Source organism: Diuraphis noxia, unplaced genomic scaffold (genome assembly GCF_037042655.1).
Source record: "Diuraphis noxia isolate RWA-SAM2 unplaced genomic scaffold, SU_Dnox_SAM2 contig0004, whole genome shotgun sequence".
Classification (NCBI taxonomy): domain Eukaryota; kingdom Metazoa; phylum Arthropoda; class Insecta; order Hemiptera; family Aphididae; genus Diuraphis; species Diuraphis noxia.
The window spans coordinates 22,134,344-22,263,100 of record NW_028301714.1 but is presented as its reverse complement, the minus strand read 5'-3'; the positions used below and the strand labels follow the sequence as shown (position 1 = coordinate 22,263,100).

At 26.9% G+C, this 128,757-nt stretch overlaps 14 protein-coding genes, 1 long non-coding RNA gene and 1 pseudogene across 24 annotated transcripts in view; 7 read left to right on the top strand and 9 right to left on the bottom strand.

The window, feature by feature from the left end:
• The first annotated feature begins 7,070 nt into the window (after positions 1-7,070).
• Positions 7,071-12,104, top strand: l(2)SH0834 (lethal (2) SH0834). The gene is made up of 3 exons (XM_015507901.2): positions 7,071-7,591; positions 7,833-8,080; positions 9,482-12,104. Exons 1-3 carry the CDS (start codon positions 7,453-7,455, stop codon positions 9,728-9,730), a joined length of 636 nt encoding a protein of 211 aa, XP_015363387.2. The 5' UTR covers positions 7,071-7,452; the 3' UTR covers positions 9,731-12,104.
• A 1,219-nt stretch (positions 12,105-13,323) lies between these two features.
• On the bottom strand, positions 13,324-16,201 carry RagC-D (Ras-related GTP binding C/D). Of its 2 annotated transcripts, none has more exons than XM_089225107.1 (8): positions 15,788-16,201; positions 15,026-15,177; positions 14,739-14,967; positions 14,498-14,675; positions 14,248-14,387; positions 14,033-14,175; positions 13,814-13,971; positions 13,324-13,740 (listed from the first exon to the last, which is right to left on the bottom strand). In XM_089225107.1, the coding sequence occupies exons 1-8, from the start codon at positions 15,788-15,790 to the stop codon at positions 13,628-13,630; spliced, it is 1,116 nt and encodes a 371-aa protein (XP_089081233.1). In that variant the 5' UTR covers positions 15,791-16,201; the 3' UTR covers positions 13,324-13,627. The 2 variants fall into 2 exon arrangements, with proteins under 2 accessions (XP_089081233.1, XP_089081234.1); XM_089225108.1 differs by having other exon boundaries at positions 13,325-13,740; positions 15,931-16,199.
• Positions 16,202-16,249: 48 nt separating this feature from the next.
• PolZ2 (DNA polymerase zeta subunit 2) lies at positions 16,250-19,354 on the top strand. The gene is made up of 5 exons (XM_089225109.1): positions 16,250-16,788; positions 17,779-17,897; positions 17,950-18,134; positions 18,198-18,366; positions 19,040-19,354. The coding sequence occupies exons 1-5, from the start codon at positions 16,767-16,769 to the stop codon at positions 19,202-19,204; spliced, it is 660 nt and encodes a 219-aa protein (XP_089081235.1). The 5' UTR covers positions 16,250-16,766; the 3' UTR covers positions 19,205-19,354.
• A 5,791-nt stretch (positions 19,355-25,145) lies between these two features.
• On the bottom strand, positions 25,146-32,453 carry Fbl6 (F-box and leucine-rich repeat protein 6). Its single transcript, XM_015509045.2, has 8 exons — positions 32,091-32,453; positions 28,826-30,157; positions 28,586-28,752; positions 28,352-28,521; positions 27,176-27,316; positions 26,307-26,694; positions 26,074-26,233; positions 25,146-26,006 (listed from the first exon to the last, which is right to left on the bottom strand). Exons 2-8 carry the CDS (start codon positions 30,046-30,048, stop codon positions 25,796-25,798), a joined length of 2,460 nt encoding a protein of 819 aa, XP_015364531.1. The 5' UTR covers positions 30,049-30,157; positions 32,091-32,453; the 3' UTR covers positions 25,146-25,795.
• Positions 32,454-36,485: 4,032 nt separating this feature from the next.
• On the bottom strand, positions 36,486-39,339 carry cm (AP-3 complex subunit carmine). The gene is made up of 10 exons (XM_015524686.2): positions 38,987-39,339; positions 38,726-38,910; positions 38,538-38,650; positions 38,357-38,478; positions 38,113-38,272; positions 37,559-37,672; positions 37,286-37,471; positions 37,059-37,217; positions 36,951-37,001; positions 36,486-36,887 (listed from the first exon to the last, which is right to left on the bottom strand). The coding sequence occupies exons 1-10, from the start codon at positions 39,019-39,021 to the stop codon at positions 36,753-36,755; spliced, it is 1,260 nt and encodes a 419-aa protein (XP_015380172.1). The 5' UTR covers positions 39,022-39,339; the 3' UTR covers positions 36,486-36,752.
• A 608-nt stretch (positions 39,340-39,947) lies between these two features.
• On the top strand, positions 39,948-58,917 carry LOC107161818 (BBSome complex member BBS2-like). Of its 4 annotated transcripts, none has more exons than XM_015508397.2 (13): positions 39,948-40,152; positions 40,679-40,864; positions 51,484-51,672; positions 53,254-53,436; positions 53,665-53,887; positions 54,028-54,170; positions 54,540-54,587; positions 54,671-54,856; positions 57,411-57,569; positions 57,630-57,851; positions 57,920-58,086; positions 58,147-58,295; positions 58,778-58,917. In XM_015508397.2, exons 1-13 carry the CDS (start codon positions 40,036-40,038, stop codon positions 58,876-58,878), a joined length of 2,073 nt encoding a protein of 690 aa, XP_015363883.2. In that variant the 5' UTR covers positions 39,948-40,035; the 3' UTR covers positions 58,879-58,917. The 4 variants fall into 4 exon arrangements, with proteins under 4 accessions (XP_015363883.2, XP_089082507.1, XP_015363892.2 ...); XM_089226381.1 differs by lacking the exons at positions 39,948-40,152; positions 40,679-40,864 and adding exons at positions 46,148-46,471; positions 51,197-51,404; XM_089226380.1 differs by lacking the exons at positions 39,948-40,152; positions 40,679-40,864 and adding exons at positions 50,937-51,137; positions 51,197-51,404.
• r-l (rudimentary-like) lies at positions 41,279-46,009 on the bottom strand. Its single transcript, XM_015508417.2, has 7 exons — positions 45,711-46,009; positions 44,963-45,232; positions 44,468-44,590; positions 44,135-44,237; positions 42,389-42,674; positions 42,099-42,316; positions 41,279-41,891 (listed from the first exon to the last, which is right to left on the bottom strand). The coding sequence occupies exons 1-7, from the start codon at positions 45,849-45,851 to the stop codon at positions 41,596-41,598; spliced, it is 1,437 nt and encodes a 478-aa protein (XP_015363903.1). The 5' UTR covers positions 45,852-46,009; the 3' UTR covers positions 41,279-41,595.
• On the bottom strand, positions 58,282-63,176 carry LOC107161842 (uncharacterized). Its single transcript, XM_015508427.2, has 2 exons — positions 63,017-63,176; positions 58,282-59,369 (listed from the first exon to the last, which is right to left on the bottom strand). Exons 1-2 carry the CDS (start codon positions 63,048-63,050, stop codon positions 59,122-59,124), a joined length of 282 nt encoding a protein of 93 aa, XP_015363913.1. The 5' UTR covers positions 63,051-63,176; the 3' UTR covers positions 58,282-59,121.
• Positions 63,177-67,439: 4,263 nt separating this feature from the next.
• RhoGAP15B (RhoGAP_ARAP and RA_ARAPs domain-containing protein RhoGAP15B) lies at positions 67,440-79,174 on the top strand. 3 transcript variants are annotated; one of them, XM_015508636.2, is made up of 13 exons: positions 67,442-67,756; positions 68,421-68,602; positions 71,541-72,989; positions 73,063-73,246; positions 73,339-73,456; positions 73,543-73,764; positions 73,831-74,234; positions 74,298-74,540; positions 74,610-74,855; positions 74,921-75,040; positions 75,119-75,201; positions 77,910-77,951; positions 78,013-79,174. In XM_015508636.2, exons 3-13 carry the CDS (start codon positions 71,548-71,550, stop codon positions 78,149-78,151), a joined length of 3,243 nt encoding a protein of 1,080 aa, XP_015364122.1. In that variant the 5' UTR covers positions 67,442-67,756; positions 68,421-68,602; positions 71,541-71,547; the 3' UTR covers positions 78,152-79,174. The 3 variants fall into 3 exon arrangements, with proteins under 3 accessions (XP_089082503.1, XP_015364122.1, XP_015364113.1); XM_089226377.1 differs by lacking the exon at positions 68,421-68,602 and having other exon boundaries at positions 67,440-67,756; positions 73,090-73,246; XM_015508627.2 differs by lacking the exon at positions 68,421-68,602.
• Positions 79,175-80,099: 925 nt separating this feature from the next.
• Positions 80,100-87,708, bottom strand: LOC107161588 (uncharacterized). Of its 2 annotated transcripts, XM_089226379.1 has the most exons (3): positions 87,383-87,708; positions 82,149-82,227; positions 80,100-80,562 (listed from the first exon to the last, which is right to left on the bottom strand). In XM_089226379.1, the coding sequence occupies exon 3, from the start codon at positions 80,555-80,557 to the stop codon at positions 80,297-80,299; it is 261 nt and encodes an 86-aa protein (XP_089082505.1). In that variant the 5' UTR covers positions 80,558-80,562; positions 82,149-82,227; positions 87,383-87,708; the 3' UTR covers positions 80,100-80,296. The 2 variants fall into 2 exon arrangements, with proteins under 2 accessions (XP_089082505.1, XP_089082504.1); XM_089226378.1 differs by lacking the exon at positions 82,149-82,227 and having other exon boundaries at positions 87,383-87,699.
• A 10,917-nt stretch (positions 87,709-98,625) lies between these two features.
• LOC149055855 (uncharacterized) lies at positions 98,626-101,000 on the top strand (annotated as a pseudogene).
• Positions 101,001-107,236: 6,236 nt separating this feature from the next.
• Positions 107,237-109,930, bottom strand: GlnRS (Glutaminyl-tRNA synthetase). Its single transcript, XM_015509018.2, has 3 exons — positions 109,789-109,930; positions 108,850-109,724; positions 107,237-108,785 (listed from the first exon to the last, which is right to left on the bottom strand). The coding sequence occupies exons 2-3, from the start codon at positions 109,713-109,715 to the stop codon at positions 107,366-107,368; spliced, it is 2,286 nt and encodes a 761-aa protein (XP_015364504.2). The 5' UTR covers positions 109,716-109,724; positions 109,789-109,930; the 3' UTR covers positions 107,237-107,365.
• A 4,764-nt stretch (positions 109,931-114,694) lies between these two features.
• Positions 114,695-115,231, bottom strand: LOC149055854 (uncharacterized). Its single transcript, XR_016191456.1, has 2 exons — positions 115,083-115,231; positions 114,695-114,883 (listed from the first exon to the last, which is right to left on the bottom strand). It is a non-coding gene; the product is annotated as an uncharacterized LOC149055854 (long non-coding RNA).
• LOC107174107 (zinc finger protein 711-like) lies at positions 114,761-120,923 on the top strand. Of its 3 annotated transcripts, none has more exons than XM_089226092.1 (2): positions 114,761-114,888; positions 117,912-120,923. In XM_089226092.1, exon 2 carries the CDS (start codon positions 117,916-117,918, stop codon positions 118,753-118,755), a length of 840 nt encoding a protein of 279 aa, XP_089082218.1. In that variant the 5' UTR covers positions 114,761-114,888; positions 117,912-117,915; the 3' UTR covers positions 118,756-120,923. The 3 variants fall into 3 exon arrangements, with proteins under 3 accessions (XP_089082218.1, XP_015380418.1, XP_089082219.1); XM_015524932.2 differs by lacking the exon at positions 114,761-114,888 and adding an exon at positions 115,451-115,701; XM_089226093.1 differs by lacking the exon at positions 114,761-114,888 and adding an exon at positions 115,832-115,849.
• Positions 120,924-124,769: 3,846 nt separating this feature from the next.
• LOC107161660 (uncharacterized) lies at positions 124,770-128,145 on the top strand. The gene is made up of 5 exons (XM_015508161.2): positions 124,770-125,182; positions 125,380-125,466; positions 127,321-127,771; positions 127,836-127,879; positions 127,936-128,145. The coding sequence occupies exons 1-5, from the start codon at positions 125,172-125,174 to the stop codon at positions 128,015-128,017; spliced, it is 675 nt and encodes a 224-aa protein (XP_015363647.1). The 5' UTR covers positions 124,770-125,171; the 3' UTR covers positions 128,018-128,145.
• The window catches only part of LOC107161653 (uncharacterized), a 14,780-nt gene continuing 11,210 nt past the window's right edge, over positions 125,188-128,757 (bottom strand). Inside the window, exons 6-7 of the mRNA XM_015508150.2 lie at positions 128,416-128,757; positions 125,188-125,563 (exon numbers count right to left, since the gene is read on the bottom strand). The exon at positions 128,416-128,757 is cut by the window's right edge and continues 2 nt beyond it. Coding sequence (XP_015363636.1) covers positions 128,520-128,757 — 238 coding nt within the window. The 3' untranslated portion in view covers positions 125,188-125,563; positions 128,416-128,519. The remainder of the gene's footprint in view (positions 125,564-128,415) is intronic.

The following is a 128,757-nucleotide window of genomic DNA, read 5'->3' as shown; positions in this document are numbered from 1 at the left end:
TGTCAGTCTAGGATATTGTTATACTATATTAATTATATTGTTATATTAAAAAAAAAAATTTTTTTTTAATGTAGGTATCTACTATATATTGTAAAATAAATTCCAAATTAATCAAATCAGATTCATAATGTACCCGACTCATTCATATTTTATAGTAAATACAATTTGTTATTAAGTATATTAATATAAGTCATTAACGACATTAACTATTAATATTAAAATATAAAGTATACTCTATAGAAATTAGAGTATCCACGAATATTATTTTTAAATTACAACAATATGACTCTAAAATTGTTATTCTTGATTATTTAATAAGTAATTTCATTCAAATTTTAACTTAAAATAATTTTAAAAAAAACTATATTTGTTTAATTTTTAGATTTTTTGCAGCAGAATTAAATACTTACGTGAAACCTTGTTTTAAATTTTCAATCCTAAGCTAAAAAATATAAACGTTTTATAAATTTTTAACTATTGAAAATTTTGCTAATTTTCAATTTATCAAATTTTTTCAAAATTTAAACTTTAATTGATTAAAAAAAAACGTGCCTAATATGTATTTTTAATATTTTCCAATTGCTATTATACCAACTTACAGGGAGCCTCATATTCAATTTTCAAGTTTTTTGACCCAACAGATAAAATTGTATTGGCATTTATAGAATAAAAAACGAAAAATGTCAACTGTCTATAAATAACTTAAAAATTGTTGAAATATTTTGAACCGTCAATTTTGACTTTGAAAGTTCTGTCTTCTAGAAAATGTTTGATCAAGCGTAGCAAGTTGCCATTGGAATTCTTTATTGCTGTTCCAATTCATAAATGAAGTTGCTCGAAAGGTTTTCAAATTGTTCTACACCGTTTGATGACGATATCTGTCCTATTTCTACAGTATTTATGTTGATATTTTTAGATGGTATAGTTTCAGACATCGTCCAATTGACTTATCACCGAAAGGTCCTAGATCAGGGGTCAGCAAGAAATTTCTAATGGAGTCCAAAAGATTAAAATAATAAATAAATGAGGTCCAACGAAATAAATTGTTGTCAAATCTTTTTTACAATACTACAATAGTCAAATTATATATTTTTATTATAGTTAAATAAAGACAAAAAAAAAATTAAGACAATGTCAACATATCATGTTGACGATCCAGTGTTATCTGCCTTCCACGGTTCGGATTCGGACAGCGGTCCACCAGTAAAGTTGTCGACCGTTGTCCTAAATCCTTATTGTAGCACTAGCCAATATTATAGTCTGCGATATTGTACTCATGATCCCATTTAGATTTCAAAATTATTTTCTTACCCTAAAGTCCATTAAGTGTGGATTTGGATTTACTGGTATAGTAGTCAATATATGTAGTTATTAAATAGCTCTGTAAACGTGAAAGAAAACTGAAATTATTTTCTAAAATTAATATTAATAAAGTCTAATATTTATCTATGGCATAACTAATCAGTAATGATCACTAATGATAATTCACTCGACATTCGGAAATACTATGAAGATTATAGAAGTACCTATTTAGTATTTGGCACGAACTTTTATAAAAAAAAAATATCCAACTGATAAATTTTTAGACTAACTTATAAAAATAATTTTAACTTAATGTTCAGAGTGAAAACTGTAATGGCTATCTAATTATTTTGCGTCAGATATTTTCAACGGGAAATATTGACTCAAATTTAATATTATTTCAATTAAAATGTACACGATTGAAATTTATATACTAAAGCCATTGCTCAGGCGGCAACGGGTAAACCTAACTAACCTAACCTAACCTAACCAAACCGTAAAAGCTTACCTGCAGCTTATGACGTACCTACAAAACAACAGAGATTTTCAAACTTTTCAATACTAACGAGTGATAACGGCTGAAGGTACGTTTTTCTTGAATCGCTTAGCGTCACTACCAGTCCAAACATATAATATATATATAGAGGTCGGCTTCTAGACGTAGCCTCAGGACCCTATATGCTGTTCCACTGTTTAATTGACGCCAGTGGTGTATTTGAGGGGGGTGATAGGGGCGATTGCCCCCCACAAGCCTTCAATAATTATTAGGTTTTATTTAAGTATACTTAGTATACTAAAGTAATATGATTTTATTTTATATTTCATCGATTATTTTGAAAAGTACAAGTAAGATTAAATATGTTACCAGAAATCTCTTTAAAATTGAATACTTATCACTTCTGTTAGAAAAGTGTCATAAGACTTAAAAATATAAATAAAAACAGTTCATGATAAAATAAAAAGGGTGGAATTTAAGCTTGTGTATAATAATTTTAGTGTCACCTTCACATACAATTAAGTCAAATAGGTACGCCACTGTTTGACCGTTAGACGCTTCAGAGAAACCCTATACCAATCTGTGGTATAAACAGCAAATGTTCAGATAGATTATTCTCTGATATAAAAGAATAGATAATATTATGCTCTGTATGTCGTGCTTAAATTAAAGAACACTAGGAATACAGGTAGGGCCATAGTTACAGCGAGGGTTAAGGGGGTTACACCCTCCCCCTCTTTAACAAAGTAGAAAATGTAAAAATGTCTAGTATATTATAAAATTTAAAATGTTTATTTTTTAAATCATTTTTTTTTTTATTTTATTGAATAATACTTAATGTAATATTATAGTAAATTAATAGTGTAGTGCCCAAGGCGTATTGATAGTGCCTGTAATGCATTTTGATAATTGATAAAAGTTTAAATAATAAAAACAAAATAATTCCAATCGTTGAATGCATTTTGCTATGAAGTTACCAGCAAATTCTTTTAAGGGCAGTATGAATGAGATGCATCCTCCCCATAGAAAATATCTAGCTACGGATCTGAATACAGACCTGGCAGGTGTCGTGAAGACAGACGTCATTCTGTGAATAATGACTAATGAGTATGGCTATAGAGACTTCATTCCCTAAAAAACCTTAAAATATGTATGCATTTATGCCTTTAAAAATTACCAAATATGCTATTAAAATATGCACTAAAAAAAAAATAAATAACAGTATTTAAACCTTTTTATTTTAATATGTAGACATAATTAATAAAATTTTAATTTAGAGTAAAAAAACTTGTCATTATAAATAATTGGTTTTCTTCTAACAACCGAGTTTTAGGCTAAAATAAAAAAAAATACTTTTTAAAAAACATTTTTAAATTGAATATATTTGTGAATTGTTTTAATTAATATTGTATTTATTACATTGAATTATGAGGTATTTTTTCAAGTTGGAAAATTCGAATGACCTGTTATCAGGCAAAATATTTTTATACTTTGAAAAGGAACGTTCCACGTCAACCGAACTTATTGGTGCAAACTTAAAAAAAAAAAAAGCGGGTAAGTGGGTATCGCTCTGCTGTACATTGGGGGTGGGGTGGACCTCTGACTAAGGTAGGTTAAAGTTGAATGCAATAATAGGTATCATTGTATACGAAAAACGATTCAGAACGGAGACGGTTTATCTGTCTAGGATATATTATAGATTATTCAAAATTTTAAAATATTAGATTTAAAAAGGAAATTTTTTTATGCATTTCTAGCTTAAAATAATTTGCAAATTTTCGTGATTTTTACGTATGTTGTTAAAATTAAAATTTAAACGCTTGTAAAAAAAAAAATGTGACTATGCATTTCTTTTATTTTTCAACTGATATTATAAAAATATTTTAGGAACATTGTATTAAATTTTCAAATCTTAGATATAAAAGGAAAATTTTTTATGAATTTCTAGAATAAAATAATTTACGAATTTTCGTGATTTTTACGTATGTTGTACAAAATTAATATTTAAATGCTTGTAAAAAAAAAAAATGTGAATATGCATTTCTTTTATTTTTTAACTGCTAGTGTAAAAATATATTATAATCCTTGAATTAAATTCTCAAATCTTAGAATCAAAAAGAAAAACTTTTATGAATTTCTATCTAAGATAATTTGAACATTGCCGTAATTTTTATGTATTTAGTCAAAATTTGAACTGTAAATTCTATAAAAAGAATTTGAGACTATATATTTCTTTTATTTTTCAACTGCTACTGTAAAAATATGTTAGGAGCCTTATATTAAATTTTCAAATCTTAGATATAAAAGGAAAATACTTTATGAATTTCTAGTTTAAAATTATTTGCGAATTTTCGTGATTTTTACGTATGTTGTCAAAATTTAAATTTAAATGCTTTTAAAAAAAAATTATTCATATATATTTCTTTTATTTTTCAACTGCTATTGTAAAAATATGATAGGAGCCTTGTATTAAATTTTCAAATCTTAGAATTAAAAAGAAAAACTTTTATGAATTTCTATCTAACATAATTTGAACATTGCCGTAATTTTTACGTATTTAGTCAAAATTTGAACTGTAAATTCTTATAAAAAAAATTTGTGACTATATATTTATTTTATTTTTCAACTGCTATTGTAAAAATATGTTAGGAGCCTTGTATTAAATTTTCAAATTTTAGATCTAAAAAGAAAAATTTTTTATGAATTTCTATCTAAGATAATTTGAACATTGCCGTAATTTTTATGTATTAAGTCAATATTTGAACTTCAAATGCTAATAAAATAAAATTGTACCTATGTATTTTTGTAAATTTTTAATTACTATAAGAATAACTAATGTGGAACTTTGTATTCAATTTTTATGTATTTTGATAGGGCCAAAAAAATTTTATCAACCCTTAAAAAATTTTTTCAGAAAAATTGAAAATTTCAGTTGTCTATAAATATCTCAAAAAAAGTCAAAATATTTTTAAAATTAAATCATGTAAAGAAAATGCCAATCTAAATAACTGATAAAATTTTCACGTATCTACGACTTATACTTTTTGAATACTAACAAATATTTAAAATCGTTATCGGAACGCTATTTCGTAAAAATTTAAAATTCAAGCGCCCTTAAAATTTTTCCTATAATGACGCTTCGAGATTTCTCTATAGCTACTTGAAGGAAAACTTATGAAAAATTTAGTGTTGTATTCTTAATCCTTAGTTATAAACACAAAAAATTTTATGATTTTTCAGCTTCATAATTCCTTGCAAATTTTCGCATTTTCGACAGATTTCGTAAAATTTTGAACTGTAAACGCTTATTAAAAAAAATTGTGACTTACGATTTTTAATTTTTTTTAGCTACAATAAGAACAACTCATAAGGAACCGTGTATTAAATTTTCAAGTTTTTTTGGTCGTCCAACATTTTTTTTACCGACACTACAAAAAAAAAATCGAAAATTTCAGTGATCTATAAATAACTCAAAAAAAAATCGAACATTTTTGAAAATTAAACTGTATATAGATATCACTAACATTAACATTTGGTGAAAATTTCAAGTATTTACAGTGATTAGTTTTTGAATTACAACCATATAAAAATATCGATTTGGTCGAAAACTGGTTTTGCTTAAAAATTCCCGTTTTTCTGTATTTTTTTTTTTTTTGTTTTTCTCGATTTTTTTGAAAACTGTTGGAAAATTATGACCTCTGACCTCTATAATGCCAAGGATCTTCAATTTTACATCGGAAACCACCCACAAAGTTTGAAATCGAAGCATTATTTCGACTAGTTATGCTGTACACAGACAAAAAAAAAATAAAACACACATCATTGTAAAATCAATACATTCATCACTTCGTTCAGAATCTAAAACGGAATATCACCACTACCTACTAATATCTGTTGACAATCCGTCCATAGATTCATTTTGTCTATTTATAATTTATAAAGCGTTCGGCGAGAAAAACAACAATACTAATTTTATATATATATATATATATACAGTGCTCGAAATGGAAAATTTTACGAACCGGAACGTTTATAAAATTAATATGCGGATTATAATATTAATTTTTTTAATATATGTTAATATATTTATATATATATATATATATATATTTTATATATGTTATCCTGTTGATCTTTTTCATGTTGACTTACATAATACATGTGATGAACTAGTTGTTATCATCCGATTTCTTAAATTATTTGCTAAACCTCTGTATAGTTGGCTTGTATTAATTTGTTTTACCTTTCCATTATAAATAGGAACTTTTCGGTCATTAAATCGTTTACGTTTTTATTGCGAATAATTGCGATAATACAAAGAAACGATTATACACGTGATGTCAGGTGAAGCCTCATGGAGTTCTATAAAAATTGAACTTCTCTCTATATTAAGTATATTATATTAATATAAAATTTTGTCGAAAGGAAATTTTATAATTTTAATCTTCTAAATTGTGATAGGTACTGTGAATTTTTACGAAACGGAACTCTTAAATTTTAATTTTAACCAACCGGAACGGACGCAATGGTTATTTTACGAACCGGAACGCCGTTAACTAACCTCCGGTCCATTTCGAGTATAAATATTTATACAATATATAAAACCATAAAATTCATATTTCTGGTCTAGGAAATCGATCTAAATTTAAATTTTTTTGTAAAAACGCTTAAATATGCACTTATAATTAAAAAATGGTCAAATATGCAAAATATGCAACTATAAATTTTAAATATGAACTCGTATTACCATGAAACAAATTTCTATATTACTTAGCTCTGTTTTGAATGATTATTGAAAAACATGCAAACACTTACAAGTCCCTAGCTCTACTAATCATAGAATACAGATTAGACTTGTGTAACTTGTCTACAGGGACCCCACAAAGGGGAGGGGTCCGGAGTTCAAGCAAATAATTAAAAATTAATTCCATGTATATTTAAAAAATGTCGGGGGCAGGATTTAGTTCTTAACCAGGGCCAAAAATACGATGTGGAAGGCCTGCTTGTCTTAACGTCCAACAGTAAGTAGTTCAAGTTGTTGTAATTCTATACAAATACACCATGTCCGTGACAAACCTCCATTTTATATCCAAAATTCCAAAGAGATTGCTGAATACAACGCCACGAAATACAAATCATTATAAATTATTTTCAATGGACGTGATGCTCAATCAGCAGCTGATCGGAGTTCTTGTTTTCCTGTGATCAGGATAGATAATAAAAGTATATTGTCTTTGGTGATCAGAATTCAGAAGTACGAAGCGAAAAACTAATCACGAAAAAACCCCATGGGAAATTTATTATCTATGCCTATAATATTAGAGATAATATTAATTATCAATTATTAAAGATAATAATATTTATATTTTATTGTTTGGAAGCTTTTAATAATACCAAGTTGTAAGTTGTAATTAGATAATAATAATATTATATTGTTAAAAGTTAAAATGTTAACATTTTCGTTCACGGCCTGTGAACTGTAGTCTGTCCAAAGTCTAGGCGTCTAATTTATAAAAAAAAAATAAAATGTTTAACTTTTAACTTTCAATTTTCATTTAAACGTTTATGAATGTTACATTTCTAAATAAATATAATAAGTTATTTAAATTTGTTCATTATCTATCTACTGAATACAAAATTATAAAAATTGCATAATGAATGTTGAAGAAAGACGTGAAGCGAGACGCAAAAAAATATTAGAGAATTCAGAACTTAGACTTAAAAAAATTACTTCCATAATACCTAAACAAAGTCTATTAATTGAAAAATCAGAATTTATAAAAGACAAACCAGGTAATAAATATTTTAGTAATATATTGGATTGATTTTAATTTTATATTGTAATTAATAAATTAAATATTCATAAATTTTTTTTCAGCAAAAATCTAATTGTTTTGAATTATTATAACAGAATACCCGCATTTTATTCTTTTATAATAAAAATATATATAATATATCAGAAGTCTGAAAATTGCCTTGATATATGTATCTCAATAAATTTCTAAAATATTAAATAACGTTTTTTTTTTTTTAGAAAATTGTACACGGAATTCTGAATTGCGCTATTCTCCTGTTCCAAAATCGCTTAAAGAAAATGTGATACCAACAATTCTTGAAAACCAACCAATTTTTAACTGTGAACAAAATAATTTCAATCCAAGATTACATTCCAAAGATAAAAAATATGAAATTAAATTTTCATATATTACAATCTTACATATTGTATTATCTCAAATTGTTTTAGTATTATTTTACTATGACTTAGGACATTTATTTGGCAATGTAAGTAATATATTATAATTGAGTTTTAAAATGGATATTTCAGTTGTATCATAAAAATAGAATTTTTGTTTATACTCTGAGGATAAAGAAACTGTTCAGTGTTGGTTTTAAATTGTTACCTATATTTTTTAATTACCTTGATACTCGAAAAGTTTCATATTATTTTATTTATTTATTTGATGTTAAATATCAAGTACCTAATATATATATTTTTTTTCCAAAATATTTCTAAAACAACATTGTTATCGGATAATTGCTGATATCATAATATTATTTACTATGTATGTCAGCATTGCTTTATTTATGTTTTTACATTATTTTTTTTAAATACTTAACATTTTAACACTAAAAATAAACTCTATCACTTCAGATTTACCATTTTTGTAAGTTTAGTGCTTCTTAAAGTTGTTTGGGTAATGTATGCCAGTAAAATGTCAGCTTATCTCTATATTAGATGTGTCATTTCAAGTGTCTGCCATGTTACCAACGCTGTTAACTTATTTTAAAATATTGTAAAATATTTATTTTGAAAAAATTAATTACCACATTAAGCCAAATAAAAAAAAGGCATTAAAGGTCCTTTAGCAAATTATTTTATTCTTAGTTACATTTAATTATTAACTATGTTTCCATTAATTGTACTTAACTGTTTAAAAAAATATAGTACAGTGAACGATTATCTGGTGGCAGAGTGATAAATATAAATGGTGAACAAAAACAGAATATTAAAAAAAAATGTATTAAAAGAAAGACTTTATATTTTGTCATTATTAATTTAATTAATTGATTAAAAATTAATTTTATTTGATTATCTTAAAATTTGTAAAAAATATTTTGTTTTCATTTGTTTATTATTTCCCCATCACTACAACTTGTAAAATATATCACTCCGCCACTGGGTCACCATCCATAGTGCCATGGTATTTTTTATCAGAAAAGTAAATGTTTCACAATTTAACACATTAAATAAACCAATTTTATAATGTGACTTGTTAGTTGTTTTCAAATATTTTATTTGTTACCACAATATGTTTTAGTCATAAAATTACATTTAATTATGCCAACATTGCAGGAATTTTCTCTAAAAATTAATTTTGATCAATTTATTAAAATAAGCTAATAACATTTGTGAGATAGGTACACTATAGAGCAATAGTTTTTATGCTTTGAACGTAAAAATTATAAGTGCCCAGTATCTATATTAAAAAATGTTAAACCCAGATTTATTTTTACAATTATAGCCTTGATAGTATTAGATATTTTCTATTAGATTACATTATTATGAACAACGAACAAGGCTAGATTCAGTCTCTATATAATTTAACATTATTTTATATGCATTATGATTAGGTAACTATTATATTGATACTGTATAATATTTTTTCGTTTGATTTTTTCTAGTCAATAGTAGTGCCATTTCTACTCAGTGCAATACCTGAATTATGTACATCAAAAGAACAACATGATAATATACACTTAATTGTTTTATTAATGATGGGTTTTTCTCAGAATTTGGCAAGAAATATTTCTAGATATTTCAAATTGGCAAGTATAACAGGAAAAAGATTTTGTATATATATTTTTTGTTTTACATGTTCATATGCAATATTCACTAATCTATATTTTGATGTTAAAAATGCTATACAATAACAAATTTATGTATTGGTAAAATGTAGGTATGTTTTATTTTTGCATTATGGTATTCATAATTATAATGTACCACAGTTTGTTGCATTAAAATGTTGGGCCATTGGAATATATATTTGAAAGTTTTTAGCATAAAAGTTTATTATAAAAATAATTGTTGCAAATTGTTGTTATATAATATAATTTTTCAATATAAATATTGATACATTAATTAAATAAATAAATAAAATTGATTGCATTAAATTTAATTTACAAAATGTGTCTTAACTTATTGTTAATCAGGGCGGAGCGAACCTACCTAATAATCTCACCCGTCGATTAAAAAGGCGTTGGTACAAGGATTTATTAAACCCATGACACCATTGACATATAAGGGTTCTGTCACTGGACAGCCTCCCTCTTCATATTTTACCATAATGTAAAGGTTTTGTAAAAAAAAAGAAATCCTATTTGCTTATTATACTTAAGTTACAGATTGTAAATAATTTATTTTAATAAAAAAAAGAAAAACTTATTCTTAACATTTTATTTTCATATGCTCTCAAATATTAAATCAATATTTTATACTTCTAGTTGGCTTTACCAAACTGTAGTTGCAATGTTTAATTTATAATACAATAGTGCCTTTCAATATGTTTTGATAATTGTAGGTATATATGTAACATCAAAATAATGCGCGACACGTCATTTGATCCGATAAATAATATCCGGCGACAAATGATCCGGTAGATAATAACCCGGCAACAATATAACCCGACATCAAAAATATCCTGTGACAATGATAACCAGCGATAATCAGTTTTCTGGTTTTCGTGTTGTATATAACACATTAAAACCTGTAAGGTTTTATTAAACGTTTATTGACTAAAGTTTTACTTCTAATAAAATTAAATATACCACTCACATTTGTTAAGAGTCAAAAAGGCAAAAAAACTTTTATTATTACATGGTTATTTAGTATTTACATAATATACATCAAAAATACAATGAAAAATCAAAAAATTGTGTGGCATTGCACGGACTATAAAAAATTTTTTCTTGTAAAGTCCAATGTCATACTACAACAGACAGTGAATCAGGCATTAAATTATTTTTAATTAAATGCAATTATAATTTTAAAATATCTATAAAATCATTAATTCTGAATGTATGATAATTATTACAATGTTAACCGCAATGGTTATTATTGCTACATTAATTTAATTCTTAAATAAAGATTTCAAAACACCGCTTGAAAACTTTTAAATATGCTTGCATATATGCACTAAAACCTAACAAAATATGCTTTAATAAATGTAAAATGTGCTCTCATTTTTCAAAAAATATGCCAAAAAACCACTACAATTTAATTTTAATTTTTTGTTTTTTATTGTCTAACAATTGTCATCCGTATGAGTTGATATCAGTAAATTAATTTGACCCCGACTTCGATAGTACAATAGTCAATAATACACATTAAATACCCGACTAAAAAAAGAAAAGTTTTGATAAAACTATACAAGTCATAGTTTTAGATTACCTGACAAAAAAAATGCCTTTTTTGTTTTTTTATTATATTATTATTTTAATATTTTACTAATAATAATTGCTAAATAAAATACAATTAATAATAATTTGTATAACTAGAGCCAGGATTTGTATATTTTTATACAATTTTTATATATTATTTTGGATTTGGCATTCGTACCTGTACACAATATAGCATATGCATTTGAAGATCTTATAGAGTCAGAATACTACATAGAAAATGAATCTCTTTTCCAGCCCATCCTGAACTTCTTCGAGGACACTTGGTTTGGACGTCCTGTATGGAGGAAAAAAAGAAACCCAATTTTTCCATTAAATATATAGAATGTATAAAAAAATGTTTTAATGAAATGAACAAGAACAAATAATGCAGTAGAGGGGTGGCATAATGCATTTAATTCTTCCATAGGGGTTCATCATACAACAATATGGAAATTTATTAATTTTATTAAAACTGAACAAAACTTGGTAGAAGCTAAAATAGAAAAAATTAACTTAGGAGAAAGCCTTGCATCAAAAAGAAAAAAATATAAAGATTTGGACCAGCGAATAGAAAATGTATTAAATTACTAAAGAGATGATATATTAAATTACTTAAAAAGTATTGCTCATAATTTAAATTTTTAACCATAAATTATACATATTTATTATATTTACCTAACAATTATTATACTTACATTTATATTTTTATTATAATATTATTTTTGTTTGACTGTCAGTAATTTTGATTTTATATATATATATTTTTTTTTATTGATATTAAAGGCTTCAACAGCTAGGTCATTAGCCTGTGGTTGTGGTTACATTATCATTAATAAGTGAATATACAAATAAATAACTAAGTTCTAAATTAAGGTTACATTACAGTTGTGGTATATGCATAAGCGTGCGTAGGTATTCTTGGCAGGGGAGGCAATACTTTAGCTAAGGAGGTCCAGACTTCAATCCCCCCACCCGATTTTCTCCAATTGGTAGGTATAATATTATATTTTGGTGTAGAGGAAAATCTCGCAGGGGAGGCAACCGCCTCCCCTGCCACCCCCGTGCGCACGCTTATGGGTATATGTGGATTTTACAGTGATATTGTATATTTACATTATATTTTTAGCAGTGTAGTTCTATCTTAACATTAAATTTTTGTGTCAATACCGATGGATTTGAAGAAGGTATGGATCAAGTGCGTGTTGTGCTCTCCTAGAGCTTCCTCCATTGTTGAAGGTTGATTGAGGATGTTTCTTGCTTATAATTTATTTGTCATAGAAAAACAATTACATTTATATTTTTATTATAATTATTTTTTGACCCAATAGTTTTGATTTTATATTATTTATTTATCATTGAAAAACAATTTATTTTTACTTTTATTATATTATATTTTTTTTGACTGTCAATAATTTTGATTTTATATAATTCATTTATCATAGAAAAACAATTACATTTATATTTGAATAATTATAATTATTTAAAAATACTGTACATTTTTAATCCGGTTAATTTGTGTACAGGATATTTTTGCACTGGATCTATCGACGGGGTCCATTTGTCGCCAGACATTATTTACCGGATCAAATGTTGTGGAATCCAAATAATGATATTGAGGTTTTCATAAACTATGATTTTATTTTGATAGAGGGGTCAAAGGGTACCCAATATAAAAATACTCTATTTTTTTCTTTAATCCATAAATTAGTGTGCTACTTAAATTCTGAAAATGTTGATAGTCATTAGACTAAGTTTGGAATCTTTGTTAAATAAGTTTTTGACAAAAGTGTTCAGTGATGTGTTTTAACTTCTAAAATATATTAACAACGATAGTACTCGTTCTAATGAAGAAATTTGACTATAATATTTTTTCCAATGTTGATAAATCATTTTTATATGTAAAATAACGATCGATTGAGTATAGATAATAAGCAAATGGAAAAGGTCTGACCAAGTAATAATAGAATATGGAAAACAAAAACAGTAAACATGTGCAATAATTAAAATAGATTTTTTTATTGATTTGTATTTTTTTTTTTTAAATAAAAATATATACTTTATGAGTACTATTCACATAATATTATCCTATATAACATTTAATATAATTTAATTTTAAAATAAATATTTTTCTGAAAAATATCCTGACATATACCTTGCTTAAATAATAATGTAAGTACAAAAAAAAATGTTATTTTAAATTCAACTAAACAGTGGTGTCAATTTATTAACTTTATATTTGTTTTATTACACAATTTTAATTTGATAAATTTTACAATGGAATAACTTCAATTATTTTTAAAAATAATTAAATATAAACTTACATATCTTAAAATAAAGTAAAACTAGTAATAGGTATAATATTCTAACAAACAAGAATTAAATAATTGTTAACTACTTAAATGATGGTGGCTTTCTTGGTTCAATACTTTCTTTTTCTTTAACTTTTAGTTCAAAAAGTTTATGTATACCTTTTCGTAAAATCACAAAATTATAATCTATAATTCCTAAGAATAAAAACAAATTAATATATATTTTTCGCCCTTTGTAGAATAAAATGTATGACATTTTGTAACTCACTTTGTTTTTCAAAGTTATCTTCTCTTAGTATACATACAAGTGCCAAAAAACTGCATACCTCTCTCAAATATAAAATGGTACCATTATTTAATTTAATTAGACTTGAACTTTGATCATCAAAAGCTGGATCATTCATTAATCCTGGGTTATCGCCCAACCTAAAAACATTTAAACGTTAAACTGAACACCGTTCATTAATAAAACTATCAAATAACTAACCCATAAATATTTGATAAATCTATAACAACATCTATCATATCACAACAAAGTTCATAACTTTGAATATCAACCGGTGATGAATCAGTTGCTACATATATTTTAGTTTTTACATCATATAAAAAGGCTTTTTCAATTCCAGATGTCTGAAATTAAATTATTTAAAAAGAATTTAAAACAAAAATATCAATATTAATAAAAAAAAATATTATCATTACCGATATAATAATGTTTAGGAAATTTTCAAGAGTTGCATATTGAGGAATCATCTTTTGCACAACTCTACTAAATGCTTCAAATATGCTATGATCGTAAATTGATGTCAAATGGAAACTAATATATATTTTTTGTTCATCTCCTAAAGAACATAAATTAGTATTTAATTGAATGTACTTAATTAATAAAACATATCATTAATGTGGCCACTAACTCTCACAATTAAATCATAGCTAACATTCTAAAAACTACCTGAATCTACAAGATCATCATTAGCTCTTTGGTGAATTTCTCGTTGAGTTTCCATTTTAGTATCTTCTGTGAGTCCATCTACTTTATGAATAAAAACTTCAAACTTTATATTCTTATTTATTTTGTAGGCTTTTGTTACAACTGAATGTAAACGACTAAGTGCACTAGCTATAGCATCCTTAAAAAGAATGAATTTATAGAATAAATGAATTTTATAAAATATAAATAATTATATATTTACTTGAGCATCAATCACAAATACAAGTGATTGGCATCCTTGAAGTATAGATTGTACATCGTATTCAGGATCAGTGAAGTCAAAGTGACCAGGAAAGTCACAAATTTGGAAATTCACAAATGCTGAATTATTAACAACATCTTTTAGCATTGAATTATTACTTCCAATAAATAAAGTCTCATTAGGAGACATTTTTTGAAAAACTACTTTCTGTATGGAAGTTTTCCCACTCCTTTTAAGTTGAATAAACATTAATCAAAGTATATACAACAAATTAAACAACAATTTACCCTCTTAAGCCCATAAGCACAAGCCGAGGTAAATCATCTCTGTCTGATTCAGTATCTTCATCTGATATGAATTCATTAAATTCATAGTGTTTAGGCAATGATCCAATATCAAAAGTAGTGCTAAACGATTCATCATCAACTCTGTTAAACGACTAGACAAATAATTTTATAAGGTATAAATAAACAAAATTAATAATTTTAATAAGATTAATATTATTTTTATTCTATGTTTAGAATAATGTTGCACATTAGTTATTAATTTATTACATATTATATATAGCAAACACCATTTTAGGTAAGTACCTAAAACTATTGTATTTTAATAATATTAAAGGTAAATTTAGGTTATAAAATTATTATTTATTTGTTTGTAAATGTACAACAGAGGCCGATATAAGGAAAGTATTAAATACCTATTTATTTTGAAAATGACTTGCAGGCTACATACATTAACAAATAAAGAAATTGTATAATATTATTTGTTAGATTTCATACAATTTTAATGTTGATATTACAGATGAAAAATTACAATAAAATATGTAAGAATTTAAATTTTATCACACTTTAGAATGTATGGTTACATTTTAGAGCAGGCAGCACTTGTCTAATCTTAAAGGAGCAATTTTATACTTGAAAATTAAAAATTGAATAATTTTATAGTCATTTAGATTTGAGTGCAGTTTAAATAAAATTAAGCTGCTGATTTAAAAAAAAATACCTAACTATATACTATATTTAAAAATATTTCAATTGCATACATACCATGATAAATTAATTCTAGAAATATTAATTTTTCAAATATAATACTGAATATTACAACTTATAAATACTATTTAACTATTAAAAATATTGTATATCATTAAACTTAGTTTTGCACTGTTGACTTCAATGATGTAAGCACTTACTAATATAGATAATAGATTTAAGAATTATTTTTCTAAAACAGTACTCGTAAGTTACACTTGCACAATTGCTTATTACGACTATCGAAATTCAATACTTCGGACATAGAATATATATTTCATATATTCTGTGCTTCGAACTTAAGACAATAGGTATGTAGAGATTATCATTTATTTCTCATCGTTCATTCTTCATTTGCCTACAACTGTCCAGTGTCCAGGAAAATAATATGTCAATTGGTAATGTTCACAATCACAAGCGTAGATAATTTATTATCATTCTATGTTCACAAGTTCAAAACTGGTAGTATCACAAAATTGCAGGTAACTTTATCAGTACATATAATGTGACAATGGTCATAGGACATAGATAGTTATACACATGACGAAATAATTCACTATTTGTTTTTAAAAAAATATTCACTATTTATCTTTTTATATGTTTTGTTTTTGTCTGTGGGTACATAGACAATACTCTAGACTCTACTGGGTACAAACAAATACTAATATTATAAATATATCTCAGACAAGTTGACTAATAGAGTAAAAACATTTTTATATTAACAGTATGAAACTCTGTAATCAAGATTCACCTAACAAGTATCAATTGCAATAATGTACTTTTAAACTTTTCAGTTTTAACTATTGTTATGATAAAGATCAAAGAATCTTTAATTTAGAAACTTTTTATTTTTACATTTCTGAAAATTAATAAAGTACCTATATACCCATGAACTTATCCAATGTTGTAGAAAAATTGTGGAAAATCATCAGTGTTTATTGTTCTGTAGTCTGTAGTTCCTATTGATTTTTCAAGACGAACAATTATAGAGAATGCAATGAGTAAAGAAAAGATTTCAGGTATGATTTATGGTAATTAAAAATCAAAAAACAAAAATAATTTTAATATTATATAGCTACTGTATTTTGCAGTTTCTTTTAATGACTTAAAAAAAGTTTGTAGCTTATATGTTTTCATGCATTTATATACATACTACAATTGATATTCTTACAATTGATAATTCTGAAAACTTGTCTCAAGTTTTTTATATTTAAATGGTTTGAATCTACTTTCCAGATAATAATTTTTGCCAGAAAAATTCAATACTGAATACTAAAGAAAACATATAAATTAATTTACTAAATACAGTGAAACTTCCATATAACAAACTTCCATTTAACGAAATATTTTTAAGAACTATGACCTTCATTGTTAATTACACGTAAATTTATCTCCAAATAACGAATCTGATGTTTCTATATAACGAAATAATTGTTCGATAAAAACCAGTTTTTGTAAATGTTGTCACTATCAAATTGATAGTTTATGTCATAGTTCTAAAATTGTACATGAACAATGTACCCGACAAAGATATTAAACGCTTTATCGGTGGTAAGAAATGGTTTTAGACAAGAAGCAAATGTTCCCGATGAAATTTTTTTAAAACTTGACGATATAGAAACTTTTTACGAAAGAAGGACAATTTTCAAAAATAATAAGCAAACAAAACTTACTGATTATTTCTTTTAAATTATATTTAAGGTTAAAAATTAAATTAAACTGTAATATGATGTTTGATGTTGTTTTTACATACATACAATATACATAATAAAAAAATAATAAAAAAAAAAGTTGAAAAAAATACGTAATTCTATTTAACGAATTCCTCTATATAACAAATTTTTTTTGCTGCTTATTCGACTTCGTTATATGGAAGTTTCACTGTACATAATTAACAAAAATTGTACAAAAATATAACAATCTAATTTTAGTTTAACTCATTTTTAAACATAAATAGATGTATAAAAATTGTTTACAATTAAATAAAAACTATCTGATGTGTGTTGTAGATAGTGTAACTGTACTTATAGAACTCATAGAAGTATCTATTCATTGTATACTGTATGCAAGAAAAATATATCCTGAAGGAATTTTCGAATTGAAGAAGAAATACAACGTACCTGTGCATGTAAGACTTTTTTTAAATAATTATTTCAGAATTTTATCATATGATTTTCTAGATTTCTATTTATCCAAAGTTAAATTCATATATAATTGGTACACTAAACGCTGTCAAAAGTCTTTTAAGATTAAAAAAATTGTGCAAATTAGATGTTTGTTTTTATAATAAGATTGGGGTTGCAGTTGAACGTTTTGTATTTAATATTCGTAATGTTGAACTTGAATTGAATTTATCAGATTTTTCGTAAGTATTTATTATCATATGATTATGTTAAATTAATATTTATTTTTAATTTTTTTCATTAAGGAATTTAAGAGATCCATATTTAATAAAATTAGAACAAATGTTGAGAGCTTTCTGTTTAAAACTAACAGTTTGTGATTCTCTCTTGAAGCCCTTACCTTCAAGTTGTACATTTCAGATTCATCTCCATACAACTGAAACAACCTCCATTGAAATTCAAAAGGATACAGAAGTATGTATTTATTAATATAATTGATTTAATGGTCCTCAAGAAAAAGTAAAAGTAAAAGTATTCGTTTGAGGTTCTGTTAATGAACTGTTTCCTCTTCACGTTATTCATGTTTGTATACCTTATTTGTTATCCGTATTTTGTATTGTAAAACATATTGAATATTTAATAAAAGTAAAAAAAAAAAAATAAAGTTTTTTATAAAACACTATTTTAAGGCTGTGAATGTGCTTCTCACATTTAATAGACCTTTTCTTTAATTAAAAATATGTATAGATAAAATCTAGAAAATCAAAATGTATTGATGAAGTTTTGTCACTCACTTGAAATTAATAGTAATAGGTATAACTAAATTCGTACTAAACCCCCTCCCCCCCATAGTGTAACAAATTAAAATTCTGTCTTTTATGCTTTTTTTTTTTAAATTTTTGTATGATGGGTTTCCCTTAATTTAAAATTTTGTCAAAACCATATTAACATAGATTCTTCTATATGGAAATGTTGTCCATTTCATTTCCGAATCTAGAAAGTGCAAAAAGTTTACCAATTCAAAAATTTATTTAACTCTTAAGTTTACCAATATATTCACTAATTATAATGAAAATATTATTGATTTCAATTTATACTTGGTGAAAGTACTCTTAAAAAACCATCTAACATGTATTTTAATTTTTAGGAATTTCCATTAATACCTAGTGAAAAAAAAGATACAATTTTAACATCACCTGCGATTGTGCCATTACGTAGTATTGACTGTGAACATTTAAATTTAGAAATCTATGCTGAAGAAGGAAACAAAACTGAAGACCCAGATTTATTTACACCTAGTCCATTGATTTAAATACACAATGTTGAGAATATGTTTGTCTCGTATAAAACTATACTGGCAAAAATTATTATAACCATAGGATTATTATATAGACCAGTAAAACTATGTTAAATTTCAGAAATTGTATAGTAATATATTTGTTTTATGATTATGTAGTTATAATGGTTTGTTGTTAATAACTTATTGAATATCCTTCTCCCCAACTAGGTTAATCAAGATATTATAGTTGGTCTATTGGAGACAAACATTGAAAACAGTAAAGTAACCAATAAGTAAAAATATAGAACATAATATTATACTAGATTAATAAAATATTACAGAAATGTCTGATTTTGGTATCTAATAAAATTATTACACCTAATTTGTTTTTAATCTAATATTATACAATTTTATTTGAATATTTGTTGTAACTTGGTACCTATTTATGATTATAATCTTAACATTTTAAATTTTCACTAAACATTTTTGTTCTTTGCCTTTTAAATTATGTAGCATCCCGTGCCCTTTTTTACCAGTCCACACCTGCAGATAATAGGGAATACCTAAACACATATTTTCAGATAAGTTTCAAATTTTTAACACTTATGATATGCGCAATACAACTTATATTTTTCTTTCAGCGGAAACACTATTTTTTTTCTACATATTCCGATAGATAATTTTTTTAAAACATTTTTTGTATTAAAATGTTTTTTGATTTTCAAAGTTGACCTAATTAGAGTAAGTCAAAATTTGGATTTATGCATAATTTGTTTTTGATGAAATTTTTATTTATAACCATATCTTATATCCATCATAAATCTTCAAAACTTAAAACAAAATACAGATAGCATTAGCATATAACATTTTAAGTGAGGACTATATCAAGGTGACAACTTCGACTGAATTTTTGAGGCGACTTGAATCATGTTTAGAACATAATGGCAAAAATATTGAACAATTCATAACATAAATTTAATTTTTTATCATAATATTAAAATTACTATAATCGTTATAACTATTTTGTCATACATTTAATTGATATAGTTAATGAAATATCTTACACTAAAAATTATGTTTAATTATTTCACGCTTATTTTATTATTTTCAGTGGTTATAAATGAATATTTCACTAAACACAAATTATGCATGAATCCAAATTTTGATATGCACTAACTTGGTCGGTTTTGTAAATAGAAAATTATCAGTATTTTCATTTAAAAAATATAAATTGTATTGCGCATGCACACACCAAATGTTTAAAAAAATTTAATTAATCTGAAAGTATGTATATAGGTATTCCCTATCACCTACCAAAAACCCCATTTCAATACATGGTAATCTATTTGAGATACCTAGTGTTACCTTAAATTGTGATCACACTGTAGAATAACAGGTCTATTGTATGTTATTATTATAAATAAATAAAACAAATTTACCCTTCGAAGATCTTGTTAACCTCTGTTAAAAAATTAGAGTGAGTCAACCTATTATTAAATATGCTGGTAAGGATATTATCTGTGTTTTTATGTAGGTTTTTACAAAAGTTTCATTTTTAAGATAGTTATGAGCATTTTTAATTTACGCTATTATATTCTAAACTTGTTAAAAAATTGAACTATCATAAAAACCCAACATACAAACACAGATAATATTCTTAACTTTAAATTTTATTAGAGGTCAATTTACTCTAATTCTTAAACTAATGGAGCTAAACATGATCTGCTGAGTATAAATTTGCTGCTGTATTACACGCTTATAAGATGGAGACAGCGCATGTGGGTATGGTGTCCTCTTAGGAATATGATATCTAATTACAACCTAAAGTATTTTATACTAAAATAATTAGACTTATTATAAAAATTTAAAAGTAAAAATACTATTTATAGACTTTTTTTGATGACTATTTTGATTTTGAATCAAATTATCAACATATTAAAATTGTAATATATTATAAATAATATTCTTACTTCTTAAAATCTTACCTTTAAAGTTAAAATTTGATAACAGGTAAAATTACTTTTAATATTAAAAACATGAAACCGCATAATAAATATAAATATTTATCTTTAAAAAAAAAAAATTTTAATGTGTACCCTTTCTAGCAGTTTGTCTAATGGAAATAAATAAAACAATACACTTTTATATCAGAAATTAATATTTATATAATATACCTAACAGTCCTAACATCATACTAATTGTGTATTTATAAAAATAACAGAAAATTAAAATTTTTTTTTTAGGGTTAGGGCTTAGACAACTGTGGTCATTAGCCTGGGGAACTGTAGGGGAAGGTACTGTAGGTTTCAACACGTGGGTTTTTGGCAGAATTTTGAATGGGCACCAGTAGGTTTCTGCCATACCCGGTTGGGGGGGCCTCTCTCTCCAGATACTGCGAAATTCCCAAAGAGCGATGCCGCCCGTGACCGAGATTTGAACCGGCGACTGCGAGCGTCATAATCGACGCCTTAGTCCGCTCGGCCACTCCATCCCCCAAAATTAAAAATGTTTCAATTTGTTCTGATCCATTTGGATTATATTTATTTTTCAAACAAAGATGATTATTGTATAATTTGTGTACAAATAAATAAAATTAAATAAATGTAACTTATTGATGTTCAAAAATAAATATCTCTATTTTCCATGATATAAGAAATAGGTACAAATTTGAAAGATTTTTGAATTTGCTCCGAATAAAAATAAATCACCTATTTTTTTTTGGTTAGTAAATAACAAATATTTTTCATTCAAATTAAGTTTTTACTAATTTGACTCATAATATTATGTTGATCAATTAAAATGTTATAAATAACTGAACCTAAATGTATTGTTTTCATAAATAGTATCTAACAGTTATTTCATTACTACTGTAACTTGCTGTTGAACCATTTAACCGATGACAAAACCAAATTGTTGGCCTTGAATTAGAACATTTTTTGAATGTTCTTATGATATTCTATTTCAGTATAACATTAATTGATGAAAGTAAGTAAATTGATTTAAACTGGTAGTATTTACATATGTATTTAGGTTATGGAATTAAATAACTGACAAAATATTTTATTAATTATAATTTATAATTATATTATATCCAAATAACAATTTTTTTCAAATAGAGAGCGACTTTTTTCACAAAATCAATTTCATAATAATTCTAACAGCAGAACAATTATTATGATGCTAATTTATTTATTTATACATACAGAAAAACATAAATAATTTTTATAAGCCAAATTTAAATAATTGGATTTTTAAAATATAACAACATAAAAATCCTAATGATATTTTCAACCTAACAATAAATTATACAATTCATGATTTAAAAAAATTTATAAAACATAATGGTTTTTACTTTTATCCAACAAAAACATCAATTTAATCCAATGCCCATCTTATTAATGTAAATTTAGGATAAATTATTAGTTATTATAATATTTGTACCATAGGCAAAATAATTATTCTTATTTGATGTTTTTAAAAATGTTAAGTGTATTCATGGAAAACTAATATTAACATTCATTGCAAAAAGTAAGTATATAATATTTCATAAATTAAAATTAAATAATATTATTTAATTATATGATTTCAAATATGTACTTAATCATGTATATATAAATCAATTTTTAATAAGTATTTTTACCGCAGTCAATATAACTTTTCAACAATCACTGTATATTATATCTACAGAAACAAAAATAAAGAATGCAAACAGGCAATTGGAATTTTGTGAGAATATAAGTAAAACCAAAATGTTAAATGATTTTAAAAATCCAAGTATTTGTGTATATTTTAAATTTATATTCATATGTATAAACAATACATTTACATACGTCTTTACAGTCTCAACAATATATATTTTACATTTTTATGGACAAAATATAATAATCTATATTAGAACATTCTTTGTTATGTACAGTAATAATAAGATATATGTATATATTTATATTATAAAAAATTAAATTAAAAATAATAATAATAATAATAAAAAAACAACATAATTCAACTATCTTAACAAACAAATAAAACATTATAATTTATACAAATGTTGTGGCATTATGGATAGAAATAAAATGATAAAGAATACTTCTTATTTGACAGATAATAGTTTAAAGTAGAAGACGTGAAAATGATTTGGCCCCAGACGTAAATGTAGTTACAGTTATTACTTTAGTTAAAGAAAAAATAATACTCAAGATCTTCTAACAATCATTTTAACAATATTAAAATACATGCTAATTTTAATTTTTTTTTTACAAAAGACAGAATTTTGAAGAAGAATAATTACACAAGATTTCCATTCATAAAGGTAGAGTTTAGTTAATTAAGCAATAACAACAATGACTATAATAACTTTGAAATTTTTATCATTTCAATTATTTAAAATTTTAAAGAAAATATAGGGAATCGGTAGTAATAACACAATAATCTTATTCATTAAATGAATTCTGTTTTGAATTAATGTTTTTTTTTTTTTTTTTGTAGAACAATAATTTAAAAAAAAACACTGTATATCCGTACATATATTTAGTCCTTTTAACAAATGAAATATAAAATAATTAGACATGTATAAATTTATGATTGCAATACTGAGATATTCATTTTTACATTAAATAATATACAAAAGTTTTTTTTATTTTAATTGTAAAAAATAAAAATAAAACTTTCATAACTAGTGAATTTGATGTATCACAACTAATAATTTTTGTTTCAAATGGGACTTACTAAATCTTTAACATTACGTGTATTATGCTCCATAAATACATAATAATTAATATTAAATTGTATGTGTAATTATAAGATATTTGTAAATTAAAATGTGCACCTATGGCTAAAAAATATATAAATGTTAGTAGCGGTTAGTAAGCATAAAATATATATTTTATTGGTGAGAAAAAAAAGGAAATTGTTCTAAATCATATAGCTGCAAAGGTATGACATTTTTTTGTTTAATGATATTTACATGGTAATGAATTTACGATAATATAATTTTATATACTTACTACTATTTGATAAACATAAGTTTATTAAAAATAATCAATAGATAAATAAATATGGGAGGTTACTCTACAAAAACATCAATTTCCAAACAGAATATATTATTAAATATTTATGTTAAATAAATAAAAATAACATAACCTAATATATTTAAATCTTTAAATTGTGCTTTAGGGAGGAATTTTGAAACAATAATTTTTTTTTTCAAACAATACTAAAAATGAAGGTAAAGGTAACTAATCAGTTATAACAAACATTAGAAAATATTTACAAAAAGAATTAGTATAACTATAACATAACTTATTTGAATGGAAAATAATGGATAGTTATGGTGTCTGGGGTTTGTGTGCACATTTAAAGGTACTTGTGATTACTTAAAATGCTCTTGCTCATAAAAACAAATTTTTGTTTAGTTACAAAAATATAGAATTAATAAGTAAAAATAAAAAATATGTTTTAGAAAATTTGTTATTAATTATATTCCACTTTCTTTAAATAATAATAATAGTAAAAGAAAAAAATGTCTTAAAAATTGTAGGAATGGTAATGCCGTCTTAAGCCTTAAATATATCATACATTGATATCACTGAAAAAGTTTATAAAAAACTGATAAGCTTGTAGGTCCAAACACGAGTCAAATTGACCCATGTTTTCTACATAATTTATCTAACTGTGAATTATTCGTTATTACCACATTTTATTAAAGAAAATTAATAATTTAATTTTTATAAAATTGTTGGAATAGATCTTAAATACTTAAATTATAATTTTATTAAAAAAAACTATTTTTACAATCATTGGATTGTTTTCATAAATTATTCAAAAAAAAAAAAAAATTGAAAAATCTAATAATATATTAGTTTTCTATTTGAATCTTAAAAAGTTATGTATGTATAACAATTTCTTTAAGAAATTCATCTATTGGGTTAAATTTTTGATAGAAACAGTTTATCTAATCAATACAATTTAATTAAAATCATTATTAAATAAATAATATTTGAATGATATAATTTCATTATGTCTAAATACATTTATGATAAAACCATATATACTTAGACATAAGCTATTGATTTAACTAGGCTTGTACACTGTGGAGATAACTCGCACAATCACTCAAAGGGGACTTGATTTCTAACAGACACAGAAAAACATGTTTTATCTTAGACAAAATAGGTTAGATAGCATCCAAAGCCATATATTGTAATTGACTTATTACTTTATAAATATATATATGTAAAACATGTAATTATCTTTATAATTATAATACATCTAATGGTTTTAAAATAAAATCTATAACATTATATAAAATTACAGTGGTCAAATCAACAAAAAAGGATATCAATATACGATTATATTTTAAGTTTAGTTTAAATTATTTCTTGGAGAAAAATAATAAGAAAAATGTAAATTTTTTAATTTGTACTATTATTTAATATATCGGGCAGAATAATTAATAATATTTAAAAAAAAAAAAAAAAAATAATAATAATAATAATAATGTAAATTTATAACTATCACATTGAACAACAATCTCTCAATTGTTTAAACATAACATGTAAAAAAGAAATAAAAAAAATTAAATAAATAAAAACAGTAAAAAAAGAAATGGAAGGTACCTTAATGTTAATTTTAGCCGCCTCCATCTTCAGAATCTTGAGATGAATCAGGTTTATTAAGCTGTGCTCGTAATTCAGTCAATGAGTGACCTTTATACAGCCTTTTGATGCCTCTAGGTAGGCCTCGGCAGGATGCTAAATTCAAAGCGCTGAGACGGTGACAATTATTTAATACAGCTTTTACTGGTTCAAGACTAACAGAGGAACCAGTAAGATCCATTTTTCTAAAAATAAATAAATGTCCATACATAAATATATATTTACAAATTAAAAACAAGTGTTAGTAGGTACCTAAGCATAGATTTTTCTCCCTGTTCTGAAATTGCAAAAACAGCTGCATCCAGTATTGTAGTGTTGGTTGACCATGAGAGATCAATTTCTACGAGACTATGACTCCACTTTTTACATATCAGATCAAGACCAGAATCTGATACTCGAGTAACAAAAGATCCTTAATAAAAACAAATACAAATTTACATTATATAAAGAACCGTTGTTTTACAGTAAAATTAATAACAACTTACCTGATAAATATAGATGGGTCAAATCCCATGCAGGTATCCTAACAAGACTTGAATCCGTTACTTTAGTACATCCTCTAACATCAAGCACATACAATTTATGCGATGTTTTTAATATTCTTTCAAGAGCTTGATCATCAATAAATGGTTGTCCAGAGACATTTAGATCATTAGAAATTGTAGCAACACTTAATTCTTCTAAAAGCGGAAAACCAGGAGATAAAGCTTGCTCATTTAATGGAACATTACTTAGACATAGTTGGCTAGTAGACATTCGTAGTACACGTAATTTTGGACATCCTTCTTGTAAACGTTCAATATGAAGATTTCCTGTATTACCAACCATCCGGACTTTAGTCAAATCTAATGATTGAAGATTTGGGCAGTGTGTCTGAAATAAAAAACCATATGGCATTGTATAAATATTTTACAATATATTACTTTCAATATTTAGTCAAGAAAATTCAATAATAATTAGCAAACAAACAGATGTATTAATTTATGCCATTATAGAAAAATTGTAAAACAATAATGGTTGTAAGGGTTGCATAGAATAATTAAAACAATACATTTTATTAGTTCTTGACCAATGTTTCAAAAATATAATATTATATAATTTGAAAAAAAAATTGACAAAAGGATAAAATCACAAAAATGTATACAATTAGTATGGAATCAGTAATCTATACTGAAATTTTACCGTACAACTTTATGGTTCTATTTTTGTAACAAAATAAGTTTAACTACTACATTATTTAATAATGAATATGATAACTTTTAAACTTAATTCTTAAAAAGCTAAACAAACCAGTAAATTTAAGTATATCAATAATATTAAAATGTTATAAATTAAAAATATTTTTAATACTTACGGCTAAAGAATTGACTAATTGAGTAATCCCAGAAAGACGATTATCAGCCAAATTTAAATGCGTCAATCTTTGACCCATGTGTTTTGTCAGGAACATCAACGAGTTTAAACAAACTCCACTTTTACCACTACTATGTTGAGCCTAAATAAATTCATTCACTCATTAATAAAGATTGAATAATAGTTATACTAATTCTCAACGACACTACTTAAGAAATTATGAATAAAATAATTTATAGAATTGAATAAGTAAATATTGTTCCAAAAGAGAATATACAAGAGGCCACAGCAAACTTTTTTAGTTTGGCAGCGTGCACTTCCCACATAAAAGCATAGATAGTGTCCAATGAAAGGGGAAAAAAGTGAGCAGAACTGGTGCTTTCTTTTTTGGAACAAAGTATAGCTTTGATAACATTGATAAAATCTATAATATAAATTTAATACATTAACCTAACACCTTTATTTTTAAACCTAACCTATTTTATCAAGATGTTTATTTTATCTTTTAATCATGAAAACATTGAAAACTATCCATATAATATATTTTGTACCTAGTTGTATTCTGGATTTATATACTACCCTTTTTATGAGTCTATAAAAATAATTCATTAAATGCATGATTTTTTTACAAGACAGATAAGCTAATTTCAACACAATAAAATTAATTAATTATATTCTCTTACTGTACTTGCAGCAGTGTGTGAAATTATAACCTAATCCGCATATATTTGTTTAATTGAGATATATTAATTGCAAAACTTAGTATTCCTTAATAACAGAAAGACAATTAATATCAAAGATTTAAATTATTATATTTTTTGAACTGTATATAGATATACCTATGTTATTGAAGTTTTTATTCACCTAAGGTTTTGAATAATAACAATTTTATATCAAGCACACTATTAAATTGACAAATACCCAATACTGTAAGTCATATACTAAACGTATACCAAAAGTTATATAGTTTGTTAGAAAATTAAATTCAGAATTTATCAAAAATTCTACATTTCATTATTATCTATTTTAAAATTTTTATTAAGTGGAACATACATAAATCTACATGATGATAATTGTATCATTTATAATACCTATACCTAATTATTTTTCATGATGTAAACATAAAATTAAATCAATAGGATAAAAAGTACATTTTGTATATAATAAAATATCTTACATTTATTCCTGATAAATCTATTCGTTCCAGCTTGTGACAGTTGGTGATGATAAACCGAACATTATCCAAACTAAGACCTTCCCAACCTGTTAAACTTAATCCTCGTAGATCTAAGCATGAGGTGCTAATTTTATCAAGTATAACAGGAATACCAGTAAATTGCCAACCACCTAAAATATTTTTAAATGTTATTATAAAATATTTAGTTAAGTTGGATCAATTAAAAGTATTTACCTAAATTTAGTTCCTGTACTTTGGCAAGTCGGTTTTCACAAAGCCATCTAAAGTTAATATCATTTCTTATAGGATTTTTTGAAACCCATCGTCCAGCTAAGTCAATATTAGTCCAAAGTAACGGATCAGACGCCACCATACGCCAAAACCTACAAACCTGAGACACTCTGAAAAATTTACATAATCGTATGTTTAGATTAATTTAGCATTTTTAAGTTTTGATAAATTTATGTATTTTACCTGACAAGAAACGGAATGCATCCTTCATCTTTAGTTGCTAAACGAAAAATTTCAAATAGTATAGGTTCTGGTATTTTATAACCCCATACACTTTGTTCAGCTGGTTCATCACATTGCATTGTTTTACTTTCATCAGATTTCTTCCTACTTTTTCGTTTCTTTTTTTGTGGCATAGCAGTTAATGATATTTTTAATTTGATACCACCATTTTCAGCAATTTCACTATGATACATTGAACCTGCAGGTGGTTTTTTGGGCTTTACTGGCTTGTCTTTGGGAGCTGAACGTCGTTTGCGAGGTTTTCCAGATTTATTAAGAGTTACACCTTTGACAGTTGTAGATTTTGGTATAACTGTTGGTGGAGTAATCAAAGTCTTGGGAACCTCTCCATTAGTAATAATCGGAGTAGGATGAGGTTGTATGATTAAAGATTCTAAATCAACTCTAGGTGAACATAAATCACTTGATACACTTTCAATTGATCGTGGATTTGTTTCTACAGATCGCTCACTGCCAGTCCTTTGCGTAGTGGCAGGACTAATAACACTATCACTTAAGCTAGAGTTTTCTCCATTGCACATAGGCGATGCACTTAGAGCTCCAGCACCTGGACTGTCAGATACACTAACAGGTGTAGGGAAGCTGGCAATAGTTGGAGATATACCAGGAGAATACTGATCATTTCTTATTTGCCTATTACTAAAATCAGGTAAGGTTAGTGGTCCTGTATTAACTGAAGGTATAAAGGTATCTACATGATTTGACAAGGTAGAAGCGTCAAAGCCAGGTAGTGGTATGACCGAAGAACTTGTGTCCATTGAATTAAAGTTGGAACTTACTGGTTGAGGATTGTAATTAAAAGCCATAGGTGAAGGATTTGGCGTTAGTACAGTATAACCACCATAAGAATCATTCATAAAATTTGAATTATCCTTGTTAAAACTCTGACTCAGTAACTGATTTGAATCTAATCGGTTCTGATATACATCTTGTATCACGTTATTATTAGGATGCAACATGTTATTGTATGATAGTGGATCAAAATTTGGGACATGTAGTGGTGGATGATGAGTTGTTTTATCTTGATCCAATAAAAACTGTTTAAGACATTCATGATCTTGGTCTATTTCCAAATGGGAAAATAGAGATGGATCACTGATGAAACAATTGTTGCTATTATCCATTTCACTCGGCTTCAGCAATGGTATGTTAAAGTTATCCATTTACATACAAAACAATGGTAAATAAATCCACAAAACCTCGTTGATCCATTAAGCAAAGAATCATTCAGGTAAATAATGTAATAGGCCTGCTATATTAGAGGCTTGATTCCTGAAAAATACAATATAAAAAGCGAATTAATACCAAAACATTATAATAAAAAAATGAATATATATAGGAAGATAAATGAATTTATATAACTAAAACAATTATAGGTATAATTTAAAGTTAGATATTAATAATTATTATATATTAAAAATAAGTTAAATACCTAACATAATAAAAATATCTTAATAGCAGACACCTTAGAAATATTAGAATCGCCCGCTAATAAGAAATATAAACACCTAGGTATTGTGCAAAATACCAAACATTTGAAATACATTTTTGAACATAAATTATATCCACTTATATAATATAGTACTTATTTAAAAATAATCCTATATTAAAGAATATATATATGTAAACTAAAACATTTATTTGGATAATTTTCTATATTACAGAGGGTGTGAATGTACTTATATTCATAATGGAAACTGAAATTATGATAATTATTATTTGAATTGATTGATGCCTAAATGGTATAGAATTATTAGATACCAACTACATTACTATTACTACTCTGATTACTACTTATGTTTCATATGGATATTAAATATGATTTAAAATCAATACAGTAATATAAATCATTAAGCTCGGTACACATTGTGGCGTTGGCACTAAATTGAAACCAACGTGATATCATACTTTTTGAGTATGACTGCAGTGTCTTTTACTATAATAATCATAACTATGATTAAGAAATTAATGTATAAGCATACAAAATTAGTACTAAGTACTGATTCCTAGGTACTACAATGAAATTTGAATTATCAAATATGGTCAGATTAAAGAGATCAAACAAAATTAAGAAAACAATTTAGATCAATAATATTATAATTCTAAATTAGAAATGCTTCTTTATTGAGTAAATTTCATAGGTAAAATACTCTTAAGTACATATATATATAATGGTTGTCAACAAGTAAACATAATGAAAACTTCCAAGCTAATATGATAAGAAAATCTCAGGGAATGTCTGCATGTGAATGCTTAAAAAAACATAGAGTGAGGTACATTTTGAAGAAGTAAAAACACTTACCTACATGATAAAATAAAAACTTGAAAACAATTAGATGGAGGTAGCAAGCACATAAAATGGTAATACAAGAAAAAAACAAATGATATTCCAAAATGCAAGTTACTATAATAATTAATATTATTTAAAATGTAATTATAATTATAATCTAGTAGGTATATAGAAAGGCTCGATACTCTTAGTTAAATTAAAATGCCCCCACACACAAATTTTTGACAATGCCCAATGTTATGTATACTATTATTATATTATATGAATATTGATTGCGGTGGGGATGCATGGGAAAGGGGAGGGAAGAAACCCGATTCCACTGAGATATCATCAATCGCGCGCGTACATAGACGGGACGGCGGTGCAAGTAGACACGGGTCACGGATGTCCGGAGCAAATAAGGTTTAGGAGACGGAAACAAACGGAAGAGAATTGAAACATAAACCTCAGTGGTCACGAATCAACGGATCCCCCCGACCGAAGGGTAGTGACAACAATACGATGATACGAGTGTACGCTACGACAGTCGAAACAACCGTGGCTACTGGCTGGCCACCTATACTTAACGTTATCACTCACTTTCCTGTCCGTGGCTGTTATCACGGGCTAGTAATACAGTATAACAATTATACACACTCACACATACACTAATACACTGTATTTAGGACATGATAATATCTCGCGACTGGACTATAATACTGGCTTTCCCGACGGTTCACTCAAAGGACCTAATCATGACATAAACTGGGTCATCGACATTATGTATAAGCCTAGCCTAAGTCGTAGTGACTTGTGGCCCGTTGACGGCGACCGCGGACGCGAGGATAGCTGGCGTCCCGTCGTTATACGTGTGCCTCTAAAGTATCTGAAAATGAACGCAAACGACACCTTGAAAAACATAATTTTACTACTCACCAATAATCGGCACAGTGGCGCTCCTTGTCTCAAGTTTTTGATGCGATCGTATACGGGTGAAGGAGGCGGCGGCGACTACGACTGCCGTGTACTGCGGCGGTGGTCGCTCTCTCTGCGCCGTATATCGATCTAACGCGACGCGTTGACGACGATGGCGTCAGTCTTGTTTAGGCGCGTGAGAAACGCAAATGGTCGGTGACCGGCTACGATGGACGTCATCGGCAAAACGGTGGATACTCGGCAACGACGGACACCACGAGAGCAACAATTATCGCGAAACGCGTACCAGAACACACATCTACACTGCTACGGAGTGAGGATGAACATCCACTGACCTTCGGTCGACGGCAGTGAGAAACAAACTAATGGGCTATTGTCAAAACGAAACGCTCATATGATTGGCTTAAAAATAAACTTTCCACTGCAGTGTCGCCAATATGCTTTCCGGCTACTGGCCGCACCGTCGAACGAAACACCGCCATAGATACACTCTAACTTGGCTCTTCAATAATCACCATATTATTCAATAAACACGGCAATTCGCCACAACTACCACCGTCACCACCTCCACGGACTCTACAGCTGCACCACCGGGCATCAGTCACCATATTACATATTATACTTATCTATGGTCACCACTAAAACTACCAAAGATCGCAACACCCGTTGTTAATGTCAATATGCCATAATATGTCTAGCCATTTTCTTACACCCAGTGAGCAGTGACCAATAGTGTAGTTATGGGGGTTGATGATGGAGATAGGAGATAGATCCCCCTTCAGAGCTTTTAGATTTCATATGTACCCACAAATAATACTTTTAAATTACAACAAAATTAATCGTTATTCTTGGTTTAAATATGAAATTTCGTTCAAATATGGACGTAAAATGTCTGCAAAAAATAACTGTGTAATCATTACACTGTAATGTGATATTATAATATATATATATTAGATTTTTTATATTAGGTACATTATATTATGTACTATTTAATATTCATGAGAATCATTGTTTCAAATTTTCAATTCTCGACTAATCAAATTAATAATTTTTAATTTTTAACAACAAAACAATTTGAGAATTTTCGAGATTTAAATAAATTTTGTCAAAATTTGATCTTTACATAATTACATGTTTAAAAAAATCATGCATGTGGATCTTTAATGTTTCTTTAATTCTATAATAACTACTGATGAGGATCCTTGTAATAATTTTTAAGTTTTTGGCTCTAACGAATACAATTTTTTTAACATTTATAAAAATAAAAATAAATAAAAATTGAAAATGATTTATAAAGAGACAAATATTCTGAATTATCCTGATTAGAAAATGGTAAAATAAACATTTGAAATGAAAATTTCAAGTTTCTCAAGTTAACAAAATAAGAAAATCGTTGTATGATAATTCGTTAATTTTCGCGTGATTATCCAAAAACTCTAAACGAACGTGAAAAATTTATTTGACTTTCCGATAAACTCTCTTTTTGTTAAATATAAAAGAAGATCTTGTATTGAATTTTAAAAGATTATCGTACATATTCAATTCATAGACAAATTGCAGATTCTGAGCGGAGCGAAGAATTTATTAATTTTTTAGTGTTGTGTTTTTTTGTGTGTCTATGTACACGATAAGTTGTCAAAATAATGCTTCAATTTCCAACTTCAGTAGCTATTCCGGTTTTAAAGTGAATCTTTTTGATGTGATGGGAGGTTAAATTTTGAAATTCCTAATAGTTTTCAAAAGCAACTAGAAAAACAAAATAAAAATTAAGAAAAAAACGGGAATTTTACGCAAAATCAATTTTTCAGAAAATCGATTTTAGACATTGGTGTAACTCTAAAACGAATTACAGTAGATACATGAAATTTTCATTGAATGTTTATTCTGGCAATTATTAAAATATTTCAAACATTTTTAGGTTATTTTTAGACATTTTATATTTTCAATTTTTTTTTTAAAATGACAATAAAATTGTATTCGTCAGGTAAAAAAGCTTCAAAATTTAATTCAAGGCCCTTAATATATTGTCATAATAGTAGTTAAAAAATATTAAAAATACAAAGTCACAATTTTGTTTAATAAGCATTGGAAGATCGAATTTTTACAAAATACGTAAAAATCACGAACATTAAATTTACTATTTATTTTGAGTTAGAAATTCATAAATATTTATCTTTCATACGATTTAAAAATTCAATACAAGATTCTTCATGAGTTCAATTTTGTCAAAATATAAACTTTAAAATGGTTATAAACAAATAAAACGTGCCTATGTATTATAATATTTTCCAACTGGAATTATATGAACTTAAGGGGAACATTGTTTTAAATTTTCAAGTTTTGTAATCCAATTTTCAGATGATTTTTACTTTATTTTTGATTTTTTCTGGTGCTTTTGAAAACTGGGAATTGCAATATGAATTTGACTTTCTGAATGCACCAATAAGATTCACTTTCTAACCGAAAAAGCTACTGAAGTTTAAAATCGAAGCATTATTTCATGTTTCGACAACTTATCGTGTACACACACGATCAGAATCTAAAAGCGGTTAAGTGGATGTCGTTTTTCTGCTGTACAGTAGGTTTCTTGAGTCACTGTGATGCGTATGGTATAAAATTTGAATTTAATAATATAATATCATATATTAGGATTATATGGCATCGGCTTAAATAAATAAATAATAAATAAATAAATAATTAAAAGATGTGTAAAAACAAATTAGGTAAATACATACAAGTTTTTGGTTACTAAAAAATGATAACTTATAGACGGACAACCAGATTGATTAACCATTCAGTTGCATCACTACCTCCTTGATGGATTCCAAACGTCCCTCCAGAGTCCAGAAAATTAGTTAACAAATTTAGTAATTTTATAAAAACGTATAGGTAACACATTATTTTTAAAAATTGGTATCTGGTAATGCGATTACCAGTATACCATGGCATTACGACAACACTTCTCTTAAAAAAATAACGTTCAAAGGTTCAAACCCATAACAGTCGTGCCGTTTATTGCAGATGATATACAACAGAGTATTAAATCGTACATACATCTTAATAACCCAGGAATCAACTCGTACAAACCTAATAATGAACCGGGAATTACTTCACTTACTGCGATAAATATCTCGGACCTCGGGAAAAAAATCCCCAGACTACATTACTCACAAACACATGAAAATTATTTTAATATTGAACTACAAATAGGTATATTATACTTTTTACTCGAAAAATTAATATATTATATAATATTATAAATCATTAAATTTAATTCATAATTATAAATTTAAATAAATTGTTCCAATAATCGAATCAATATAAGTAGATAATAATAATTAATAATACATCTATTATAGTTCTATACTCTCAGTTGATTTTTAACTGTTAAAAAAATAATGTATACAAATATTTGGATAATAATAATCACAGTTAGTTACTGAATTGAAGTTGAATATTAATAGTTATACTAAACATTTGAAGTTATTATATATTATACACTATCGTCAAAATATTATAGAAAATGTAAAATCTTATTTCAGGGTACCTACTCTATACATTAATTTTTTGAATGGTAAGTATAAAGTACCTTTTTTTCTTTTTTTTTTTCAGTTTTCAACCGACGACGCAGCGACTACATAAAGTTCTATTTGTAAAAAGTATTTATTTTATATAAATAATTTTCACATGAGTAATTATGGAATCTGGGGATTTTTTTTTCCAAGGGTCAGGGATTTTATTTCTTTATCTGCGGTCGTTCGTTGGGGGATTTTTTCCCGGTGATTTTTATTCTGGGATTCAAATGTACGCTGTCCGGTATCACACTTTTTTTGCAGTTAAGTCAATCTTGATCTTGATATAAAATCTCAAATTATTTGAAGACATTTTTAGGTTTATCATTATCCTATTATATGACAGCACACTATTTGTACGAACCCTATTAAAATTATTATTATTATAAGATAAATCTGACTTTAATAGTGGTTAGAGCCAGCTTTAAGGTGGAGTGACGCTTGGAATAATTTTTATATGACGAGACATTGAGAACCACAATTTCAAGTAAATTTGCAAATATTTTATAATTATATTTTCTGTTTATACACAGCATTAAATATATTTATATAATAACTTTATATACACATTTTTATTTACTTCAAAAGTATTGGATAAGGACCCTAAATTTGACGATAAGGGATTGCAAAGCCCTCTAAAACCAATAATCATACTAAAATATTATTATAATCATAATCACTGTGGCCTAATTTAATAAAATTGTTTAATTTGTATTTAAATTAGGGTAGAACAAGAAACAATTATAAACCTTTTATAAATAATTTAATAATGAAAATAAACAATGATCACAAATTACAATTTTCATTCATCATATTATAAAGAATTTTTTCATTTAGTATTACTATCAATTAATAGGTAGGTAAAAAAAAAATGTATTTAAAATTTATAAACAGTATAAAGTAAAAAAAAAATATGTTTAAACATTAATATAATAAGATTTATTAATATTTAATTATATATTTTATACCATTAATATACAGATAATGAATCACAAAACAATATTATTTGTAAGTTTAATTAAATATATAAATATATAAATAAACAAATATTTTATATTTATATAAATAATATGATAAATTAATGTATAAATTACATCCTCACTTGAAATTTTCCAGCTTTTGTAATGTATTTGACACCTTTGAATGGTTTATATTTTTCACCATACATATCAAGACGATTTACCTTTAGTCCAGATAATGCTAATTGGTTGATAGTAAATTTCACCTATGAATACATTATTTATGAATTAACATAAATTAAAATTAAGGTTGTTTAATTTATACATACATTAATAACAGGATTTGAATCAGTGACAACTGTGCTTACAGGCAGACTAATCTAATATTAAAATTAAAATTAATATCCATTTACAATAAAGTTGGTAATAAAACTTACAGTTCCTTTTATATTTGGAAGTTTGGTAGTTTCTATTCGGCCAACTTCCCAAGTCAAAACTTTCGAGACGGGATCAAATGAATGTTTACCTTGGTTAGGAATAAGAGTACAGTTTAACACACTTTTCGGCATAGGTACCTCAATGACAACATTTTCGATCTAGAATTTTTTATTAAATGTTGACAAATTTATGTTTTATATTTTAATTATAATATATTGATACTGACTGTTCTTCCTAGTGTCTGTTTTGGTCCAACAGTAATATCAAGACGACCACTTCCAGTAGTTGTTTCTTTTAATGCAAGCATGTGTCGTATATAAATTGGTATAGCAACTATTCCTTGTGACCCAATATGATATGACATTAACCGGAAATTACCATCTGGAGGTATGAATGATAAAATTCGTTCAGACTATTATAAACAGAATGAATGTATCAATTAATATTCTATTTTGTAGGTAAAATTTAAGTACTGTAATGTGTAATAGTTATGGATTACCTCCCATCGTTTAAATCGAACACAAGGGTGAAAGCTCACATCATCAAAAAGTCGGGGGTTCATGAATGATAAAGAGAGATCAGGCATCCCAGTAAGTTTTATGCTGCAATCAATCTTAAAAAAAATAAAAACAATTATCATACATAAATATGTTTGAATTATTTAATGATATATTAGATTTAGGTAGATATATTATATTTTATTAAAAGCATAATAATTTTATGAAGCACACTAAAACTTCTTTATAACTTCACATTAAAAAAATAATAATTTTTTTCACTTTAAAATTTTCATTGAAAAAAGATATAATGCATTTCATACACTGTATAAATAATAATGATATTTAAAAAAAATTAATTTAATAAATTTACAATTAGCTACAATTTTATATTATTTACTCAATTTAAATTATTATATTTTTATTAGGTATAGAAGCAGTAGACAATAATATCTGTTGCATATTTTTTATTTTTATTTTTTTTATCAATTAATATATTATAGAGGCTATTAACTTAAATTTTATGTTTTTAATTTGTAGTATGAAAATATCTTACATATCCTTGAATTTCAGCAAATACGGTAGAACCACCTTTATCAATAATAGCATCTACTTCTTCTATTACATCAAAATAAGCTTCATTATTGGTATATTTTACACCTGATCTCCTCCATGGAACATTGGATAGTTGACCACTAGGTAATGTTGCACTTACACTGAATAACATCAATAAATATAAATGTTTAGATTTTGAATTATTAACATAAAAAAAAAAAAATTGGATGGTACTAAATTATTACTTAGATTTCCCTGTGACAGAATTTGCGATTGTTCGAAGAATGTTTGGAGGTTTAATAAGCTCTTTTAGAATATTTGATTCAGTAGCTAATGGAAAACCATTGTCTAACATTTCGTCCAAAAGCTAGTTATCATAAATTAATAATTTGAATAATAGTTATAATATTATATAAACCAACTTACCTCATAAACAACAACATAATTATCTTTAACAACATTTTCAGAGCATTCTGAGAAGTAATCCTCAAATGTATCAACTACTCTATGTAAGAATTCTATGACAAATAATGGTGGAACTGTAATTATAAAAACGTATTTAATTAATTGATATTAATCAAAAAGTATAATTATTGTTTATCTGAGAAACTAACCTTCTGTCATACAAACAGCTACAAAATAAAGACCACATCGATAGATACTTATCAAATAATGATGAGGTGTTGCTATAACTGGGGGAATGTCCTCTGGATTGATAGATTTTCGATGTTGATCAAAAAAGTAATCACAAACGGATCGGGAAATTATACTTTTCCAGTGTTTTTCAATAAAAACATCGCTGGAAAAGAAACCAATACACTAGTAAATAAATACAAATGCCTAGTTTACAAATCATTAGATATACAATTACTTACCAGGCAGAATTTATAATAAATAAACTATGAATCATGATTGAAAAAATTATACAATACAATTATCACAAGTTAAAATAATTTTTTATTTAGAATTAAAAAAAGTTATGGATAAATGAATAAGATAATAATAATGCGAGTAGGTGTCATCTATTACATATACTCCATGTATTTTCTAGTGTATATGCGTCTAAGGACTATCGAAATTATGATTTGTACTTTTTCTCGGGGAACCTGTTATTATTAAGTGTTATCTGATAAGACATTTAAAAACACAGGGTTTAGAAATCATACCATCCAGGGGTAATGCAATAGTTATATAACATAATATGTCTATGGCCCTATGTGCTATGGCGCCTATGGGTAATGAAAGTAATTATTCTATTCTGTGGTAATATTAATTAATAATTATCATAAATGTTATCAGTAATAACTTATCACATGGTAGTATCCATAGACTTCTATTATAATTTATAAGTCTATAGTAGTACCACAGATTACAGGATATATGAAATACGTCATAATGTCATGTCAATGTTGTAGCCAGAAAGGCACTAAGGAAAATGCTCTCCCTCAAATATTTTTTTATGAACGATAGTGTTCTTGGAAAAAAATCTCTAGTTTCTAAATTGAATTTTATATTATTATACTTTCAATCATTGTCAAAAATTACAAGTTTTGTATAAAAATTAAACAAACTTGAAAATGTTTAACAGCAGACTAGGTATTTTTACTTTAAATATTTGAAGTATAATTGTTTATACCCAATAACTGGAGTATAGAATTAACTAATACAATAATGCAATTGTTATTATTATTGAGTATAGTAATATATACTCTATAATAGATAATAGGTTTGTACGGTTATATAATATATGGTAGATACTATATAGTTACTATGGTTACCAGTAAGACAGTAACATACAGGTTTATATACAGAACAAAAGTACAAAATATTATATAGATTTTTTTGTACATACAAACCAATATTATAGTAAATAATACTTCTAATAAGCATTAAAAACTTGAGTGCTTTTTTATTTTAATTTAAAATGGCTATTCCATTATTTTCATTACAGTTAAGACATAGCATAATACCACATTTGGTAACAATAGGTAAATATGATGGATCACATCATTGTTTGACAGCAGCAACATCTGAAAATAAGGCAAGTATGAACTACAAAGAATGAGTTACTACTTACCAGTTAGAATTTATATTTTTGTAACATTTATAATATTAATTATTATTCACGAAATTTATGACAAATATTAAATTCTGTCTATGCAACTATACGACAGTCTTTTAGGTAGGTGTTTAAATAAATAATGATAATATATTTTAAATGTTATTACTTTAATGTTAATTAATATTTTACTGCCACTCTAAGGGGTCTTACATTATTATTTTTAGTCTATGTTCTCTAGTTTGAAAGTTGACTTAACATTTTTACACACATTTAATCATATTATTTATATCAATTGATATCATTCATTGAAATTTGCCATATGCTAACATAATATATATTCATTGAAATTAAAAAAAAAAAATATTAAATTGTTAACATAAAGTATTAAATGTTCTAACAGTATACAACTATAATATTACAAAATCAATCTTTAGGTTATGATATAATCATATATATTTTTGAATTATTTGTAATAAAAAGTAAAAATTAATACATTTTGTTATAGATTTTAATACATAGTCCACACAGGCCAGAGAAAGACATATCTTATTTGAATATCAGTCAAAAAATTACAGCTTTATTAGCAGGAAAAGCAATTCCAAACGATGAAAAAGATATACTTGTAGTAGGAACAGTTGGCAGTGTATTGGCCTATAATGTAGATCTCAACAGTGATTTATTCTTTAAAGAGGTGAGCAAAAGTTTAAGAAATTGTATTTAATTAATACAATTAAAAAAGTTTGGTGGTATAAGACTAAAATAATCGATGTATGCGTAACATATAAAATAATTAGTGATAAATACAAATTATCTATTCTTGCAATATGTGGTTGACAAAACGATACATTACTACTAACTGGTAACAATGGACTGCAAAAATAAATAAAAAGCATATAAAGTATAAATATTTTTATGTATTAACAATGAACATATTAAAACTGTTAATCGCCAAAATTAATATCACTGTATAAGAATAATGAAAGTTATGATTCATGAAAAAATTGAATGCATAATTTTTATATTTTCAATTATGTAAAGAAACGCAAAAGTAGGTTACTAATCTTTTTGCTGTATCATTTCTAAATGGTATATTAATAAAAAAAGATTGGATTAAATAGTATATAATATTTATAACTTCATAAATGTTAAATATAAAATATATAAAGTTATGAAAAAATATAATTTGTTAAATATTAATACGTATTCAATGAACAATAATATGTATATAAGTATTATCAATAATAATTTATAACTAATATTTAATAGTTATCAATGAAATTATAGAAACAATACAAATTATTATCTATCATAGATTAGTAAAAAATATTGGTAGCAACAATAGCTGTATACATTTATGAAAAATAAACCAAAATAATGGTATCCATTAATTATATGTTTGGAAAACTTGTTATTAAAGCGTAATCAAGAATTTGATACACGTTCTAAATAAGTATTCCACAACGATTCTTTGTATACTTTGGCTGCTTCAGCAGGATTGTCATCTTGATAAATTCCTCTACCTACAACTGCAATATCAGCTCCTTTGGTTAAAATAATATCGCTAGGACTTTGATACTGTTGGCCAAGATTATCATTGGAATTTTTAATATTAACACCAGGTGTAAGTTGAAGTAGGCTTGGTGATGAAATAACATCATGCGACTGACACACTAGACCAGCCACAATGTCTTTATACTCTTCAGCTATTTTCACAGTCTCTATAAATAGGTGAACAATTTAAAATCCAAAGTATAAAATTATATTTGTTAACCAGGGCCTGTTAAAATGGTCTACTAACATTTCTGGTTTTGGAGTATAATTCATTACTAGTAAATTTGTTTTATACACTTTATATATAATATATTTTTAGGCAACACATCAAATGTTCTCAGAGTTTCATCAAATAAGCCCTAATATTAACTTACCTTTGATATATTGTTCCGATATTAAATTTCCATTGCAACTTAATTCTGCAACAATAAACACACCCCGACTATCTAATGATTCTGCATTTTCATTTATCACCTCTTGAATGCCTTTTAACATCATCCCACCAGAAACACTATGTACTGTTACTATATCTGCCCAATGAACTAATTTTTTGTATTGCAATTTAACAGTATTTCCAATATCTGCCATTTTTCTGTAATCGTGGAATTGAATTAAATATTAATGTATATTGATATGTTTAACATATAACTAACATTTCCATTACCTGTCTTCCATTATAAGGAAATTGTACTGTTTGGCTAAGAGTTGTAAATTATTTATAGTAGCATCTGTGACACCATTAATGGCATCAATATGAGTTTTTAAAATACAAATGTGCGGTGCTACTTTTTCAGCAATATCTAAAAGTTTGTCAGCAGTATCTACATCAAGTGCAACACATAAGTTACTTTTTTTTTCTAAGCTTATCTTAAAGATTCTCTGAGCTATTTTAGAAGTTTCTAATAATTCAGCTCTTGCTTTAAATTCTAGTTTTGTCCTTAAAGATTTTTCTGAAAAAAAATAAATAATAATAGTGTTAAACAAGTTATAACTATAAATTAAGCTAATAATTAGAAATACCAGCTGTTGATGGTATTAAAATATTAAATGATAATTTTGGCATTAAAATCAGTACACCAAAAAGTAATAGAATATTTATTGATCAATTAATGAAAAAAAAACCATTATTCAAATATTTAAATTATCATAAAATATAATGCAGATATTGAGCATTAATTCAGTATGTCATCAGCATAATAAAATATATACTGCATAGTAATATAATAAGAAACAATTACTTTTTGACTATTTTATTTTAACATTAAAATTAAATTCATTAAAACTATTAAAGCTCAGAGGTGTTCATGACCAAAATGTCATTAAAATTCAAAATATGTAATTACATATCATAAAATATATTAAATATCCCTATTTTTTTTAAACAAATATATGCAAAAAAAAATGATAATATTAATTTAAAAAAATTATATACTCTTTAAAATGTGTAAATTACTTTATTGCAAAATACACAGTTATTAAATATGAAAAAAATGATTAATTAGTTTCTGATCTATTAAAATTAAATTGTACAAGTAATACTAAGTATTAGGATTACATTGTATAATTACTATTTTTCTGATATTTTCAAAATTAAAAAATTTTGATAATCCGAAATATGTTTTGATAAATCGAAAATGACCGCTCCACATCTACAAAGTTGAATGGTGAATACTTAAATTTAACAATGTTGTCAGTTTATGTTGTCACTGTGTTGCTGGTTTATAAATATCCAATCTCCTAAATTTAATTTTTTTTTGTATTGTAGAATAACAAACTGTATAACAAATTAATGGTGATAAATTATAATAAAATGAACTATTTTTAATAATATACTAATAATTTATAATATATATATATATATTGTAATTAATCTAGAAATAATCAATATATGCTAGTATATGCTCAAAAATGTCAAATATTATGCAAATTAGTTTACATATTAGTAACCTAGACATGAATCAAATTTATATCATACTAGATGATAATTTAAGTTGCGCAAAAAAAAAATTTGCAGTCATAAACACCAGAGCTTTAATAATTATAATATATCATTATTCGGTACTTTTTTATTTGTCTTTCATATCAAATTAATGTTGAAATCAAGTTTAAGTCAACACAACTGTATAAAATTAAAAAATCTTTTAATAACTGCTGTTTAATAAAATATAATATGTGGAAAAAATAAGGCTTTATTTTTACCACATATTATAAGCTAGTAACTGAAATGTAGAAGAATGTAAAGAAAGTTATGATAAATTATTAACTCATTACATGTATTGTAAATAACCTAAAAAATATCATGTTAAATATATAAATATTTATGACATTAGACCATGGAATTAGGAATAGAAATATTAGTAGATATCATAGCAAATCAGTGCTCAAATCTAAGTATTAATTCAATTATTACCACATTCTTTTGCAGGTTGAATTTGATTATTTTTAACATAATCTAAGACACTTGTATATACTTCATCACTTAATTTTCCTGCTTCTTTAAGTATTGTTACAATCTAAAAATAAGTTAAGTATGATTAGATATTAAATTTACTTAATGAACTTAATAAATCATTTAAATTATTCGTTAAAACTTAAACAATTTTAAAAATATTTTAATTAGATGAAGCTCTTCAGCTTCAATTATCTAATTATTTACATTTGAGAGCATTTTTCTTATTGGTAATCAAAATATGTCATAACAAGAATTAATATAAATAAAATATAAATTTGATTTCAAATTTACTTCAGTTATGTTGAACAAACTTTTGATCTTTAGTCCTCTCTCACTTAAACGTTGCATCCCTCCTTGTTGCCTGTCTACTAAAACAATAACATTTGATATATTTAAATTGCTTTTTTCCAAATCCTAAAACAACAAAACATATAGATATTTTAGTTTATCAAGTACCAAATATTAAAATATAACATCAAGATTAACATTTTAATTTTAATTGTAAATTATTTTTCAAGTTACCTATGATAAATAAAATATAATAATAAGAGTATTTAATCAATGGCGTATTTAGAATTTTGTCAAGGGGGAGGGTGTATATGTTAGCAAACATTTAGTTTCCCTAAGGAAAAGACTTACCATCAACATCACAATATTATAAATATGTAACAAATTAGAGACCAAGGGGGGATCTAGCCCCCGTATCATCCCGTAAATACACCACTGTATTATATTATAAGATACTATTAACTAAGATGCATTTCAATTAGCAATTATAATACTCACAGTCACAGTTTCTAATATACTATCACCACTTGTAATTATATCTTCAATAACAATTACATTATCACCACAAGAATATTCACCATCAATCAATTTTTTTGTGCCATAAGTTTTTTTTTCTTTTCTGCGAATTAACATTGGTAAATTGGTATCTATAGATACTACAGTAGCTATAGGTAAAGCTGTGTAAGGTACACCACATAAACGCACTTGATTTTTAGAGTTAGCATCATCTTGGAGGATAGTGATTGATACGAGCGAACAAATTTGTTTCTAAAAATATTTTAAAATTTAGGAGGTACTAGTACTAAGAAGTTATTAACACAGTTAACCTGAATGTGTTGTCTGAGTTACAAATGTGTAACATAGCAAATTTGCATTCAACAGAACCAATTATTTTTGTTAGTTTTAATATCAGACTGAAATAACCAATTACCTAACAATAAATTCTGATGTTCTGTATTTGTATATTGGGATTTTACAACATTTTAATTTTAAATGAGCTATTAGCTTCTTTAAATTGTTATATTATATAAAAAACTCACTAAAAATAAGAAATACTAAGATACCAAGACAGATACCTAATGTCCTACATTTAAGTTCAGTAATACTTCGGTCAGTTCACTATAATATTAAATTTAAAAACAAAAAATTAGTTATTGATGTATGCAAATTAGATTTTTTGTTTTGCTAGACATTGACACAACATACGTGGATAGTGTTGTCTTAAATAAAAATCAGAAAAACTTACTAGTATTTTTGGGTAGGACACAATCACTCTTAAATCCAAATAATATTTTGATAATTCACCTGATTTTAATTGAAATGTACCAAATTTCAATGCATTTATATCATAGAGATTTGTAATTATAGAACGACGATCAATAGCCATATTTAAAATTTAAGAATCAATTTCAATTATAAAACAAAAATTGAAAAACCCAAACACGTGTTGCTCGTCGCACGAATTATGAATTATCTACAGTGTTATTGCAATAAGCCACAAGCCCACAAGCGTCGACTACACGTCATTGGATAATGATTGCAGAAAGAAACAGGTTCAACGATTAAAAAACAAACAGCAATAGGTAGATACTGGCTAGTCACACTTAACATTTTATACCTTTACAAGACCTTGAAATTTAAGTCTTTAGATTCAGATAACATTATCAAAGGCACGCGCCAATTTTATACGTCTATAGCCTCACAGAATGTTCAATTAATATTTAGCTTATTATATTAAAATAATATTAGAATATTTTCATTTTAAATGTATGTTAACATCTAAATCACTAAGTCTTGTAGAATTTTCATTTTAACTGTACTGTCTATTGTGATTTGTGTACGTATTTTAATATGAAGTAAATAATATCTATAGAACATCATCATTCATCAATCATAGCTCACACAACAAACTGTGTTAAAAAGTGGCAAGCTGAAACCAAATTTTTAGTTTTTTACTGAAAGGTCATGTCCGATTAGCATTAGCCGAAAGTAGTAAATTACTAAATAGTAAGTACTAAATACTAACGAATTAAAAACGTAACAAAAATTCCGTTATCGATAAATCCGAAATGCATTGCAAGATGCATAGACATTTTCTTCATAGATGGCGCTGTTCCATTTCTTTTCGTAGAGAATTTTTTTTTAACAAAAAAGAGTGGGTCATAACGTCAATGACGTACAAACGGGGATGGTTTTGGAGATAAACCTCTCTCCCTTAAATTTTAAAGGAGGATTTAATAAATTCTTACGAGATGTATTTTTAGGAAACTTTTCTACTTTAACGGACACTTTAGTTTTATAATTTATTTTGTTCTAACTAAAAAATAGATAATTTTCTTAACTTCAAGTTTCATAATAGGTCTATTCACTCTTATTATTAATCTAATAGAGCTAAAAGTGATCTGCTGAGCGCAAATTCGCCATGTTATGTACTTGTAAGACGGAGACAACAAATTATTGTGTAGTAAAACCTCTCTATAACGGACTCTCTATTAAACGGAATCCTCCATACAACGGAAAATGTTAAAAGCCACTGTGCAAATAATATATGAAATTTCTACCTCTCTATGACGAAAAACTATAAAGGAAAGATGTTTGGTCCCATGCTATTCCGTTATAGATATAGGTTTTACTATATATAACGTATGCACAGACGTATATATATTGCAGTTACATTCGTTACATGATTACTTATTGTCAAAACAATTTTAATCTATTTGTTAACCCGAGGATCTTAATTTCCACCAGTAGACTTAAGTTTTATAATCTTCACTCTATTTGAGCCTATATCTATTACCTATTATATAGTTATTATAAATGTAGATTAAAGTATACAATTTAAAATATAGATAAATTATATAAGTCAGTGGTTGGAAAGCTCGAGAATATTCACCATATTACACCGTGAGCTTTGAAGGTTTACAATATATATATATATGTTTTTTTTTTATCACATAAAGTTTTACACTACTTGTACATTTTATTCATTATTCTCAAATATTCTCGATAATTGATCCGCCGCTGTGTCTCCTCGAGAATGTTCTCGAACGCCCGACTAAGCGCATTGGCACTTCTCGAACATTCTTCAGCAGTCCAACCTTTACAACTTTACAAGTACATATAGCCATATAGGCGCAATTGCAAATTTACCTAGTAACCAAAGTCACTGCAGTTTAATCGGTTAATTAGTACCATATATTACCTCGAACAACAATAAAATTTGTCTTTTTATTAGTATAGAACAATTACTGTGATTTGGCGTAACGCGGTATTTGGCTTTAGTCACAAACGTGCTGACTTTCTCAGTGCCAGCACCGACCGGTGTCTCTAGTTCTCGGATGGGCGACCATTTTAGTTCTCAAGAGGACGCTAAACAGAGGCGGCTTGAGTCTGCAAAACTCCAAGAGCAAGCTTCATGAGCTACCCACCCATATTTTACTTAGGACATAATATATCTATTACACCTGGTTTACCAAATATTACCCCCCCCCCAGCCAACACATAACAAAAAAAAAATGTACTCCTAGTTTACCTAACCTGGATAGTAGATACACACCCACCCATTTTCGAGTCAGGAGCAGTCGCTCCTGGTATTCTTATAACACGCCACCTCTGACCATATACATAATCATTTGTTGTCTCCTTCTTACAACTGCGTAACATACCAAATTTGCACTCAACAGATCACGTTTAGTTCTGTTAATTTAAAAATTAGTGGAATCGACCTATTATGAAATTTGATGATGTTAAGGAAATAAGAACATTATCTGTGTTTGTAAGTGCGGGTTTTTTACGATAATTCAATTGTGTAGCATGTTAGGCGTATATAAAATAGCGTAAATTACAAATTCTTAAAACTCATTTAAAAAATAAGTTATCGTTAAAACCCCCACATCAAGTTTCATAATAGGTCGATTCACTCTAATTTTTAAACTAACAGAATTAAATTTGATCTGTTAAGTGTAAATTTGCTATATTACGCACTTGTAAGGTGGAGATAAAAAATATGTCTGTATAGCGTCCTCTGAATGACAAATCTTTACCACACTTGACTATATGCACGTGTTCCTAGCCAACCCTATTATAATACCAAATACCGGTTAATAACCATGCATTTGATGAAAACTAGATCACAAAATCACATAGAATTTAAACTAATGAAAAAATAAATATTTATTTTTACGACGACGTAGAGTGGACAATAATTGTATGCACTTTTTACTCTAATATAGAATATATAGCATTATAATATTTTAATCATTTTTAATTTTGTGCTCATCACGCGAATTTTTTTATTTTTTTGGAAGCCTATAACATATTAACATGTAATTCAATAAGTTAAGAATTATGGTACAAAAATAAATGTATAAAAATATATAATTTATAACTTAACAAAGTTCACGATTTTTGGTGTTTTACACATGTGCACACAACCCTCTATTTTACATTTTTAATAGTCTTAATGCTAACACAATACACTATACTGTAAATTATAATAACTATAGTTTTGCATTATTTATTGAATAGACAACAGATATTATTAACTGACAAAAGGTCTAGTAAAAAAACTGAGCTCTGCAGACAATGCAGACCTCTCATAACCTTGTCAGTTAAAATGTGAAAGTAAGTAGATTGTTAAGATTTTTGGCTGAACTAAATTTTTTTTCTTATTTTATAGAAACAAAACAATTGTAATAGTTTATAAATAGCAATGAAAGAATCAATAAGATATTTTTGAAAATTTTACTATGGTATAGAAAATGCTAGAATAAGCATTTGGTGAAAAATGTATATACCTATATCTATAATATGTTATGGTTATTCGTATTTAAATTACAGTAAAATAATAAAAATGATTTTTGCACAAAAATTCATGATTTTTCTTCATTATTGTTGTTTTAGTTCTACTATACCATTTTGATAACTATGGGGAATTAATTTTTATTTGTACCCTGTAAAATATCAACTACAACCATTTTTTTTTTTCAAAAACCATTCTCAATGTTGAAAACGTTTATTTTATTTTTTCCTTTATTTTAAAAATAACCTGTACAAACAAGCACTGAAGCACATTCAGTAATTAAGAAATAATAAAAAAAACATAACATATAATTTGAAAAATAAACAGCTTTTAAGGAAGTCACCCATTGGTGACACCAACTAACTTTTAGTTGGATTTACGATTACTAAAGTAGATTGCGATTCCAATTACGTTTAAGCCTGCGTGGGGGGTTGCCTGGGATATACAGTGAAGCCATGTCTTTGATGAGAGGATTAGTACTGGAGTTGAGTTTGAAGTGGAAACGGTGATATTGAATTTTGGCGTAGTCAGTGACATTTATTACTTTGAGGTGGTTGTGAAGTGAAAGGTTTGTCATGTACCATGGAGCACCAGTTATAAGTACGTAGGACAATATTTTGGAAAGATTGGATGGGGCGAATGTTTGAGGGTTTGGCCATCCCCCATATTTGAATACCATATGACCACTGACCAGACAGGTCTGATCATTGTATTATACAGTAACACTTTGGTTTTTAAATTAAGTTTAGACTTAAAGAGGGATCTGAAGAGATGGATGAGTCTACTGTTGGCAAGTTTCCTTTTGTTTTGGAGATGGGGTTTTCAAGTTAAGCGTTTGTCTAAAATTATTCCTAGATATTTTATCTCGTTTGAGATAGGTATTTTTAGTTTGATGGTTGGGTAGACGCCAGGGCGTAGAGCGAAAGTGACTTGGGAAGATTTGCTTTCGTTAATACTAATCATCCAGTTATTGGCCCAGTTATCTATAAGATTTAAATGTTCTTGAAGGTATTGTGCCGCTATAGTTATGTCAGTATTACTTGATAGGATGGCAGGATCGTCGGTAAATGTATGCAGTATGCAGCAAGTAGAGTGTTGTCGGTTTTAGGGATGTCCATGGTAAAGATGTTGAATAAGTCAGGTCGCTACCTTGAGGGACACCTGCTTCGATGCCAAACACTGAAGAGAAAGCATTGCCATGTCTAACCTTGAACTTTCTGTGTTCTAAATAAGATTTTAGAATAAGGTATAGTGGAGTTGGCATGAATTGTTTTAGTTTGAACTGAAGTCCATTATGCTATAGGTACTTTATCAAACGCCTGTGCGACGTCGAGGAAAATATCTGTAAAGTATTTTTTATATTCGAGCGCAGAGGCTATTGTGTCAGTTAGACGGTGAACTTGATGTAAAGTCGAATGTTTAGATCGAAAACCAAATTGAGTATTACTAGTATTAGGTATAATACTATACTAGTGCCACTCTAAGAACGCTACTCGTTCGCGCATCCAAATGACCGAGCTCCGCAGTTGCGTACCCATATTTCTCCCATTTTACCATTTAGTCGCCGCCGTAAATTCCCGCACTGACTAGTAGTGGCTACGACGCGCCGTCGGTGGTAGTGGAAGCGACGGAAGTGCGAAGTGGGAATGCGCGAGATCGGACGAATTTTGGTCGCCACCAACAGTAGCGTTCCTACGATGGCCATAGTATATACTCAGATAAGATAGGTCTTATTTTCTTGAGGAAGCATTTTTCAAATAGTTTGCCTAAGATGGGCAGTAAGCTAATGGGTCTATATGAGGTAGTCAGGTTTTTGGGTTTACCGACTTTCGGAATGAAAATTACAACAGCAATTTTCCAGATGGCAGGGAAGTATGATAGATGTAGCATGGAATTATAAATAAATGTTAATAATAATATCCCTTTCTTAGAGAGAATTTTTAAAACTTTGTTGGTGATGAGATCATAACCTGGGGCTTTACCGAACGGAAGTCTTTGAATGATACTTCTGATTTCGCCTGGAGATATGGGGAATTTTGATTTTGAAAAAAAAAATTATTGCTCCAAAAGATGACGACGGACACAAACAATTTTTACAACCATAATTATTTATTTATTTAATTTTTTTATTTAGCCATAGTAATTATACATTATAATTTCTAATAGGTATACAAATACAAGTATAGCAATCACATTAAGGTAGATAATCGTTTTTCAGATACCCGATGGTGTTGCAGCAATTGCTATTGGCAAACTCAATTCTATGAAAGACCCAGCAATTATTATTGGTGGTAATTGTTCGATTCAAGCATTTGATTGCAAAGGTAATGAAATATTATGGACAGTAACTGGTGACAATGTCAGATCTATTATTGTCATGGATATAGACTTGGATGGTTCTAACGAGGTTAATATAATTAATTGCCTATTTTTATCTTGTCATCTTTTACTAAAATATGTATCAAATATTTTAATTATTACAAATCACTATAGTATTCTATAGTATAGAACTAATAATCTACTATACTACTAAATATGCTTCTGTTTATAAAATCATTATTATACATGTTTTTATAATAGAAATTAAAATGTATCCATTATATAACTATACAAGATTAGGTATAGGTATATAAATTTGTAACGAATTCTGAGATGCATTTTATTGTTCTATAATTCTCTCTTATTGAAAGACAATAGACATAATTGGGTTTAGTTAAAACAATGAACTTAAATTTATAACTTGACATATTTTATAGGTATTAATTTTTTATCGGTACATTCCATATTTTAAAATCCAATGTTCTTTATTTTCCCATAATTATATCTACAGTACTAATGTAGTAATGTCTAATTATCTCAAATAGATAAGGACTTTTTGGCAGGGGCGTCATCGTCATTTGGGTGGGAGGGAGTTAGTCAGGGTGTACAATGGCACCACTACCTTAAAAAAAATGTTAACAATTGGCCCGCCATTAATACTCCAATGCACCGTTATAACTGATATGATTTCTATAGTAAAAATATTACGAATATATCCACTGCTTCAAATGAAAGATTTTTTTCATCCCTCAAAAGAGTAAAAACATATTTACGAACCACCATGGGCAACGAAAGATTAAATGATCTAATGATTATTGCAGTTGAGAATAAAGAAGCAAGTATATTTTGAATTACAAGAGGCTGTAAATATTTTTGCACACATTAAGACCCGTCTATATCCGTTTATCTAAATTATTTTAAAATAATGAATATTTATATATATTTATTTAATAACTTATAATTCTTTGAATTGCTAGTTATTTAAAATTTGCATTAATCGTTATAAATAATTTCAATTGGAATTATTAAATGGAAGAAAAGAATATTTACATTGGTTTGCATAGGTTATACCTATTTATATATTAATGGCTTGCCTAAAAGTTCGCACACCTAAAAAAAAAACTGAAATGATGCCCCTGATTTTTGTCAATAGGTAGGTCGTAGGTACTTACTAATAAATCGTAATTCATAAGTTATAAACAAATAAAAAAGGTATAACAAGACCAGTGTTCAAACTAATAAAATAAGTATTAATAATAATGTTGATACGGGAAAGAAATTATTCATTATATAATATATATATAGCGACACTTTCAACGGCAGGTGGGAGGGAATTCCCATAATATTATTTAAATAATATAATAAAATAATAATATCAATACCAATTATATAGTACCTATCTTATACATAATATGTATTGAAATATAATAATATAGATCAAAATTAATATAATATTTTTACTATTATGAAAAATTGTTTTTTGCTTTGCCTAAAAAAAACTAATATTTTACATAATGCCTAGGTATTTTACAAAATACCTAGGTTATGTGTAAAATAATACGTTTTATTTATATTGCCTAACCTAGGTCGGCGATATGCATAATACCTAGGCATTTTGCAAAATACCTGAATTATCTATATGTGACCTAAATACATTTGTTACTTTCAGTTACTTGTAGGTTCTGACGATTATGAAATCAGGGAATTTAAAGATGATATAATTGTTTATGAAATATCTGAAACTTCATCCATTTGTTCATTAATTAGTTTATCTATTGGAAGATTTGCATATGCATTAGATAATGGAACTGTTGGTGTATACGATAAATTTCGACGTATGTGGAGAGTCAAGGTATAAAAATAAATAATAATTTATAAGAAAGACCTAACAGATTAATTATAGTTTTGCATGTATATTAGGAATTACATTTATTATTAATTTTTAATTTTAATTTTTACATCTGGTAATATTAACTATTATATATTATTATAAAAACTAATATAGTTTTGTTTAAAATGTTTTACAATTAATTGTTATTTTTAAATGGTTTTTGGCTTATTAAATTATTTTAACTTTTAGTCAAAAAGTTCAGTGAATTTCCTTGAGAAATATGATTTAGATGGAGATGGAAAAGAAGAATTAATAACTGGATGGTCAAATGGAAAAGTAGATGCACGCAACTCTATAACTGGAGAAGTAATTTTTAGAGATGTTTTATCTAGTAGCATTGCTGGTGTAGTGGTTGGAGATTACATAAGAGTCGGAAAATGTCAACTGATTGTAGTTTCGATCAGTGGTGAAGGTATATATTAACAACCAATATTAATGTATATTACAATTGTAAATTTATTTTCCGATAAAATAATAAATATTTCAGTCATTAATATTTAATGTTATTGTAATTAATTGTTGTATTTAAATGTCATTAACATGGTTTTCTAGTCCGAGGATACGATAGTACAAGTTTGAAGGTAGAATCTGGTGTTCAAACAAATGTTATTCACGATCTTTTACAAAAGAGACAAATACTCATGTCAGAATTAAATAACTACACTAAAGCCTCTAATGAAGGCCAGGGCATTCCAGTAAGATTTTGTTTTATTATTTTATTATTATTTATTTTTTATTATGATATACATAAAGTGTATATTATATGATTTATATGTTATGTAGATTGTAGATTGTAGGTATTTAAATATTCAACTTTTTTTCAGATCAATTTGAAATGTTAACTTAATTTTAACAATTAAAAATAAATTTCTAAAAACGTCCAAGATATCAGAATATATATCATCATAGAATAGGATCAAACATTTGACTAATTTTAAATTTTCACATGAGAAAAAATAATTTCTTCAAAAACAGTTGAATTTATAATTACCATTTAAAATTATAATATGCCATTACGCATATAATTTTTAATTTATTTTTATCAATGTGATATTTTTGTTTAGGGAGACACGCGGCTCATCACTGAAGTATCAGTTTCGGAAGAGACCATAGTATGTTTATTTTGATTTTTGGTCTTTAATAATAGTTTTATGGTTGATATATTTTATTATTCACTATATATTCGTTTGTATAGGAACCATGTGTTTTACTTACATTGTCAACTAACAATTCAATGATTTTAAAAGCAGTTACAGTGTTTGCCGAAGGTATTTTTGAAGATGAAACACATGTAGTACATCCTGATAAAGAGTGTATTTCGTCTGAATTGAAAATCACTTTATTACCTCCAAAAGATATACTTCTGGACATTCATATTCGAGTAAGTGTTAGTCTGTAAATTATAATTGCAAAAATAAAAATAATAACTGTACACGGCGTGTTGATCAAATTCCAATGACACACGAAAAATTAAAATTATGCTAAGAAACAAATTATATATATTTGAAAAATTATAGTTATGCAAAACGTATAATGTTAGTATGTATATTACTATGTTACTATATTAATTAGGTATGTAGGTGTACTATATTGTCTATATTTATAGGTAGTAATTACCAAAAACGTGAAAAATGTTTTCATAACTTAATTGGAAAAAAGCGGGAAAGTGGATATCACTCTGCTGTACAGTAGGTTACAAGTGGGTTACTGTAATGGATGGAGTTAAATTTGAATCCAATGATATTATATCATTGTATACGAAAAACGATTCTAAGCGGAGACGGATAAACCGTCTGGTGGATAAATCATCTGTCTAAGATATACGTATTATAGATTATTATTACTTATTAATATATTCGACTTTCCGATAGACATTTTTTTTTTTTTTTTTTTTTTGATAAAGGTAGACAAACTTATAAGGAATCTTGAATTAAATTTTCAAATCTTAGAATTAAAAAGAAAAACTTTTATGAATTTCTATCTAAGATAATTTGAACATTGCTGTAATTTTTACGTATTCAGTCAATATTTGAACTTTAAATACTTATAAAAAAAAATCGTGCCTACGAATTTTTAATATTTTTTAACTGCTATTGTTACAATGTGTTAGAAGACTTGTATTAAATTTTCAAGCTTTTCTACCGAACAAATAAATTTTTATCGATATTTATAGAAAAAAAGACTAATAATGATCGAAAATATGTTAAGAGCCTTGAATTAAATTTTCAAGCTTTTCTGCCTGACAAATACATTTTTATCGATATTAATTTTAAAAAAAACTAATAATGATCGAAAATTTCAAATGCCTATGAATAGTTCAACTTAGGTCGAAATTTTTTGAAAATTGCATGGTGGATAGAATATACTTATATAAACATTCGGTGAAAATTGTATGTATTCGTTTTAAAGTTACATCAAAAACCAAAATCGATTTTGTCGAAAAATGAGTGTGCTTAAAATTTCCAGTTTTTCCCTTAAGTTTTAGTTTGTTTTTCTCGATTATTTAGAAAAATATTAAGAATTTTTTACTTTTGACCCCCCCCCCCCCCCCAAAGTACCAACTAGATTCACTTTCTGATCGAACGAGGTACTGAAGTCAAAAATCGAAGCATTTTTACTGCGCCAAACGTGATAACAGACACACAAAAAAAAAAAAACACACATCATGGTAAAGTCAATACATTCATCGCTCCGCTCAGAATCTAAAATTCATCGTAAACTTCAAATTATCTCTTTGAGCGCCTCACGAGGTTGGACCTATCCCTTTTTAACTTATCTTCTGCCCATTGGTCTATAGTATGTTTCTGTACCAAATTTCGTCGCAATCGGTCCAGTCATTAAGGAATGCATAAAGGTCAGACAGACAAACAGAAATCCATTTTTATATATATGTTACAGTAAAGGATGTTAAATTTATACATTACACAATATCTTAGTCCTAAGTTCTATCTACTGTGGCTGTAATACTATCTAGTAGGTATCTAATACCATTAAGATAACATTATATAACTATATTTTCTATCGTATGTAGAAATTATCGATAATCACACCCAAAAAATGATAAACCACGATAATCACTAGTTTGTTATGTAATTATTATTTACTAGAAAATAACGTTATTTTAATGTTTAACATAATTTACTGTAACATATATAGAATTTAGATATAGTTAAGTTCCCTACAGGTGGGGCCAGAAAGACCAATTGTACTGGGCCCTGGACTTTTAAGGGCGTTCCGGCGTTCATGTAAATAATCACTTTAAAATCACTTCAATATAAATTAGAAAAATATGTTCGAGGCCCGGCCAGATTTGGTTCTGTGCTAGGGCCAAAAATATGATGTGTACGCCCCCTTCACCCCCCCCCCCTTGGATCCATGCCTGTCAGTGTCTACTCGTTACGAGGTACATTTAACCGGATGACACCAGCGATCAGATTGTACTATACAGGAAAGAGAGTTTCCTGGTTTTTATATTTTGATATGCCTGCGAGTTTAGCAGAATAATAATCTACCTATCTCTATGAAGTATTTGCACTTACTTATCGATGATAATTATAAATTTATTAAAATTTCTACGTATATTAAAGTCACATATTAATTGTTAATAAATTCTTTAATTAAATTCATAAGGTACTTAATATAGTAATACAAGTATGGCAATTCTATGGCATTCAATATTCATATTATGTAATATAATATACCCTAACCGCTAAAACGGTGAAATGTATGTAAGATTCATTAAAATAATGTATGAGATATTAATATTTTTATTCTCTTTAAATAATGTATTAATGTAATGCTGTATACCTACTTATAAGACCAAACCATCAAAAACAACTTTACACTTGGATGCTTTATTAAATATTAATATCTATTCATTTTTAAAATCAATATGAGAAAATTTGAAAACAAAAATGATATAAAATTTTTTTTAGGCTTTTGTTGGATCAAGCGTGGATAATGATCAATTTCATGTTTTTGAACTTACTCGGCAGTTACCAAAATTTGCAATGTATTTATTAGTTTCTTATCCAGAAAATGAAGATATTCCCAAAAGTTTTGTTAAATTTCGTTTAGTTGAAAGGGTTCAAAGGGTAAGAATATATTTATAATTTTTTTTTATAATGTGAATAATTTCAATTTATGTTCAAAAGCTGGATTTATGGCTAACTCAAAATTTTATTGTGCCCCAAAAAACTCCTGTTAAAACCAACGGTCAAGATTTTTGGAAAATAGCGATTAAGTCATTAAGAGATTCTTCTCTTACTTGTGTGATGTTTGAAAAAGAGGTGATGTTGATATATTCAGCGAACATAAGCTTCACAGCAGACATTGTACAGACGCTAGCATCATATCTTAGCCTTGATCAAATTGACGTGAGTTAAGATTAATCTTACAACAGGTGTCAGGTTGTAACAGGATTATTATTTTTTTTCAAATATAGTCTCTAGCAGAATTTCCCAAAGTTCTGGATGATTTACGAGAAAGTATACAAAGTGTTAAGACTATCCAGCAAAATGCAGTTAAATTAAATGCTTCGATAGCCGATAGTTCAGCTTTGTTGAAAAATCTCATTGTTCAAGCCGAAGACTTTCGACTTTTAGATGATATGTAAGAAAGATTATTTTTTTGTTCAATATATTACTTAAATTGTTTGAGATTTTTATTTAGTTTTCATGTGGAAAAATGTTTGAACGATATATTTCATATTGATAAACAAATGATACAAAATCATCAAGTAACATGTGAAAACCACGAACAATTGTTAGTAACACTGAAAAAAATAAACAATATTATACAGAATGCTTCACGACTTAGAGGTTAGTTTTAATTTATAAAAAAAAAATAAATACATTAATATTAGGTACCTAGTATTGTTATACATATTAAGCTTATAGTTAGGTTCTATAGATATAAAGAATAAAGATATTAGGTAGGTAAATAAATATAAATATGTGCGCCTACAGCCATACAAGAACATCTATAATTTAAATGTTTTTTTGACACTGTTTCTTGAATTTCGTTATAATTTCACCACTTTAAAAATAAAATTTACAAGAAATGAAAATACAATCAATATAAAATTATAAAATCAATATATACAATGTTAGAATTATTTATTCTTATTATTAATGTATACATTATTAGTTTATTACTTATACATCTATACCTAGTCTTTTAATATATATCTATAACCTATTATACCTATAGTTGCTAATATTTGGTAATTTATATTTACTAGTATCTATATTATAATGTTTAAATTATAAGTTATAAATACAATGTAATTTTTTTATTTTAGTAAACAATAACAGAACAGATACAATAACTTCTTATCGACAAGCAGTGGCTTCAGAAAATATGACAATTTTAAAAAAATTAATAGAAACTGGAAATAAATAATAGTGTTAATTTAATTTAAAATTATAGTCTCAAACACGGTTTAAGATATTACATTATATCTACTAGACCGTGAGTCTCAAAAACATCTATAATATCAATAGGATATTTTTTTTATTATTGTATTTTTTATTTTTATTTTGTAATCTGTAATAAATGTATTAGAATTTAAAACTATTTTTATATAATGTTAATACAAATGCCTAAGTTGAAATAACATATATTTTAAATTTTTTGTGCCAGTTATTACAATTCTGTGTGCTGAGAAGGAAATTTTTTCTGTATGGCAAGGTATAAAGTTCTAAACGAATATAATGCCATTGCCACAATCAAAACAAAACTAGTTACAAATACAGCAGACATAACAGTGTCGCTAATAAGGTTTTTTTTCTTGCCAATCTTTTGAAACGCAGAGTTACATCCATCCCCTGACTTCCCTTTGAGACGAATCAAATCTCGCATCATTTTAATTTGTTCAATTTTCTCCTCAGCGCCTGGGAACAAAAAAATATTCCCATATTGTATAGAAGCATAATTAATAAACTAGACACCTATTTGGCCATTTAATACCTACAATATTTTATTGGTATTCAATGAGTTTCATTAATTTGATTTTTTGTTGTTAATTTAGCTGCATGTTTGTACTCCGCTGTCTATGATATGACATCATAAAGACACAAGGACAAGGGGAGTATTAATTTATAAATTAAAATTGAATAACTAATAACTTATAGGTATTCTCAACAGTTTCAACACCGAAAACTATCACAAAAGTATTATTTAGGCAAGGTATATGGTCCCCTATCTTCCTGATCAAAATGTCATATCAAGAGCCAGAACTTATTTTTGATTGGGAATATTTGATTGTATCCGTTATCCGGTTATCGTATGGCTCATCATAGTCAAATTTGTCTTATAGTGTTTAATATAATATTATAAGATTAACGATTACCTTGATTATGATATATAAATATACAGGCAATTCACCAAGCATGCTTACCCCTACATTTTTCTTTAATAATTTATTTATTCATATCATGATTTTTCAAATACGAGTATAATTGAAGATCATGTAACTGTGGTGATATAAACTTCTATTTTTAAAATAAGAACCCTCCATTTTTAACGTAAAATATTTACCATTTTAGTTTCTGAGCGGAGCGATGAATGTATTGATTTTACCATGATGTGTATTTTTTTTTTTTGTGTCTGTCATCACGTTTTGGGACAGTAAAAATGCTTCGATTTTTGACTTCAGTACTTCATTCGATCAGAAAGTGAATCTAGTTGGTACTTTGGCCTTTGGGGGATCAAAAGTAAAAAATTCTTAATACGTTTCTAAATAATCGAGAAAAACAAACTAAAAATTAAGGGGAAAACGGGAAATTTTACGAACACTCATTTTTCGACAAAATCGATTTTGGTTTTTGATGTAACTTTAAAACAAATGACCATAGATACATGAAACTTTCACCGAATGTGTATATAAGTATATTCTATCCACGATGCAATTTTCAAAAATTTTCGACTTAAGTTGAACTATTCATAGGCATTTAAAATTTTCGATCATTATTAGTTTTTTTTAAATTAATATTGATAAACATTTATTTGTTAGGCAGAAAAGCTTGAAAATTTAATACAAGGCTCTTAACATATTGTTACAATAGCAGTTAAAAAATAAAAGAAAGTCATTGTCACAATTCTTTTTTATAAGCATTCAAAGTTTGAATTTTGACAAAATACGTAAAAATCACGAAAATTCACAAATTATTTTAAGCTAGAAATTCATAAAAAAATTTCTTTTTAAACCTAAGATTTGAAAATTTAATACAAGATTCCTCACAAGTTTATCACAAATAAAAAGTCTACTGGAAATTAAAATTAAATTTTTATGAGCATTTGAAATTTAAATTTTTACAACATTGGATTTTCACTTTTAACGATTTCCTTATTTTGGTGTAACTCTAAAACAAATGACCGCAGATACTTGAAATTTTCACTGAATGTTTATATAGGTATTTTATATATTTGATAACATTTTCAAAATATTTAGATTTGTTTTGAGCTGTTTACTGACATTTTAATTTTTCAACTTTATTAGTTTTTTTTTCTATAAATATCGATAAAAATTTATTTGTTCGGTAGAAAAGCTTGAAAATTTAATACAAGGCTTCTAACACATTTTAACAATAGCAGTTGAATAATAAAATAAATTCATAGTCACAATTTTTTTTTTACAAGGATTCAAAGTTTGAATTTTGACAAACATGCGTAAAAATCACGAAAATTCATAAATTATTTTATGCAAAAATTCATAAAAAATGTTCCTTTTATATCTAATATTTGAAAATTCAATACATGGCTCCTATTATATTTTTACAATAGCAATTGAAAAATAAAATAAATGCGTAGTCACAATTTTTTTTTACAAGCATTCAAAGTTTGAATTTTGACAAAATATTATGTAAAAATCACGAAAATTCCCAAATTATTTCAAACTAGAAATTCATAAAAAATTTTTTTTTAAATCTAAGATTTGATTTTTCATAATCTATAATATATCCTAGACAGATAAACCGTCTTCGCTCAGAATCGTTTTTCGTATACAATGATATAATATCATTGGATTCAAATTTAATTCCATCCATTACAGTAACCCACTTGTAACCTACTGTACTGCAGAGCAACATCCACGACTTAACCACCTTTTTTTTTATTTAAAAATTATTATCGCAGTGAGTTGATTTCCGAGACCAATTTTATGTATTAGTTGATTCCTGGGTCATTATTTGGTAAGTCTCGTACTTATATTGTTGTATATCAATATAGGCCGTAATGTTTTTGAGAGAAGTGTTGTCCTGATATACACTGGTAATCTCATTACCAGATACCAATTAAAATAATGTATCATACATTTTTACCAAATTACTAAATTTTTTTATTGAAAAACTAAAAAGAATTTTTTGAGAAACTTGTCAGCCAACCTCTTCTTGGTGTTTATTGGGTTACGCTAATAGGTTGAGTATTTGACTAAATATTTAATGGCCCAGGAATCAACTCATACAGTCATACCATATCTCTTGATGACTTGGGAATCAACTCAACGGTTTCGCTCCAGGTAAACAGGTAAATGGGAATCAACTTGTACGCAGCCATTTTTATATACCTACCTAATTTTAAATTCAAACGAGTAATTTCTTAGTTAAGAAAATTGGCGATTGTTAACTGCGCCCAAAATATAGGTAATCACAAAATCACACATGTAAACAGCAAAATAAATACTAATATTACAAATAATAACATCATATTGTTATAAGATATTAGGAATTAAAAAAAATATAATTTTAAAAATTATATAAAAACTTTGAACAAAGTTTAATTTAAATAAAACATAAATAATTTAAATAAATATAAATATAAATTTAGACATAAATAATTTGAATTTAATTTAAATTCTATACTTGGATAATATCCCTAAAAAATTATACTACAAAAATATCAAATCGATGAAATCAAGTAATGAATGGTTTACTATACTTGCATAATTTTTAAAAACCATAAATATTCATAAATTAATAATAATGTATCAATCAATAATATAACAATATCAATTACCAACTAATTTGTTCAAATTACCTTAGTCCCATTATCTTCCAAACCGATTACCATGAACCAATTGTCTTTAATACAGAAAGCTAAATAACTCAAAAAACTCATTTGAATTTGGAATTTGGAACTACGAAAAATTTAGGTACTACACGTGGCAAATAATTTACAGTAATAATAAAGGGGTTGGAGTTAATATGGTAAAACCAGAAGTTTGTATTTTCATTCTCCACTAGACACTTCTAAAATACTACAAACAATTTTAAGAATTGAAAAACATGATATTTAAATACATTTAAGAAATTCTAAAAGTAAAATTTCAAATTATTCGCATCATTGAAGAAAAAGGGCGCGTAATGCTAGATGAATCATCCTGCACCTATATTATCTATTTTTCTTTTTTGAACCATTTAGTAAAAATATTTAAAACTATTTACCTTTAAACCCTTTTATTTTGGTATAGGTATTAAAATATTTATTAAATTGATTTGGACGTAACATTTTATTTCATGAATGAATCATTTTTTTAACTTACTCATTCCGTCGATGTCCAACGATGTAGTTGACATTTTGTTTTATAAAAAAAAAACAAATAAATAAATTTATTGAAACTTTAAGCAGATACTGTGTGTGATTAAGGTTGGTATGTAAGTTCTTAACGCAAGTGAAATATATTGTACGTACATATATTGTTAAGTATTGATTTTTATTAGATTTCCAGCCATCCAGGGTTACCATAGTTACACTAGGGATGCTGGAAGATTATACAAAGGCACACTGCATCCCAAAACTTGTTGATGACTGCAAAACAGGAAACACTGTAATAATATTCCCTCGCTTTAATAAATTTTGTACTTCATCAATTCATCATTAATCATTATATTTAAGTATTTACTGCATAGTGTATCACCGTAATGAGTAATGAATAATAGGATGTGTAGGATTAAAATTCAACGAAAAATAAACGATTCTAATCGGATACGGTGTTTCAGTCTTTAATCAGTTTAATCTTTATCTTTCTGAAGACATATCTTATAATTTTTGATAATTAAAATTAGTTATTTATTTTTCTATTAGTAGGTAGTACAGTAGGTAATTAGGTTTTAATTAAACAGTCCAAAAGTGTTAAGTCTCTTCACAATTGAAAAAAAAAATACTGTTCCAATATATACCTATAAAACATAACTATAATTTACCAACATAAAGCATAAAGAATCAAAATTTAAAACGTTGGTATTGTATGTACATTTGTGCAGATACCTGGTAGGTGTAGGGTGTAGGTACTTCTGATTTTCGAGAAATGTTGGCTTATACCTATTTATTAATTTTTATTTATCTAGATTTGTCATATTTCATGAATTTATTTGTGATTTTATATTTAGTTTTTCTATTACCTATTTATAAAAATAACATAATCATTATATTTAAGTTAATTACTTAATTATCGTCATTCACTATTACATGTAAATTAAAATTTCACCATTTCAGAAATATATAATATTAAAATATTATTAATATATCATATGCATATATATTATATGTTTGTTATGGGCCATGTTTGAAAATTTATCATAGTAAGAAATAAGCCCGGACTGCAATGTTCCCGATACAATTGGTAAAAATCAAAAATCTCGTAAATTATACGGACATTGTGTATTATTCTGCATTGGCGTGCACTGGGGGGGGGGGTGCCGGGTATATTCCATGGCGTCCCTCTGCAGCAGGGGCGTATTTATGAGGGTGGCTGAGGGGGATTCAGCCCCCCCCCCCGAAATCCAGGAATTGTTTATGAAATCTGCTGATTATGTTCTATCAGATGTAAATTTTCTAACTCATATAGGCTGAATTGGGAATTTCAGTTGGAGAAAATACCACAGCCCCCCCACCAAAAAAAAAATAAAAATAAAAAAATCAAAAAAAATCTAAATACGCCCTTGCTCTGCAAAGTTATTATAATTCACAATCATAGTTTTAGTTGTAATTTTTTTGATCAGAATCATAAACTAGTAAGATAGTTTTAGACTCGTAGACCGTATATAGTATCTAATATAAAATAGTTTATGGTAAGAACTTGAATATTTTGATATTTTTTCTATTTTTTCTTATGAAATATTAGGCGTATCGAGAAGAAATCAAAATATATTAATTAGATTTCATTCATAATATAATATTTTCGTTTAGATTAGTATTTATATTATGAGTCGAGTTATTTTCTTGTATTGAGTTAGGTAATGTAAAAACATTGCCTAACCTAACCGGCATAAGAAATCTACACATGCCTTTTATTATGCTATGCTGCAGTTATGTTATATATACTCTATAGATAGATAAATGACCAAGTGAAAAAAATAATGCCCTCAAGTTGATAAATAATTGTAATAATTGCTTATAAGAAAATAATATATGAACAATAAACAATTCAAGTTTATTGAAAATTAAAATGATGAAATAAGTAATTGCAAATGTAAAACAAGTACAGGGGAAAATTGGGCTACTGCGGATTAGTGGATGTCCGCTCTGCTGTACAGTTATATATATATATACTATACAGATTACAAATATAGATGATATAGCATCATTGTATACGAAAAACGATTCTGAGCGGTGATGGTTGGTCAGTTTAGGATACAAGTATTTTACGAATAATTATTATTTGTATATTTTTAATTTAATAAAATATGTCGTCAATATTTGAACATTAAACGCACCTATGTATTTTTAATATTTTCCAACTGCTATTACATAAAATTATGGGTACCTATCTTGTATTAAATTTTCAAACTTTTTGACCCAACAAATAACATTTTTTTGGCATATATACATTAAATAAATAAAATAAAATAAAAATTTCTTATATCTGTAAATAACTTTAAAAAGTTGAAACATTTTGAAAAATGTATCATGTATAGAAAATGATGACTATGATACATGAAAACTATTAGTTTTTGTTAACAACAAAATAAGAAAATCGTTGTATATGAGAAAATTAGTGAATATCCTGTTATGCAAATTTGAACTTGGCATTTTAGATTCTGGACAGAGCGATGAATGTATTGATTTTACCATGATGTGTTTTTTTTTATTATTTATTTTTTTTTGTGTGTGTGTCTGTCATCACGTTTTGAAACAATAAAAGTGCTTCGATTTTCGACTTCAGTACCTCGTTCGGCTAGTTCGATCAGAAAGTAAATCTAGTTGGTACTTTGGGGGGTCAAAAGTAAAAAATTCTCAATATTTTTCTAAATAATTGGAACAAACAAACTAAAAATTAAGGTAAGAACGAGAAATTTTACGCTCAATCAGTTTTCGAAAAAATCAATTTTGGTTTTTGATGTACTTAACCGAATGTTTATATAAGTATATTTTATCCATCATGCAATTTTCAAAAAATGTCGACTCAAGTTGAACTATTATAGGCATATGCAATTTTCGATCATAATTAATTTTTTTTTTTAAATTAATATCGATAAAAATTTATTTGTTGCGTAGAAAACCTTTTTTTTCATTTATTCAAATTAATTGTTTCAATACACTTAGCGTATTATTACAATGTAGCTTAAATTAACATAATGAATAATATATTTAATATAAATATTAGCTATTTGCTTATCTAACTATGGTATAAGTGATTTAAGGGGGACGAGGTGGCCGAGTGGTCTACCGCGTCGGCTGTGGCTCAGCCGGACCGGGTTCGATCCTCCTTCATCGGGCGGCATTTTTCTCCGGGCAAGTCACGGTGTGACAAATGACTATATTGATACATTAAATTTTCACCGAATGTTTTTATAAGTATATTCTATCCGCCATGAAATTTTCAAAAATTTTTGACTTAAGTTGAACTATTCATAGGCATTTGAAATATTCGATCATTATTAGTTTCTTTTTAATTAATATTGATAAAAATTTATTTGTTAGGCAGAAAAGCTTGAAAATTTAATACAAGGCTCTTAACATATTGTTACAATAATAGCAGTTTAAAAATAAAAGAAATGCATAGTCACAATTTTTTTTACAAGCATTCAAAGTTTGAATTTTGACAACATATTATGTAAAAATCACGAAAATTCCCAAATTATTTCAAACTAGAAATTCATAAAAAAATTTCTTTTTAAATCTAAGATTTGAAAATTTTTAATAATCTATAATATATCCCAGACAGATAAACCGTCTCCGCTCAGAATCGTTTTTCGTATACAATGATATAATTATATCATTGGATTTAAATGTAATTCCATCCATTACAGTAACCTATATACTGTACAGCAACGTCCACGACTTGACCGTTTTTTTTTTTTTTGTTAAAGGTAGACAAACTATTAGAAACCATACATTTTTTAATCTTATTAGATATAAAAATAAATTTTTTTATGGATATTTTTAAATTTTAAATTTTAAACATTCATTTTTTTATTCATTTTTTGCCCGACTATTTTAGGGGCCCGTTGATATGAATTTGTAATTTTTGAAATGAATTTTAAAGCGAGTCATGAGTTTTTTAAAAGTACAAACCATTTACAATTTTAAAATGATTATAACTCGCAATAAAATTAAAACTTAAAAAAACCACTGATTATGAATATTGTTTTATGATACCTATTTTCTAATTATATATTATCAATGAAAAATAGGTCAATTCGTTCCAATATTAAACACAGCAGAGTCAAATAGAGTAATTCAGAACGTGAAATTCGCAATGTCATATGTTTGCCGTCACGGATAAAATTTGGATGTAGCGTTCTCTTAAATAAATTAAATAGGTACTTTAGTACTTACTTTGCATTTAGATTATATTATATGTATATGTAATTATGGACATGTATAATATGATCTAAAGGGTATCTAATTTTAATTATTTTATCTTGATAAGATGTACGGTACTACAGTGACAGTGGTAAGTGGTAACTATATAACATGTTATTTATGAAAACATGACGTGACGTGATGTGAATACGTGTTACGTCATATGTGCACAGAAAAAAATATTGTAGAAGACGTCGTGTGGTCGTGTGGAACCACAACAATAATGTTTGCCTAATCACTATTCAATGAGATCAACAGGTATCCATCGTCCGTAATCCGCCGTACTGTTCGTGTTCGTTCCCCTAATGCGATGATAACACAAACGCGCATTTCACAATATTCACCATTCATTATTCAAACAAGTTTTTTGTAATTAGTGTAGCTACATAATAATTTTAACTCTTCAGTCTTTCTGTAATTTTGCATTTATTCGTCAATCATTGTTATCGGCATATAAATATAAAGGAGAATCGAGGTAAGTATAATAGTTATTGTTATGCACTTATTTTAAATTATTTTTGCATATACATTTTAGCGACGCGATATATTATATTTTATCGATAGTTGTATTAAACCATTTGAATGACTATTTGAATCGACCAATTAAATCCAAATAAGTATGCAAATTAAATCAGTTGAGTATAGACATATAAATAGAACCACTTTTGTGACAAAGAGTAGTACCATTGATTAAATAATACTAGTATTATGTAGTATAATATATAACCTATCAATGGTTAAAATACCAATAATAATATTATTGTAATGTGAATTAGTTACAATTATCTTTTAAAAACAAAACATGATGTAATTTCTTTGTATATATTGATATCGTGTTTGAGGTAGAACATTAATGAAAATTATCTTTTAGTGAAGTATTTTGCGATTCATACCGTCACAATATTTTGTAACAAATAAAATAATTCTTAAATGTCATGTATTGTTTGGAAGTAACTAGACATATTAGCAGGTAATAGGTATTCTTTCTTATCTAGCTGTAGTATATATAGTTTCCTAGCCAGTATAGAATAATGAGAATTTATAAAACTATAAAATATTGAACAAGTAACCAAATACAGTTTAATTGACTATGCTAAATTAGCTTTTTTAACCAGAATACAGAATATGTTTGATTACAGATGACACTAAATCATATTTTCAATGTTGTAAAATTATGTTAACAAATGCAATTCAGTGCACTACAGATCAAGTAAAAACAGTTATCAAATCCATGAGATCATTTTCAAATGATTTAAAGTACCTATTGACTTTAATAATTAATCATTAATCAATCTCCAAAAGACTCGTCTTGTTTATATAGGTATTGTTATTTGTTTAGTTTTTATTCATTCTAATTTTGACACATTTCTTGAATAATTCGTTAATAAATTGTTCAAAATATTTTTATTTCTTTTTCTTTGATTAAATACCTATTTACTTAAAAATATAGTATTACCACTATTACATAATACATTTTTTAAGTGACTTAATGAAGAAAAAAAAATTGAATGTACCTACTTATAAATCTATCAATATTTTTAAATTTTATATACTTTATGTGAATTGTTGTTACTTGTTAACTATATTTAAGTGTTAAGATTTTAATAAAAGAATGGTGGTGCAATAAGTATGTTCATTGTATTAGTAAATAGTAGATAATAAAGGTATAATGTATATAACTATTGCTACACTGCAATTCTACTAGACCTCTGTAGTCTGTAAATAATGATAGAACCTAGTTTTTTAATATGATCTCTACTAAAATATTCTTAATCTATCAATAAGTAATTGATGTTATTAAAGTTTTACATTTTAATTAATATTTAGAAAATTACTTTAATTTAACCCATCTAAATACATTCCAGGTGTATTCTTGAATAGCCTTGAGTTCTAAATACTTTTTCACGGTACATTTTACAATGTGTGCATATGCATACTTTTTAGATTAATTTTTATAGATATTTAACATACTAGTTTAGTATAATACAATTTGTATAGTACAGCTTGTATGTTTGTTATACCAATATCTAAGTAGTATGCTCGCTTAATTATTAAATATTTTTAACAAATTTTAATTTCCTTGCTTATAATCATTTTAAAACTAATTTTAGATAAATGTTATCTAATACATATAATAAAAATAATAAGTTACCAATAACATTAGTATAGTAAGTTTTTTTTTTTTTTAAAGTGCCTAGTTTTAACAAGGACGCCCACAGGTGGGCCAAAGAGGCCATTGCCCCTACTGGAAATATTTTAAAACTATTGTTAATTTAACGCCACGCATATTAATGACATTGTTAAAAAGCAAAAACAAAATATTATTGAAGACGTTTTACAATCATTTTGTTACAATCAAGACACATACAACTTTTATTTGATAATTAATATAAATATAATGAATTTGTAACATCTACACTAACATGTATTTAAAAAATATTAATAATGTACTGTAAACCTACACATATTATAAGGGACTTAATATGTGATGACATATAATGTTGATTTTTTTTCTATTTAGGTTATGCTATTTTAGAATGAAGACACTAAAAATATATTAAAATTTAAAATAATCTTTTTGATTTGGTTTTAGAATTTTGATCTTGCCCCGGGTGGGATTTTATCCTACGGGCGTGCTTGAGTTTTAAGTTATTTAGTCCTCAAAAATAAACTCTACAGGAATAATGATTTTATTCCGTAGAATCGACCAAATTTGATTATTTTTTTTTTAACAAACAGAGAAAAATATTATAGAGTCCTCACTGAACTCCGTTTTTCAATATTTTAAGCTCATACATTATAATGAATCTATAAAAAGACATTTTAAACATTTTTCATACATTTCTTATATCATCAATAAAAATAAAATAAAAATTGGAGTTCAACATTGTCTATATATAGAAAGTTTTCTTCTTTACAATAATTTAGTGCAATAGTTCTCAGCCTTTTTATAATACATTAAAAGAAAATTAATTATGTACAATTATTAATATCAAATAAACTAAATAATATTTTATATGAATAATAATGATCCATTAAATTTTTTTTTAATATTTATAATAGGATATTTTTTTTAGTGCACTACTTATGAGCTTTTTGTGTACTTTGTGTGGAAAAGTATTATAATCGGGGTAATATCTAAAATATTTTGTATAATTTAGTTAAATTATAATAATGAACACATTTATAGCATATCTTTTAAAAACAATTTTCAATTGACTATCCTGATATAATTTCCTTTGTATCAAGTAATTTTAAATAAATTTAAATGTAATATTGTAAAACACATTTAAAAATAAATATTTTTAATTGATTTGAAAAGTTAAGTTGTAGAAATAAAGTGTTAGTAAATACATACCAATATATAATATATTGATACTGTAATATTTTTAAACGAGTTATCACCTATTTACGTCCTACATGATCAGTTAAATTGATAAATAAATAATTTTTTCTAAAAAAACATAATTTTTTTTAAGAAAAAATACTTAGGTTTTAAATTCTAGGAAACACATTTCATAATCAAATAAGTTAATATGATCTAGTCGGGTAGTTAAAATGTGTTTAATGTTAATACTTATTACTTTCCTTGAACCAAATAATAGTATAATAGAGGATACAAGGGGTTTTAATAGTATTTTAAATGTTATTAAAGCATTTAGGTTGTAAGTAAGTACCTTTATAATACAATAAATATTATGCAACTATAGTAATTTTATAATTATTATATCAATTAATTATCCTTTTCTTTCTAATATGGCTATTATACTATATCAGCTTAATTTAAATCATATAGCATGATACTTATTAGTTATTAATAACTTTCTTTATGATACAAATCTATAATAATGTTTTCCATTGTTATCTACATAGTTTGATGTCTTTTTTTCTTTGATTTTATGTGGTTGAATTGCTTTTGTCATATTTTATTATATTTTAATTTTGTTTTTGTTTTTAATATTATATTATTTTAATGAATTTTAATCCTTAGAACAATAATCAACATACCTATTTAATTAGAAATAATTATTACAAATAATAGTTCATAGTTATTTTTGTTTAAATCTTCATTTTATAATTATACCTTCATTTTATAATGTTTATCTAGCCAAAGAATGTATTATTGTTATTTTAATATAATTTTCTTTTGCAATTTTATCTTAACATTCCATCATAATAGCAGTTAAATATATTAATAATCATAAATATTATTTAAATTTGTGTTACACGTGATTTTAATAACTGTTTTTAACTTTTAGATGAGTAATGGAGAATACTAACTACCGTCCATTGCCACCTCCTAGGAATAAAGTCACTAGTAAATGTACAAAAAAAAAGCCACCAGTACCATTACCACGCAAGAATGTAAATGTTTCTGATAGTGATTCTAAAGATGACTCAAGTCCAACTTCTTCAAACTTTAAAGATTTAGATGGTTTTTTCAAAACAAATTTTAAACCCAAAATGAAAATGGCTTCTGAAAATTGTCTTGAGCGAAAAAAATCTGCCATCGAAAATACTAGAAGTATGAGTATTTGCATTGAAAAATCTTTTCGCAGCCTCTTACCAAGACCTGCTCGGCGACATACAATTAGTCAAACATCTGAAGATTTTAAACCAGACATAAGTGAATCTCCAATCGATAATGATATATTTTCTACATTGAGTTTTGATTCTCCAATTCCATCAGACAGTAATTCTGACCGATCATTTAGTAATTATTATACCGAATCAGACTTTTGTAGTAGTTCACAGCCTCCAAATTTTCCACCACCTCCTCTACCACAAGATATATTGTATGATAAGGTACCAAGATCAAGCAACTCTAGTAGCCAATGTGGATCATATTCAACAGAAAACATTTATGAACTTATCTTAATTGGGCAGACAAAATCGCAAGCTTATGAAAACTGGAATCCAACAAGTGAGAAAAGTTTTAGCTCAAGTGATACAAGTAATATTAATAATGAAGCTAAACATAGTAAATCAGATAATGATGAGAGTTTGCATCAAACCCATTCATTCATCAATGAAGAAACAACTAATGACACAAAATCTGTTGTTTTACAATTCGACCCTTTACAAAATTCATTTGGTAATTTATTAGATAAGCAAAAAGAAGAAGAAGATTGCTCACTACTACAAGAAATCGATGAAATATTGTATTCATCACATTATAGTACTGTTGAATCTAGAAGTTTTGTGAACTTCAATCTTGAAAATTTAGATGAAGATTTGTATACTATTCCTGAACCTCCAGATCGCCTGGAATCAATTGAAGACTCCCATAATTCAATAATTTTACACTCTGACGGTGCAAATAACATAGATTCCAAAGAAGAAATTCAAGTTGATCCTGTTTTTGAAGAGAAACCAAGAAAAAATTCCTTAACAAGTTGGCTAAGTATGAAACGTACTTTGAAAAAAGTAGCTGATGGATCAACAGGTTCAGTTAGAAAAATGAAATCAATACTTAAACCAGAAGAAAAAAATGGAAAAGAAGATATTGTAGGAGTAGAAAATTCCATTATCTTCCATAACGGTATTTTATTTGTTAGTATTGATGAAAAAAATAAAGACTTTGAAAAAAAATGGTGTCAAATCGTGGGTGGCCAACTTAAGTACTCAACTAATAAAAACCAAACTGAAAATTCAATCTCATTAGCATCATTATTAAGTATTCAAACTGTCAATGAACCTAAACAAAGGTGAATTTATTTTTGATCTTTTAATTTGTTTTATTTTCAAAAATTTTTATTTTCAAATATTTTTCCATTGCAGTGAAGGAGAAGATATATTTTGTTTTAGAGTAAAATTCATGTCACGACCTCAATCAATTTTGTTTGGAGCTTTATGTACAACAGAACGTCTTGTATGGATGCAAAAATTTTTAGGATCAGTGACTGGTTTATTTCCACTCAAAACATCATCTGAATTTAGTAGAGCTGGTTATGCTACATTAAAGGTAATTATAAAATTTAGTTAACATAATTTGACTACTTTAATTTAATAACTATTAAGTTGTGTTTCTTTACTTTCAATATCATATGTTTATAGGAAGGCATAAATGGTGAGTGGAGACAAGCCTGGTTATTGTTACATAATAGAGTATTAACATATGCTAAACAGGCATGTGGACCAGAATTAATTGATTTAAGAAAAGTCAGAAACGTAGGTCAGTCTATACTATATATTGTATACTAATTATATTCAAGTAAATTCATGTTTAACTTAACTTACAATAATATTAAAACATTTCAGTGACTCAAGAAGATGAAGAATTAAGAATAAGTATACTAGTCATAGATTATATTACAAAATCAATTTATTTGAAGTTTGATGAAGATTCTGAGATTAAGAATTGGCAACATATAATAAAAGCTGAAACTGTGAATACCAGTCCACATTTAAAAGATCAGCAACTGAGTAAGGATCAAGTTCCAGTTATTGTTGAAAAATGTTTAAAATTCATTTATGCCCATGGTATGTGATTGTAATGTATTTTTTAATGGCCTGAGAGATTTAAAATAAAATAATTTTACTTTACAGGGTGCTTAACAGAAGGTGTCTATAGGCGTAGTGGCTCTTGTTCTAACACTACCAAACTTTTATCTTTGTTCAGAAAAGATGCTTGGGCTGTACAATTCAGCCAACAAGATTATTCAGTATACGATGTGGCAAGTGTATTAAAACGATTTTTTAGAGATTTGCCAGAGCCTTTGCTCACCACTGAACTCCATACACATCTTTGTAATGCTGTAAAATGTAATTGTTCAGAAGATGAAAAAGTAATACTTTATAGAAGTTTATTAGAGCGACTACCAGCTATTAATTATGTAACATTGCGTAAACTCTTGAGTCACTTGTATTACATCCAACTTCAAAATGAAAAAAACTTAATGACTGTGCAAAATTTAGCATCAATTTGGGGTCCAACCTTGATGCACATTGAAGTATGTTTAAATAATAGTAATGTAAAATTTGATTTTTTTTTCAATTCTTAATATTTATTTCAGGACAATGATTCACTTAACTGGTCAAAAATAGAGTCTGAAGCTGTAAATGATCTTATACTATTATATCCTAAATTGTTTTATGTAGAAGAAGATGAAATAAAGCGAGAAGATAGAATTTTGGAAGCATTAATACAATATAATTTATCAAATGGTAATGCCCTTCAACCATCAAAGCCCTCTGGAGATTTAAAAATTTGGATATACCTTGGTTCTAAAGATAGTGAAAACTGTGTCAGTGTCACTGTAAGTATGAAATTTGTAAATTTGTAATTTGAATATTATTCTTAAAATGTGTGTATATTTTTATTTTAGTTGAGCCCAAGTAAAACCGCATTAATGGTTTGTGATGAACTTGCAAATAAAATGGGAGCACATGGTGGATATTTACTTGGTTTACAGGAAGTCGTTTGCAACGGAACAATGATTCGTCCAATTCATCATTCAGAGTTGTTATTAGACATTGTACTGTTATGGGCTTATTGGGATGTTAAGTATAGAAAGGACAATTATATTGTTTGTCTCCAACCAAATTCTTTACTTATTGAAATTTTACCATTTGTAAGTAAACAAATATAGACAGTAAATGTAAAACTAAAATTAATAATAAGTATTGTATTTTATAGGCTAAAGAACATTTAACCTTATGCACAGATTTAAAATTTGCAGAACAAAAGAGTAAAACGTTTAAGTCTTATTTATTTGAAATAAGTAATGGAAAATTGATATGCTATAAAGATAAATCAGTAATTATTATTCAATCATTTTATGTAGCTTTATGTTCTAATTACTCTGATTTGTTATTATATATTTTTTTGCTTTAGGGATCAACATCACTATATGAATGGTTTGTTAAGGATCTAATATGGTATATTGGGTTTGAACCTAAAAGAAATCCACATACTAGGTAAATATGAATATGTGTGTATTAATTTTCTATAGACCAGTATCTTTTTGGGCGAATGTAAGTTCCCACACGAAAAAAAATTATACCAAATACAAACTTCTTTCCTACTTTAGTCACACAGGACTACTTAAACGTAGTTGGTGTGGTTAAAATTTGTTTGATTTTGTGTTGCATATAAAAAGTTCAATCAATTTTTTAATTGAATCTATATAGTACAAATATATAATGAAAATTAATTATATTATAATGTGTAGGTATGGTCCACATATTATTTGTATACCTATAGGTATAAAATAATAAAAGTTGTAATAATAGCATTGTTTCTAAAATCAATGATAATAGTACTAGAAAAAAATTAAATTTTATTTGGCTTATTGCAAAAGCTCAAATACTTTACATATATAGTTAGTTCTGATACAAGTCTTACTATAAAAGTATAAACGCTTGGAAAAGTACAAATAATATCTGTACCATATACCTAAACATTATATAATTAATTTTTATTATATATTTTGACAAGATTCAAAAAATTGATTAGACTTTACTAAAGACTTTACTTATACAAAAACAATTAAATTTTAACTATGTTTAAGTTGTCAGTCCTAAGTCTAAATTTATTTAATTTTTGTGTGGGAATTTACATACAGGTGAATTTTTTTTTGTGTGGGAATACAGGGAACTTACATATGTACCCACTTACCTGCTATGTTTCGTGTGGGAACTTACTAAACCCCATCCATTTTAATCTAATAAATCCACTACTGTTTTAAAAATAGAACACTTATGTCAGGGTTTTACTATTGTTTGAACTATACATTATTATCTTCAATGTTTTATTGATTACCTTAATGATAACCTATCCAATGTTAATTTATAATTTTAAATTCTGAGTAGAGCGATGAATGTTTTGATTTTACAATGACATGTGTTTTATTTTTTCATTTGTGTCCGTATAGACAATAAGTAGTCTAAATATGCTCCAAATAGTTAAGGAAAAATGGGAATTTTCAAACACCGGATTTTGACATAGTTGATTTTGGTTTTGGGTTCAACTCTAAAATAAATTAGGTACCATAGATGTTTGAGATTTTCACTAAATGTTTATACAGCATTTTCTATATACCATATAATTTTCAATATTGAAATTTTTGATTATTATTAGTTTTTTTATGTGTTATACTACCTAGTAAAACCCTATGGCCTACATAATTGTAGTATGCTATCTATCGGAAAATATTATATACTTATATGTCATACTTGTTCTTGTTTATTATGTTATATTTTTATTTCATTTTTGTAATGGTAAGTACCTGTGACTTGAGTAATATTAAGACTTACAACATATTAAAATAGTGAAACACCTGGTAGTACTAGTTAATTGTTTTCTATTATTATATGTCCTATGCTATTTAGTCATTGTGATAAATTTTAAAATATATCCACCAAGATACATGATAACTAAATTTTAGATCTTATATTATTTTGGTCTATATTGTATCCTTCCACCGAAATGTGTAAGGCAATGGATTTGTTAGACCACCTACTAAAATAGGAATGGTGGCAGTCAACTAAAACTCAACACAACAATTAATTTGAAGTTTCTGGAATAATGATTTATGACGTATTATAACACTTGATAATCATCAGCAATACATTAGATATTTAGATAAATTGTTATAAATCATTAATGAGTTGGTAAAGTTCAGTAAACACTCGTAAGTTTTGTTGGTAGATGGCATACTACAGTACTACACCAATGAAGTAGTTATAGGTATTGTACTACACAAGTTCCATAAAATGTTTACTGGAAAGTCTAATTCAATTTTAATGAGTGTTTGAAGTTCAAATTTTTATAACATTGAATATTCACATAGAACGATTTTCCTATTTCATTATAATTCAAAAACGAATAACAGTAAATGCTTTAAGTGTACACTAAATGTTTATATTATAATTTCCTATACTTGCCTTAATTCTGAAAATTTTGATTTATTTTGAGCTGTTAACTGACATTTTCAAATTTTTTAGGTTTTTTTTGTTTTGTAAATATTAATAAAATTTTATTTGTTGGGTCAAAAAGCTTGAAAATGATATACAAAGCTCCTGATATATTATTACAGTAGTTAAAAAATATTTAAAATACAAAGGTATTATTTTATTTTTAGGAACTAAAAGTTGAAATATTGACAAAATTTACAAGTTATTTTGTATTTATAAATTTATAAGATTTTCAAATTTTATAGCTAAGGATTAAAATTTTAAATCAAGTTAGCATGTAAGTAGTTAATTCTGTAACCAAAAAGTTTAAATAATGTATAAATATAGTTTTTTTAAAACTATTTTAAGTTAAAATTTGAACAAAATTACTTATTAAATAACCAAAAATAACTATTTTAGTTATATTGTAAATTAAAAATATAATTTGTGGGTATATTGTATATGAAACTTAAAGTATATTATATATATATATACATATATATGACTAAATAATAGTAATTTAACCTATCTGCCGGCTACAGTAGTAGTAATTACAATCTAAAATATCTTAGGCCAACAAACCATCTTCACTCCAAAAGGTCTTTTGTATACGATTATATCATATCATTGAATTAAAATTTAACAGTGGTCCACTTGTAACCTACTAGCTGTATAACAGAACTTCACCCACTTATACTCTTTTTTTAATATTTTATCTTCTTTTTGTTTAGATGGTGTATAACATTTATTTTGAAGAATGATCTACCTAAAGAGTAAGTTAAAGATAGCTAGAATGTATAATTTATTTCAAATTAATAAATCATTTTTGTTTAGATCAAAAGATAATTTTGGTTGGTCAATTGCCGGTACTACTAAAGAAGATCATTTAAGATGGATGGCAGCATTGTTGTTATCTGAATATGGAGTTGATAATATTGCACCTCCAGTGACCATTAATTTATTAGATTATTGAAATTATTTTAATAAGGTATTTTATGTATTAAACATAACTATACTTAATCAGTAATGTTGTACTTACACTTTGATGTTAATGTAGGTAATATTACAACATTTTGTATGACCAACTTAAACAATTGTATATCAATGTTCACAAACATTTTTCAATACAATATAAATTCTCATCAATGTAAACATATTGTTAAGTTGAATTGTGCATACTGTGTACTATTATTTTAAATATTTTTGTTTAGTATGTATTTATGTATATTATTTGTTATACATCATGATGCAATCACAATATTTAAATAATGGTTAATAAATCAGTTATTCACAATTTAGTTGATTATCAATGATCTCATTAAAATTTACAATGTTTGTAATCCTTAAAGTCTGAATTGTTGTTTAAATTAATCTTGCCATTCTTGGAATTCATACTAGTCGAATTCTATATATTTATATCCATCATGATGTTAATAAGAATTATTCAATATGATTTTTGTAGTATTATAAAAATAAACAAAAAAATTTATATTTATTTGTATTGGGCAGTGAAGTTTTAATACCTAATCAAAGATCATACCAATAAAGGCAATCTCTATACTCCATAATGTATATTTAAAATACCACAAAAAAGCGTAATAATTGTACGTTTCAACCTACCTATGGTATTTTCTTATAATAATTATATTTACATATGACCTGCAAGTATTTGTTTTACTGTGATATCACTGTAATTAGACAATTTATTTTATATTTTAAATATTAAGATTGAATCAATTATTGTATTAAATATTTTATCGAGTTTTTTGGTATTCAAAATGTTTAACAAAAAGTTAATTTGGAATTGTTTATGATTTACTATTTATATTCACATATATATATAATATTCTGGTGCTATTAATGTGATTATTTTTCTTAATTATTATAATAGATTATTTTTATTGTAATTAATTCAATATTTTGTTGTTTTAAATTTTCTGGAACTGTAAATAAGAATTATGAACATTTAAGGTAATAAAGAATTATTGATACTTTTTTTCATGTCAACATTTTTTTATTTAATAGGTAATGAAGTTACTTAAATAAAGTCTATTTATAGTTTGAAAATTATTTAATAAGTCCATATTAAGTACTAGCCCTCTTGTCCAATGGTTGCAAAATGTTCAAAAGATGATCCTCTCCATCCTAAAGTAGTAAAAATAGAATTTCAATGATAAGACATCTTTTTAATAATTAAAATTTGATGATCAATTTGTATATCTGATAGTGGTAACCATTATAGTAGCTTTTTGTTAGTATATACCAAAATTTATAATCATGACTACAGTTGCCATGGGGACTAGTTAGGTTATCATTAAAAACAACTTTTATTGAATATTTTGCAAAATCAAAATGATGCATAAAACATTGTTGTTCTATTTCCGCTGAAAATCCTTTTACCTACTTGGCAAATGCATCAGCATCTCACTTGTAGCAGTAAATAGTATCAACATCTGTTTGATTACCCCCTAAAAGTATTTCACTCTTAAAAGTATTAGAATTATTTATAAAATCTTATGTACCTATTAACTATTTACTTAAAGTAAATATTCCCGTTTCTAGTTTGATAGAAACTATCTCGTTGAATACATAAATAGGTATTGAACTATACCAAAATAACATTCATAAATGACTACAAAGTACATAAACTATTATGTTAAGTTTAAGCAAACAAAAACAAACAAATACAAAAATCATAGCAAATTATGAACACTAAAATAGCCACAACAGTATTTCAATGCACCGCTACTCCGATATTTAATAGCATCTAAATCCAGTATTAGATGTCATTTAATATCAACATTAGTGATACTTCTAAATTCTAACTCTGTATCAATTTTATTTGAACCTTAAAAAAACATGTTTTATAAAAATATATCCAGCTCTATCAAAATGGTTAATGATAAAAAAAAAACAATATATAATCTTGTAGATAATCAAAGCAATTTATTCATGAAACTTGATATTCATTATTTAAAAATTATTTATTTTAGTTGATTTTTATGTTTGATGCTTTACTAGTAGTTTAATGCAAAACTTTGGTTTGTGAAAATAAAAAAAATTGTACATTTAAAAAATTAAAATCAATTACACGAGCTGTTAAAAAGAAGACACAGGTCTAAGGTGTAGGTACGACTAAAGCTGCTACACAACTAGCTTCACATATCCCAAATGCTGCATTGCAAGCAGCTAAAGCTGGTGTGGCAGCAATCACTGCTCCAGGAACTGTGCCAAATGTGAACCCTGCTGCTCCAAAGCATGCAACTGTCACGGCAGCACATCCAGCATAGCAAATACCCGCTGCAATCGGACCAGCATTGGCAGAAGATGAGAATAAGAGGCCAATCAATATCAAAGACCACATTTTTTGTGCAACCATTTTGACTGAAAAAAAACCAAACAAAATAATATGTATGTAAATTGTAAAGATATTGTAACTCATTGCAGGTTTCCAAACAAGCAGAAGGTTAGAGCTCAGATTTGCCACTTATAAAAAAATTCAAAATTTACATTAGTAAAATAATATTGCAATAACAAACAATTTTTTTCTTCTTGAATTTATGATATTACGCGGAAAAATATACGTTTGATTCATAACTCAATTATTACAGTAAAACGTGATGCAACGACTATTTAAAATAGACTTATTTGTTTTATTTTTATAATTTTACAAATTAGTAATGAGACTCATCAATTAATCATAGACCATCTGAAATTAATGTAATTATGTATTAGTCTCTTACTATGTTTTATAGCTATTAAGTATATTTGTACATTTAATATATCATTAGAACCACAATAAAAATATAAAAATAATGTGTAAATAAATAATATTTAATGTAAAATAATGTTATAAGAAATCAAACTCATTTTTATAAGACTTCAGTGTTTATTATACCTAGTATATTTTTTTAGTATGTATATATATATATATATATATATATATATGTGATATCGTAAACCTTAAAAAGGCGGGTAAGTCGTGTATGTCGCTCTGCTGTACAGTAGGTTACAAGTGAGTTACTGTAATGGATGGAATTAAATTTGAATCCAATGATATTATATCATTGTATACGAAAAACGATTCTGAGCGAAGACGGTTTATCTGTCTAGGATATATTATAGATTATTAAAAATTTTCAAATCTTAATTTTAAAAAGAAAAATTTTTATGAATTTCTAGTTTGAAATAATTTGCGAATTTTCGTGATTTTTATATATGTTGTCAAAATTCAAACTTTGAATGCTTGTAAAAAAAAAATTGTGACTACGCATTTCTTTTATTTTTCAATTTTTATTGTAAAAATATATTATGAGCCTTGTATTAAATTTTCAAATCTTAGATATAAAAAGAAAATTTTTTATGAATTTCTAGCTTAAAATAATTTCTGTATTTTCGTGATTTTTAAATAATATGTTGTCAAAACTCAAACTTTGAATGCTTAAAAAAAAAATTGTGACTATGTATTCCTTTTATTTTGCAACTGCTATTGTAAAAATATGTTAGGAGCCTTGTATTCAATTTTCAAATCTTAGAATTAAAAAGGAAAACTTTTATGAATTTCTATCTAAGATAATTTGAATATTTCCGTAATTTTTACGTATTTAGTCAAAATTTGAACTTTAAATGCTTATAAAAAAAAAATTGTGACTATATATTTCTTTTATTTTTCAATTGCTATTGTAAAAATAAATAATGAGCCTTGTATTAAATTTTCAAATCTTAGATATAAAAGGAAAATTTTTTATGAATTTCTAGCATAAAATAATTTACGAATTTTCGTGATTTTTACATATATTATGTAAGCTAGTGAGAACCGGTGCTATCACAGAATAAGTAAGCTACTAAAATCCAAATTACTGTCAAGAAAATCAAAAACTTCACTCTATACAAGCTATCTGAGACCAGTAATCACATATGCATGTGAGACATGGTCCTCAACGAAAGGTAATGACCAGGGTTGGACTAACCCCAAAATGTGTGTCAAGAAATTCTAATTTTGGTTGCTTCTTTTGACCAGCCACGTAGTAGAACCAAAGGGGACAAGCTCTATGATAAAAAAAAAATGTTAGTTAATAGTGAATTATCTAAAAATATAATTTATAAGAAGGAAATAAATATATAAGCTCCCCCCTTCAATAAAAAAATAAATATTGTGTTAAATATATGACTAGCTTTTTAGCGGGTAAGTGGATGTCGCTCTGCTGTACATTAGGTGGACCTCTGACTAGGGTAGGCTAGATCTGAATGCAATGATAGGTATCATTGTATACGAAAAACGATTCTGAACGGAGATGATTTGTCAGTCTAGGATATATTATATTTAAATATTGTCATTTATTCTATTTTGAAACAAATATATTATTTTTCAATTAGGACACATTTTGAATAAGACATGGTTAATCAATTTTTCCAAAAACATTGCATGTAGTTATCATAATTTATAATACCTTATATTATCATAGATATATACATATACCTGATTTCATACAAATTTAAAACTCAAACGCTCAAAACATTTTTCTATGATGACGCTTCAAATTTTCTCTATAGCTATTTGAAATATGAAAAACTTATGGAAAACTTAGTGTTGAATTTCTTAACTTTAGATATAAATACAAACAATTTTATGAATTTTGAACTACAAAATAATTTGCAAATATTTATGGTTTTGACGAATTTTTGTCAATATCTGAACTTCAAATGCTACTAAAAAAAAATTGTGCACATATATTCTTATAACTTTTTAATCACTTTAAGAATAACTTATGAGAAACTTTGTATTAAATTTTCAAGTATTTTGATAGGGCCAAAAAAATGTTATCGACACTTCAAAAAAAAATTTTCAGAGAAATTGAAAACTTCAGTTGTCTATAAATACCTCAAAAAAAGTAATAATATTTTGAAAATTAAATCATGTAAAGAAAATTCCAATCTAAATAACTGGTAAATTTTTCAAGTACCTACGACTTATACTTTTTGAATAATAACTCATGTTTAAAATCGTTTGAGGATAAATAGTGATCGTTACGCTATTTCGTAAAAATTTAAAATTCAAACGCACTTAAAATTTTTCCTATAAATATGCTTCGAGTTTTCTCTATAGCTACTTGAAGGAAAACTTAGTATTGTATTTTTAATCCTTAGTTATAAACACAAAAATTTTTATGATTTTCCAACTGCAAAACTACTTGCAAATTTTGCGTTTTCGACAGATTTCGTAAAAATTTGAACTTATAACACGCTTATAAAAAAAAATTGTGACTTACGATTTTTAATTTTTTTTAGCTATAATAAGAACATCTCATAAGGAACCCTTGTATTAAATTTTCATGTTTTTTTAGTTGTCCGACATTTTTTTACCGATACTTCAAAATTTCAGTGGTCTATAAATAACTTAAAAAAGTCAATTTTTGAAAATTAAACTGTATATAGATATCACTAACATAAACATTTGGTGAAAATTTCAAGTATTTATAGTGATTAGTTTTTGAATTACAACCATATGAAAAAATCGATTTGGTCGAAAACTGGTTTTGCGTAAAAATTCCCGTTTTTCTCTCATTTTTTGTTGTTGTTTTTCTAGATTTTTTTGAAAACTGTTGGAAAATGTTTACTTTTGACCTCTATAATGCATTAAGGATATTCACTTTTACATCGGAAACCACTCCCAAAGTTTGAAATTGAAGCATTATTTCGACTAGTTATGCTGTACACAGACACAAAAAAAAACACACATCATTGTAAAATCAATACAACATTCATCACTTCGTTCAGAATCTAAAAAATTTTGTGTTAAGTGCATGACTAGCCTTTTTCACGAGCTATTTATTTTTTAAATATAATATAATAAAAAAACAATTAATATAAATACATTGTCAAACGACAAACATTAACATAAAAAATTTCATCAAAGCAGAATACATAAATTATATAATAAAAAATCACTGATGACAACAGATTGGCAATATTCGATCGAAAGGTGCTTAGAAACATTTTTGGCCCATAATATATACTACAGTTAGGAATTTTTGAGAGAAAAAAAATGAAGATTTATACAGACTATTTTTAAAACCCAATATTATGACGTATATAAAAATTAAGAGAATGGAATGGTTTGGATATGTATGGAGAGCTGATAGTGACATAATAAAAAAAAGTACTAACGGAGATCATACAAAAAAAAGGCCAATAGGCAGACCACGAACGAGGAGGAAAGATGCGGTAGAGAAAGATATCAAGATGCTGGGGAGAAATATGACAGTTGACCTGGCTTTGGACAGGGAAAGATGGAGAGAATTTAATGCTTGCGGCAGCTCAGGTCTTACAGGGACCGTTAAGCTAGGAAGATGATGATAATGAATCCATTATAATTACAGAAACAGTAACTGACTTATCAAAGTATACCTTAGTCCTTAGTCGTAATACAATAGAATTCTGTGGTGATAACATTTTAATTTTTAAATAATTATCTGTGAAATTGTGATTAAAATAAATTTGTCATATTGTATGTCCAAAATTAGTCGATAAGTTAATAAATTATTACGGTTCTAAGTACAATAGTATTGTATAACAATTAACAATCACATTCGTTCAAGAGTACTTTGATCACTATAATCGGATATCATTATAATCGACGACTCGAAAAACGGGTAGAAAACACACTGTAAAAACATTTAAATATTAAAATTATATTCAGGGTAGGGCCACACATGACACATTTTTTGATTTTAAATACAACCGCCTGATACGCGTTTACACTTTCGCGGTTTATTGTTTAAAATTAGTCCGTTCACACATTTTTGACGCAGTTCGACCGATTCGTTATTTCAGAGTTTAAATGTAAAAAATAATTCCAGTTGTGAGGCCTTAAGTTATTGGTAACTTTTATTTCATTTTGAAACTTTGAATAATATAATCATATTATGTAGTAGTCATCAAGGAAAAAACTAGATAAATATTTTATTACTAAATTAATAAAATATACGTATACACAAATACAATGGATGACATTTTGAAAATTAAAATTATGACGTATGGGATGGGGTGAGATCTTTAGAAGGTACTTTAAAATTATGTTTATAAGCGATTATTGTAAATTTCTATTACAGATTGTACAAATTAAAATAAATATGAATAAAAAAAAATATTTATAAGCAAATGTGATCTAGGGCCACGAATAGTATCCTGTATTTGAACCCAATTATAATTATAAACAACTCCGAAGACTAAAAATAGGTAAGGTAGATAGGTAATGTTATAAAATTTAAAAATGCCTCACATAATAATACAGTTGAAGATATTCTTTTAATACATTTTTCATTACAATCATTTCAACTATAATAATTTATGATACTATTATGACGTTACATAAATATGACTTATATAATATTAATACATAATATTTATATTATCTTTGTTACCTATATGGCTATATATTTAATTTTGTTAGTTTTTATATTTCATTGATTTTAATTAATTTTGGGACATCAAAAATATATACCTACCTACTATTGACTGTTATTATTACTATGAAATATTAGTTATTTCTATATTGGCTATGGAAGTATGGATTATCTATAGATATTTTATTTTTACATTTAAGTCGTTTTTAGTAAATTTACTTGGTCATTTCGTGTTGACGACTAAGTTTTATAATATTCTAATAACTCTTCATTCATCAAATAAATATTTTTGATATAACCGCACGCCGATTCGGCCGCGTATTATATGTGTACGGTTTATCCGGGCGGTTCAGCCGCCATGTGTGTGGCCCTACCCTTATGTAGTATAATTATTTTTATTTTTAATAATTTTAATATTTTCATTTTATATACTATACAATATACATGCAAGACACTGAACGACGGACGAAAACAAACTGCGTACAAAATTACTAAGTGTAAATTATCGGTGTTGGTGAGAACAAAAACGGATTCAAACATGTACCCTACGAATGTACGACATTATGATTATTTGATTATTATGAAGTATCGCTCATTACGTGGGTTAAATTAGATAAGATTAGCTCGATTAAGATAATTGCCATTCGTAATCGTTTTTCCTGTACACAAAAAGAGGTGATATTACTGTAAATTATATTAAATTTTATATTTCTGATCACAATAACAGAAAACCTGAACACTAAATGCGACGAATAATGCACTTATAACGGCTATTTGTTCTGTTCCTGGCATTTTTGATCACTATAAGCGGCCGATTCTTAAAACAGTTAAAACCAGTGTACCCACATAAACGGATCACTCTGTATATTAAACTCTCATTTATTATGATTTATACATATATACGCGCCGTCGACTAACGCACTAGGTCAGGTTTTATTAATATTTATGGTATTGAAAATAGTGAAATTATTATTGACCGGCTCATTAGGATTAACCCAGGCCCTCTATTTATATTTGCGCCACGAATGTATGTAATATGTACTAAAAACTAAAAAGTGTGCGCAACCTATAATAGTTTACAAAACAAAAATTAACTAATATATAAGCAAATTGGAAATATGAGTATTTTCTGAATTATTTTGTTTTATTTAATAACATTGTTGAATTTAATTTTCAATTTTAAAATAATTAAATATAATAAATTATATACAAAATTATACATAATTATGTAATACATTGCTTTTTCTGAGACAGTAGTGACTATATATAGTGAGAATAAAATGATCGTTTAAAACGGTACAATTAAAAGTGCACTAGTGCAGTTCGACATTTTACAAATAATAGGGCCTTGATTACCTAGATTAAATTAAATAAATGTATAATTAAAAATCAAAGTTTACTTTTTTCAAGGAAGTTTCTGAAATTGTTAATACATACAAATTTTTGATTAGTGTTCAAATATTCAATTATACATATATTTGTATGCAAAACAAGTTAGCGGATTTAAAATTAGTCAACCAAATTTTTGTATTAGTTTATACTAAATAAATGGTAATTATGAATCATGAATTATGATTGTGTAAATACTAAAATACATGTTTCTATCTAATGGTTTCCATTGGACTGAAATGATATGGTTTTGTTGAATCTTAAATCCAAACTCTTGATTAATATAAATTAATTTTTAAAGTTAAAATTAAATAGTTACCAATATTATTAATTCACTGAAGAAAATAATACATATTTACGCAATTTTAATAATAATAATATATAAATTAATAAGAAAAAAAATTATTTACCAGTTATAAGTTGAATCCGAATCCACGCAGAACCGATAAAAAAAAACTTATTACTTAATTAAGATAAATTCAACCTAAATGCTCAATGCAAAATAGTTCGTCGTGAAGACCTCCAGCCAGCGTCGCTCCTGAAAAAGCAATGAATTATGAATGACGATTGACGTCTGACGATAAACGCGCGATGACAATAATTGCCTTAAATAATACCAAATAACAGACTATTTTATAATGAGACAGTTACGAAATTGGAAAAAGAGAAAACCCAACACGAATGATGAATGCCAGTAATGGCACGATAGTAGGGAGAGCATAGACATATAAAGAGATGGACTGCGCTTTCCTCACCCCCCGTCCATTAAAGGCAAATCAACTATTCAGAGAGAGAGACAGACTAATACTAAAGGGTATCATGGATTATAAAATATTATCATATCAATTCTTCCAAGCTTTATTCTATAAAATCTAAATAACCCTACACCACGAACAATGATTATAATGGACTGGTCTCACGGTTTAAGATATACAGGTTAGCTATCGGCTATTTAAATTGTATTGATAGCTGCGGTCAGAACTCGTCACGGGTTTAGCGCATAATTTCACCACATCTGTAGAGCGCTAGTAGTAAGTAGGGTCATATAGCATGTTAGGGAACTCGGAACTACCTATATTATTATTCGATAATTCAATATTGTGATTGTGATTTTCTATTTCTTTTCTAATTTCTGATTGAGATTTGCGAATTATTGCGATTGCCTTTAAGTAATTATTATGCTCCCTCGATGCAGAATATTCTAATTCTATTTTGCATTTTTAGCTGTAGATACAACTTTTAATTTATTTAGGTCATTTTTCAACATTTTTAAGTCATTTTTTTTATATTTTATATAATTTGTATAACATTAAAAAAAATATAATTTTAATATTATTATTGTGGGGGTTTTTGGTGTTATACATTCTTTATTTATATTTTACTTTTTAATTTATTTTTAATAATTATATTTTACTTTTTAATTTATTTTCAATAATTTTAAATAATGCATAAAATGTAAATGTATAGGTACTATTGTTTATTAATATTATAATTCATATTTTAAAATACTATTATACCCATATCTCTAATAAATAAATAAATTGATCTCAACCTAAGAGAAACTCTAAAGCTTTTCCCTAATTTTTTTTTATATATTATTAATAGCATGGCTTTTTGTTTTTTTAGTAGTTTAGTTGCATTATTTAATAAATTTAATCTTTCAGTTGTTTTTCTTTAATTTGTTTTGGTAATATTGTCTAGTTGCTGTTGCAATTTAAGGTTAAATTAAATTGTGAAACACTAGAATAAACTTATTTGAAATATTTTGTTACAGTTATGAAGAGGCTGAATTACTGTAATGTTTTCAGTTACAATAATAATAGTAAGTATAAGGAAAATATTTATATTCAATAATGAAAATATTGAAAATTATTTGTATTTAATTACAAAACAATGAAGACAATGACAAATGGAGTGAATGTAAGACAATATAATATTATAGGTATATTATTAATTGTAATTTAATCTGTTGTAGTATAGTCCATCCCAGTAATAAATAAGTATAAATGAATCACTGTTTACCTCTACTTGTAAGTTATAAATTATGAACCATTATAATAATTAAATAGTATATTAAGGACATTAAGGTAGGTAAAGTTTAATAATTACACTTAATAATAATTGTTTTAATCATTATTTATGAATTTGTGATCGTTATTCGGTACATAAAAAATTACAATATCTTAATGTAGGTAGGTAATTGGCTGGGCTGAAGGTTATTTAAAAAGTTTTGAAGATGATTGGATATGTTTTTAAACCATCTTTTAATAATATATAATATTATATTATTTATATCGACATAATCATGTAGGATACACTAGTACACTACCTATTATAAGTAAAATATAGCCCTACTTACTACTAGCGCTTTACGCGTGTGGTGAAAATATGAACAACTGAACCGTTACACAATCAGACCGTATAGCGGGCCGGCGATAGCTAACCTGTATATCTTAAACCGTGACTGGTCTCGAAGCATTATCAGTGGAACCGAAATGTCAAAATGATTAGGGAGTTTTCGGAAAACAGTGCCATCTATTATTCAGTTTTAATGATGACAATCTTATAATTTGTTAGGATGTTGATGACTTTTGCATTTTTTTTTCCTTTTACTCTATACAATGCTATCCTAGCTAAAAGTTTGTTTCATGCACCATTCATGCAGAATATTCTAATTTTATTAAGTCATTTTTTCATCTTATAAGGGCATTTTTTGTGCTTTTTGTACAATGTTGGGCATTTTTCTCAAATTATAGATTTTAGGGCAAATGTTACACCAGTTTGAAAACAAATTTAATTTATTTAAAATCTAACTTTAGATTTGGACTATTAATAAAAATAATTTTAATATTATTATTGTGGGGTTTTTTTGGTGATTACATTTATCGCATTTATTATTTATAAATAAGTTTTTTCACTTACTTAATTAGTGTTTTAGATGATTTTTAAGGTCATTTTTTGAAGTTTTTAGGGCATTTTTGCACTTTTTTAGGGCTCTTTTGCATTTTTTTATGGCATTTTTGTGTGTTTCTTAGGTTATCATCATCTTAACTCTACTTATAATATAAAATAATAACAACATTGCAATATTTTAAATTTAAATTTTATCGTTATTATTCTATCTTCAATATTTGAATTAAAAATAGAAGGAATAGCTCCTATTTTTAAGCGATATTTGCTTCTATTTCCAAGTTCCTGTAGATTATAGAAAAGTAAATATTTTATAACAAATAATTAACAATGTAAAAATGTTAATTATTACAATAGCAACATCCGGTGGGATTGAGTATGCAGACACCATATCTTCCGGAAGAAAATGATCAGCACACACAAATTGCGTAACATTGTCTTTGCAAATATACTTGTTGATTGCCAAATTCCATGCCAAAGAATTATTCTTTGGAACTTTAAATAGAGAAATCTTAGGTTTTTTTTACGCTTGAACATCCCAGAATTGAACATTTCCTTACTTTCATTTTAAATTTTTAAATGTAAAAACAAAATCTAAAATGTCTAGTATCGAACTACCGAAGATCAAATAATAATTATAAATGTATAAATAAATTATTTTCACTATCAATTTATTAAAAATATGGCGGTATATTGTTATCAAGGAATAAATGATAGTATCGTGCTTAAAAACCAGGTTGCGCTTGAGAGCATAAAAACCCCTAGTATCAAGAGTACAGACATTTGCGACCCGTCCCGCTATACACTCCTCATCATTTCGAGACCAGTCCATTTATAATCATAGTTCGTGATATTTTTCTCTCTTTAACAATGATGACTTGACACCTCTCTCTCTAAGCGCAGTCCATCTCTTTATATGTCTATGAGGGAGAGTCGGTTCAACCCACAGAATACATATATTTGCATTAGTACTATATATTATAATATATCAATATACCTATCTATGGTTCAAACTCCCATGTCTCGCAGCGTTCTTCTATATTGGTCGTCACATAATAGAAATAACTATAACTTATAGTTATTTCTATCATGGGTCGTCATAAAACGGCATGTCCATTGCCCCGACAGATAGTTGAGACCAGTTTTCGACGTTTAATTCCGTAATTTAAAAACTTGAGTAAATTTACATATTATGAAACTTGATGGTAAGGACATTATCTGTTTTTGTATTTAGGTTTTTACAATGACACAGTTTTTAAATGAGTTGAGCATTTCTAATTTACGCTTTTTTATACATGCATGATTTGCTACAAAAATTGAAATATCGTAAAAAACCCATATACAAACACAGATAATGTTCTTAACATCAAGTTTCGTTAGGTTCACTCTAAATTTAAAACTAATGGTTAATGGAGCTCTAAACGTGATCTGCTGAGCGTAAATTAGCAATGTTATGCAGTGCCAGTGGCGGCTCGTATATATTATTTTCACAAGTGCACGTGCACTACCTACGTCCAACACAAACTCAAGAAAAATTTAAAACATACATTTTAATAATACAACTATATAAGTACCTGTAGTGTTATTAAGATTATTTTTCAAAATATAAGAATAAAGTATGAATTCAGAATATTAAGAAAATAATATAATATTTGGATTGGGGTTTTTTGAAGGCCCAACAGTCGGGCGGAAGTCTGCGACTGAACATTATCGGCGTTTGTTATAGTTGCAGTAGTGCACAATATATTGCCACACAATCGCTGTGCACATTTTTATATTGAAAAATTAAAACCAGTCGAAACTCACAACCCGCGTTGTATAATGGAATTGATAGGCACATTGGTTTTGTATTTTATACACATAACTAATTAGTAATTAACTTGTTTCAGACGAATTATTTTCGACGTCGCTTCGCCGTTGCACGTCGGCATTATAATTTATTTTTACTATCATTCGTTTATTGATTATTATATTTCGATAATCAGCTAACACTGCTAATAGATATGTTTCTTAGCGTCTTTCAGATAGTGTTTGTAGGTATATGGTATATTGATTATCTTACAGTAAGTACTTCAATGTTTGCACATGTTTGATGTTATTACTTATATAATATTAGTAGGTATAAATGTATAAGTATAGACTGCAGTATACGGTGACTTTAATATCCAGTGTGAAGGTGTACACAATATGAGGTAACACTAAATTTTTCGACCGGATAACCTTTTATTAAAATTAATTTTGGGGGAACCGAAATAGAAGGTACTGAAATACAAATGTTGTGAAATTTTCAAATTTTTAACATCTACTGTGCACCATGCGTAGTAGAAAATGTATTTTTTATGGTAACACCTATTTTTAGCATATGATTTGGATCGACCGATTTTTTCAAGTCAATTTGACTCATTATAATTGGCTCCAAGTTCAAAATTGAATAATGACTGTCATTCATTCAATTTTGAAAAAAAAAATGTATAATTTATTAATTTTAGGTTCATGTAATTTTTTTTTTTTTTTTTTTATTTAGAACTTTCAGCTACAGCTATTATAGTTCGACAATTACAAGTATACAATTAAATTAATAATATTAAACATGATAATAATAAATCTGATTAATACAAATAATGATAGACGGTAGAAAATGATATCGTATCCAATTAAGATTAAAATAACATAATCACAGAATATTTAATAACAACAGTTTAGATATTTATGAGGTTCATGTAATTAATTTTATTTATTTTTTCATTAAATGCTATAGTTTCTATGCACTCCACTTCCTTTTGGACAACTCTGTTTTTAATTTTTATAATTAATTTCCAGACATCAAATTGTAGTAAAAATGTTAAATATTTAAGTACTAGGTATATTATGTACATTTTTGTTTGTATTTATTTTACTGTAGCATTAATTACCTTTACAACAATTTTAAATAGTATACTAATATAATAGTATTATCAAATATCATGTCGAAAGCTCTCCATCCAGATACTATAAGTCACGTCATGATGACCTTTTTAATTAAAACTAATCTGGTCTTGTTTATAAAATATGTAAATACTGCATGTATCCTTAAAAATTGTTAACCTTAATCTCCTGTATGCCAATGGGCGTAGACGACAGGTCTTATTTATTTAAATAAATAAAAGAAAATAGTATAATATAATAATAATAGTAATAATAGAAGAAGTGGTATTTATGAGACAGATAATAAATTATTAAATTTGTAGTAGGTTATGTGATATGTTTGTGTTTTGTCAACTACATTTTTATACAATTATACAATTAAAACTATTTTCATTGTGGCATTTTATTTCATACTTCATTAAATTCTAACAATATTAGGATAATCTGCTAGATACTGAAAGAATTATTTTAATGTCATTGTCATGATAAAAATTATATGACTTTATATTTTAGATCCGTACTCCTATGTTATTCGTTATTATTATTATTTGGACTTCTGTCTAGACCAGATAATGGTGAAAATGATCTTATAATGAAATATTTGAACATCCCTACTATTTCAAAACAGCGTTCAACACCAACACTGAAGCATTTTGTCTATATTATATTATTATCAAAACGTCCGAGGTATTAACATGGGCGTAACTAGGATTTAATAGCTACAGGAGCTAGAGTCCTAGAAAGCCCAAATCCAAGATAATTTGTGGGGGGCTTTGCCCCCCACCCCCCCCCCCCCCCTCTAAGCACCCTTAGCATTTAGTAATCACAAGAGTCCTCTAAAATCAAAATTTAAAATAAACCATAGAATCAAAGTATAACCTAGTCAATAAAAACAAATTTACATTATAATTTATAACTGTATACGCCTATATTTTGATGAAAATAGTTTTAAAATATCATCATCGTTTATTACATTAGATAGTTCTCTTTCTATATTAAGTATAGCCAGATCACTAAATCTGTTTTGGGTCATAGTTGACCTAATGTATGACTTAATTCTCCTCATACAAGAAAAAGATAGCTCACACATAGCTGAGCAGGTATAGCAAATGCAGTCTTTAATAATAAATAAACATTTGGATAAACTTCTTGTTGTACAACTGATTTTAACAGCTGAGATTGTATTATATAATAGTACTATAATCATTAATCACTAACCAGTAACTGCTGTACGATATAAGTATATAACTAATATGTCTATACAAAAATACGCTAATACGGGTAGGTACCTATTTAAAGATAACAAATATAATAAGTGGGTTTTGGTCTTCGGGACATACAATGCAATCCTATAAATACTTTGTAGTTTGTGTAAAACTTTTAACTGATAAACAATCATAATAAGTCTCATACCCGCGTCGTACATTCAATAATTAATGTACCATACTTTTACCTTAACATACCATTACTCATTAGTATTTATTGACTCAATACAATAAGTCAAGAAAATTTCTTCCGCTATCACTATAGGTAACCAATTACTTATAAATTTGTTTTTGGTACATCCACAATAAAACAATATCAATATGTATAAAATATTTATTAATTATGACTATTATGAGTTATGACATATGAGTTATTTTAAACATTTTTTTTCTTATTTTTTCGGATTTGGGTTTTAACTACAGGCTCAATTTGAGGCTACAATGTAAAACCTTCTAGGGGGGCTAAATACAACTGCAGGGGGGGGTAAGCCCCCCTAGTTACGCCGATGGGTATTAATACTAAACAAGTCGAAATTCATATGAACGCTGCAATTCTTGATTACGACATTGTTGTGTTATCTGAAACCTACTTCTATAAATTATGCTGAGCTTGGTCTCTCAATACTCAATACTCAATCTATCAATGCGATCGTTGCGATATATAATATGATGTTGGTCTACGTGGTGGTGGTGTGGTGTACTGATTTTTTAAGTGAGTTATGACTGTTATGAGCATATAATATACAGTACATTAAAAATGCTCATTACTCACTTAAAAATTGAATTATCGTAAAATTTACCATATGATGCACTTGTAAGACGGAGACAACACATGCGGGTATCACGTCCTCTTAAGTTTTATTCACTAATTGTATGCGCTATGTACATACCTCCGAACTCGGACTTACGTCATGTTTATAATTTGCATGTTGATTCTGTTGATACTGTAATGCGCGACAATCCATATTCTAAAATTTTAGCACTAGGTGATAATAATCTTCCCGGAGTTATAATTAGCAAATTGTTGATAAAAAAATTAAGCCTCAATTATTTAATATTAGTTCTATTAAGTCAAACATTTTGTCATGTTTATCTCGCACCTATTTGATATTTTGATGCAATATAATTTAATTTATAACCGCGCAGGTTACTTGATCTCGTTTTCTCCAATGTACATAATATTATTGTGTTACCTGCAATTAACTCGCTTGTACCATTAGATTATAAATACCACCCAGCTTTAGATATGAGTTTGCCATTCATGTCGATTGAATACCTAAATTAAAATAAACAATTTTATGATTTTCGACACGGTGACTATAATTACATTAGATCACTTGTAGCTACAGTCGATTGGAATGGTATTTGTAACCAATGTATTAATAAGTCAGTTGATATTTTCTATAATAAAATCTACGAAATAATCGAGTCTACGGTCACAAAATTATGTAAATTTTCTTCTAATTATCCAGTTTGGTTTAGTTCTTCATTGAAAAAATTAATATTCTCCAAAAAGATAGCTCATAAAATATTTAAGCAACACCCAAATGGTTACAACTACAATGCATTTTCTAATTTACGTGCTCAGTATAACATAAAAATAAAATTGACTACACTAATTATATTAAAAAAGCACAAAATTCTGTCTAAAACAACTCAAAATATTTCTAGAAATTTGTTAACAATAATAGATCAAATTCATTCCCTCCATCAGTTATGTTCTCTATAACAACATTTAATTTTCAGGTGGTGATGAAATTTCTAATTGTTTTTCACAATACTTTTCTAGTGTCTTTAACTAACCTGCTGCTGCGCCGTCTACTCCAGTTGCTAACGATTATTCCTTACTAAACTTTAATTCGTGCATTCTATCCTTAACAGATATTTTGTATGAACTAGACCACCTTAGTAACAACACATATCCTGGTCCTGAAAATATTTCTATTTTATTTTTTAAAGAGTGTAAATTTGTTCTAGCAGCTCCGCTTTTATATTTATTTAATTCGTCACTTAAATCTGGTATTTTTCCTACACGCTGGAAATTGAGTTATGTTACTTCAGTCTTCAAAAGTGGAGACAACTGTCTAATAACAAACTACTGTTCTATATCAATTATAACAGTCATCCCTAAATTTTTTTAAAATATTCTAATTCAAATATTATCTACCTTATTTAAAAATATAATTATTGATGAACAGCATAGTTTTTTTTTTTCCGGCAGGTCTACTACTAAAAATCTATTTCTATTCCAATGTTACGTATTAGATGCCTTTAATACGAATTGCCAGGTGGATGTAATCTACACTGATTTCTCTAAGGCTATTGATAAAATAGATCACTTCATTTTCATGTGGCTAAATTACATAATATTTAGGTTTTTGTGATCCTTTCTATTCTTGGCTAGTCTCTTTTATAACTGGTAGAAAACAATATGTTAAAATGAAAAATTTCGAATCGCCAATATATGATGCAATCTGAGGGATTACACAGGGTTGTCACTTAGCTCCTTTTTTATTCAATATATTATATGTAAATATTTTAAATGATATAAAAGCTTAAACAAACTCCCGCTTGCTATTCTTTGCTGACGGCTTGAAAATATTTCGTATAATCAAATCTAACGATTCAAAATTGCTCTAGAATGACCTCATTCCATAGGCGTAATATGGGGGGGGGACAAGAGGGGGCAACTGCCACTCCAGATATTTTATTGAGGGGGCAATAGTATCGTTTTACCCCCCTTTAAAAGTTATAACTTATAATTCAATTTCTATTTTATCATAGCAAAATTAAACAGCATAATGGATTGTTTAATAATTAATAATAATAGATTTATATTTTTGACTTTTTGAGTGCCTAAGATTATTATTTATTAATAATATTATTATAAACCGAGCGCCTACATATCGTAATACAAGGAATTGCAGATAGATGATAGTGATTGCATGGCGGGTTATTAGTTATTACGACAATAGCACAATGCTAACTAAGATTAGTTATATATATATATATATGTATTTTTAGTTTTACTACTGCTTGCCCCCCTCCCAAGGATTAACTCCAAGTTACGCCACTGCCTCAATCTACTCAATAATTGGTGTGATGGCAATAAACTGTATTTCAACATTGATAAATGAATAAAGTTATGACATACTCGAAAAAGCGCATACCTCAAATTTATAAATATAACATAAATGATATTGAATTGGCTAGTTTCTCACATCAATGATCTTTGAATTTGTTTTGACTCTTCATTGTCATTTATTTTAATGATCATTATGCTTATATCATAAAAAAATCATTCTCAATGTTAGGTTTTGTAAGTAAAATATGATAGGATTTCAACAATCCAATTGCCCTAAAATCATAGTATTGCTCATTAATTGTTCGTTCTATACTAGACGATAATACTGTTGTTTGGTCACCTTACATGTCTGGTCCCACCGAAGCTATATATAAACGAAAATTTACTAATTTACATATTGTCTGGTTGCGCTATCGCGCCGTGCGTCGAGTCGACCACGACGGCAACCACTTATTATTAAATATTATACTATTTTTTATTTTTAGATTATTAATAGATTTATGCATCGTTATCGCTTAGCCGCCCGCATTGTTCGGAGCGTACACTGAATTATTATAATATTATAATGTTATTATGCTTCAAAAATAAATATTTAATTTTGTTCTTTTATTCTGACAACGAATGACGATTGTGGCCATCTCTTACAATAATAAGATATTATTTTTATCGCGGAAAGTCTACACAAGTCAATAACGTCATATAACGTTAATAATTAATTATCTATAAAAAAAAATAACAATAATAACATTATTATGCGGGCATGTGGCATTTGTACATGTTATCGAAACCTTCGTGTTGGCTTTGCGTCGTCATTTGAAATATATATATATATACATATATATACAGGGTGTTCACGCTAAGAGGTACCACGAAATATTTTAGTTGGTTGACCTTGTATTCAAATGGGGTTTTCGGGAAAAGAAAGGGAGTACTGAAATACACAATTTCAGATAAATTTCAAATTTATAACTTTTTCAGTGCACGCATACGCAATACAACTTACTGTTTCTAAATGGCAACACCGTTTTTTTTCTACAGATTCGGGTTGAGAATTTTTTTTTAAACAGTTTTTCTATAATAAGTTTTTTTATAACTGCAAAATTGGCAAAGTTATAGTATGTAGAAATTTAAATTTTTGAATAAACTGTTTTTGACGAAATTTGAATTAAATTCAACTTAATGTTATTTGAAAATCGAAACAATATTTCCGATATTATTAAATACCTGTTTGTAGACAGATAAGATAAGAAAAAGAACTTTGGCGACATTTGCCAGTAATTAAGGTAGAAAATCCAGTTCGTTATACATTTATTTATAAAATAAATTATTTTCACTGACTAGAAATAATTGTTTTAATAATTTGAAACTATAATCTTGTTAAGATTCGTGTAACATCGTGTTTTTAATCCTAGCTATGCATCACATTTTTTTGAACAAGTATTTACCTATTATTTTAATCCATTGTTTCACATAAAATAATCTTATTAAAATGAATAACAATGAAAAAGTCGAACTTTTATTAATTTTTGGAGAATGTAACCGTAGCTCGAGTGTACGCTGATCGGTATCCAGATAGGTTTCACCCAAATCATAATCATGTCCATAGACTACTTCTTGGATTAAATGAAAACGGTCAATTTTCTAATAATCCAAATAGACAACGGCAGCCTAGACCAAATGATTTTGATAAAGACACTGAATTACAAGTAATGGCTTACATACGTCCTTATCCACGTTCATCAATAAGACATGTATCTCGACAAATTGGTATATCAATTGTTGGCGTTGGTGCAGTTCATAAAATTTTGAAAAAAAAACAAAATGCATGCGTATAAACCTGAGTTTATCCAACATGGCAACATTTAAGAATGAATTGGAGATCCTGAACGTAGATTAAAATGTTTGGCATGGTTTAGTGTTCAATTTGAAATCAACAATTTATTTTATAATCGTATTTTGTGGAGCGATGAATCTAAATTTACAAACAACGGTATAATGAACAAACAAATCCACACTGGTCTTGAGAAACTAACTTTCAGACCATAGGCGTGCGCAGACTTTATTCGCAGGCTATGCAACAAGAAACATAGGGCCCCTCACAAAAATTTTTTCAATTTTAGATTCTGAACGAAGTGAGGAATGTATTGATTTTACAATGATGTGTGTTTTTTTTTTTTTTTTGTGTCTGTGTACAGCATAACTAGTCGAAATAATGCTCCAATTTCTAACTTTGGGGGTGGTTTCCGATGTAAAAGTGAATATCCTTGGTGCATTATAGAGGTCAAAAGTAAACATTTTCCAACAGTTTTCAAAAAAATCGAGAAAAACAAAAAAAAAATGACGGAAAAACGGGAATTTTTACGCAAAACCAGTTTTCGACCAAATCGATTTTTTTATATGATTGTAATTCAAAAACTAATCACTGTAAATACTTGAAATTTTCACCAAATGTTAATGTCAGTGTTATCTATATACAGTTAAATTTTCAAAATATTTCGACTTTTTTTGAGCTATTTATAGACCACTGATATTTTCGATTTTTCTGAGAATTTTTTTCGAAATTTCGATAAAAAAATTTTGGATGGCCAAAAAAATTTGAAAATTGAATACAAGGCTCTTTATGAGTGGTTCTTATTGTAGTTTAAAAAAATCGAAAATCGTTGGTCACAATTTTTTTTTACAAGCATTCATAGTTCAAATTTTTACGAAATCTGTCGAAAACGCGAAAATTTGCAAGTAATTTTTAAGTTAAAAATTCATAAAAATGTTTCTATTTATATCTAAGGTTAATAAATTCAACACTAAGTTTTCCATAAGTTTTGCTTCAAATAACTATAGAGAAAATTTGAAGCGTTATTATAGGAAAAATGTTTTGAGCATTTGAGTTTTAAATTTTTTTGAAATCGCGTAACGATAACGATTTATTCTCAAACGAGTCAAACAAATCATCTCCGTTCAGAATCGTTTTTCGTATTCAATGATACCTATCATTGAATTCAAATTTAATCCCACCCATTACAGTAACCTACTGTACAGCAGAGCGACATCCACGACTTACCCGCTTTTTTTTTTAATTTATTCTAAAAAAACGATTCTAAGCCGTTATTAATATTTTCTTTTACCACATATAAGACTCGATCTTACAATCTTAATTTTTGCAAATATACTACTTAGCTTCTTTACTGCAGCGAAAATTAAAAAAAAAAATGTTATAATTTTTTGTTTTTAATACCCGCCATAAAAGACATTATTAAAAATGCTTTGATGGTATGGTAAACATGGGCCCCTTACATGAAGCCGCAGACTATGCAGCGGCATACCCTGCATACCCCGTGCGCACGCCTATGCTTCAGACGGTTTGGGGTATAAATGTGTGGTATGGATTAATCGGTGGAAAACTTATAGGTCCTTATTTTTATGACGGAACCCTTACAGGTAGAAAATATCTAGATTTTCTTGCTAATCAGTTACCGTTACTGTTAGAAAACGTTCCATTAGCCACTCGGGAAAATATGTATTTTCAACAAGATGGTGCACCAGCGCACAACGCCATCATTGTTCGACAATATTTAAATACAATTTTTCCTAACAGATGGATTGGTACCCACGGAGTAATTCCATGGCCGGCAAGATCTCCAGACCTTGACCCCCTTGCCCCTTTTATGGGGGCATTTAAAAAATATTATTGTATATGCGGACCCACCCACCTATTAATTTCCTAGATTTAAAAAACAAAATACGCGACTGACTTGTAATAATTTAGGAGAAGAACAAATAAATGCTAGCACATCAAGGGAATTTCTAAAACGTTTGGAATCATGTTTGGAACATCAAGGTGGAAACTTCGAACAATTTATTAGATAGAGCTGTAACTGCAGTAAATAAATAAATTTTGATTTAAAATTCATAGTATGTACATTTTTATAATTTTTACTACCTTCAATTGGCTATTTTATTTCACATTAATTAATGGGAAAACTGAGATTAAATTACCATCAAAAAGTGTTTGTTATACATTATCTGTCTACAAACAGGTATTTAATAATATCGGAAATCATAGCCGTGCTCGCCCCGGCTCGACCGGAATCTTTTAAGGGGCATATAATAACATAATTTCAAATGTATGTAGGTATATATAAATATTTAATTATAACAAAATGTTCGAGGAGATCATTACAACTTGACGATTTTATTTGTCGTAATAGTAAAATAAAATTACAAATATTTGTGTACCATTAAATCGATTTATTTTATTGATTTATTCATTTAACAAAAACACTGTGCAAAGTAATATGTACTATGGTCTATGACCAGCGAGTTAGCTGGTTGGTTAGCTTAGTTAACTCGTTAACTGTACAATTAGTTCAATCTGTAGCAGAAATGATTCGTCTAGAGTTTACACCTAAAATTATTTCAATTCTATCAACATTTGCATCCCCGAAAAGATGTTAGTATCTGAGATAAAGCTTTTAAAATATTTACCCGCTACCGATGGTAAACCGAATAGTAACACTAATAATGAATCAATTCATGAATGGTTAGAATATATGAAAGCAAATAATTACATAAAATCATTTAATGGATTTTTTACTCTACTGAAATTATTCAAAGTAATACCAGTTACAAGTTGTTCCTGTGAACGGGTATTTTCTAAATTAACAATAGTAAAAAATAAGTTAAGGAGTACTATACATCAAGACCGACTTAATAGTTTATTATTAAAGTTTACTGAACAAAAACTATCATCTATAGTATTAATATTGACATGGTCATTGATGAATTCAAAATTATTGGATATAGGAGAATTAATTTATAATTCTTTGAATATTGAATGTAATAACTAATAACACATTGTAATATATGTAATATATACAATATATGTAACATAATACTATGTATGTACAATTTTTTGTTCATTAAACCAATTTTTTTTTTTAATTTTTAGGTATTGTGTTTTATTCATAATATTTTGAATGTCTAGAAATTAGCTTATTAATGTTGAGTGCACGTACATTGTACGCCGTACAACTTGATTTTATTTACTCAGTTTTTAATTTACAATGAATGTGTTTTAAAAAAAAATATATATATATAGGGGCACTGTCCAAGTATTGGGGCATTAATTGTTGCTAGGCTCGACCGGAAATTGAAGTCTACGCACGCCTATGTCGGAAATATTGTTTCGATTTTCAAATAACACTTCGTCAAAAACAGATTATTCGAAAATTTAAATTTCTACATACTATAACTTTGCCAATTTTGCAGTTATAAAAAAACTTTTTATACAAAAACTGTTTAAAAAAAAATTCTCCACCCGAATCTGTAGAAAAAAAACGGTGTTGCCATTTTAAAAAAAGTGAGTTGTATTGCGCATGCGCGCACTGATAAAGTTTAAAATTTGAAATTTATCTGAAATTGTATATATCAGCAAACAGCAATGTCTTTCATAGTTTCATGAGATATTAACCTTACATTGTTACATGAGCATTGAGTGTAAAATATAAAAGTATTAATCTTTCGGTTTATAAAAAAATAAAAGGTTTTGAATATCAATCATGTATAAAAATGTTGTTAAAATTTATTTCGACCCCCCCCCCAAAAAAAAAAAAAAAAATAAAAATAAAATCCTGGTTACGTGCATGTAAGAAGTACACTAACGATACTATACTTTGTAAACCTACGTGGTCTTGTATGATTTTGTATATATTGGGCTACTGCCTACTGCCCGTTTAAATTTTCTATAAATAAATAATAATTGAATGATTTTCAAAATATAAAATTTGAAAATAAATTTCACAAAACATGTAATTCAGTACCTCCTACTCCTCCTAGTCCTAGGTTCCCCCCAAAATTAATCACAATACAAGTTCATCCGGACAAGATATTTACTATTTAGTGTTACCTTGAATGGTGATCAGAGATCAGACTGTATTGTACTATTGTGTGTAACATTATACTAGACACCAGGCTATATTATTGAAGCTCTTTAGAGTTTAAGGACAAAGGACATAATATATTTTTTCGTAACACGTGCAAGTGTTTCATTAATCATTAGTAATATTAGCAATATACTAATATTATGTAGTAAATATTGATGTAAACGATGTTTCAAATAAACATTTATCAGCGATAACCTTTAGTCTTAAAAAATTCCTTTAACAGTTGAAATAAAATATTTCATATTTAATTAATAATTTAATACTAAATTAACATTTACGACTTCAAAGTTTAATTTCTTTAGAAACAAGACGTTATCGATAATCGTTGTATTATTATTATACTGTATAACAGACAACAATTAACATCAATAATGGTATAAACTATTAAGTATAAATTCATAATATAATATAAATATAATAATATGCATATAATAAAATAAAAATGGTAAATACCTAAACGGAATACTCGATAATAAATAATAATATTCAACGTGTATTTCATTTATTGGGGTAAACTATAAAAAATAATTACCACAATAACCACTAAGGCACTAAGTATATAAAAATTAAAAAGTATTTGATATTACCTATATTAAATAATAATTAGTTTATTTTTAAGATTTACAAATTATAAAATGTCAATAATTCCTCTCGCCCACCCACCAACTATACCACTCGGAACCTACTGGGCACTGATCACTACCTAGTGGGTTAAAAAAATACAGAAGTTAGTTCCTACATGGTAAAAAAGGCGAGTTCCTACATGGTAAAAAAGGCGAGTTCCTACAACGTAGGAAAATTATATGTACAAGTTCTTACAAAGTACAAAAAGTTTAAATGCCAATAAGTGTATATTAGGTACTTATTAGTTATGAGTTTATGACATATGTTATATTATGAATTAGATGTTTATATTTATCAGTAAACTATTTTACAATGTCTTAAAAAAATAATTAAAAATTGCATAGTTCCTCTGTCCTCTAATGCCACAGAACACGAAGTACACAATCTTAATACAGTAAAACATTTCATAAATAAATATACAAGTAATAATACCAAATAATAAAAATCTCTTAAAATATTTTATAAATAAATAGTTGAATAGTTATTCTTCCATTATATACAGCTATATACAGCAGGAACTTTAAAATATAAAATGTTTTCTGTAAAAGGCCTCATAATATGTTAACAGTCATTACGGTGTAACAATGTAACATAATCAATTCACCGAGATTTTACTTTAGAAATTGATGAATTAACTAGTAAAAAAAGAAAACTTGATTTTTAAAAATTATTTTGTGGGTACAATATACATTGTATATACTACATAGTATAATTAAATAAAAGTTTCTAATGTCACCATATTTCCTGCTTTTAAGGATCATCTAAGATTTGAGATGAAATTGTAATTTTTGTTGTACACTACAAACAGTAATAACTAATAAGTAATGTCGTATGTTGTAGACAGTCGTCACTGTAATATATACATAATATAGGTGGGAATATTTTATTTTTTTGTAAATCGTTAATATAGGTCAGGCCAATGAATCAAGATGTGCTGAGGCATCAATATATTTTACTATATAACACCGCGGTCGAGTCCAGTCCAGGGCGGTCGAGTGATTCGGCGAGCCCGTAGGTACGACGGTTGTACGTGTGAAACGTCAACCGCAGTACGGACTACGGGCTACATGGGCAATCTGAATTTGCCAAGTGACTTATTTATTTGTGTTTGTTTTACATTTGAATAAAAGTGTTTCCGACTCAAAACCCGAGTTTACATTTTTTTAGTCATTCTTAAGAGGATGTCAGCGCACTAATTGTTTTCTCTTTCTGGCTCACTCGTAACATAGACAAAACGTATATACGCAGAATCATTTTTTCTATATCTTGAAGTAATTTTAGAGTAAAACCTCCCATTACAAAAAAGATAGAAAATAATATTTTTGAGGCAATGACATATCGATTTGTCTAAATATTGTTTCTTAATAATTTAAACATTATTTAAATGTACAGTGTTTTTTTGTTTATTTTGAAAGTCAAATATCAATAAAATATAAAATCGATATGTCATTCCCTCAAAAATATTATTCTTTATCTTTTTTGTAATGGAAGGTTTTACTCTAAAATTACTTAAAGACATAGAAAAAATGATTCTTTGTAATGCGTTTTGTCTATGTGGGTCAGAGAGAGAAAACAAATAGTGCGCCGACAATTTGACATCCTCTTACCATTCATAGGAGCAGCGCCGGGAATCGGGATATACTTACTATATGTGTCAGAGGTTTTATCATTGATTATAAATAGTATTTATAATCAATGGTTTTATTAAACTGAATAGTGCCAAGGTATATTATGTAATCTTTGAGTCATTTCACTAGATAGGAACGAACTAAGAATCGACAAGCGCATACCATCGTACCTCAAAGTTAACAGTGCCATTCTAATTAATTTCTTATTTTTAGCTTTAAGCATTTTACTCATTTTAGCAATGTAGATTGTAAATACAATTTTATATTTAAATAGAAATGAATAATATTAAACATTATCTTTGGTTCAATATTAATTACAATAATAATAGTAAATTGATCTTAATTTTACCAACAGGCACAGACTTACTGTACTTTGATGTAAATTTAAAATTTCAATTAGCCATCTAATTTCTATTAAAATTATTAGTACTGTTATGATGCTCATTAGTAAAATATATTTTATTAATTATTAATATAAGCAAAATTGTAATATTCAGTTTCCATATTATATAAAAAAACAGAATAGATCATAGTTCAACATGATGTATACAAATATAATACTTTATCTAGAATGGATAGAAGGGCACTCAGCATGATAATAACAATAAGGTGAAACGGTTAGCATAAAATATATGGGAAAGACGTTTTGGGAGGAGTCTGAGATTTACTTGGCGGATTTAAATGTGAATTGTATTTAATTGTAAAATATGATAATCAATAGAAAATATTCAAGTGTACTTTGTAATGTTTGCATTAGATAGGTACCTGCAGTTTTGAGTAAATTACATTTCAAAATTAATAAAATTACATCACTCATATAAAATTAGATATATTTTTTAAATTCAATTTGTATTGACCGAAATTATTTTTATCATGTTGTGATTTTTTCGTTTAAAAAGTAATATGTTACAAGTACCTAACGATTCTTTTTAAAAATGTATAACAAAATTTGTTCATAAACACTAATAACCAATAAATTAATAAGTAATGACATAACTAAAATTATATAAATTGTATAGTCAGTATAGAAGTATTATAGGTATAACATCGTCACATCGATATAATGCATAGCCGGATTTAAGAAATTAGTGGCCCTGGGCTAATTTATTTTTGGGATCCTAATTTTACAAAAAAGTATTTTTATAATAATATGCCAATTGATACTTATTAGTTAAGTAAGAAAAATATTTTTTTTTCAGACAGAAAATGTACATTACATAGTTAATTGTTAATTTATTAAAAAAAACAATTAAGTTAAATGTTAAAATATAAAATTGAATAACATGTTATTCGATACAAATAATTTTAAAAAGTTATTTTGTTACATTAGTGTGAATTTAAGGAAAATATTTTGAAATTTGCGTTAAATTACTACCTAACACTGTTAGATAGGAACTTAATTTACAAAAACCTCAATTTCAGAAGTGTCAATGGGTAAAATCAGTTATCCATCCAAACATAAAATATTACATTTTTATGAATAATAATGGGTAACAAAAATAAGTAAAAAAATATTGATTATAAGATTAGATAATCTATCAATAATTTATTTGAAAGAAAATTGGCAGAGGATCCATGATTTCTTAGTCTTCCATCAGGAATTTAGCCAAAAATCCTTATTGAAAAATTGATGGGCTAAGTATTTTCTTGGAATACAATTCCAAACCAATAATTTTCCAACTAGCATCACATAACTTTTTCTCAACAATACAATTGGAAATGGTGAAAAAAAATTATGTGACATCAATTTTCACGAGGCCTTTCAATGAATACCATGGAATATTACTAAACTTAAATTTTGAATTTAAGTCATTATTTTAAGAATATACATGAAAAACTGATATATTAAATACAGGAATTATTTTTAGGTCCACTCTACCAAGCAAGATTATAATAATTTTGACATTCATTATAGAAAAATCTTGTAAATAATTTTATTTTCAAGCCATATTTATTATTTTATTGGATATTTAAATTTTAAACATAACATAAATTATCAAATATAAAATATGAATATGCAATTTTTACAATAAAATTTTCATTTTGATGACCCGTCTTTTAATGAAATTGTTCTATTAAACACTAATTTAGTGTCATTAGAATCAAAATCCACACAAAAATACCCTAATCTTTCAAATTGATAATTCTTTAACACTGGTGATTTTAATATGTGTTCATCAGCATAAGCATTGACTATTTTCAATGAATCTGAATTAACATCACTAAGATAGCCGTTTGGCACTTGGTTAGTGTCTTCTGGATTTTTACTCATAAATAATCGATCATACAATCTGACTTCAATCTCAATAGGATTTGAAACCCAATGTATAAATGCTTTTGGTTTTGGTGCAGTTTTAACATCTGTTGCTTCAACATGAATTTCTTCTATTTTTGTCCCAGAAGTTATTACTTTTATCACTTTTATCACAATTCCTGCATATCTTAAACCAACAGTTTGGTCAATGGTTAAGCGGCGATAATCTTTATCCGGATTTTGACTAAAATCAATGGAATCAATGTAAAGCACTGATGAGAATTTGACATCGTGCCAACCTTTGTCTGGATCACTTGGAAAATCAGGAACACTTAATGAAAATGGCTTATTTAATTTTTCAAAGTTGGTAATAATTATTTTCAAAGGCTCAAGGGCAACCATAGTTCTAAATGCTGTAAGATTTAGGTAATCTTGAACTTCAGATTCAAGCATTTTTGGATCAACAATAGCTTGAGCTCCAGTTACACCCATACGTGCACAAAATGAGTTAATTGATTTTGCAGGAAAGCCTCTACGCCGCAATGCAGATAATGTAAACAACCTAGGGTCGTCCCAATCATTAACAATTTTATTTTCAATTAATTTACCAATTTTTCTTTTAGATACAACTGTATAGTTCATATTAAGTCTACCATATTCCCATTGTACAGGGCAATAAAGATCGAGCGAGTTGCATAACCAATAATAAGTAGATCTTCGATTTTGAAATTCTTTAGTGCAAAGAGAATGTGTAATATTTTCAATAGAATCGCAAAGACAATGGGTATAATCATACGTTGGATATATACACCATTTATCTTTAGTACGATGGTGTGGCAAAAATTTGATACGATAAGCAACTGGATCTTGTTTTCCTTCTTCAAGAGTTACTTTCATTCTCAATGTAGCTTCTCCTTCATCAAAAATTCCATTTTTCATATCATTAAATAAAGACAGATTTTCCTCAACTGGACGATTACGCCATGGGGATGGCGGTGGATTAAATCCTTGCATGTCTTGTTGTTTTTGATGGCAGACATAAGCCAATCCTTTTTTTGTTAAAGCAATAGCCAAATCGTAGAGCTGATCAAAATAATCTGAAGAATGGGTGATTCTGTGAGGTTTATAGCCTAACCATTCTACCATTTCTTTGATACCTGTAAAATATTTTTCTTCTTCCTTTTCTGGATTCGTATCATCATACCTAAAAGTATAAAAACAATAAGTAAAACAATGTTAAATTAGTAGTATAACTGTATAGTTTTTACCTGAGAATACATTCTCCATTAGAAACTTTGGCAAATCCAAAATTTATATTAATGGCCTTGGCATGACCAATATGTAAAATTCCATTAGGTTCTGGAGGGAATCTGGTAATAACTTTGCCACTAGTTTCTTTTAAATGTTTTGATAATAACTTTTCTGTATTCGTTGTAATAACATAACCGTCAGTTTTAAAATTTTCTCCAGGCTTATGAAAGTCCACTTTACTCATCAACTCTTCAATGGACAATGGTTCATACACAAGAGTCTTTTTTTCTTCTATAGGTTTGATTTCTTTGACTTTCTTTTGCTTTTGAACAGGTGCTAAATCAGCTTCAGTTTTAGCGCCTAAAATATTCAAAATTTGACTGTCAACTTCATTTTTTATTGCTTTTCCATCAGCCCAAACCAGTTGTTTTCTAACTTCTTGCATTAGACCACCAGTGTTAAACTTATATCTTTTCTCAATTAATTCATTTATGTTTTGAGATATAATGTCTTTAACTGTTTGCTTTATTTCGTCTATAGAAACAACAATGCCAACCCCACAAGCTTTATTTAATTCAGATACATCTATATTTTCAGATATTACTGAGCGTAAGTATTCCAAACTACAATCAATTCTTTGGGTTGTATCCAACTTGTTTTCAAATATGTATAAGTCGATGAGACTTACATACTTAAAGTCTTGATTTTTTAACTTGGAAGCTAGGTGATACAATAAAGTGCCATAATTAATTAAAGGTTGATCTGTTTTTGGAAATTCATTAATGACTTTTTTTAAATTGGAAGTTAAATTTTTATTTTTTATAGTTTCTTTAGCTTTAGCTTCGGAAAGGCCAATAGATACAAACAATTCCAAATCAGACATTTTCAATATCTGAAAAAAAATTTTTTAAAAATTAAAAAAAAAAAAAAAATATTAGGTAATCAATTATTTTTACCAATATCTATTTCAAGACTTAGAATATCTTTTGTTCTGATCAGAGCACTCGAAACAGTTCCTATTGGAGTATGTAAATCTTTGACAGCAATATGATTGTAGTCTCCAGTAGTTGCAATAAATGTAGCTTTCACTTTTGAATTATCATATAAGACGGCAGTACAAGGTTTACCTAAAACATTATGTCACTTATTAATAATATGTAACAGTTAAAGTTGTACAAAAACTTAAAGTTGATATTAAGATATGTTCTAAAATTCAATCAAAATAAAATAAATCAATATTACCTAAACTAACCATACCTAGGCTTACATTGATAATAATTTATAATTTATTTTACTTATTATTTAAGTTATTTTAAAGAAGTTCAATGGCATGCCATACTCATGCCTATAAATCTCACATACTCAACATGATTATACATCTATAGCTTCAAGACTCAGTTTAGATTCCTCGGCTGATCACCAACATTTACTAAATTTCCAGTTCTTAAATAAGATCCTACCTGGTAAAATTGAATGATTAAATTATGTCCATTGCCAATGTTGACCTCTTCTTTTTATTTTTAAATTATTAATTAATATTGTATAAATCCTGGTATATGCCAATGGTTAGCCAGCAAATTTCTTCTTAAATCTTCAGCATACTCAAACCATTTTATTTTTGACATGTTTTATTCTTTATTTCTTTCTTGGCGCTATGTTTTTAAATCTATGCCTATACTTTTAATTTCAGATAACACTCAATTTTACCAATACATAAATATCTATAAATCAATCAAGTTCATCTTTATAAACAATCATTTGAATCTATTCTATTCTCATCTCTTATTCATTCATAAAACCAATTCTCATATTTACCTGTTCATGAACTTAAGATAATGTCTTATTCTATGGTCAATAAAGTTTACACACCATATCATTCATAGGAGGCCAATACGGCCGTGGGCTGCCATAAATTAATTTGGATTTATATTATTAACTTTTTCGTAGCGCTACAATAATGATCTTGAAAATTTGTTGTGGCGTAGTGGGAATAATTGCAATTTTTTTATGTAATAAACATAATTATAACATATTTTTTGTATTTTTAATTTTTTTTCAAATTCAATACAAATACAAATTTATAATGACACTGAAAAATGTCTTTGACGTACCCATGATAAATATTCTTCAGGCCGCATGGCAGTCAACGTGTTAAGGTACACTTTGATAATTTCATTGTAGTATAATATACTGATGGATCAATTTCGGCTATTCTTTTTATATTCCTGAATTACATATTTCTTTTACATAAATATTTTTTCCCTTCTTCTCCATCTTTCGCTGCAGAGCACTATGGTATCTTTGAAGCATCCCTTAATCACTAATCTCTAATCATTTTACTTCCACCTGTCTCCCTTAGTCCTTAGAATCAAATCGATCATCCTAAAACTACATTAATCCAATTACTTTGGGTCACATTGGTATACATGGGATCCGTCAATCTGGCGAAACTCACGTCCAATTTAATCTATCCCGCCCTCAATCAAATTCCTCAAACTGACTCAATTTTATGACGTCATATAACCAACATCTGATCCACAAACTAGTCTAACCTCCCAGCTGATTTTTCCACTAGGTACAAAAACATTGCACCAAGCGTTCAAAACAAAACATGATTCAAAAACCTTAATATACCTCGGTCAACTATTATACAAATCAACCGCCTACATACAGGTCACTGATTACTACCTGATCAGGCTTACAAGCTAGGGTTAAACAACTCCCTACTCTACATCTCTATGTATGATCTCACTGCATTATTCTGTTTAGGTGAAGGTTGGTTTTATTATATAATTTTTAAGATAATAGTTGTTTTAGATTCTGAACGAAGTGAAGAATGTATTGATTTTACAATGATGTGTGATTTTTGTTTTTTTGTTTTTTTTGTTTTTGTGTCTGTGTACAGCATAACTAGTCGAAATAATGCTTCGATTTCAAACTTTGGGGGTGGTTTCCGATGTAAAAGTGAAGATCCTTGGTGCATTATAGAGGTTAAAAGTAAACATTTTTCAAAAAAATCAAGAAAAACAAAAAAAAAATGATAGAAAAACGGGGATTTTTACGCAAAATCAGTTTTCGACCAAATCGATTTTTTTATATGGTTGTAATTCAAAAACTAATCACTGTAAATACTTGAAATTTTCACCAAATGTTTATGGTAGTGCTATCTATATACAGTTTAATTTTCAAAATGTTTTGACTTTTTTTGAATTATTTATAGACCACTGAAATTTTCGACTTTTTTGAGAATTTTTTTTTGAAGTGTCGGTAAAAAAATGTTGGACGACCAAAAAAACTTGAAAATTTAATACAAGGTTCCTTATGAGTTGTTCTTATTGTAGCTAAAAAAAATTAAAAATCGTAAGTCACGATTCATGACTTACGATTTTTTTAAATAAACGTTTATAGTTCAAAATTTTACGAAATCTGTCGAAAACGCGAAAATTTGCAAGTAATTTTGAAGTTGAAAAATCATAAAATTTTTTGCATTTATAACTAAGGATTAGAAATACAACACTAAGTTTTCCAAAACTCAAAGCATCATTATAGGAAAAATTTTAAGTGCGTTTGAATTTTAAAGTTTTACGAAAGAGCGTACCGATAACGATTTATCCTGAAACGATTTTAAATATTTGTTATTATTCAAAAAGTATAAGTCCTAGATACTTGAAAATTTTACCAGTTATTAGGATTGGCATTTTCTTTACATGATTTAATTTTCAAAATATTTTAACTTTTTTTGAGATATTTATAGACGACTGAAATTTTCAATTTGTCTGAAAATTTTTTTTTGAAGTGTCGATAAAATTTTTTTGGCCCTATCAAAATACTTGAAAATTGAATAAAAAGTTCCTCATAAGTTATTATTATAGTGATTAAAAATTTATAAGAATACATAGGCATAATTTTTTTTATTAGTATTTGAAGTTCAAATATTGACTTAATACGTAAAAATTACGGCAATTTTCAAATTATCTTAGATCGAAATTCATAAAAGTTTTTCTTTTTAATTCTAAGATTTGAGAATTTAATACAAGGCTCATAATATATTTTTACAATAGCAGTTGAAAAATAAAATAAATGTATAGCCACAATTTTTTTTTTACACGTATTCAAATTTTAATTTTGACAACATACGTAAAAATCACAAAAATTCGTAAATTATTTTATCCTAAAAATTCATAAAAAATTTTCCTTTTATACCTAAGATTTGAAAATTTAATACAAGGCTCCTTATAGGTTTTTCAATCTTTATCACAAAAAAAATGTCCACCGGAAATTCAAATTAAATTTTTATTGACATTTGAATTTCAAATATTGACAAAAATTCCTCAAAACCATGAATATTTGCAAATTATTTTGTAGTTCAAAATTCATAATATTGTTTGTATTTATATCTAAGGTTATACAATTTAACACCAAGTTTTCCATAAGTTTTGCTTCAAATAGCTATAGAGAAAATTTGAAGCGTCATTATAGGAAAAATGTTTTGAGCGTTTGAGTTTTAAATTTTTATGAAATCGCGTAATGATAACGATTTATCCTCAAACCAGGTATTCGTATATCTATGATAATATAAGGTATTATGAATTATGATAACTATACTAATTGATTAACCGTGCCTTATGCAAAATGCGTCTTAATTGAAAAATAAAATATTTGTTTCAAAATAGAATATATGACAATATTTAAATATAATATATCCTAGACTGACAAATCATCTCCGTTCAGAATCGTTTTTCGTATACAATGATACCTATCATTGCATTCAAATTTAATCCCATCCATTACAGTAACCTATTGTACAGCATAGCGACATCCACAACTTACCAGCTTTTTTAAAATTTTTTGTACTTATATCATTCACAATAATTGTCAAGCTGTAATAGCATTACTAAAATCTAATAAACAAAAAATCCTAGTACATTGTAAATTTAGTGTTGTTAATGTATATAATATATGAGCTCTGTATCCGTAAATCTTAATAAAAAAATAAATAAATAAATGTATTATCTAATAGGTATTTTTTAACTCAACATTACAAATTTTTATACCTAAAGAGAGCTCTAATAAACATCACATTGTATAATTAATTTGTCCTAATTTAAATATTCATGAATTAACAATATACCTAGGTTTAATATATAATTATATAAATAAAAAAAAGTACATTTATAAGAAAATGTGCAGTTGTTAAATAATCATAGCTAGATCACATACATATTAGCCTAGATATGTCAATAGATATCATGTAAATATAACATTAATAATTTTATTTGGGTATAAGAATAAATATAGAATTTTATATTAATTACAACAGAAGTTGAATTGACTGTTGAGTCTTTTGTAATCAAGAATTTTTTTAAACGGAATACTCTAAGCTCCAAAGAATTAGATATGAAGATTTAAAACTTTCACTAAATGCATATTAAATACCTACTATTGAAATATACTTTTAGCAGCATAGAATAATTTAAAATGCAATAGATAGATATAACAAACCAGTAGAAAAATTCTGTCATTTTATGTAATTATCTACTATAGTCTACAAGGAATAATGTCTAATTCTATAATAATTTAACTACTATGAAACATGATTTAATTTTTTTTGTTTTTATTATAATAATATCATAACAACTACTGTTAACGTATTGAACTAAATGGATAATAATAAAAATGTACTTACCTTCGAGTTTTGAGATGGCACTGAGGAATCGTTTTCTCAAAAAACTGGCTGCGATTTGCTCACGGCAGTCCATATAAGGTTTGCAGAAAACGATTTGTAAACCGAATACCTCACAGAAAAGCGTAGCGTATTAGCGGAAAACAGGATGTGGGCATGTGGCTGACTGTTATCACTTATCACCGCGGCCGACAACGACCGTAAATGTACGAGAAAACGGATCTTACTTTCATCGGAACTGGTGTTCCGCTGTCTCCATAATTCTGATAATACTCTGTTGTGATACGCGGTCGTGCTGATCTGCGCTTCCTATAGTTCCTACTTCCTACTGCCTGTGGCGTTCGGCGTCGTGGGCGGCGAGCACTTGTCTGAAGTGAGTAACAAACATCAAAGCACACATACACCCAACATCAACTTACAGCTTTACTAAACAAGTTCTGCGTTTATCACGATATAATATTATATAACATATATTTATATATAATTATTATATAATATTCAATATTGAGTATTGACTATTGTATATTATAATGTACTCAAAATTGAAAATAATAATAAATAATATACCATAATATTAGTGTAGGCAGATCGATCATGTTTCATGTATCAATATTTTTGAGGATAAACTATCATTGTTCAATTAGGTGCACGAATATGGAGTATCGAAATCGAATATAATAGTTAAAAGGGGAGGGTCATGTTGCAAAAATGCAAAGCTGATAATATATTTTATACGAGTAAAAAGTGTTTATTTAAAATATAAAATATTGTTTTTGCTCAAATTCAAATGATGGGCTGACCAGATTGACGAATCTATGACGGATTTAAAAATCCTGTTGATTTTTGTTCTATGATTTATCATTCACACATATTTTATCCACCCGCGCCTAACCATGTTTATCACACCACCGATCGTTTGGAGATAAACAAACGAAACGGATACGTTCCCAACTTTGACGGCTCGCCCATATCAACAACAATATTATATATATTTTTATTTTATTCAACTTACTTATAAGTTATAACAAATAATAATAATTGTATATTGTATTAAATATATTCCAAACGCAATTAATGCTTTGTTTACTATGCCAGTATCGTAATATAAATTAATAATTGTAAGAATTTAGTTAATTTTTACACGTATTGAAATAAATCAGTTACCAATACATATTTGAGCTGTGAAGTAAGTTAATCTAATTAAATATTATAAATCTTATAGATTCTTATAATAACCTTGTTTTAACTTTGTTATAAGCCATCTCTATCCATAAATATGTCAGGGAAATGTTTGCTACAATGTAATTCATGATTGTGATGAAAAACTAAAATCAGTAAGATCATTTCCTTATCATTCCACTGGACTTTCCTTAAATATTAAGCACTTAGTATCTTTATTTTTATATAAAAAATATTGTATTGATGTTTACAAACTTAAAGTTATTACATTTATTGAAATTATATATTTATTTAAAATCATTTCCTATAATACTCCAAGTATTATACTAATTTACCTATTATAACTTCTCAGAAAATGTATTTTAGCATACCAATGAAATTGTTGAAGTTAATTAAACTTTACATTCTAAAATAAAACAAACTTAGAATTCTACCTACTGAGAATTCTTCAAAGCAACTGTTGTACATTAGAAATTTAACTGAAGGCTTAGATTTGTTTATGTGCTACCTTTAAGGCGTTATTAAAAATGAGGATCAAATTTTTACATTGAATATTCAAATCCAATGAGAAATTACATTACAATAGTTATGTAGAGATGATGGTACTTTCCTGTTATACCAGACTACGGCTATTATCGCGACTACCACCCAAGACTACCTCCGTTATCGCGACTACCGCTGTTTTTTTGCGAAACATCACAATCCTGTTATCTAAGACTACCTTATTTTTATTTTTTTTAAGAGAATGTCCTACATGCGGGGGCGATCTTAATTAATTTTTTTTTAATCTGTAGGTATTGCGGAGATGGCCACATTCGAATTGTATTTATGTATATTAAGAAAAAGAAAATATCAAATTCATTTGTAATATATTTTTCATGGCGCACACCAGAGGTGCTATAGCCAGATTAGTCAGACTTGGCGTAAATGTAAAAATTATAAATACAAAAATAAAATAATTAAAAATTATGGCCATATATTCAAATTATGTAATATAAATAAAAAAAAAGAAATAATATTAATGTTTTCACCAAACACGATCAAAAATGGTAAAATGATATTATATAATATTAAATATTAAATGTAAAAATAATAAATCCACAAATAAAATAGTAAATAATGATGGACATACATACAAATTAATAAATTGAATTATTAAATTAATTAATTTCAATAAAAAAAACTCACTATTTTATATTTATATAATGTATTTGTGACGTTAAAACGCAGCCTATAGATATCATTCAGCTAATTGTGATAGTCGCAATAACAGAGGTAGTCTTGGGTGGTAGTTGCAAAAATAGTCATAGTCTCATATAACAGGAAAGTACCATTTTGGTAGTCTTAGATAACAGGATTGTGATTTTGTCAAAAAATAAGGTAGTCTCACATAACAGGAAAGTACCGAGATGATTATATAAGACCTATTAGTTACTACCATATTTAAGATGTAGTTATATATTAAATTGTATAAAATAGTGTAATGATTTCCATTTTTATTTATATGTAAGAATAAACTTTCTTCATGTAGTATCTCAAGGAAAGCAAGAAAAAGTTTGAGATATAGAGTTTTATAAAAATTTAAAAATTAGTAATCAATTTTAACGCTTAAAATACTAATACTTGTGCATATTAATGGACTACAACAATGAATAAATACATTTTTTTTAAATCTTTCATTAGTTTGTTTAATATTTATTTATTTTAAATTGGATAATGTAAAACAAAATGTCATGACACAATAACCTAACCACTAGTCCCAGCTAAATTTCTTAATTTTTTTAAAGCATTTTTAGTTTGTCAAATTATAATTGTAGTGACTTCCTCCTCATTTTTTGTTTATCTTAATTCTCGCTGGAATTTTGTTTGCATTTTCAAGTAAAATTGTTCATTTAATGATATTATTTTCTCAAGATAACAAAAACAATTATTTATATCAAGTTATTGAGAGCAAAATGCTATTCAATTTAATGGTAGTTTCAAGAGGATTAAAAATGTATTTCGAGATAACAAAAAATTTGAGAAAATGTATTTACTATCTGTAAATAGTGTAAATAGAAATGTACACAAATTTAAATTTTTATAAAATATGAGGATTGTTATACATACTTTATTTACTTAATTCCCATTCATAATTTAAATTCTAAAATTAATAAAATAATAAGTATTTGAAGTTTTATGGGTATTATATATAAAATTATTTGTAATTGTTCTCAGTGTTATGATGGGTGATGTGACTGCTGAAAGTCCTCCTGCTGATGATTTAAATAACTCTGGTTCTTCTTCTTCTTCATCATCCGACTCTGATGGTGAATCAAGTAGTTCATGTACTAGTTCTAGTTCTTCTTCTCGCCCTGAAACACCTAACAACCAGTGTAAAGATTCTAGTTTACCTAATTGTGATGAAGATACTCCTCAGTCAAATGGTGAATCTGAATGGATGGTTTGTCAGCTTTGCCTATATAAAGTGAAAACACCTTTACAATTAAAACAACATATGCGAATGCACACTGAGCATAAGGTACATCGTTGTGCCATATGTAATAAAACATTTGAACAAGCCACTCGACTAGAAAAACACATAGCCATTCACTGTGGTACTGATAGTCGTTTTGAATGTTCACTTTGTGGCAAAGTATATAAACTTCGAACTCAAATTGTTAGCCACATAGCAGCTCATAAAAAACAAAATGCTGGACGTCGTATATCATACACATGTCACATTTGCACAAAAAAATTTTCAAATAAGTCAAAACTAAAGGAACATGTATCAGGACATGAAAACGGAACTCTGCATTCATGTGATGTTTGTGGGCGAACTTTTAAATTAAATTCATATCTTGTTGTCCACAAAAGAACACATGAAATGAATGTGTCTTATACAGGGGATAAACCATTCACCTGTTCAATGTGTAACAAGTCTTTTTTGAGCAAAAGTAACCTAGACCTACACATGTTGGTGCACAACTATGTTAAAAAAGCATCATATAGTTGTGACATATGTGGAAAAATATTTATGCGCAAATATAATTATGATGCTCATGTGAAAATACATCAATAGTTTGTAAGATTTTACCATTTCAACTAACAGTTATTATTGCCACACAATTCTCCATATGCACTAAAACCGTTATAATTTTAACGTATTGTGAATTTTTTTTTTGGAAACTAAAGTGCATTGTTTTTTTTAAGTATATTAAGTATGTATTTAATAATGACTTCTTGAACTAATGTTTTGGTAAATTTACTAACATTTCAATAATTATTATCTCAACATTTTCCTTTATTATATTTTTATACATAATATTGGATATAGAATCTGTTTATAAAACATTTTTCTATTAATTGGAGAAGATAATTTATCAAGCTAAAACCACCTCTTAATTCTTGTTGTAACCATAAAATATTTATAACTATTCTTTTAATATTTATTATTGATTTTCGATTCTTCACGCCTTTTTATTTATACAAAAAAAAAATTATATTGTACTACAAATGAATGACTCAAAAATAATGTATAAATCCTGTTTGTATCTAAGTAACTCAAGAAATTAAGTTCCAATTTATTAATTTAAGTTAATTTATATTATGTATATAGTGAAAACATAAATCGTACAAAACCATAGTTTATTTTATTGTTTATTATTTATTTTATTTTAATGTGTATTATAAATATTATTTAAGTGTATTTTATGTTTAATTCAGAGACTAAAGTTTTGTTCTTGAGTATAACCAGATTTTAAACAATTAGTATTGATAAGAATTATATTAGACAGATAATTGTTTGTAATTATATAAGCTTCTAGACGAATAATGTAATGATTTTAATATATCTTGTATTTCTTTTTTATTGTAACATATTTATAACCATTCCAAGACAAAATGTCTGTAATAATTATATTATACTAAATATTATGTATTTTTTGAAGTATTCTATGTAATATATTTTATGTATAGCACTAAAATATACATATTATAATATTGTATATACTATCAAATTTTGAAAACCTTAATTGTTTGATATGATAATATGAAATATTTATTCATTTATTTTAAATAAAAAAAAATTGTGTTCAAATCTTAAAATGATATTGCTTTTTATTAAGTACTGGAGGCGTTGTATTTTATTTTTTATTTTACCATTTTTTCATTGAAATTAACTTTAAATAAAATGAAATGTCTACTCTAACTATTTGCTGTAATATGATTATTTAGTACCTTAGAATTGCTGTCAGCTAAAAGTTAATGAATAAATAATTTGTATTGTTTTTATTTTCATGTTGTATTTAATCACAAGTAAGAATATTTAAAAAACTTATGTTTAAATGACCGTAAAGTATAAAATCAAAAATAATTTTTCAAATCTTGTGGATTAAGTTTGTTTCAATGAAATATGATTGGTAAAAAATGTGTAAATGTGTATCTAGTTGGTATCTTCTGTTTGACTTCTTGATATTTTATATTGAAAATTTGAAAATGTCATGTTAGTAGTGAGTAGTCAATAGTTAAGTGAAAACTACGATTATTTATGTATAATGTATGTGTATGTACATTTTCATTTAATATTTGATAAATAATCATATTTTATTTACAGTCTTTGTATGTTTATATAACTATAATGTCTAGTTCCTTTGCAATTAAAAAAAAAAAAAAAATACTACATGTAATTTAATTTTGTGACATTTCCAATTTAATTTTTTCCCAAAATTAAGTTTATTTTCATACCTAATATATAGGGGTGAATAGAGATGTGTACTCCATATTTTATGTAATATAAGAATCTAATTTTTATTTTTTATAATTATTAATAGATCTAATGATACCAATGTTTTATGTTAACATTTTGCATTATGTTCATGTGTTGTTTTTTCTCTTGCCATTAGATTTGTTGTTACATTTTTTCTCAACTCATAAATTATTTACATTAGAATACTTAATAATTTATTGTCTACATTCTTATTTTTATTTTCACTACCTATGTAAATATTATAGATTTTTGTGAACTATATGGTACCTAATATTAACTTGTTATTTTTTTCATAATCCGACTATTCATATTTGATTTAACTATAATATAGTTTATATTAACAAACGTCAATCGGAATTGATACTGAAAGTATTTTCTTACTATAGAGGCATATGCACTCTATTTATTGCGCCCAACAGGCAACAGTAATGTACAAACAGATGTGTAATTAAATGTAAATAAAAATTGAAGTTTCGATGTTATATGAGGAGAAAAAATTGTTCAATTACCTACAGTTCATTTTATTTTAATATTGTTTTACATAAGTGTATGTCTTGGTCACTTTTGTTTGAGTAATTGAGTTATATTTGAGAGCAGGAAAATGTCCTGCATGACTTCTATATAATATGATGGTAGTTTTTTGTTGTAGGAACTATAGTTAATTCCTCTCTACTACAAAAGTCAAACTAAATGTCGTTGTTATAGTTTTGTTTTTAATGAAAAAACAATTTTTTTTTTCTCACAAAAATGAAAATTTGTAAATGGTTTTAATACGAGTCTATGCAGTGGCGTATTTAGTGTGGAACAAAGCGGGCAATCGCCCGGGCATGAAGTTTATTCGAAAAAATGTAAATAGTGTTAGGTACATAATACGTCATTCGGGCTTACTTAATTATATTAATAGTACTCAATCCGTTACGCGGAATTTCAGGAATAAAAATTGGTTGTTAATAAATTATAAAACACGATAGAGGTTGTAGTTGTAGCGATGAGTTTATATGTGATAAATGATAATATGATATATGGTATACACATAAGAATAAGGATATTATTTTATGGGAAATTCATTAAACTTGGTAGATAGGGGTATATGCTGTTAAGTGCTAGTTGCTCTACACTTGGACTTTGTACTCAATTTTTCAATTTTTTTCTGCATCTACCACAACGTTGTGAAATATTGAGTGACTGTGAGACTAAATCTAAGAATAAACAGTAAAAATATTGTTCGATACTCGATTGGCAGTTAGACACGAAGCTTGTTTAAGTCCTTCTCAAAACTGGACAGAAACTTTTAAAGTGTTTAACAGTTTTGTTGAAAATCCAATAGAAAATCCCAAGTAAAAATGTGAATCAACTGGATTATTAAAAAATATGAATACCTACCTAGCTTAGAAATGTGTATTCTCGTTTCATTTTGAAATGATATTTTAGAGATATTTAATAGTACGAGCAAGAAATTATAGGTTATTGAAATTAAATAAACCATTGTTATATACCTACACACATCTTTAATTCATTACGTGGCAGATTTAAGAAACACTTTTTCATACTATGAAAAAATAGGTATATGGAAAAATCTGAAATTAAAGAATATGGTTGCTATAGGAAAAGAAAAATAAGTACCTACCATACGATGGATTACGTCAATGCGACACATCACTTGAAGCTAGAGAATCATTTAAAATAAACACATATATTTTGTCATAATAGATTCATTACATTTAGGGTTAAGGAAACATAAAAACTCATACGATTATATTTTTAAAACTAAGTTCGGATTTTTTTCCAAACATGTTTGATTTACCAGCAACTGAAGTAAGGAAAAAAGCTACCAGATTACTAAGTCTGCAGTATCCTGACGATGGATCATTTATAAATTAATGTATTCATTTTCATGGATACTTAAAAAGTTTACCAGAAAATGTATCAACAAAATATATTTTAGAGTTGACTAAAATCATCAAAAATCACAAAATAGCAGATGTCTACCATTATATAGATATTGCGACATTGCGTTATGTATGTATTTATGCTGTCCGGTTCCTAATACTTCTGCAGTTGAACGGTCATTTAGTGTTCTGAAAAACAGTGCAATCATACTTAAGATCTTCAATAAAAACGACCACCGCTTAAACAATTTGGCGATTTTAAATGTAGCATGTGAGATAACTAAATCAATTAGGTAGCCATAATAACGAGGTCGTTGAAGAATTTGCTGCCCAAAAATCTCATCGTAAAATATAAATGTTTATGTTTCTTTTTTTGAATTAAATGTTTTAATGTATTTTATTTTAGTTTTTAGTATAACTATATTACAGCTCGACAATATTATGTTATGTTTTAATGTATATTATTTTTTATACTTCTATAGGTAGTTAGCCTAGTTAGGTATAAATATATGTATGATTATGTTGTTATTTTTGAATCTTGGAATATTATTTTAATAAATTGATAATAAACGTATATATATATATATATATATGCCTAAAAGATTTTATAATGATTCAGTATTTCAGTCCAATAACTACATAATGATTAGGTGTCTATATATTCAGTAGCGCAACTAGGATCTACTTTCAGCGGAAGGGGTGGGGGTTATACATATAAAAAAATTTTTTTTAATGGGAAGGTGCACTATACCCTCCCACCCTGGTTACGCCACTGCCAATATTATTTAGGACTTGATTAATTAGAGATTCTACGTACCCAAATAATTGGTAACTTATTAATAATAAGCATTGTTTAAATAATAAATATACAATATATCTTCTTCTTCGACTTCTTAAAGGCCAATAAGGCCCATTGGCCATTGCCACAACACAAAGGTACCTATAGCCTATAGGTACCGGCATCCATCTAACTCTATTCTGAGCTCATAGCTAGACAGTAGACGTGTTTGCGGGTTGGGTCAAGTTAGCAATGCTTCCCCCCCTCCCCCCGGCGGACTGTGCTTCAAACAAAATGCCAGAATAAAAAAAAGGTATGCTGTGTCCGTGTGTACTCTGCAGTTCCTATAGATTCGATAAATTGTAATTTTTGTATCTTGTTTTATTGCTACACACAAATAACAGAACATTTTATTGATATTTGAGCATTTATTAATTAGTAATTATATTATCATATAGGTAATATTATGTTCATCAATTCTCTATAACTACATAACATGGTTAAGTAATATTATAAATATTATGTACCTATCTGTTTTTAATTTAGTTTTAGGTAAATGTATTTTTATTGTTTTGACAATGGTTATAATTTTTTATCATAATTAAAAAATATTCTTATAATTGTGAATTTTGTAACATAAAGAATGTCTAAAAATTAGGTATCACGATTTAAAAATTTGTCGTGCCCTTTTGGCCACCAAAGTTTGAACACGCCTATGGCCTGTGGTACAGTTTCTCCATCCCGAATTCCAATTTCCACTAGGTTCTTTTCGAACTTGTCTATCCATCTTTATTTTTGTCTGCTTAGTGGTCTTTTTCTTTTGGGTTCCATGTAGCATTTGCTCGTCAATACGCGGCGTTTGCGATATTAGCATATTGCATATACAAATATAATAATCATTTTGGAATAGAAATATCAAGGAAATACTCTTAGAAGAAAGCTTAATCATACCTATTTAAAAAACTAATTTAAAAGATTCTTGATAATTTGTTATTATATCCTATTAAAAATATTCAAAGTATATATTTTTTCTCATAAACATTTGAAGTTATAGATATTTAAGATAGATGGATAAATAATGTTTTTTTTGTTTAAATATATAAATGTTTTTAATTGCAGCTTTAATCTTACATTGTCAGAAAATAAAAGCAACAAAACGTACATCTATAATACTATAAATTATCCTTTGACTTTGATAAAAACAAAAATCAAGTTTTAAAACTTAGACTTAAGACACAAAAACAGTAATCAAAAACATAATATAAATTAAACATTAAATAGGTAGTATAATAATAACACTATATCACATTGTCACGTTACTTAATATATAATAAAATATTTTATGTTATGTGTCATAAAATAATAATATATAAATCACTATAAAATTACTTATAAATAAGGAGAAAATAATAAATAGCAAGTAATGAAAACGAACTAGTTGTATATATCTACGTTGCAAAATGTATCTTTATGTAGGTACATGAAAGTTAATAGGTACTACATATAGGTGATAGTTCGTACATCGTCAAAAATTCAAAATTCCGCATTGTGAATTCGTATGATGCATAAAAGTTATTGTACCAGAAAATCATAAAATATATTTATTTTTTATCAAATTTTATGTTAGGTAAATTAATCAGATTCAATGCCTACTCAAGTGTTTTTATAATACACCTACACATACAATATGAATCGGTGTCTGCCGCACAATAATATATATTACACCTAACATATTATATAGAGCCATTCGTTATTATGACAAGAGATAAATCTCTGAGCGCAATGATTCGAAAAATATTCACCATGATAAAGCATGTGTAGGGTTAAGTTGGTCCTGTGTGTTTATGTGGTTTGTGTTTCATTCGGATAAGGGTTTGAAAATAAATAGGAAAAATTATACATTACAAATAAAATGCAGACCGTTGGGTTGGAAAACACGCATCATATTAAATCAAAGCAACCGGAAAAATCACACCTATCATTCTGGTATAAAAAGCACTCGTCGAGGTGCACAACGCCCAAGTGTGTATTGTGACTTTAGAACATCGTCGTAGATACACAAGATGAATAAGACGTAAGTTAACGAATCAGGAGCAAAAATTATATTTTGCACATTCGTATTTTTTTATATTTTTTATACATTCGTACGATTATGTTTTCGTTAAAATTATTAATATTTTTGTACACATACACATTAAGAATATTTATATTTATAATATGTATAAAATATAAATGTCGTTAAATTAACACTGTCAATTGGTATAATTTTAGGATTCTATCAATCGTAGTTGGCGTTGTGTTCTTCTTGGCTCTTTCTCTTTCCAATGCAAACGTGTGCACGATTTCGGAAAATAATTTGTAAGTTATTTTTGATTAGATATACAATTGTATAAGATAGATCATATCACATATACACTATAACCTTTAACCAGTCACTCAAATCCATCAGTTCATCCTAAAAAATAAAAATATTTCATGGTTATAGATTTAACCTTAAATTTTAAGTAGGTATAGGTACTTAACGAAATCGATATTAGTATAATGTAAATAAAATTAAATAATAATCAGAACTGAAATATCACTAAATTAAACATTATAAAATTAAAGAACAACAGTTTTATTCAAAATTATGTAGATACTAGATAGGTACGTATCATCTTTAGGTACGTATAAATAATACATATCTTTTATTTAGGTATATTTATATTTTATTTTAACGAAATGTTGATCGTACTTTCACAAGTATTTATTATTAGTAGATTTCTGTGTATATTTTTTTAAGGAGAAAAGGTCAGGAACTCGCTTTTACAGTTTTACCGTATGCTGAGTAAATTAGGTTTTCGGTGTACCTTGTCAGTGGGAGGTCATCATAAACATAATAGGCATGTCGCATGTATATGTATTAAATTGTAATTCAATCATAATGACTAAGTGAAGGAGATGGGTACTTATATGTATAGGAGGTATATACAGGAAAAAAAACAGGCTCTCCAGACAATTCGTATTGACAAATATTGAAAAAAAAATATTGTGGATAGGTATGCATGACCGATAATCTAGTTAATTTTTGTATGGAGGGGGTAATACGTAAGTAACTATCGAATAGTATCTATACCTAATGCTATATTTATATTATTAAGAGTCATTATAGTTTATCATTGTATAATGATATTTTTTAATCTATTATAAGGTTGGACTAATTTGTGTTGATAAACTGAAACTAATTACCATTTAACTTTTACGTATATGTTTATAACGATGTAATGTGTAAATAGGTTCGTGGTAAAAATTGCTTAGAGATAATCTAAAAATTTCAAAAATTTCTGTCTATGTTATAACAGAAATAATAAAAACTTTCATCAAATCTCAACGATTAATTCGGCCTACGGCCACACTATTAGTTTTCTCCTCACTCCACGCATTGCCGTATAATAAATTCACGCTTAGAAGAATCAATCTTGTGTTGTTAGATGTTACCTTTAACCTTTATACTAATACTATTATAGTTAACTACTTTATCATCAAACATAAAGTAGAGAATGTTATCTGTGGACTGTGTTTATACATTGGCTTTTTACGATATTTCTACGATGAATTTAAGACGAGCATTTTTAAATAGGAATATTTCACATTCATAATTTGCATAAAAATTAAAATATAAAAAAAACCAACGTAGAAACATGAAAGATAATATTCTTAACATTAAGTTTAATATTAGGGCTTAATTAACTTTAATATTAAAGCTTACAACACAAGATAGGCCGTGATAGACAGTGATCGGAACAAAGGGTCACTCATAGTTTAAAAAAAGGGTACATCGTATTATACTAGACTTCTAGCTACACTGAATATTAGTAACCTAAATAATAATATAAAAATGATAGACACCTTCGTTAAAACTAGATCAAGAAAACATTTACGCAACATTGTTTTAAACAAAAATTAATATAGTTTTATCCATATTCAATAATTACGATTTAAGTAATGACAATTAATCTACTATTAGATTAAATGGTATTATATATATAATATAAAGAGATAGAAAATGGTTCTGGTGTGATGATCGTGTGAGTTGATCACTGTATAGAACGCTGGATTATAATGAAGTCCTTATAATATTATTAATTGTTGGTTTATTTCTTTATTTGTATAAGCTTGAATTCATTAGCCTTTACGAAATTAATAAAATTAAAATCATGTAATTTTTCGCAGAAATGTTTATCGAAAAATATCAAATAAGGAATTGGCGACGATTTCAAACGAGACCAATCAATGCAGATACAATCCTATAGACAACTATTATATTAGAGACACGTACAGAACTAGAAATTTAAACATAAGATCCGAGAGACGTACAATTCGTGTAGATGGGAGAGAACAAGAACGCAGAGTTTGGGTTAGAATCGACGATATCCAAAAGGGTAGATTGACAAGATCGGAATCATTACCAAACATTCGTCGCGAACAAGTTCGGAATGCAAGAGAGAGAGACATGGATTTAAAAGGTACTCATCAAAGAGCTTTAGAATGGAACAGGAGAAAAGTTTTAGAAAGTCGTTCCGATGAAAGAATTTTAAGACGCAAAGTAAGAGATAGGCAATACGATGTGCAAACAAACAGAGATAATATAGATACAAGAAGCAGGACACGGCAGACCAGACAGGTATTCATTAGTATTCTCATAAATTTAATAAATTAATTAAAACATTCAAATAATATGTTTACAGAATGGTATGGTAGCTATTAATGACAAAGATGAAGCGTCTTCATGGTAAATTTTCTAAATATTAGTATGAATCATATCATAATTTAATTTATATATTTTAGGCCATTTTCAAGTTTTGTTCAGTCAGCAATTGGTGTTCTTGGACTTTACTACTTTGGGATGCATAATAAAAACGTTAAGTAATTAGAATTGTTACTTAGTAAAATATGTTAGTGAATACTTACTGTACAAGTACTATAATGAAATTATCAAAAATGTTAATGAAATAATGAATATAATATGATTATACTTTTCTTTTAAACCAATTATAATACTAGTGTTTTAATTTATTTTTTTATACCTTTTATCAACTAAATTATATTGGTACTCAATTATAAATTAAGTGCCAAACATAATTTATTATTTAGCAAAACCTACATAAATTCAAATTTCATCAGTCAAATTTATTATAATTTGAACAAATATATTTAAATACATACCAACTGGCATATATAAATATTTTAATTAACAAGGACAGGCTTGGGTATGTAAATATAAAAACGCAATGATATAACATAAAGTTTAAAATCAAAATTCCTTACTTGAACATATTTACTCCATCTTTTAATGTGATCACAACTCATCCATTCACACAAAATGTTAAATTTCTTTTTTAAATGATAGTCATGTCAATATCACTCAAATGTTATGTTTTTATACTGTTGTTTTTAAATTTGTAAAAGTTATCAAGTATCAATTCTATTTGATCAAGATAATTGCGTATTTGTTTATTTTTTTCTGATAGTTTTATTCTGTATTGATTATGTGACTGTTCGATTTCATCAAGGAGATTACCAATTATGGTATGCAATTGTGATTCTCTAGTCATATTGCGTTCAATTAATTCATTTAATTGGCAATCATAACTCTTTAATGTATCTTCA

What these genes read in the sequence shown, in the direction of transcription:
- RhoGAP15B (XM_015508627.2), top strand. Translation starts at nt 71,548, where the DNA reads ATGGAGAATACTAACTACCGTCCATTGCCACCTCCTAGGAATAAAGTC. An exon ending in AAAACTGTGTCAGTGTCACT is followed by an intron (nt 74,541 to 74,609) that starts GTAAGTATGAAA and finishes TTTTTATTTTAG; the next exon opens with TTGAGCCCAAGTAAAACCGC. An exon ending in AAGAATGATCTACCTAAAGA is followed by an intron (nt 77,952 to 78,012) that starts GTAAGTTAAAGA and finishes ATTTTTGTTTAG; the next exon opens with ATCAAAAGATAATTTTGGTT.
- PolZ2 (XM_089225109.1), top strand. Translation starts at nt 16,767, where the DNA reads ATGAGTAAAGAAAAGATTTCAG. An exon ending in AATACAACGTACCTGTGCAT is followed by an intron (nt 17,898 to 17,949) that starts GTAAGACTTTTT and finishes ATGATTTTCTAG; the next exon opens with ATTTCTATTTATCCAAAGTT. An exon ending in TTGAATTTATCAGATTTTTC is followed by an intron (nt 18,135 to 18,197) that starts GTAAGTATTTAT and finishes TTTTTCATTAAG; the next exon opens with GAATTTAAGAGATCCATATT.
- LOC107161842 (XM_015508427.2), bottom strand. Translation starts at nt 63,050, where the DNA reads ATGTCAACTACATCGTTGGACATCGACGGAATGA. An exon ending in GTTGGACATCGACGGAATGA is followed by an intron (nt 59,370 to 63,016) that starts GTAAGTTAAAAA and finishes TTTTGTTCCCAG; the next exon opens with GCGCTGAGGAGAAAATTGAA.
- r-l (XM_015508417.2), bottom strand. Translation starts at nt 45,851, where the DNA reads ATGGCTATTGATCGTCGTTCTATAATTACAAATCTCTATGATATAAAT. An exon ending in GTATATTAGAAACTGTGACT is followed by an intron (nt 44,591 to 44,962) that starts GTGAGTATTATA and finishes TTGTTGTTTTAG; the next exon opens with GATTTGGAAAAAAGCAATTT. An exon ending in GTTTGTTCAACATAACTGAA is followed by an intron (nt 44,238 to 44,467) that starts GTAAATTTGAAA and finishes ACTTATTTTTAG; the next exon opens with ATTGTAACAATACTTAAAGA.
- LOC107161588 (XM_089226379.1), bottom strand. Translation starts at nt 80,557, where the DNA reads ATGGTTGCACAAAAAATGTGGTCTTTGATATTGATTGGCCTCTTATTC.
- LOC107161660 (XM_015508161.2), top strand. An exon ending in ACGATTTCGGAAAATAATTT is followed by an intron (nt 125,467 to 127,320) that starts GTAAGTTATTTT and finishes AATTTTTCGCAG; the next exon opens with AAATGTTTATCGAAAAATAT. An exon ending in GGACACGGCAGACCAGACAG is followed by an intron (nt 127,772 to 127,835) that starts GTATTCATTAGT and finishes ATATGTTTACAG; the next exon opens with AATGGTATGGTAGCTATTAA.
- LOC107161818 (XM_015508397.2), top strand. Translation starts at nt 40,036, where the DNA reads ATGGCTATTCCATTATTTTCATTACAGTTAAGACATAGCATAATACCA. An exon ending in CAGCAACATCTGAAAATAAG is followed by an intron (nt 40,153 to 40,678) that starts GCAAGTATGAAC and finishes ATTTTGTTATAG; the next exon opens with ATTTTAATACATAGTCCACA. An exon ending in AGTTTCGATCAGTGGTGAAG is followed by an intron (nt 53,888 to 54,027) that starts GTATATATTAAC and finishes ATGGTTTTCTAG; the next exon opens with TCCGAGGATACGATAGTACA.
- GlnRS (XM_015509018.2), bottom strand. Translation starts at nt 109,715, where the DNA reads ATGTCTGATTTGGAATTGTTTGTATCTATTGGCCTTTCCGAAGCTAAA. An exon ending in AATGGAGAATGTATTCTCAG is followed by an intron (nt 108,786 to 108,849) that starts GTAAAAACTATA and finishes TTATACTTTTAG; the next exon opens with GTATGATGATACGAATCCAG.
- cm (XM_015524686.2), bottom strand. Translation starts at nt 39,021, where the DNA reads ATGATTCATAGTTTATTTATTATAAATTCTGCCTG. An exon ending in TTTATTATAAATTCTGCCTG is followed by an intron (nt 38,911 to 38,986) that starts GTAAGTAATTGT and finishes TTTCTTTTCCAG; the next exon opens with CGATGTTTTTATTGAAAAAC. An exon ending in TTCCAAATATAAAAGGAACT is followed by an intron (nt 37,002 to 37,058) that starts GTAAGTTTTATT and finishes TTTTAATATTAG; the next exon opens with ATTAGTCTGCCTGTAAGCAC.
- LOC107174107 (XM_089226092.1), top strand. Translation starts at nt 117,916, where the DNA reads ATGATGGGTGATGTGACTGCTGAAAGTCCTCCTGCTGATGATTTAAAT.
- Fbl6 (XM_015509045.2), bottom strand. Translation starts at nt 30,048, where the DNA reads ATGGATAACTTTAACATACCATTGCTGAAGCCGAGTGAAATGGATAAT. An exon ending in AATTAGTCAATTCTTTAGCC is followed by an intron (nt 26,695 to 27,175) that starts GTAAGTATTAAA and finishes TTTTTATTTCAG; the next exon opens with ACACACTGCCCAAATCTTCA. An exon ending in GACCCATCTATATTTATCAG is followed by an intron (nt 26,234 to 26,306) that starts GTAAGTTGTTAT and finishes GTTTTTATTAAG; the next exon opens with GATCTTTTGTTACTCGAGTA.
- RagC-D (XM_089225107.1), bottom strand. An exon ending in TATTTGTGATTGATGCTCAA is followed by an intron (nt 14,676 to 14,738) that starts GTAAATATATAA and finishes ATTCTTTTTAAG; the next exon opens with GATGCTATAGCTAGTGCACT. An exon ending in TGATGATCTTGTAGATTCAG is followed by an intron (nt 14,388 to 14,497) that starts GTAGTTTTTAGA and finishes TATGTTCTTTAG; the next exon opens with GAGATGAACAAAAAATATAT.